Consider the following 135,000-nt stretch of genomic DNA (forward strand, 5'->3'; position numbering starts at 1 on the left):
TCAGATGAAAAGATAATATTAAACCATTAAAATAAGTCTTTGATGAAAAGTATTAAAGAAAAAAAAAACAATTGAAAAGCTAGTACAAATATAGCCTTGAACATTTAAGGAACATTGTAGAAATTATAGAGACAAATTAACGTCTTTTAAAAGTTACAAAAAACAAATACAGCCAAGACTGATTAATTACGCACCAAGGAAATTCAAAAATTAATTGCAGGCCCATAAACAATATCCACACATAAGAACATAAGAAAAGAGGGAAGATGCAAGAGGCCGCGAGGCCTACATGTGGCAGTCCTTGTATGATTAAAGCTACCGAATTCCATACATAATCCCCTTCCAAAAAACTTATCTAATCTTCTTTTAAAACTCCCTATCAACTAAGCACTGACTACATGATCACTGATCTGTTCCACTCATCAACCACTCTGTTTGTAAACCAGTTTCTTCCGGTTTCCCTCCTAAACCTGAATTTTTCAAGCTTAGACCCATTATTTCTGGTTGTGTCCCCACTACTGATCCTAAGAACTTCATTCATGTCCCCTTTGTTAAAACCTTTATACCACTTAAATGTTTTTACAAGGTCTCTTTCCTCTTAACCTACGTCTCTCTAAGGAATGCAAATTGAGTTTCTTCAGTCTCATTCATAAGGAATATCCCTCATTCCCTGTATCTTTTTAGACATCTTCCTTTGCACTGACTCCAATAGAGCTATGTCCTTCCTATAATGTGGGGACCAGAATTGTACCGCATAGTCAAGATAGTCTGACCAGTGCCAAGTATTATTTTAGTATTACTTCGGTACTTCTGCTTTTAACATTTCTAAAATTTAATCTAGTACCCTATTCGCCTTCTTTCTAGCCTCAGTACATTATTTTCTTTGACTGAGATCGGAGCTGACTCCTAATTTTTTTTTTCATACTTGGAACTTCTTAGTACGTCGTTATTTATCACATACTTAATGTGTGGATTGTCTCTACCTATGCTCTGTTGCGGCGCCTAATTTTAAATCCATCCATCCATCTACCTATGCTCAGTCACCTGCACTTGTTAATATTGAACTGCATGTGCCATTTATCTGTCCATTCTTTCATCCTATCGAAATCTGTCTGCAAGGCAATGGCATCCGAATCTGACCTAATTTATCTACCTATCTTCGTCGGCCGTGGTGGTATGCGGACGTGCTTCCTGGAGCTCCTGACCCTGACTCTCTCTGCTATTAACGCACCTGTGCTCTTTACCCTCATCAGCCAGTGTCCTACACTGGCTCTCAAGGTATGCTTCCAACACAATGATATCGATTAGCAATAGAAAATTTTAAAAAAGATTGGCATAAGCAGAATTTGCTCCAACATGTTTCATGGACATCCTGACCTTTAACTAGGGACTCTGTTAACTACCATTCACCTGGCCTCGTCACTTACGTTCCACCAGCATTACTCATCGCCTGTTTCTTACTACCATCGTTTTGTTCATCAATCTAGTCACACTGTCTAGATTTTGTTCTGCTGTGTGAATTACTCTGCTGGGAAATGGTGAAAACAAGGGGCTGGACACGACGGCTGACAAGGAGCGAAATCCTGAACCCATAACCACCCCGCCAGGGTCTGTTGGACCCCAATCCCTTCCTCAAACATCTTCTCTTAATATTCTAAGTATCACAGAAAAGATATATCCTCCCTCTCCTCTGAAGCCAAGACAAATGTAAGTGCAATAATCAAGGCCATACAGACTGTCAGTGACCGGAAAGACCAACGTATTGAACAGCTCGAAACTAAGGTGATTGTTCTAGAGAAAAAGCTCGCTGAACTAGAAAATCAAGTTCATGAGTCATCCCAATACGAACGAAGGTATACTATCATAATCGGTGGGTCTGTTTCACCACCAGAGGTAAATAATGAAAGGCCATCTGACGTGGCAGTAAATGCCACCAAACAAAACCTACACTTAAGCTTTTCTCTTGATGACATCAGCATTGCACACAGAATTGGTCAAAAGTCATCACAAACACTTAACAGACCAACCATAAACTACACAGTAGGCAGAAGAAAGGAGACATCATGACTTCATGTACCACAGTGAAACCTAGTCTGTATAACAACGAAAGTCTGACACCTTAATGTCTTGGTCTATTTAAGATAGTAAGGAACATCAGGGGAAAGCAAAAGCTCTTTTTCAGCAGTTCTATACCAAGGAAGGAACCATTTGTCTAAAGCTTGAATGTTCAAATCAGAAATATTTCATCACTAATGAAGATTCTTTGAATAATTTTCATGACAGATTTCCTGTACTAGAGTTTCTCCCAGTATAGTATCGCTAGTTCGGTCGTTGACCACTTTTATGCTATACAATTCTTACCATATCTCCGTCTATAGATTATGTATTAAACTACTACTTTAACTTATGTGCAGCTACTTCCACTAAGTTCTACTACAACTAAAACTACTACTACTGCAACTACTACTACAACTACTACTATTATTTTCTTTTATTTCTACCTCCTTTTCTTATACTACTACTACTGCTGCTGCTGCTACTACTACTACTACTACTACTACTACTACTACTACTACTACTACTACTACTACTACTACTACTACTACCACCACCAATATTTTCTTTTATTTCTACCTCCACTTCTACTACTACTACTTACTACTACCAATATTTTCTTTTATTTCTACCTCCACTTCTCTACTACTACTACTACTACTACTACTACTACTACTACCGCTATGACTATTACTATTACTAGTATTACTGCTACTACTACTACTACTACTACTATAATTACTAGTATTTACCATTAATATTTCTGTTTCTACCACCACCATTAATACCAATAACAATTCATTAACTATTACTTTTTTTTCACTATTGTACTTCTGATTGCAACAAATATTGTTATTTGATATTTTTGTCACAACAAACAATTGACAGTAGACAACTGTTACCTTCTACTGTTGTTACTACTACTACTACTACTACTACTACTACTACTACTACTACTGTTATGTTACTACTACTACTACTGTTATGTTACTACTGCTACTACTACTACTACTACTACTACTACTACTACTACTACTACTACTACTACTACTACTACTGTTATGTTGTTACTGCTGCTACTACTGTTGTGTTACTACTACTACTACTACTACTGCTGCTACTACTACTACTACTACTACTACTACTATTATTACTACCACTGCTACTATTACTACTACTACTATTACTACCACTACTATTATTACTACAAATACTACTACTACTACTACTACTATGACTATTACTATTATTAGTATTACTGCTACTGCTACTACTACAATTACTAGTTTTTAGAACACTATTCTACACAATCTCATGCCATCCCTGTTTTTACTTATGGTTCCAAGTCCAATGCAGGTGTTGGGTTCAGTGTGGTTTTTCCCTTTTTCTATCGGACTGGCAGCCTTCCTGCAGTGGCATCTGTCTATTGTGGAGCTGTCTGCCATAGTTTTAGCTTTACAGATCATTTTTACTCTCCCGGTTTCTACTTTTAGTGATTCTCGTAGTGCTCTTACTGCTCTCTCCTCTAGTATTTCACTTCATCCATTGGTTTTATCACCTTTGGAGTGGCTATATCTGCTCATGAGAAGAGGATATAGTGTTGGGTTCTGCTGGGTCCCTGGTCACGTTGGTGTTCCCGGGAACGAACATGCATATCGCCTTGCTAAAGAGGCAGCAAGTCGCGCTCCACCCCCTGCCCCTGTCCCGTTTCGAGATGTATTCCAGTACATTCGCCTGGCGATTGTTGCAAGATGCCAGAGGAGGTGGCAAACGGGCCTTGCGACCTCGAAAATGGGAGAGATGACTGGACATACACCCATGTCCGCGATCGCCGAACACAGGTTGTATTAGCGTGGTTACGTATCGGTCACACATATCTTACACAGGGATATTTTTGACTGTGATGACTGCCTAGTGCCACTTACGGTGCGGGACCTGCTCGTCGAGTGCCCTAGTTTGCCTGACTTAAGACACCGCTACCTCTACCGGTGTCGCGGTAGGGATAGCGGTGTCTATTATCTCTCAAAGGTCCTTGGACCAGCGTGCCTGGCCCAAGGGCATGAAGTTTTTAGGCTTTTAGGAGGGGCTGGCATCCTCCCAATTTGTGAATTTTATTTCATTTTATTATATGTATTTTAATGTCTTCTTTAATTTTATTGTAGTTCTAGTTTTTTAGTTACCTTTGATTTTATTGTTTTTAATTGCTTTTAGTTTTTATAAACTACATTGTCTTAATTAAAATATCGTAGCGGCGCCATATGACCGTTGCTGTTGCGGCGCCTAAAATTAAAATCCAATCCAATCCAATCTTGCTGCTCTCTCTTCCTCTATTAATTTTCCCAACCCATTGGTTTTTATCAGCTTTGGAGTGGCTTTATCTGCTTAACAACAGAGGATATTGTGTTAGGTTTTGTTGGGTCCCAGCTCATGTTGGTGTTCCTGGGCAGCCTGCCTTGCCAAAAGAGGCGTCAAGTCGCGCTCCATCCCCTGCTCCTGTTCCGTTTAGAGATGTTTTCCAGGGTGTTCGTCTGGCGATCGTTTCAAGTTGGCAGAGGAGGTGGCAAACGGGGGTTGCCATCTCGAAAATGGGAGAGATCACCAGTTCCGTTTTCCATGACTGGACATACACGCACATCCGCGACCGCCGCACACAATTTTTTTAGCGCGGCTACGTATCGGCCACACATACATTACACAAAGATATCTCATGACAGGGGGACCGTCAACCATACTGTGAAGACTGCCTGGTGCCGCTCACCGTGCGGCACCTGCTGATTGAGTGCCCTAGTTTGATGGACTTAAGAAACCGCTACCTCTACCGGTGTCGCGGTAGAGTTAGCGGTGTCTACTATCTCTCACAAGTTCTTGGCCCAGCATGTCTGGCTCCAGGCCATGATGTTTTTGGGTACTTGGGAGAGGCTGGCCTCCTCCCCAATTTGTTGATTTTATTTTGTTTTATACATTTTAATGTTTTATTTCGTTTTGTTGTGTTTTTAGTTACTTTTAATTTCATTGTTTTTAGTTAGTCTTTTATAAAGTATATGGTTTTATTATTCATTTATTTATTTATTCATTTTTTAGACTATATGGTTTTTATTAATTAATCGTAGAGGCGCCATATGACCCAAGTTGTTGCAGCGCCCAACATTAAAAACCAACCAACCTCTCTGTGTCTCTTTTGACTGCCTCTTATAATATGTAGCTAATAACACTGGGATTGATATGAAGTAATGTAGTTTATAATGTAAATTAATTCTATGTGTTGTGGTGATTAATCTCCCACGTGACAGAAACCAAGAACACTGAAGATACTCCACTCCATCAATTGCGCATTCAGGGAGGCGGTGGCATAGTGGATAAGGTGGTGAGCGTGGGATCGGGCAGGCGTCCACGCGTAGGTTCGAATCCCACCACGTACAGCCTTAAAACACTTTGCCATTTGTCGAGTGGTTTAAAGTTACCTACATACCACCATAATACCCAGGTTCTAGGTGGTTACACTGAAGATGAGCTTGGGCGGTGATATGGGCCCTAATATGAGTACCACTATAAATAAAATTGCCTGCGCCACTAATGGGCGGAAGCTGAACAGCGCTCCCAATACACTCTTCAAGTGTGCCTACAGGCGCTATAGGCCTGACCGTAAAAAAAAAAAAAAAAAAAATCAAATATCAATAATATTAGTACAAATTGACACATAGATACAAAATATCTGAGAAGTCCATTGAGTGTGCTTATATAATGACATTGATGACACTGACATAACAATGGATTCCGGGGCTGTGATGCATAATTTTTGTTTATTACCTCTAGCAAACAGATGAATTTGAAATCTTACTTTCACATTCCATTAATTTTTGGCACTATAGTCAAGAGAGAAAAAAGTGGATAATAAAGCCATTTATTCTTGAAAATTAATGTGTAAAAACCACCTACCTGCTAAACACACGAAGGATTTGTTTTTTATATCGATGAGGAATAAACTATACATCCTGAGTGTATTATATCAGCATAATCTGTACATCCATTAAGTCTTCTTTTACTTCATCTGTGAATCATCCCTGAAAATGATACATTGCTTCACAAGTTTTGAGGAGGAAAATATTAGGTACAGTAAACTAAACAAACAATAGAATGAGAGCATAATAAATTAACATAATACTTTCAAATAATGTACAGGAACAAAAGGTTTTCATTCAAGAAAAGAAAAAAAATTCACTCTAAAGCAAATATTTTAAGCTAACAATGTACTATAAAGTCACATAAAAGTCAATGAGTATCATACAAATACATACTGAACAAAAAAAAAAAAAAAACTATGGAAGTAGATTCACATTAGTGATGGTAATGACAGGAACCATATCATCATCTGTCAGTGGTGGAAAGGATAACAGCATGATGTCACAATGGTATCCTGATACCTTCATGTGTCATGCAGTTGGCTAGTCCTTGCATTTCGTTATTTTACAAAATCAAGTACAGGAATTTCTCAATTTATGCGAAGGAAACGTTCCTGAAGGGATCGCTCATTGTGAAAATTGCAGTGCCAACATGATTACTGAACAAAACTGTTTACTGTTCAAGGTTCTATTGTGTGTGTGTGTGTGTGTGTGTGTGTGTGTGTGTGTGTGTGTGTGTGTGTGTGTGTATATATATATATATATATATATATATATATATATATATATATATATATATATATATATATATATATATATGTGTGTGTGTGTGTGTGTGACTGTGTGTATTCACCTAGTTGTAATTTTACAGGGCCTGGGTATCATACTCGTGTGGCCCCGTCTCCATATCTACACACATCCAACTTTCCTTTAAAACTATGCACACTCCTCGCTGACACCACCTCCTCACTCAAACCATTCCACACCTCCACACATCTTTGTGGAAACTATATTTCTTCACATCCTTCAAGCATATTCCCTTGGCTATCTTTTTACTATGCGATCTCGTAGTTCTATTTAAGTTTTCCTCTCTCAACATCATTTGCTCATTATCCACTTCATCCAGTCCGTTCAACAGTTTATAAACCTGTATTAAATCTCCTCTTTCTCTTCTGTGTTCCAAGGTAAGCAAATTCATTTCTTTTAATCTCTCCTCATAGGTCATTTCTGCCAATTCCAGAACCATTTTTGTTGCCATTCTCTGCAATCTCTCCAACTTCCTTATATGCTTCTTTTTATAAGGGGACCAAACCACTCCAGCATATTCCAATCTTGGTCTAATTACCGTACTAATTAATTTCTTCATCATATCTTTATCCATATAATGGAAGGCTAATCCAATATTTTTTATCAAATTATACGTTTCTCCAAACATCTTATCAATATGAGCCTCAAACTGCCCATGGTCTTGTATTATCACTTCCAAATCCTTTTCCTTTTCCACCTTTTTCAACACTACTTCTTCACTCATCTTATATGACCCTCTTGGCCGTCTTCCACTCTTCCCCATCTCCATCACATGACTTTTGCTCAGATTAAATTCCATTTGCCACCTCTTGCTCCACTCCCAAATCTTATCCAGATCTGCCTGTAAAATTTCACAATCTTCTTCACTTTTCACACACCTACACAACTTCGCATCATCCGCAAACAAATTAAGATAACTGTTTACTCCCTCTGGCATGTCATTAATATATACAAGGAAAAGTATTGGTGCCAGCACTGAGCCTTGTGGGACTCCACTCTCCACCACCAACCAGTCCGACTTTGCATCCCTTATTACCGTTCTCATCTCCCTCCATCTCAAGTAGTTTTCCATCCACTTTAACACTTTTCCTTTCAGTCCTCCATAAATCTCTAATTTCCATAGCAGTCTCATGTGAGGTACCTTGTCAAAAGCTTTCTTTAAATCCAAATATACACAGTCCATCCATCCTCTCTCTCTTGTATTTTGTCAACCACTCTTGAATAAAAGCTCAGTAGATTTGTTATACATGACCTCCCTTTCCTAAAGCCAAATTGATGATCCGATAATAACTTATGATCCTCCAGGAACCGTATCCAATATTTCTTTATCACCCTCTCACAAATCTTACTGACCACACTTGTTAGAGACACAGGTCTATAGTTAAGAGGCTCTTCCTTACTGCCTCCCTTATAAATGGGCACCACTTCAGCTCTCTTCCACTCTACTGGTACTTCCCCTGTTTCTAATGAACACCTTATAATATCATATAATGGATCAATCAATTCTTTTCTACACTCCTTCAATAATTTTCCTGAAACTTCATCTGGTCCTATCGCTTTATCATCTTTAAGTTCCTCCAACATCCCATATAACTCCCTTTTAGGTATCTTAATGTCATCCATGTGCACATTTCCTTGTACATTCTGAGGCTTTACAAACATTGTTTCTTCAGTAAATACTTGCTGAAACCTATTATTTAGCAATTCCGCTATATTCTTAGGGTCATCTACTATTCCTTGCTCTCCTTTTAATCTTTCAATGGACTCTCTCTTTTTAAGTTTACCATTTATGAACCTGTAAAACAATTTTGGATGTTCCTTACTCTTGTCTACAATATCTTTTTCAAATTTTCTTTCTTCCTCCCTCCTTACCCTCACATACTCATTTCTCGCCACGTTATAATTCTCCTTATTTAGTATATTCCTGCTCTTTTTCCATCTTTTCCAAGCCACATCTCTCTTTTCCTTAGCCTTAACACAAGTTGCATTAAACCAATCCTTTCTTCCTTCCTCTCTCGGTTTATACTTTGGTTCAAATTTCATAACTCCTTCTTTATAATATTTCATAAAAATCTCATATTTTTTTTGCACTTCTCTGATTTGTAACATCTCCTCCCAATCTAATTTTCTGAAATAATTTTTCAAACTTTCTGTGTCCATCTTTCTATAATTCAATCTACCACTCCTGTATGTCTCGTCTTTCCTTCGCTGTGTTGTTGCTATCTGCATTTCCATAACCACATGATCACTCTTTCCCAAAGGACATTTGTATTGTATATCTCCACATAGGTACACTTCTCTTGTTAACACCAAATCCAGTCTAGCCGGTTCATCATCTCTATATCTAGTATTTTCCTTCACCCTCTGTTCCATCATATTTTTCATCACATCATGTGTGTGTGTGTGTGTGTGTGTGTGTGTGTGTGTGTGTGTGTGTGTGTGTGTGTGTGTGTGTGTGTGTGTGTGTGTGTGTATGAGCATATTTACCTAGTTATATTGTACAAGATTCGAGCAGGGCTCATAGTGTTCTGTCTCCATGTATCCAATGTTTCTTTAAAGTTATGCACAAATGTATATGCTGTAACAACTTCATTATTCAATACATTTCACTTTTCCATCATTCTATGTGGAAAACTGTATTTTCCAATATCCTGCACACACTACCTCATCCTGATCCTCTTTACATATCCTCTTGTCCTTCTATCTTCTGCTACCAGCACTAGGTATTCCTTGTCTATCTCATCAATGCCATTGACTATTTTGTACATTGTTATTAGGTCTCCTCATTCTCTTTTATCTTGTAAGGTTGGCAGTCCCATTTGTTGCTACATATACTAATTACCCATATGTAATTACATATGCCTATATGCCACTATTCCCACACTCAGCACAGAAAATCAACCAGCACCTCTATACGTATAGAGATCGTGCCTATAGAAGATCCACGTTACCTCCGTGCGCATGCGCGCCGGGAACCACCAGCCCAGCTGGCCGTTGGCCAACCATTCCTCAGATCATCATCCTTTCTGTGCTTGGCACGGTTTTCACCTGCGCCTTTTCTCGCTTCTTTCTGCCTTTTTTGTTTGAGCCCGCTTCTTTGCCGCTTCCATTTCTACTTTTCCCTTAGTTGCCATGGCCGCTCGGAGTTGTGTTGGATGCAAGAGGTGCTTGCGGGGCGAGGCTTTAGAGCCGCATTCCCGCTGTGTGTCTTGTCGGCCCGCCATGTGTTCAGCCGAAGACCGGTGTAGTGAATGTTCCCACCTCTCCCTTCTCCAGTTCCAAGCGTATGTGAAGGTTGCTGAGAAGCGTTCTGCTAAGGAGAACAAGCGGGCCAAGTCAGGCGGTTTCAGTGAGAAGCGTTCTCGCTGGCAGGAGCCGGCTTTTGAGGCCCCTTGGGCCAGCAGGTTTGTCGCTGTAGACAGAGTCTGATCTTGCTGCTATGAAGGCTTCTATTGCCCAGTTGTCAACAGTCTTGTTGCCCCTTGCCTCCGGTTCTGCGTTTTCAGGGTTTGCGGACGGCGGAGCGAGTGTGCGTCCGCACGCTATCGTTAATATAAACTTGTCAGTAAAAACACAATTAAAGACTTAAAGTATTTATTCTGGACGTTTCAGCAGTTTCAGTAGTAGAAAACAGAATGAAAAATACAAGCGAACTGAACCAAGAGAAGGGGGAGGGACAGAGGATGAAAGTAACATGGCACAGTGAATGGCCAACCTCATCTGTGAGCTCCACCTTACTCAAACCCTATCAGGACCTCACCTGTCTTTACCACTAATCCCTAGATCTGGTAGGGATTTAGTCACCAGTGCTCTCATTAATGGATCTAACTTAAACATGCCTTCATTTAGATTATAATTCTTATGGTTCTGTATACAAACTGATTCTAAAATCTTACATTTTTTTAAATTCTTACATTTGAATAACATTTGACTGGAATCCATTCAATTAAGTGATTATTATCAAAAGCATGGATGAACTTGGCATTATTAGTGTGACAATTCCTTACACTTCTCTTTGTTCTTTTAACCTCACATCCAAGGATCTACCAGTTTCTCCTATTTAACCCTTGTGTTCTTTTAACCTCACATCCAAGGATCTGCCTGTTTCTCCTATATAACTCTTGTGTTCTTTTAACCTCACATCCAAGGATCTGCCTGTTTCTCCTATTTAACCCTTGTGTTCTTTTAACCTCACATCCAAGGATCTGCCTGTTTCTCTTATATAAACTAAGTTGCAATCTTTACAAGGAATTAGAAAAAAAACAGCTTTTAACACAAATTATTGTGAGCAAGGATACTCCTAGATTTGATGGTGGATGTGTACTTAAAAGCTATATTTACATCAAAATCTCTGCTGACTGACTTGATACTTTCAAAGCTTTTAACATAACGGGAGACATAAATACTGTTTGGTATTGTCTGGGTGGGAATTAGGGACAAAATACGTCTTTCTAGCCTAAAATAACTTTTCTTTATGAATCAATCAGAATGCTTTAATTTTCAAAAGATTGACCAAATATTTGAGTTCTCACTATCTAGGTATTGGGGGCTACAGATTCGTAACGCTCTAAGGAACATGGTAGAAATAACCATTTTGATGTCATCATTATGGTAGGAGAAGTAGAAAATATATTCGTACAGGTCACAATGGGTGGGCTTTCGATACACAGTAAATGTAAGATCATTAACTCTGAGTAACCAGAATATCAAGAAATGGGAGTGAATTGTTATTCTCCCATTTAATTTTGAAACTAATGGAAGGTACCTAGTTGTTTAGTTTTCTGAAAAAATCAAAATTATTGAGTGTATTGGGCCAAAAGGAGAATATATTGTCAACATACCGATACCAACGTAGATTTTGTGGGGCAATTTTAGGTAGTAATTCTGTTTCAAAATAATTCATATATGAATTTCTTAAAAGCGGGGACAAGGGAGAGCCAATACTGTTTCCAAAGCGTTGCATGAAATTTTTCCTCCAAAGGAAAAGGCATTAGTTGTGACACATAACTTTATGAGTTCAATAAAGATATCAACTGGCATACCTAAATCCAAGATGTATGATGACATTTTCTACATAAAAAGGCCAAGACATCATCCAGAGGGACTTGAGTAAACTTTAGTAAGTTTTCCAACCCATACACTTAAGGCACAAATTGCACAAAGCTTACATTGAAGACATACCTCTCTCACCTGTTTCTTATCCAATCAAATTGCTCAGTTATAAGGACGAAAAAAAAATATGTAACTGCTGGTCTGCAGCACATCATGTAAACATTATCTCACAATCTTAAGGCCTCGGTTAGATTTTCTGTGGAAGAGAGAAACAAAAAAAAAAACATTAATAAATCATAATTACAGGTTTTCCTAGTCATAAGATTGTATGTACCTACATATCAGGGTTTGCTCTTCCTTATAGAGAAATAACCCTCCTGACATTGCCTCATGGTAAAAATGAAAATACTGATGGCAGAGTTGCTGGGTCCCCCTCTCTCTCTCTCCCCCCCAAATGGGAACCGCCTTGTCATGGTGGCGGAGCTTGCGTGCCCCTGTGACCTGGCAAGCTAGGCTAGAGGGGGCTTTGGCCTCTGCTCTGCCCTTCCAAGAGGGAGAGGGCTACCCATGCTAGTAAGGTCGCCAGTGAGGGGCCAGACTAAATGGTTCTTACGTAAGCTGCCAGTGGACCAGTGGAACCACCCGCTGGAGGGATCGCCCAAGAGGGGTCCTCCTGTGTTGGATGGTTGGTGTCCAGGCTGAGATGCTTTGGTAGGGGGTGTCTCAGCTCTATTGTGGACAAACATTCCCATCATGGGGGCCCTTTCTTTTAAAACGACTGGTCCGTATGGGGACGAGGTACCCCGTCCACGGCGACCAGCGCTCGTACCCATTGTAGTCCCAGTAGGTGGTTTCCCTTGTACATGGAGCTAATATTTTGTGTTACTGTATGCTTATGGGAAAACAAAAAGCTATCAGGTTCTCGTGAGGTGGTTGACCTGGCACGCGAGACGTCATCTTCAGCTCTGAATAGGGAGGAGGATATCCCTCCACAAGGGCCTCCCACAGCAGTCTCCTGTTCTGGGAGTTCTTCTGAGGGACGCATCTCTCCTGGTTTGGACTCCCTTTTGATGATAAATGTAAATCCATCTTTTTCTTATCACGCCCTGCACTCCCTTCTCAAGGCGTATGGCACGGTTCTTCGCATTCGACTTGTTTATGATAAGGACTTTCCATCTAACTGCTGCTATGTGACGTTTCTGTCATGTGATGAAGCCCGTTTGGCTTTTGAACATGTAGCATCTCTACCCCTTGCCGGCTTTGGCTTTAAAATTAAACTTCTCCAATCACGTAATGTTTCAGACAGTGACATGGATTATATCCCAAATATTTTTGAAAACTATCTAGAGAATTCTGTTCCAGAAGTCCGCCACATCCTGCCTCCACGTTGGTTTGTGGCCTACTACAGAAATGGGCGTGGGAATTTCATCCATGCCTCCCGGTACCCAGCCAAAGAGATCGGCACGATTCCTGAGGGAAATCTCAAGAAGTACGGTAAGGGGGTGCTCGTGCGAGCTAAAGATATTATGCAGGCGAGGATGTTGCAATATCTCTCATGCGCCACTGACAGCATGTTTGAGACCGTGAACGCTCATCCCACCTTTAATTATAGCAAAGGTTGTGTTTACAGTCAAGATCTTTATGAATTTCCTGAGGAGGAAATACTAGCAATTTGTCCTAGCTCAGTCCAAAAGGTGACTAAGATGAGGAATTCCTCCAACATGGTTCTTCTCACCTTCTTTGGTTCCACCCTCCCAGACCGTGTTCATATCGGTCCTATCAATCTTAGGGTGAGGCGTTTTGTTTCTCGCCCTCTTCAGTGTTTCTCATGCTATGTGTACGGCCATGGTAAAAGCTCCTGCAAGGAAGCTTCTCAATGTGGAAATTGCTCAGCACTAAACTCACATTCTGAGGAGGATTGCAATGCTGCTGCTTATTGTTTCCATTGCCGTGATACTCACCAGGTACGTTCCAAGTAATGCCCAAGGTATCGTGTGGAACAGGATATTTTACAGCTTGCTAACAGTCAGTTCATCAACCTTGGTAGCGCCCACCGCGAACGCCTTTACTGCCAGAAGAATGGTACTGGTGCGACATCCTATGCTTCATTGGCCGCTCGCTCTTCAGCTGAGTCTGCCGGTCTGAAGACAACACCTTCTGCTACCTCTCATTCTGCTGAGTCTGGTGGTCCTGTTCGTTTGGCTAATAGGTTTGCCCTTTTGTCCGACGACTCAGTTGAGTCATCTGTAAGATGTGACGGGAATAATCCGGACTCAACCAAAGTAATCCATGTAGTGGATGTCCATTTGCCCCCTGTATCGCCTAAGCCTTTGAAGGGCCTGACCAAATGGCACCGCAGCTCTGCGGAGTCGATAGATTTAGCTCAGTCTAAACAATCTAAGGTTTCTCCCGGTGCACATGATCGTGAGTCCTCCAGGGACCGCTCTGCAATGGTAGCTCCAATAGTTTGTTCAGCCTTCTGTGACGCCCTCTGAGTCAGATCGGGCTTCTTGTGATGAGGATGGTCTTAGCATGGAGACATCCGAGAATATTATCACAGCCACAGCCATCCCTCGTGGACCCACTGTGTCGGAAAGTGCTGTCCAGCCTGACCCTCGTCCTCCGATGACCGGTACAAGTGATGATGGTTCGCATCACTCACCAGTAGGCCGAGAGGCTGCAGTCCAACGACCCTGCACATCTCAACTCCCGGTGTTTTCTCGTTGGTTGATTATTTCTAATCAGGTGAGTCACGGGCAGCCCCTTCAAAAGGCTCGCCCATCCCCTGCACCTAAATAGTCATCATCAAGCTTCTACAGTGGAATTGTAGAGGCTTTCGCGCCTCTTGCGGGGAACTCCAAGCTTTACTGTCGGAGTTCTCTCTAACCTGTGTTGCTCTACAAGAGACGATGCTTGGTGATAGTACTTTTTCTAGTCCTCCTGGCTATCATGCCTGTTTTTAGCACTCCTTTCCCCGAACAGGGCCATCACGGTGGCACAGCTATCCTAGTCTGTCAAGATATACCTGTTGCCCCCTTGCAACTTAACTCTCCCCTTCAGGTGGTTGCTGTCAGTCTTTCTAAACGGTCCTACACTATTTGTAGTCTCTATCTCCCTCCTCGGGTTCCTGTCCCCAGAGGAGATCTTGATGGCCTAGTTTGTGAGCTGACTCCACCTTTCCTCTTGTTGGGAGATTTTAACAGCCGTCACCCTTTGTGGGTTGAAGGTGCTTGTAATCCTCGTGGGGTTTTTATCGGTTCTTTTATTGAGTGTGAGGGATTGGAGATTTTAAATGCTGGTGATGTTACACATTTCCACAGTCCTACCGGAACTTTTACAACTCTTGATCTTTCTCTCTGTACATCTAATTCTTTCCTTGATTTTAATTGGCGGGTCCTACCTGATTTACACGGTAGTGACCACTTTCCTATGTTAATAGAATCTGTGAACTCTGAGCCACAGTTCTGCCCCCCACCGCTGGGTTTTAGACAAGGCAGATTGGCCATGATTCACAGACATTAGCTCTTTTATCCGCCCGTTGGCCGATTTTTCCACTTGTTCAGAGGCTATTGATTATTTTACTGATTTTTTACATTCCACAGCGCTTCAGACAATCCCTAGGACGTCCGGTCGCTTTACTAAGCGTCCCTTTCCTTGGTGGAACGCAGCATGCACAAACGCTGTGAGAGAGAAACGGGCAGCATTCTTTTGGCTCCGGCGACATCGTGGGGACCCACAGTGTCTGGACGCTTTTCGACGCTGCCGAGTTCGGGCCCGCCGCGTTTTGAAGGAGGCACAAAGAGCATCATGGAAAGCCTATGTCTCATCCATTAATGTTCACACCCCTCTCACGGATGTATTCAATAAAGTCCGCCGAATTGCTGGGAAGTATCCTGCGCCTTCCCTGCCAGTCTTGTTGTCTGCTGGGCAAACGGTGGCAGATCCTAAGACTGTCGCCGACCTGTTTGCTGAGCACTTTGCCAGCATCTCCCGGAAGGATCCTGCAGCCCCAAGCGCACGCCACCGCCAGAGAATGGAATCTCTCGGCATCAACTTTTCTTCCACTGGAGGGGAGTCTTATAATGTCCCCTTCTCTGTCTGAGTTGCAGACCGCTTTGTCCCAGTGTCAGGACTCTTCTCCTGGCCCAGATGATATTCCTTATGCCTTCTTGCGCCACATGTCTGACAATGCTTTTAACTTTTTATTAAATCTTTATAATATGATTTCGCATACCGGTGACTTTCCATCTTCTTGGGTTGTGGCAGTTGTTCTCCCATTTCCGAAGCCTGGGAAATATAATCTTCAGCCTACGAACTACCGTCCTATATCTTTGACATCCTGCATTTGTAAAGTGTTAGAAAAGATGGTTAATGTAAGACTCATGTGGTTTTTGGAGAGGGGGAACTACTTGTCATCGGTACAGTATCGTTTCCGTAAGATAAGGTCTACTACGGATGCTCTTTTATCCCTGGAATCTTCTATTTTTGAGGCTTTTGCTAATCATCACCACAAGGTAACCGTTTTTTTTATTTTTACCTGGAGAAGGCCTACAACACAGCTTGGTGTCATGGCATTTTACGTTCCTTGTATTATTTTGGCCTCCATGGCCACCTTCCTATTTTTATTCAGCAGTTTTTATCCAGACGTCTTTTACGGGTTCGAGTGGGGAGTGTTCTTTCCGAGGGTAGTGCTTTAAATGATGGTGTCCCACAGGGAAGTATTCTTAGTGTTACACTATTCACAGTCGCCATTAATGGTGTGATAGATACTCTACCAAATGGCATTCACAGCTCCTTATATGTTGATGATTTATGTATTTCATTTGCTGCTGCTAGGATGTCATTGATTGAGCGCAAGCTCCAACTGGTGATCAATAGGTGTCCGGTTGGGCCAACCTGAACGGTTTTCGATTCTGCACCTCGAAGACCGTAGCCGTGCATTTTTGTCGCAACCATGGTGTCCATTCAGACCCTGATTTATACCTCGCTAATAGACGCCTCTCATGTGTGGAGGCAACTCAATATCTTGGCCTTTTGTTTGACAACCGTCTCACCTGGGTTCCCTATCTCCGTTCTCTTAAGGCGTCTTGTTGCCAGGCATTATCCCTTCTTCAGGTTTAAAGTCACACCTCTTGGGGTTCGGACAAGGACACTTTACTGCTGCGTCACAGTACACTTATACTTCCCAAGCTGGAATACGGCTGTGAGATCTACTCATCCACAACGGATGCACAGCTACGCACGCTTGACTCCGTGCATCATACTGAGGTCCGCTTTGCTACGGGTGCATTTCGAACATCTCCAATACCTAGTCTACTAGTGGATGTTGGTTTCTGGCCGCTCGACCTCCCTCCCCCCCAGACTCCCCCAGATGGGAACCGCCTTGTCGTGGTGGGGGAGCTTGCGTGCCCCTGTGACCTAGGGAGCTAGGCTAGAGGGGACTTAGGACCCTGCTCTGCCCTTTCAAGGGGGAGAGGGCTACCCATGCTAGTAAGGTTTAGGGAGGCGGTGGCGTAGTGGATAAGGTGGTGAGCGTGGGATCGGGCAGACGTCCACGCGTAGGTTCGAATCCCACCACGTACAGCCTTAAAACACTTTGCCATTTGTAGAGTGGTTTAAAGTTACCTACATGTCACCATGATACCCAGGTTCTAGGTGGTTACACTCAAGATGAGCTTGGGTGGTGATATGGGTACCACTATAAATAAAATTGCCTGTGGCACTAATGGGCGGAAGCTGAACAGCGCTACCCATACACTCTTCAAGTGTGCCTACAGGCGCTATAGGCCTTACCGTAAAAAAAAAAAAAAAAGGTCGCCAGTGAGGGCCCAGACTAAATGGTTCCTACGTAGGCTGCCAGTGGACCAGCGGAGCCACCTGCTGGAGGGATCGCCCAATAGGGGCCGTCCTGTGCTGGATGGTTGGGTGGGTGGTCTTAGCTCTGTCGTGGACAAACATTCGTATCATGTGGAGCCTTTTTTTTAAAACGACTGGTCCGCATGGGGACAAGGTACCCCGTCCACGGCAGCCAGCGCTCCCTTCTATTGTAGTCCCAGTAGGTGGTTTCCCTTGCCCCTGGAGCCATTTTTTTCTTTTTTTTTTGTTACTGTCTTCTTATGGGAAAACACAAAAAACTGTCAGGTTCTCATGAGATGGCTGACCTGGCCCGCGAGACGTCATCTTCAGGTCTGAGTGGGAAGAAGGATTCCCCTCCACAAGAGCCTCCCACAGCAGTCTCCTGTTCTGGGAGTTCTTCTGAGAGACGTATTTCTCCTGCATATGACTCCCTTGTGATGGTAAATATTAACCCATCATTTTCTTATCATGCCTTGCACTCACTTCTCAAGGTGTATGGCACGGTTCTTCGCATTCAACTTGTTTATGATAAGGATTTTTCATCTAACCGCTGCTATGTGACTTTTCTGTCTTGTGACGAAGCCCGTCTGGCTTATGAACATGTAGCATCTCTTCCCCTTGCTGGCTCTGGCTTTAAGACAGAACTTCTCCACTCCTGCAATATTTCGGACAGTGACACGGACTACACCCCAAATATTTTTGACCACCATTCAGAGAGTTCAGTTCCTGAAGTCCGCCAGATCCCGCCTCCACGTTGGTTTGTGGCGTACTACAGAAATGGGCGTGGGAATTTTATCCATGCCTCCCGGTACTTGTCTAAAGAGATCGGCACGATTCCTGAGGGAAACCTCAAGAAATATGGTAAAGGGGTGCTAGTTCAAGCGAAAGATATCACGCAGGCAAGAATGTTGCAACATCTACCATGTCCTTCTGACAGCATGTTTGAGACTATTAAGGCACATCCCACCTTTAATTACAGTAAAGGTTGTGTGTACAGTCAGGATCTTTATGAATTCCCTGATGAGGAAATACTAGCAATGTGTCCTAGCTCAGTCCAAAAGGTGACAAAGATGAGGAACTCCTCCAACATTGTCCTTCTTACCTTTTTTGGTTCCACCCTTCCTGACCGTGTTCATATAGGTCCTATCAATCTTAGGGTGAGACGTTTTGTTTCCCGTCCTCTTCAATGTTTCTTGTGCTACGGCTACGGTCACGGCAAAAGCTCCTGTAAGGAAGCTGCTCGATGTGGTAATTGCTCTGCACTAGATTCACACTCTGAGGAGCATTGCAATGCTGCTGCTTACTGTTTCCATTGCTATGATGCTCATCAGGTACATTCCAGGCAATGCCCCAGGTATCACCTGGAGCAAGACATTTTACAGCTTGCTAACTCTCAGTTCATCAGTCTCGGTAGCACCTGCCGCGAACTCCTGTACCGCCAGAAGGACGGTACTGGTGCAACATCCTATGCTTCATTGGCCGCTCGCTCTTCAGCCGAGTCTGCCGGTCCGAAGACGACGACAACTGCTACCTCTCGCTCTGTTGGGGCGGGAGGTTTTGTTCATTTGGCCAATAGGTTTGCCCTTTTGTCCGATGACTCAGTTGAGTCACCTGCAAGAAGTGACGAGAATAATACAGACTTGACCAAATTAACCCATGTAGTTGATGTCCATTTGCCTCCTGTATCGCCTAAGCCTTTGAAGGGCATGACCAAACAGCACCGCGGCTCTGCGGAGTCGATAGATTTAGCTCAGCCTAAGCAATCTATAGTTTCTCCCGGTGCACGTGACCGTGAGTCATCCAGGGACCGCTCTACAATGGTACCTCCAGTAGTTTCTGCCCAGCCCTCTGTGACGCCTTCCGTCTCAGATCAGGCTTCTTGTGATGAGGACGGTATTAGCATGGAGACGTTCGATGATATTGTCACAGCCGTCCCTCGTGGACCCACTGTATTGGAAAGTGCAGTCCTGCCTGATCCTTGTCCTCTGAGGACCGGTAGGAGTGATGATGGTTCGCATCACTCACCAGCAGGCCGAAAGGCAGCGGTCCAACGACCCAACACATCACAACTCCCGGTGTCTTTTCGTCGGTTAATTATTTCTAGTCAAGTGAGTCACGGGCAGCCCCTTCAAAAGGTTCGCCCGTCCACTGCACCAAAATAGTCATCTTCAAGCTTCTACAGTGGAACTGTAGAGGCCTTCGCGCCTCATGGGGGGAACTCCGAGCTTTATTATCGGAGTTCTCTCCAGCCTGTGTAGCTTTACAAGAGACTATGCTAGGTGATAGTACTTATTCTAGTCCTCCTGGCTATCGTGCCTTTTTTAGCACTCCTTTCTCTGACCAGGGCCACCACGGTGGCACAGCTATCCTTGTCTGTCAAGACATACCTGTTGTCCCCTTGCAACTCAACTCTCCCCTTCAGATGGTTGCTGTTAAAGTTTTTATGGGACGATCCTACACTATTTGCAGTTTATATCTCCCTCCCCGGCTTCCTGTCTCCAGGGGTGAGCTTGATGGTCTGGTGCATAAGCTGACTCCGCCTTTTCTTTTATTGGGAGATTTTAATGACCGTCACCCATTGTAGGATGAAGGTGCTAATAATCCTCGTGGGGTTTTAATTGGTTCTTTTATTGAGGATGAAGGATTGGAGGTTTTAAATTCTGGGGATGTTACACATTTCCACAGTCCTACTGGGACTTTTACAGCTATCGATCTTTCTATTTGTACATCTAATTCTTTCCTTGATTTTAATTGGCGGGTCCTACCAGATTTACACGGTAGTGACCACTTTCCGATCTTATTACAATCTGTGAACTCTGAGCCACAGTCCCGGCCCCCACGCTGGGTTTTAGACAAGGCAGATTAGCTTCGGTTCACAGACCTTAGCTCTTTTATCCGTCCGCTGGCTGACTTTTCTACTTGTGCTGAGGCTGTTGATTATTTTACCGATTTTTTATTTTCAGTAGCGCTTCAGACAATCCCTAGGACGTCAGGTCGCTTTACTAAGCGTCCCGTTCCTTGGTGGAACGCAGCATGCACTAAAGCTGTGCAAGAGAAACGGGCGGCTTTCTCTCGTCTCCGGCGACATCGTTGGGACCAGCAGTGCCTGGAAGCTTTTCGGCGCTGCCGAACTCGGGCCCGCCGCGTTTTGAAAGAGGCACAAAGAGCCTCTTGGAAAGCTTATGTGTCTTCCATTAATGCCCACACCCTTCTTACGGATGTCTTTAGCAAAGTCCGCCGAATTTCTGGGAAGTATTCTGCTCCTCCCCCACCAGTTTTGTTGTCTGCTGGGCGAACGGTGGCAGACCCTAGGACTGTCGTCGTTAACCTTTAATTTTATCGTTTTTTCCTGCTTATAACTAATAGTGTTTTATCCTCTTTTGGTCTACTTAGCAATTTTGCTGCTGCGCCAGATGACCTATGCTGTTGCGGCGCTTACCTTTAAATCTCCCCCCTTCGTGGCCACCTTCCTCTTTTTATCCAACAGTTTTTATCCAGACGTCTTTTACGGGTTCGAGTGGGGAGTGTTCTATCTGAGGCTGCTGCTCTAAATGATGGCGTTCCACAGGGAAATATTCTTAGTGTTACATAATTCGCAGTCGCCATAAATGGTGTTATTGATACTCTCCCAGATGGCATTCACAGCTTCTTATATGTTGATGATTTATGTATTTCTCTTGCTGCTGCTAGGATGTCACTGATTGAGTGCAAGCTCCAACTGGCGATCAATAGGGTGTCCAGTCTGGCCAACATGAACGGTTTTCGATTCTCCACCTCAAAGACCGTAGCCATGCATTTTGTCGCAACCGTAGTGTCCATCCAGACCCGGATTTATACCTCGCCAATAGACGCCTTTTATGCGTGGAGGCGACTTGATATCTTGGTCTTTTGTTTGTGGTAATTGCTCAGCACTAGACTCACATTCTGAGGAGCATTGCAATGCAGCTGCTTATTGTTTCCATTGCCGTGATACTCACCAGGTACGTTCCAGGCAATGCCGTAGGTATCGGCTGGAGCAGGATATTTTACACCTTGGTAACAGTTAGTTCATCAGCCTTGGTAGCGCTCGCCACGAACTCCTGTACCGCCAGAAGGACGGTACTGGTGCGACATTCTATGCTGCATTGGCCGCTCGCTCTTCAGCTGAGTCTGCCGGTCCGAAGACAACTCCTCCTGCTACCTCTAGTTCTTTTGGGGGTGGTGGTCCTGTTTGTTTGGCTAATAGGTTTGCCCTTTTGTCCCATGACTGTTGAGTGCCTGTAAGAAGCAACGAGAATAATCTGCACTTGACCAAAGTAACCCATGTCGATAGATTTAGCTCAGCCTAAGCAATCTAAGGTTTCTCCCGGTGCACATGAATGTGAGTTCTCTAGGGACCGCTCTGCAATGATAGCTCCAGTAGTTTCTGTCCAGCATTCTATGACACCCTCCGTCTCAGATCGGGCTTCTTGTGATGAGGATGGTCTTAGCATGGAGACGTCCAATGATATTGTCACAGCTGTCCTTCGTGGACCAACTGTGTCGAAAAGTGCAGTCCAGCCTGACCCTCGTCCTCCGATGACCGGTAGGAGTGATGATGGTTCGCATCACTCACCGGTAGGCCGAAAGGCAGCGGTCCAATGACCCGGCACATCACAACTCCCGGCGTCTTCTCGTCGATTGATTATTTCTAGTCAGGTGAGTCACGGGCAACCCATTCAAAAGGCTCGCCCGTCCACTGCACCTAAATAGTCATCTTTAAGTTTCTACATTGGAACTGTAGAGGCCTTCACGCCTCGTTGGGGGGAACTCTGAGCTTTACTGTCGAAGTTCTCTCCATCCTGTGTTGCTCTACAAGAGACTATGCTAGGTGATAGTATTTATTCTAGTCCTCCTGGCTATTATGCCTTTTTTAGCACTCCTTTCCCCGAACAGGGCCACCACGGTGGCACATCTATCTTAGTCCGTCAAGACATACCTGTTGTCCCCTTGCAAATCAACTGTCCCCTTCAGGTGGTTGCTGTTAAGGTCTTTATGGGACGATCCTCCACTATTTGCAATTTATATCTCCCTCCTCAGGTTCCTGTCTCTTGGGGTGATCTTGACGGCCTGGTGCGTCAGCTGACTCCGCCTTTCCTCTTGTTGGGAGATTTTAACGGCCGTCACCCATTGTGGGATGACGGTGCTAGTAATCCTCATGGGGTTTTAATCGTTTTTTTTTTTTATTGAGGATGAGGGATTGGAGATTTTAAATTCTGGGGATGTTACACATTTCCACAGTCCTTCTGCGACTTTTACAGCTATCGATCTTTCTCTGTGAACATCTAATTCTTTCTTAGATTTTAATTGGCGGGTCCTACCTGATTTATTCGGTAGTGACCACTTCCCAATTTTAATGGAGTCCGTGGAGTCTGAGCCACAGTCCCTCCCCCCACGTTGGGTTTTAAGGTAGGTTTACACTTACGCACTTGTGTGTTACGGCCTCGTACGTCGTGGGCCGCACTAAAGACGCCAGTGAGGTGGCGCGGTGAGAGGCAAAATGACCGTTATTGGGCGGGGTCCCTTGTTTTCGTGCGGTGCGTTACGGCGTGTTGTTGCGGTAATGTTGCGGTGTCTTGCGCAGTGTCACGGCGGTGGTGCGGTGTATGCGGCTTTTGATGGCGCGGTATCATACGGCATAGCACTGCCTCTTGCGGGTGGTTGTGGTGTGTCGCGGGTAGCTTGCGGTGTTGTTGCGGGTAGTTTGCCGTATTGTTGCGGAGTGAGCGCACATGTGCACGAGACACGTGTTATATTGTATTTCATATATTTCATAGTTAATATTTGTGCTACTATATTTCATATTATATTTTTCAGATGATTTAAAGTAATTTTATAGTTTCATTTTATTTCTTATTTTATCTTTCTGATATCATATTATTTCCTGTTATCTTTTTGGCCATGTCATTTCATTCTTCAAGTTCATAGGTCAGAAGCATATCAGCATACATTTGGTCATAACATATAAAAAAAAGCATAAAAAAAGGGAAATAGAAATGCAAGTAAATTTTTTTTCATATTTATTCACAAATTCTATAAAGTTAGCTAGGTGTACAAAATCAACATACATTTCATTATTATAGATATATGTGTTTGTGTTTGTGTTGATGTAGTACGTGTTTCACTGTGTGGTGTCGTTCTTCTCGTCATCGTTCCGATGAGGGAAGACAGGCAGACTGCAGGAAGTGATGAATTCTGAGGCAGTTGTCTTTGGTGTATCCAGACTTGCGCCAGGGGTAGGAGGTGGCGCCTCAGGGGTAGCAGGCATGTCCAACATGTTGGTGAGGGTATGCACAAGTGGCGACAGCCCAGTCGATGTGTTGGAGAGATTGACTGGTGTGGACCGCCCAATGTAGAAGGAAGATGTCGGCACCCGTGTCGGGTATGTATACCCCTGCTGCTGCTGTGGGTGGTGTTGTTGAGGGATGTATGGGTAGTGTATTTGTTGCGGCTGGGGTTGAGGCAAGATGCACTCTTGTTGTGATGGTGTAGGAATCGGTTGGGGAGCTAAAGCCACTGGTTCCGTCTGCATCCCTTTGGTTGTTTGATTTTGCGGCAAGTTTATGGGCATCCCCCGAGCCAAAGCTGCTTTCTCCGTGGCATTTTCTTCTTTGGAGCCCACCAATTTGTGAATCGTAGTGATGACTGTGTTGAAGAAGGGCTGCTGGTATTCTTCTGGCACGAACTCGAGGTGTTCTCTGATGTATTGAACGAAGACATTGATGGTACGCTGTTTCTTGCTTTGCCCTTCAGGTATCAGTTGGTTCATTCGATCCATAATTCTGCTGAGTTGTGAGTGGACTGCTTCAGCTGAATCAGGTGTGCCAACACGTCGCTCCCCTCTCTCGGTCCTCCTCTGCTTCAGCAGTCGCTTCCTCCACTGAATCGAAGTTACAGAGAGGCCCGACATGTCACCACTGGATGATTCTCCTCCGCCTATTTCCATTGTTGGTGTGGCGATGTCAGGTGCAGGTGAGAACCGCTTGCTTGGTATTGTCGGTTCGTGGGTGATGTGACCCACTCAGGCCTGCGATGTCCTGGTACTCGATGTTGGATAGGCTGACCTCAGGGGGCAGCTTTTCCTCGGGTTCAGACCTCTCCTCCGGTTCTGCAGGCTGGGTGTCCTGAGTGGCCTGGGACTCCTGGCTTGCCTGGGACCCCTGGGTAGGCATAGGGATGGTCTTCCTACGAGGCATCTGGGTGGTAAAGTGGAGCGAGAGTGGCTGGTAAAGTGTGTTGTCTGGCTGTCAGAGCGTGAATGATGCCCCGTTTTCTGTCTGGACCCTTTTGTACACCTCCCCAGGTGGCACACAGCAACTTTCCCTACAATCCCCCTAGGAAGGTGCCGCACGCACGCCGCACGCCCCGCAAGATGTATAAATCATTTATGAAGACGTAACACTCTTGCACGGGCGCCGCAAAACGCCGTGCCAGCACGCCGTAACATTCCCGCACGGATAGCATGAAGCCGCTCAAGGTCGTACGTGGCACGGTGTGGCGCGAAACCGTGCGGATCCGTGCGGTTTCTTGCGAGGTTTGTTTTGGCGCCGCGCCACGCCGCTTACGGTTTCGTGCGGCGTCATCAAGCCGCACGGTACCGGTCGAAAATTTGAAATGTTTTAAAATCTGAGCGGCGCCGTACGGATTTGCCGCAACAGATGCCGCCAGCGTCATGGGCACGCTTTGCTGCGACTTTAGGGCGACATTGGTGCGGCCCACTAAAAAGTGCGTAAGTGTAAACCTACCTTTAGACAAGGCAGATTGGCCATGATTCACAGACCTTACCTCTCTTATCCGTTTGTTGGCCGACTTTTCTACTTGTTCAGAGGCTGTGGATTATTTTACTGATTTTTTGCATACAGCATCGCTTCAGACAATCCCTAGGACCTCCGGTCGCTTTACTAAGCGTCCCGTCCCTTAGTGGAAAGCAGCATGCACAAACGCTGTGATAGAGAAACGGGCAGCTTTCTCTCGTCTCCGTCAACATCGTGGGAATCCGCAGTGTCTGGACGCTTTTTGACGCTGCCGAGCTCGGGCCCGCCGCGTTTTGAAGGAGACACAAAGAGCTTCATGGAAAGCCTATGTCTCATCCATTAATGTTCACACCTCTCTCACGGATGTATTCAATAATGATTTTAGCTCTGACAATTTACCTGGCCCAGATGATACATATCGCGGTTTAACACCGCATTCGACGTGACACACAGTCAAAAGGACAACAATACACCCCAGGACAGCTACAATAGAAACAACAAAGAGGAAAGACTGCTAGCAACGCGATATTCAGGGCGGTATTGGCAGGTATGCAGAGACGGGCAGCAATGGGAGAGAGCTGGCAACTCAAAACATAAACAACGGAGTAGTTGCCAAGTTCGACGATACAACAAGCTACAACCTTCCCTTGGAACAATAATTTTAATGATACTACTACAGAGTGGTGATATCAGCACCAATCCCGGCCCCCAGTGTAGAAATGTGAATGAAAATAGTGTGAAGACAAGAGAGGAAGGAAAAAGACGCCCTAAATATCCATGTATGCATTGTGGAAGAGGAATTATTAAAACCAGCAAAACAAAGGAGTGTGAAGAATGTAACTGCAAGGTACACATAAAGTGCATAAAAAACGTAATATATAACAAGAAAAGTGAAAAGAAAATATGTGAATTGTGCAACAAAGGCATATACACGAACAGTAAATCGTTGATATGTGTTCTTTGTAATAAGGTAGCTCATTTAAAGTGCATTAGAGGTAACCTGAAACACATCACATGGCAAGAAAGACAGTGTAAATACATGTGTAATTCGTGCTGTCTAGCTGAATTGCCTTTTCAGGAGGAACATCACAGTGACAATGCTCAGGTAAATGTAGAAATATGCAATGATTTAAACGAAGGTAATGAACATCCTGACATCACTACACCATCCAAATCTGACAGCAAAATTTACGAATCATTTAATAACAAAGGGTTACACATAATACATATAAACAGCCGCTCACTCATGAATAAATTGGAGGAAGTTAGATTATTGGCACTTAAAACTAATGCGGCAGTAATGTGCATTTCAGAAACTTGGCTTGACGATTCAGTTACCAACAATGAAATAGAAATTAGTGGATACCAGGTAATAAGAAAAGATAGAAATAGGAATGGAGGAGGAGTGTGTATGTATATAAAATCATGTTTAACCTTCAACCAGAGGAATGATATAGACACTGATGGACTTGAAGTTATTTGGTGTGAAGTACTTTTGCCAAAAACAAGACCTATTATTGTTGGTTGTTGCTACAGACCTCCGCAGCAAAATAATTTCTTAGATTTGCTAGAAGAAAATGTTACAAAATTTTCCCAAGAGGATGAAGTGATAATTCAGGGTGATATGAATATATGTTTTCTTAAGAGAATAGGGCAACTGTACAAAAGGTATGTAAACTTCATGAAAATGTTTGGTATGGAACAACTAATAAGTGAGGTGACCAGGGGAAACTGGTAAATCATCAGCTATTTTAGACCATATAATATGTAGTAAACCTGAAAAAAATTAGTCAACAGGGAGTACTGCCAATAGGAATTAGTGATCACTATGTAATATACTGTACTAGAAAGACAGTGAAGGCATGTATAAATAGTCATAAGAGTATCAAGATCAGATCAATGAAAACATATGATGCACAGATATTCAATGAGGAATTAGGGAGCCAAATCTGGAACAATGTTTATGAGGCAGAAACAGTCGATGAAGCATGGAACAATTTTAAAACATTTTAATTAAAGTAATTGACAAGGTAGCTCCGGTAAAAGAAATTAGAATTAAACAAAGAACCGAACCATGGATAACTCCGCAAGTGCTAGACATGATTAAAGAAAGAGATAGACTTTTAGGTGAATATAAAAAGGATAAAAACAGCAAAGATAAATATGACAAATTCTGCAAATCAAGAAACAAACTACAACAAAATATAAGAAAGATAAAATCTACATATATCTCCGATAAAATACAAGAAAACTATAACAATAGCAAGAAATTATGGCAACGGCTCAAAAATTTAGGTTATTCTGGAAAATCAAAAGAAGATACAAAAACAGTGCTTAAAATTGAGGAAGAACTATGTTTTGACGGAAAGAAAATAGCATCATACTTTAACAAATTCTTTACAACCATAGCATCAAAGTTGGTTAGTAAATTGCCATATGCGGATAGGATTTTCACTACGGACTCTTATAATTTCAAAACTACTACAGATCCAAAGGACTTATAGAAAATAAGTTCAAACTTACTGGGACAACTGAAGATTATGTATTCAATTTACTAAAGAAACTAGAAATAAATAAAAGTACCGGTTTAGACTGTATACCAGCGAGGTATATAAAAGATGGAGCACCAATACTAAAAGGTCCAATAACTCACATTATCAATAAGTCAATATATACAAATGAAGTGCCACAAGGATTCAAAGAAGCTAGAGTAAAACCACTGTACAAAAAGAGTAACAGGCAAGAAGTAAGTAACTACAGACCAGTCAGTATCCTTAATATAATATCTAAAGTACTAGAAAGAACTATATATGATCAGTTATCGAATTACCTAAAAGAAAACAATATCATTTATGAATTTCAATCAGGTTTTAGAGACAGTCATTCCACAGATACATGTCTGACTCATTTACTAGACTTACTAAAAACTAATATGTCAAAAGGGATGTATACGGGCTTAGCTCTCCTGGATCTGCAAAAAGCATTTGATACTGTTGACCACCATATCTTGTGTGAAAAATTAAAAGCAATGGGTGTAGAGTCAGTGGAATGGTTTTACTCTTATCTAAGTGGAAGAAGCCAAATCGTGAAAATTGATGAACATTGCTCGGAAACCAGAAATATATCCTGTGGGGTACCACAAGGGAGCATTTTAGGTCCACTACTGTTCCTGTGTTATGTAAATGACATGAAAATCAGTGTCTCATGTAAACTGTTGCTATATGCAGATGACAGCATTTTGATTGTTCCACACAAGGATGTAGATATTATTAAAAATAGACTAAGTAAAGAACTGGAATCATGTAACACCTGGATGATAAATAACAAGCTGTCTCTGCATTTAGGAAAAACGGAAATTATGTTAGTGGGATCAAAAACAAAACTAAAAAATGTAGATGATTTTAATATAACATGTCTGGGTCAGGAATTAAATGGTGTAAAATCAGTAAAATACTTAGGAGTTCTTTTGGATCAGTATGTCTCAGGAGAGCTAAACTGTACACAGATTATCAAGAGGATAAATGCAAGGTTAAAATTCATGTACAGACAAGCAAAGGACCTTGATAAGAAAATTAAGAAAACCTTATGTAGCGCCCTAATTCAACCTCATTTTGATTATGCATGCTCCTCTTGGTACTCTGGACTGACAAGTAGATCTAAGAAACAACTACAAATATGTCAAAACAAGATTATTAGATTTATTTTAGGCTTAGACCCCAGATCTCATATAGGACAAGCGGAGAGAAAACAAGTAAATATGCTTAGTGTTAAGAATAGGGTAAAAGAATTAAAATTAAGCCACGCACACAATATTCATAACAACAGAGGACCAACATATCTTGCAGAACACTTCCAAAGGAAAACAGATACCAATACAATTAGGACAAGAAATAATGATTTGAACTTTTGTATGTCAATCGCACAGGGTCCCTCAGCACATACATTCTATCACACAGCCATTAGAGACTGGAACTCATTACCAAAAAACCTACAAATCATAAAATCCAAACACCTGTTCAAAGTAGCTCTCAGGAAATATTTACAGGATGAAGAAAGAGCTGCTGAATCAAATGACTATGTTTATTTTTAACCATGACTGTCTTAGAATGTAGATTTAGGCTTTACTGTTAATTTTATGGAAGAGTAGGTAAATAAGTCTTAGATTTAGTATTACTGTGTGCCATTTCTATATGTATAATGACTCCTGTGCTGTCTGCCCCATCTTGCTGGATAGAAAAAGGGACCCTACTGGAAATAAGTTGCTAAACTTTAGTTGGTCATCCTGGAGGAAATATCTATGTACATTCAGTGGTTTTATACTATGCCTGTAATGCACATGAAGAATCCAAATAAACTTACTTACTTACTTACTTGCAAATCTCATGGTGGATTTATCTATCAACCCCACTCCTGTGTACTCTTTCCGTCTCCCACGAGTTGGTTATTGGCAGCTTCCTGTTATCTCATTATGCACTCCTGCCATGGATGGCAAGAAGGATTTTCTGCCAGCTCTGTCCCACACACGGTTTTTAGAACACTTTTTTTTATCCATTCTAATGATATTCCTGTTTTTACTGATGGTTCCAAATCCGACGCAGGCGTTGGGTTTAGTGTGGTTTTCCCCTATTTTTATCGGTGTGGCAGCCTTCCTTCAGTGGCATCCGTCATTACTGCGGAGCTGTCTGCCTTAGTCCTAGCTTTACAAATCATTTTTACTCTCCCGGTTTCGTCTTTTACAATTATTAGTGACTGTTGCAGTGCTCTTACTGCTCTCTCTTCTACTATCTCTCTTAACCCATTGGTTTTATCAGCCCTAGAGTGACTATATTTACTTACCAGAAGAGGATATCGTGTTGGGTTCTGTTGGGTCCCTGGTCACGTTGGTGTTCCAGGGAATGAACACACAGACCGCCTCGCTAAAGAGGCAGCAAGTCGCGCTCTATCTTCTTCCCCTGTTCCGTTTCGAGATGTATTTCATGTAATTCGTGTGGCGGTTGCAGCAATTTGGCAGAGGAGATCGCTAATGGGGGTCACAACCTCAAAAATGGGAGAGATCACTACTTCCACACTCCCTCAGTGGACATACACCCATGTCCGGGATCGTCGTGCACAGACTTTATTGGCGCAACTTCGTATAGGTCACACGTACCTTACACAAAGGTACCTCCTGACCAGGGACCCTCAACCTTACTGTGATGACTGCTTGGTGCCGCTCACCGTGCGCCACCTGTTGGTAGAGTGCCCTAGTTTGATCGAGTTATGACACCGCTACCTCTACCGCTGTCGCGGTAGAGATAGCGGTGTCTATTATATCTCAAAGGTCCTTGGACCAGAATGCCTGACCCAAGGCCATGACGTTTTTAGATTTTTGGGAGAAGCTGGCCTTCTCCCAAAGTTGTGAATTTTATTTCATTTTATTATATGTATTTTAATGTTTTATGTATTTTATTGTAGTTTTTTGTTTTTAGTTACCATTAATTTGATCGTTTTTACTTACTTTTAGTTATGTTACGATTTCTTTCAAACCCTTTTTGTTTTAATTAAATAGTTTGATGCGGCGCCATATGACCTCCGCTGTTGCGGCGCCTAAATCTAATTACCCCCCCTGTGTGTCCTTGCTGCTGGTCTCACTTGTCCTCGTTTGTGTCGCCCTATCAGTCTTGTCCTCTTTCCTGTCCTTCATCCTCTCCTTGGCATGATGTTCTTGTGGTTGAGCATCTTGGAAGATGCCTTCTGCAGCCCCACACAGGCTGTGTGAAGCCACCGATCACACACCACACCACTGCACGTAGCAGAAACGGTTTACGGTCATTTCGCCCACATGTCAGTTCGCCCACAAGTCAGTTCGCCCACAAGTTGAGTTGGTTCGCCCACATTCAAGAGTCAGTTCGCCCACTAAGAAATTGGTTCGTCCAAAAGTAATATTCAGTGTAGGAATCATGGTGTACAAACTTTTATTAAAAAAAAAAAAAAAAAAACATGCAATCAACAAAATGTATGAAAAATGTATCATCCAGAATACAGTGAGGGTTCATATAAAATACATGTAACTTAAACATACAGTATTAGCTTAGTGGTGTGAACAGGCATATAACTAAAGCATATTAGCTCACTGGTCCATTTAAGTGTGAACAAGCCTTGAGAAGCTGTAGTGCGGATCTGTCACCCCTCATATATTCATCCCAAAGAATGAATAACTTGTTTTGGAGTTCCCTGTACCGTCTTCGCTGAATCCTTCGGAGCTTTTTTTCTGACACCAGCCTTATATGTAAGGATGTTAATTTTGTCTCCTTGTGCAGAAAGCTTATCAAAAGGTAGAACTGGAGACTACTTCTACCTGCTGCACGGTTATTTAAGCGGTTATGCCACCCTTCAATATCATTATTTGTGCGCACAGATTTGTTGAAGATGCTCCAAGTGGAAGGTGGCCATACAAAGCCGTAGATCCAGGTCCTCGATATGTAGTCTACTATTGTGCGCACTTGAGTGGTCGTAGCTTGGTTTGCAAGACAAACATCAGAGGTATTTCTCCCTCAAGTAGAAATGGAAGGGCCATCAGCTTGCGTAGGTATTTGTAAGTTGCTTCATCATGGGTGTAGGCGTGCTGTAAACCAACCTCTTGTATCTAGATAAAGAAAAAGACAGTTGAAATGCTGAAAACAGTTGCTCTCATGCGGGGAATAAACTATATGACTAATCCACAGACATACTCACCTTCCTCCATGTGGCTTGTGTCCAATGGAAACCACATCCCTTGATATTAGCATGGGGGTTAAAACTCTGGCAAGACTTTCCAAAGTGCTCTTTCAAAGTCAATTGTTATATGTTTAACTGAAGTTTCATTTGCAAGACAATTTAGAAGTGCATGAAACACTTCGCAGTAATCACGTTTTTTTTCGGCCAGACATCAGGACAAACAATAGGGGCACTTGTTTTGCATGATCCTCTGTTCGCACGAAGAATCAATTAATCGTATTAAATGCACATTCAGTTTTATTCATGGGTGCTCCAAGAACAGTTGAGGGCGAAATGAACTCTCGGTGTGGGCGAACTGACTTGGCGAAACGACCTTTTGGAATGGGCGAAACGACCTTTCGGTGTGGGCGAACTGACTTTGGGCGAAACGACCTTTTAGTGTGGACGAACTGACATGTGGGCGAAATGACCGGATACCAGCAGAAACACTCCCCAAACACACCTTGCAGTCGTCCACAGACATTCTTGCTCTTACTTCTTGCGAAGTCCAGGAAAAAAAAAAAAAAGGGGAGGGTTGACCCTTTGTTTGGTCAGGTCATGGGAGCCATGTGGTCAGCGGCGGCGGGGAGACAAGCTTCTCCGCTCCACCAACAGGAAGTTTTACCCTTTTCGCATGAATAATGGTCTCCCTTGGCTGGCTTGCCAGAAGACAGGCGTCTTGGCTATCCACAGGGGAGGCCGTGAAGGTGTGCTCCTCAGAGCGGACCTCAGCACTTCTCTTCTTTGTAGGGGCTTTGTTCAAACAGAACGGAGCGAGGAAAATAGACATCCGGCAGCCACGGGCCATGGGTGCTAACTGTCATGGACCCATGATAGCATAAGAAGATATTTGCTAATGAGGGCCCCAGGCAAGAATCCATGGCTACGCCATCAGTTTGGACATAAACTTTATCGTTTAAGATAAATGGGGACTCTTTTATGCCATCTTTGCATTCATTCCAATCTTTTCTTAGACTCTGCCTACATTCTTCTATTCACTCAGTTATACGCTTATTCTATATTCAGAACACATATATATATAATTTACTACCATACTTTTCCTTTCAATAAATTCTGTGCAGGAGCGGAATGAAGACGTCCGTGGAAGTTGCAACGCAAGATCAGGATCAAGCTTTGTGTTAGCTGGAGAAAATAAACATTAGTGGCAGAGCGTTGCCCTTGATGCTGATTGTGACGGTGCACGGTGAGCTTAGAGTAAAGAGTGGGTGGTGGTTGGAATTAGGCAGGTAGAGTAGACATGAAGGGAAATAGATAAAGCAGACAGGAGGTGGAGGGGGTGGCTTTCCAGGCTACGCTGGTGGGATTGGCGGGACGGTCTGCAGAGTTTGGCCACCTTTAGGTGTTCGTACTTCAAACAATTCGCTCCGTGGTAGTTTCGCCCATGATGATGGGTTTGGTGGTGTTACTGGGGAAAGCCGTCACTCTCACTGATACGCAAAAGGAGTGCAGCTAGAAAATATACAATTCTAAAACCCTCATCTTCTATACACTTTCCCCTCGGAAATCACTCATCTAGTGCTAATATTAATAAATAAGTTTTGCGAAGAACGTGAGAATCCCTACATCAAGTTAGGTTAGGATTTGTTAGAATGCATCATGTTTTTATATGAGTAAAACAAAAATCTATTGGAAAAGAAAAATCTGAAATATAATGATTTTCTTAAAATCGGAGATTTCTTCCAAAATCTTGAGAATTTTTCCAGCGGTCAGAAATGTTGATTTTGTGTTGTAGGCATGCATCAAAATATAACTTTTGATGCATTCCTTATTACTTAATGTCAGACTGGTGCCATTCTCCTTGTTCTTTTTTTTATGTTGCAATTCATAGTGCCTGTAGGTATACTTGAAGAGTGTGGGAAGTGCTGTTCAGCTTCCACACATTAGCAGCACAGGCTATTTTCTTTATAGTGGTATTTGGTGTAAGGCAATTACACCACTTAGAACCTTGGTATCATGGTGACATGTAGGTAACTATAAACCACTCAATAAATGGCAGTTTCAAGGTGGCACATGATGGGATTCAAACCTATGCATGGCCTTATTAATATAGCTGAATCAGATACAAGCACAGAACTCAATTTCATGTAAAAGAGTTGGTGATCTTGCTGTAAAAGTAGAAAAATTGTGTGGCATGCATGCAGTATATCTGTATTAGCACTCAGGAGTATGGCAGAAATTCAAGATATTTTAAGTCCATTGGTATAATTTTTGAGATGTTTTGATAGGTTATCTTTAGTTATTAATATCCTATATGGGGGTGGGTAGCACAGACGCCCCCGGCTAGTATAGGTTATTTCAGAAGAATTTGGAATATAGATTGGTGGGTGGGTGGAATGCGGACTTATTATAAATAACTGTTTCAAGTTATTATAGTCACATACAAATGAATGTTTTTATTCTAAGTAGTACATTTTTAAAAGTAGCTAAGTACAGTTGTGCCTCGTGTTGACAGACACTTCAGGTATGAGGGGTTGTCTGTAAGACCCTTTCCTTTGTGGTATTTTATTCTTTTAATAATGCAATTTTTTTTTTTTTTCTTTTATAATTTAATGAGTCCTTACTCTACACTCAATGTTCAAATGAAAGTGTTCATTATTGTTTAAGAAGTTTACAGTAATAAAAATTTGTGTTACCAAAAATAGATGAATTAAAGAAATAGTTTCCCATTTCTTGTAATGGCCAATACCCAATATATGGAGGAGGTAGTAGACACCTACTGAAACAATAACTTACTCCCAGTGAGATCTAATAGCACTAGTTCAGGAGGTGCTGTGAACCTTCCATTAAAGCTAGTTGTGATCTCGTTGAATATTTCCCTTTGTGTCTCACAACTCTAGGGGGTAGTCATAGCCTACCCTATAAAGACAGCTCTCCTTCTTCACACAAAACTACATGCACTTACCACACATACCACGCTCTTGAGTCTTCCGAATTTTCCACCATCTGGATACGACTTAACAGTCACTCTCAAACTAAATTCATCTGTGCTGTTTATCTCTCCCCTAACTCTTCTGACTATAGTAATTACTTCAACTACTTAACTTCTAAAGTGGAGCACATTCTGTCCTTCTACCCTTTCGCTGAGATTTCCATTCTTGGATATTTCAATGTTCACCACCAGCTTTGGCTTTCCTCTCCCTTCACTGACCACCCTGGTGAACTACCCTTCAACTTTGCTATCCTTCATGACCTAGAGCAACTGGTGCAACACCCTACTCGTATTCCTGACCGCCTTGGAGACACGCCCAACATTCTTGATCTCTTCCTCACCTCTAACCCTTCTGCTTATGCTGTCACCCTTTCATCTCCGTTGGGCTCCTCCGATCACAATCTCATTTCTGTATCTTGTCCTATTTTTCCAATCCCTCTGTAGGATCCCCCAAAGCGAAGGTGCCTCTGGCATTTTGCCTCTGCCAGTTGGAGGGACCTGAGGAGGTATTATGCTGATTTTCCCCGGAATGATTATTGCTTCCGTGTCAGAGACCCATCTCTTTGTGCTGAACGCATAACAGAGGTGTTAGTATCTGGCATGGAGGTGTACATTCCTCATTCTTTTTCTCAACCTAAACCTTCTAAATCTTGGTTTAACTCAGCCTGTTCTCGTGCTATACATGATAGAGAGGTTGCCCACAAAAGGTACTTGAGCCTTCCATCCCCTGGATCTCACGCACTTTATATCTCTGCCCGGAATCATGCCAAGTCTGTTCTTCAACTTGCCAAACACTCTTTCATAAATAGGAAATGTCAAAATCTTTCAAACTCAAACTCTCCTCGTGACTTCTGGCATCTAGCCAAAAAAATCTCAAAACTTCACTTCTTCATCTTTCCCTCCTTTATTTCATCCTGACGGCACCACTGCCATCTCTTCTGTCTCTAAAGCTGAACTCTTTTCTCAAACCTTTGCTCACAACTCCACCTTGGACGATTCTGGGCTTGTCCCTCCCTCTCTTTCTCCCTCTGACTATTTCATGTCTACAATCAAAATTCTTCGTAATGATGTTTTCCATGCCCTTGCTGGCCTAAACCCTCGGAAGGCTTATGGACCTGATGGGGTCCCTCCTATTGTTCTCAAAAACTGTGCTTCTGTGCTTGCACCTTGCCTGGCCAAACTCTTCCAACTTTGTCTATCGACTTCTACCTTTCCTTCCTGCTGGAAGTTCGCCTACATTCAGCCTGTTCCTAAAAAGGGTGACCATTCTAACCCCTCAAACTACCGTCCTATAGCTTTAATCTCTTGCTTGTCTAAAGTTTTTGAATCTATCCTGAATAGGAAGATTCTCAAACATCTGTCACTTCACAATCTTTTGTCTGATCGCCAGTATGGCTTCTGTCAAGGTCGCTCTATTGGTGATCTTCTGGCTTTCCTTACTGAGTCTTGGTCATCCTCTTTTAGAGATTTCGGTGAAACTTTTGCTGTTACGTTAGACATATCAAAAGCTTTTGATAGAGTCTGGCATAAAGCTTTGATTTCAAAACCGCCCTCCTACGGCTTCTATCCTTCTTTCTGCAACTTTATCTCAAGTTTTCTTTCTGACCACTCTATTGTTGCTGTGGTAGACAGCTACTGTTCTCCTAAACCTATTAATAGTGGTGTTCCTCAGGGTTCTGTCCTGTCACCCACTCTCTTTCTATTATTCATTAATGACCTTCTTAACCAAACTTCTTGCCCTATCCACTCCTACGCTGATGATACCACCCTACATCTTTCCATGTTCTTTCAGAGACGTCCAACCCTTCAGGAAATCAACAGATCACACAGGGACGCCACGGAACGCCTGACTTCCGATCTTTCTAAGATTTCCGATTGGGACAGAGAAAATCTAGTAGTTTTCTTGCTTCAAAAACTCAATTCCTTCATCTATCAACTCGACACAACCTTCCAGACAACTATCCCCTCATCTTCAATGACACTCAACTGTCTCCCTCTTCCACAATGAATATCCTCGGTCTGTCCTTTGCTCATAATCTTAACTGGAAACTTCACATCTCATCTCTTGCTAAAACAGCTTCTATGAAATTCGGTGTTCTGAGGCGTCTCCGACAGTTTTTCTCGCCCCTCCAACTGCTTACTCTGTATAAGGGCCTTATCCATCCCTGTATGGAGTACTCTTTGCATGTTTGGGGAGGTTCCAGTCACACAGCTTTGCTTGATAGGGTGGAATCGAAAGCTCTTCGTCTCATCAACTCCCCTCCTCTGACTAACTGTCTTTAGTCTCTTTCTCACCGCTGAAATGTTACATCTCTTTCTATATTTTATCGCTATTTTCATGGTAATTGTTCTACTGATCTTGCTAACTGCATGCCTCCTATCCTCCTGTGGCCACGCTGCACAAGGCTTTCTTCTTCCTCTCATCCCTATTCTGTCCAACTCTAATGCAAGAGTTAACCAGTACGCTCAATCATTCATCCCTTTCACTGGTAAACGCTGGAACTCCCTCCCTGCATCTGTATTTCCGAATTCCTACAACTTGTTTTCTTTTAAGAGGGAGGTATCGAGGCATTTGCTCCCCTAATTCTGGCAGACGGTTTTGGCACTTTTTGAACTCTTTGGAGAGCCAGCACTCAAGTGGGCGTTTTTCTAACTTTCTTTTTTGTTTTGCCCTACGTAAAAAAAAAAAAAAATGTGGTCCAGTGGCATCTCTGAAAAGCATTTATTGATTGCCTGAAGGACAATGGATCGTCAGATTCAGAGTAGACTACCTCCTCACTATTGCCACCTCTTCATAGAACAAGGACTTTGCCTTCTTTCTCTAACAAAGCTCCACCTTCTTACCGTTTGTCTCTATCTTTCTTTCTCTCCCTCTGGTTTTTTTTTTTTTTATATAAATTGATGTTTCCAAAATTACTTCCAAAATCCTTCTAGCTTTTGTTGCACATCGCCCTTGTGGTAAAAATGAAGGCGTGCTCTCTATAGAAAAGTGGCATCTTAGCAGGAAATTGCGACACTGCCAAGTGCTGGGCCTGATACCTCACAGGGTCGCACCTTATGCAGTCTTGCTATAGAATATTGTCTTGCTGCTAACTCGCCATATTGCAACCCTCACAGCCAAACTAAGGCAGTAATCTGCAATGTGAACAAATACTTTGGAAGAAAGAGAAAGAGCATGCTATCAGGCGGCTGTGTTATTTACATCGCTTTTGCCACCACACTAATTATGTCATCTACAGGAACAAAACCTTGTCCATTTCATACTAAATTACCCTCAGTCAAAAGAAGAAAGAAATAAAATTGTAGACCTCCAAAGTATGGTGAGTGAGAAAAAATTAAATGATTGGAGAGTTTTAATTGTAGAGTCTGTCTTCTACACATTTGTCAGCCACAGCACTCTCTCTCTCTCTCTCTCTCTCTCTCTCTCTCTCTCTCTCTCTCTCTCTCTCTCTCTCTCTCTCTCTCTCTCTCTCTCTCTCTCTCTCTCTCTCTCTCTCTCTCTCTCTCTCTCTCTCTCTCTCTCTCTCTCTCTCTCTCTCTCTCTCTCTCTCTCTCTCTCTCTCTCTCTCTCTCTCTCTCTCTCTCTCTCTCTCTCTCTCTCTCTCTCTCTCTCTCTCTCTCTCTCTCTCTCTCTCTCTCTCTCTCTCTAGCATTTCACTTTAGCAGGCCATGGGTCCAACCAGCCCTGGACCACAAATCACCATGAGAGTCACTCAGATGACCCAACAGGCAAGCAGTTGCCAATATCCATCTAATAACAAGCTTTGTAAGTTGTAAACAAACAAAATGAGTTACAATGGTATCTACCATGCCTTTTTTTGGCTTGTATATCATGTCACATGCATATTTATCCATGTCACCACTTGGGAACTATGGATTCATGGGGTAAAAATGCCATGATGGTCTAAAAAAATTGGTTAGTGTCTGACCAGTCCTTTATTGAGGGAAATCCATTTGTGGGAGGTACATTATTGCAAGGCACCACAGTATGTCGAGTCACAGTGTGGTGTAAAAGTTAAATCATTCATTACAAGTGAGTAATTTATTAAAATGTTATTTGACTGAATGTGAAGAATATGAATATCAGCATGAAAAAGAAAAAAATAAGTTCTTTATTAATCTAAAAAGAAACTAATGTCAATGTGTAATGTTACTTAGTCATATTGTATTGCTGATGTCAGTTTAGGTGTTGCCTACACTTGATAAGGTGCTGCAGGACTTCATGAAGGCTGCTTTAGTAATCTCATCTTGATACTCTTCCCATAAACTGTTGTGAATTGAAGTGTATCTCAACCTCTACCATCTGTTTAATTGATTTTCATACACCAATATCATTTGCTGTTTGATAGTGCTGCTTCTTTTACCAGTTCTCCCCACACCATCACCCAATAGTATGCACATAAAATTCCTGAAATATGTTCACCATTGAAGACTGGACACTCTCTCTCTCTCTCTCTCTCTCTCTCTCTCTCTCTCTCTCTCTCTCTCTCTCTCTCTCTCTCTCTCTCTCTCTCTCTCTCTCTTTTTTTTTTTCTCTCCCCTCTCTTCACTTTATGAATGCATATGAAGTGGTGCCTCGCAATATCAGACACTTTGGGTGTGAGTGGTTTTTTGTTACTGCGAGTTGTATGTTGCAGAAACCAGTTTGTCTGTTAGGCACTGAAACACCCCATTTCTCTTTTTTGTAGTTTGTTCTCTTTAAATAGTGTAAATATGATACAGGCAACCCCCACTTAACGAAGGGATTACGATCCTAAAAACCCTTCGATAAGCGAAACTTCGTTAAGCAAACCAATTATAACAAGTTTGACCCCTGACAACTTCCATTGAGATTAAATAAAGCGATAGTGCATCGTATACCGTCCTATAGCTTTAATCTCTTGCTTGTCTAAAGTTTTTGAATCTATCCTGAATAGGAAGATTCTCAAACATCTGTCACTTCACAATCTTCTGTCTGATCGCCAGTATGGCTTCCGTCAAGGTCGCTCTACTGGAGATCTTCTGGCTTTCCTTACTGAGTCTTCTTGGTCATCCTCTTTTAGAGATTTCGGTGAAACTTTTGCTGTTGCGTTAGACATATGAAAAGCTTTTGATAGAGTCTGGCATAAAGCTTTGATTTCAAAACTACCCTCCTACGGCTTCTATCCTTCTCTCTGCAACTTTATCTCATGTTTCCTTTCCGACCGCTCTATTGCTGCTGTGGTAGACAGCTACTGTTCTCCTAAACCTATTAATAGTGGTGTTCCTCAGGGTTCTGTCCTGTCACCCACTCTCTTTCTATTATTCATTAATGACCTTCTTAACCAAACTTCTTGCCCTATCCACTCCTACGCTGATGATACCACCCTACATCTTTCCACGTTCTTTCAGAGACGTCCAACCCTTCAGGAAATTAACAGATCACGTGGGGATGCCACAGAACGCCTGACTTCCAATCTTTCTAAAATTTCCGATTGGGGCAGAGAAAATCTAGTAGTTTTCAATGCCTCAAAAACTCAATTCCTCCATCTATCAACTCGACACAACCTTCCAGACAACTATCCCCTCTTCTTCAATGACACTCAACTGTCTTCCTCTTCCACAATGAATATCCTCGATCTGTCCTTTGCTCATAATCTTAACTGGAAACTTCACATCTCATCTCTTGCTAAAACAGCTTCTATGAAGTTGGGTGTTCTGAGGCGTCTCCGCCAGTTTTTCTCGCCCCTCCAACTGCTTACTCTGTATAAGGGCCTTATCCGTCCCTGTATGGAGTACTCTTCGCATGTTTCGGGGAGGGTTCCAGTTACACAGCTTTGCTTGATAGGGTGGAATCGAAAGCTCTTCGTCTCATCAACTCCCCTCGTCTGACTAACTGTCTTCAGTCTCTTTCTCACCGCCGAAATGTTGCATCCCTTTCTATATTTTATCGCTATTTTCATGGTAACTGTTCTACTGTTCTACTAACCAGGCAGGTTACAAGCACAGAAGCATAGTTTTTCAGAACAATAGGAGGGACCCCATCAGGTCTATAAACATTCTGAGGGTTTAGGTCAGTGAGAGCATGGAAAACATCATTATGAAGAACTTTGATTGTAGGCATGAAATAGCCAGAGGGAGGAGGAGATGGAAGGACAAGCCCAAAATCATCCAAGGTGGAGTTGTTAGCAAAGGTTTCAGAGAAGAGTTCAGCTTTAGAGACAGAAGAGAAGGCAGTGGTGCCATCAGGATAAAATTAAGAAGGGAAAGGTAAAGAAGTAAAGTTATTAGAGATGTTTTTTGGTCAGATGTCGGAAGTCTCAAGGGGATTTGAAGTTTGAGAGATTTTGACATTTTCTATTTACGAAGGAGTGTTTGGCAAGTTGAAGAACAGACTTGGCATGATTCTGGGCAGAATTATAAAGTGCATGAGATTCAGGCGATGGAAGGCTCAAGTACCTATTGTGGGCAACCTCTCTATCATGTATAGCATGAGAACAGGCTGTGTTAAACCAAGGTTTAGAAGGTATAAGAGTGAGGAATGTATGCTTCCATACCAGACACTATCACCTCTGTTGTATGTTCAACACACACAGATGGATCAGACATGGAAACAGTAATCATTCCAGGGAAAATCAGCATAATACCTCCTCAGGTCCCCCCAAATTGGCTGAGGCAAAATGCCAGAGGCACCTCTGCTTTGGGGATCCTGAGGAGGAATTAGAGAAATAGGATAAGATGCAGAAATGAGATTGTAATCAGAGGAGCCTAACAGAGAAGATAGGGTAACAGCATAAGCTGAAGGATTAGATGTAAGGAAAAGGTCAAGAGTATTGGGCTATCTCCAAAATGGTCTGGGATATGAGTAGGGTGTTACATCAGTTGCTCTAAGTCATGGAGGATAGCAAAGTTGAAGGCTAATTCACCAATGAAAGGAGAGGAAAACCAAAGCTGATGGTGAACATTGAGATTTCCACGAAAGGGTAGAGGGACAGAATGAGGTCCACTTTGGAAGTTAAATAGTCAAAGAATTTACTATAGTCAGAAGAGTTAGGGGAGAGATAGACAGCAGAGATAGATTTAGTTAGAGAGTGACTATTGAGTCAAAGCCAGATGGTGGAAAACTCGGAAGATTCAAGAGCGTGGGCATGAGAGCAAGTTAAGTGGTGCACATAGAAGCAACATCCAGCTTTGGAACAAAAATGAGGATAGGAAAAGTAGGAGGAAACAGTTGCTTCCAACAGCTTTGTTTTTTTGGTGAAGAAAAGAAAATTAGGTTTAGTAGAGGAGAGGTGGTGTTCTACGGATTGAAAATTAGAGCTAAGACCGCGAATGTTGCAGATGCTAAAGAAGAAAAAGTTGAGGGAGGTCTCAAGACATTTTGGGTCTCTATCTGAAGAGCAGTTTGACCTAGGGACATTTATGGTTACCTTCCCAGAAGGGGACTCTGAGGTTGTATTAGTAGTAGCCATTTTTTTTTATTATGAGTGAAGGAAGTGTAAAAGCATGTTGTTTTGTGAGGAAGAGAGTTGGTCTTTAGAGGGCAGGCTGTGACTGGCCCTTGAATTGTAAGACACAAAGTAAGACTTTAATGGAAGGTTCACAGCACTCCCTGAAGTGATCCATGGTCTGGAATAGAACTAGTGCTATTAGACTTCATTGGGAATAAATTATTGTTTTGGTATGTGTGTACTGCCTCCTCGTCATTACTACAAGGTCCATTATCTCTAGGTACCGCTGTATTTCTCTTTCACCACAATTATTGCTTAGATATACTTACCAGAATTACAAAGGCAATATGGCCATCATTCACATATATCACACTGTATAGCATGTTGGCAACTTGAGACAGTCTTCCTGCAAAGGATACACTTGTACTGCACCATTTTGACAGTGGCAAATGTCAGGCTAAATTGATAGCTTTCATAATACTTGCCATCCATGAAAACATTATCTGGACAATTATAACTCTTAGGCTAAACTAATAGGTTTCTAAATATTTGCCATCCATGAAAATTTCACTGTATTTGACCAACAATGAGCACCAAATGTATACAAATGCTCACAGTTATGATATATTCAGTAAAAGTTTAAAGTTTAGGTAAGTAGGTAATCCACTCGGTGGCAAATCCACTGGGCGGCAAACAGGATTCTCATTAGGTAGTTAAACCTCAGGTGCAAACACTCCAGGTGGTAAAACCTCCAGCATCCTGTTACCCTGCTGCTGTGCTGATTGAGGGATGTGGAAGAGGCTGAGAGGAGACTGGGAGATAGTAATGATAAGATTTAAATTTTAAGAGATGTGAAGAGGTGAGATGGATAAAGAAGGGGAAGAAAGATGGTAGGTGCATATTGAAGATCAGGGCTGGAAAAGGGAGCTCATATGATATGGATACAACTTAGCCTTTTCTCATGTGATTAACACTTGCATGGCAGATAGAATTAAGATTACAGAATATCATGTAATGTATGTCAGTTCAGAAACTAGTTGAAACAATTTTAAAAAATGTGAAAGGTTTTTAACCTTAGGGATTTGGTGGCCTTGGAAGCTGTGGTGACACAAGGTAAAAGGTTGATAAGTACCAAGAAGAGTCGTCGTCATGATGGATGCCATGTTCTTATCTTGATATGGTTTCCAGCATCCTTTCCCAACAAATTCTTGCTTATGTGATTGTTTGGCTAAGTTTAGTTAGGGTAGGTCAAGTTTAACTAGTCAAGTTAGTTAGGATGCTAGCAGCAAAATCAAGATCAAGGTGATGGCCACTATTACAGCAAGGACAACTAACCTTTTATTTTGTTTTTCCAACAAGTTCCTGGTAGTTGATATATAATGGATGTTATTCTCTAATCTTACTTTTATCTGATGTTTAAGTATTAAGCTTCTGAAGGAGGCCAAGTCTATCTCAATATCCCTCTTTGAAGTAATTAAAAAAAAAAAACACCCAATCTTACCAGTATTATTTCAGTAAAGAGCACAAAATATATCTGTGAAATTCAAGAATGCTAGCATAAAAAACAAACAAACATGACCTAGACTCAACTACTTAGTGGATTTTGACATGTAACAATAGTGTAGCATAATGTATTCCACCTCTCATGCAGGCCTGCACTTGTACCAACACTCCTCACTACTGGTAGAGGCAAGACATGACGGAGGAGTACGTGGGATGCCAGGTGTCAGTGGAGGTTGGGGGAGGCTTGGGATTTTACCAGGGCAAAGTGGTTGCCATCAACACTCAGAGACAGACCTTGTCCCTTACCCAAGTCATTCACAATGGTCGGCCAGCACCTCTATCTGAAGTCACCATTAAGTGAGTATCTGATTGCTACTGCTGTTAACCCCTTCAGTACTGGGACACATTTTTACCAGAGGCTTTGGCTAAAATTAGAAATAAGGATGCAACCCCTGTGGTATGCAGTGTGTTGCCAAGGAGGGGACTGGGAGGTGAATGGCTGTCCAGGGCTATTGCATTAAATTGTAGACTTGCAGATCACTGCAAGAGCAATGGATGGGCGTTCATTGATAACTGGGACCTCTTTTACGGCAAAGACACCTTGTATGCCAGGGATGGAGTGCATTTATCACGCCAAGGTGTTCAGGTTTTGGCTGGAATATTTGAAGGCGAGTTAAATGACCTCCGGCGCTTTTTTCAGTGGACAGGAAAGGGAAGGGGTATCGGTGACCCATAGGCAGGAAGGAATAGTCAAATCTAGAAAAGTAACCAGCTTAGTAAATGTGAAGAATAGTTTAAAAGTGTATTACACAAACTGTGAGAGTATTTTAAATAAGATAGATTTGCTGAGAGGAGCAGCTTGTGTTGAAAATTTTGATATAATTGCTTTCACAGAAACCTGGTTAGATATGTCTGGGAGGATATTTGTTCAGGAGGTGAAAATTGATGGTTATACACTTTTTCATAAGGACAAGGAAATCAGAAGAGGTGGAGGAGTGGCCTTGTATGTCAAGGACACACTGCAATGTTGCATAAATTGCAGAATTAAGAGAGAGGGCAAAACAGAGACTCTATGGGTAGATATTAAGGACAGGTCTCAATCAGTAGTAATGGATTTAGTGTACAGGCCACCAAATGCCTCAGACCAAATAAACTCTTCCCTATGGGAGGAATAGAGCAGCCAGGTACAGTAAGGTATGTGTGGTACGGGATTTTAACTCTATGAATGTTGATTGGAGCTTGATAGTGGGTAACAAGGAAGCAGATGAGTTCCTTAAGATCATACAGGATCGTTTTTTTACAGCAAGTCGTTTTAGAACCCACACGGGGAAATAATATCCTAGATTTAATTCTGACAAACAGGGAGGAGGCAGTTATGCCGGTGGAGGTTGGTGGCCAGCTAGGTAACAGCGATCACAAAGAAATACGGTATACGGCCAGAAATAAGGCAAATAGAATATTAGGTTTAATTTTTAGAAGTGTTAGAAGCAGGAGTCCTGAAGTATTACTAAAATTATACTTGGCGCTGGTCAGACCACATCTTGACTATGTGGTACAATTCTGGTCCCCACATTACAGGAAGGACATAGCTCTGTTGGAGTCAGTGCAAAGGAGGATGACTAAAAAGATACAAGGAATGAGGAATATTCCCTATGAAGAGAGACTGAAAAAACTTAATCTGCATTCCTTAAAGACACGTAGGTTAAGAGGAGACCTGATAGAAGTATTTAAGTGATAAAAGGATTTTATCACTTAATGAATGAATGTAGTTCTTAGGATCAGTAGCAGGGACAGAACCAGAAATAATGGGTTTAAACTTGAAAAATTCAGGTTTAGGAAAGAAATGGGAAGAAACTGGTTTTCAAACATAGTGGTTGATGAGTAAAGCAGTCTCAGTGGGCATGTAGTCAGGGCTGAGTCAATAGGGAGCTTTAAAAGAAGGTTAGACAAATTCATGGGTGGGGAAGATAGATGGAATTAGGTATATTAAGCACACTGGGACTGCCTCGTATAGGCCTGGCGACCTCTTGCAGCTTCCTTCTTTTCTTATGTTCTTATGATATTTGTGTACAATTAGACCATTTTATTGACATTAGGAAGGTTCTATGGAGGTCAGAAGATTAATGGCCAGAGTCTTCACCACCTTAATCTCCATACAAGTTAGTGAAGCTGTATAAAATCACCAAATTGTAACCAGAATGAATAGGGAAACATGTTATGGTATTGAGAGGGTTAATACTGTTGTTGTTGGTATTACACTTAACTTTCATGCAGTCAAGGTCTTTTATGCTGCCTCATCTTGCAGTAATGTACATGTTATTCTGTGTGATAAGGGGCACTTATTAAATATGCAATAAATAACATTAGCATCACGATGTCCTAAATGTAATGTGTATGTTACTGTTAGTATTGTTAATGATGTTGTTCATATTGTTGTCATTTTTTTTTTTTCATTGCTTATTGTTATTATTATTATTATTATTATTATTATTATTATTATTATTATTATTATTATCATCATTATCATCATTAATTTTAGTATTACTTTGTTATTATTTTTATTATTATTATTATTATTGTTATTATTATTTTATTATTATTATTGTTACTATTATTATCATTATTTTTAGTATTTTTTAGTATTATTATCATTATTATTATTATTATTATTATTATTATTATTATTATTATTATTATTATTACTACAATTTACTCTTTATTAAACTAACAATGGAAGACCAGCTGTCGTATGTTAGTGAAAAATGTCCACTGCTGGAAAACCATACCCATCATTTAGTACCAACATCTAAAATATCACTTCTAACCAGGGCTAAATGTATCATGGGTATTAAAGATACATTACTCAGGAAACCATATGCATACACATATTAACTAATAGAATACAGCAATACAAAACTATGAATACAGTAAGTATTTTGCTTACCATGTTTAGTTTGTACATGGTATACATGTGTACAGGAATGTATGCACATCAATATGATGTGTATTAAGCTACTCCAAGTCCAGCTTGATAGAAAACTGCTGCCATTTCCCCTGCTACTCACTCCCCCCCAGATGGGAACTGCCTTGTCGTGGTGCAGGGGCTTGCGTGCCCCTGTGACCAGGCGAGCTAGGCTAGAGGGGGCTTAGGCCCCTGCTCCGCCCTTCCAAGGGGGAAAGGGCTACCCATGCTAGTAACGTCGCCAGTGAGGGGCCAGACTAAATGGTTCCTACGTAAGCTGCCAGTGGACCAGCTGACCCACCCACTGGAGGGATCGCCCCAGAGGGGTCGTCCTGTGTTGGATGGTTGGGTGTCCAGGCTGGGATGCTTTGGGAGGGGTGTCTCAGCTCTGTCGTGGATAAACATTGGCATCATGTGGGGCCTTTTTTAAAAACGACTGGTCCACAGCAGCCAGCGCTCGCTCCCATTGTAGTCCCAGTAGGTGGTTTCCCTTGCCCCTGGAGCTAATATTTTGTCTTACTGTATGCTTATGGGAAAACACAAAAAAGCTATCAGGTTCTCGTGAGGTGGCTGACCTGGCCCGCGAGATGTCATCTTCAGCTCTGAGTAGGGAGGAGGATTCCCCTCCACAAGTGCCTCCCACAGCAGTTTCCTGCTCTGGAAGTTCTTCTGAGGGATGCATCTCTGCTGGTTTGGACTCCCTTTTGATGGTAAATGTTAATCCATCTTTCTCATATCACGCCTTACATTCCATTCTCAAGGCGTATGGCACAGTCCTTTGTATTCGACTTGTTTATGATAAGGACTTTCCATCCAACCGCTGCTTTGTGACGTTTCTGTCATGTGATGAAGCCCATTTGGCTTTTGAACATGTAGCATCTCTGCCTCTTGCCAGCTCTGGCTTTAAAACTGAACTTCTCCACTCACGTAATATTTCAGACAGTGACATGGACTATATCCCAAATGTTTTTGACAACTATTTAGAGAATTCAGTTCCTGAAGTCTGCCAGATTCCGCCTCCTCGTTGGTTTGTGGCGTACTACAGAAATGGGCGCGGGAATTTCATCCATGCCTCCCGGTATCTTACCAAAGAAATCGGCATAATTCCTGAGGGAAATCTCAAGAAGTACGGTAAGGGGGTGTTCGTGCGGGCTAAAGATATTACACAAGCGAGGATGTTGCAACATCTATCATGCCCCACTGACAGCATGTTTGAGACTGTGAAGGCTCATCCCACCTTTAATTATAGCAAAGGTTGTGTTTACAGTCAAGATCTTTATGAATATCCTGAGGAGGAAATACTGGCTATGTGTCCTAGCTCACTCCAAAAGGTGACTAAAATGAGGAATTCCTCCAACATGGTGCTTCTCACCTTGTTTGGTTCCACCCTCCCAGACCGTGTTCGTATCGGTCCTATCAATCTTAGGGTGAGGCATTTTGTTTCCGCCCTCTTCAGTGTTTCTCATGCTACGGGTACGGTCACGGTAAAAGCTCCTGCAAGGAAGCTTCTCGTTGTGGTAATTGCTCAGCATTAGACTCACATTCTGAGGAGCATTGCAATGCTGCTGCCTATTATTTCCATTGCCGCGATGCTCACCAGGTACGTTCCATGCAATGCCCAAGGTATCACCTGGAGCAGGATATTTTACAGCTTGCTAATAGTCAGTTCATTAGCCTCGGTAGTGCTTGCCGTGAACTCCTTTATCGCCAGAAGGACGGTACTGGTGCAACATCTTATGCTTCATTAGCCGCTCGATCATCAGTCGAGTCTGCGGGTCCGAAGACATCTGCTATCTCTCGCTCTGTTGGGGCTGGTGGTCCTGTTCGTTTGGCTAATAGATTTGCCCTTTTGTCTGATGACTCAGTTGAGTCATCTGAAAGATGTGATGGGAATCCTCCGGACATGACCAAAGTGACCCATGTAATGGATGTCCATTCCCCTCCTGTATCGCCTGACCAAACGGCACTGCGGCTCTGCAAAGTCGATAGATTTAGCTCAGCCAAAGCAATCTAAGGTTTCTCCTGCTACACATGATCGTGAGTCCTCCAGGGACCGCTCTGCAATGGTGGCTCCTATGGTTTCTGTTCAGCCTTTTGTGATGCCCTCTGTCTCAGATCGGGCTTCTTGTGATGAGGATGGTGTTAGCATGGAGTCGTCCGATGATATTGTCACAGCCGTCCCTCGTGGACCAACTGTGTCAAAAAGTGCAGTCCAGCCTGACCCTCGTCCTCCGATGACCAGTAGGTGTGATGATGGTTCACATCACTCACCGGTAGGCTGAAAGGCTGCGGTCCAACGACCCGGCACATCTCAACTCCTGGTGTCTTCTCGTCGGTTGATTATTTCTAGTCAGGTGAGTCACTGGCAGCCCATTCAAAAGGCTCGCCCGTCCACTGCACCTAAATAGTCATCTTAAGCTTCTACAGTGAAACTGTAGAGGCCTTCGCGCCTCGTGGGGGGAACTCTGAGCTTTACTGTCGGAGCTCTCTCCAGCCTGTGTAGCTCTACAAGAGACTATGCTAAGTGATAGTACTTATTCTAGTCCTCCTGGCTATCGTGCCTTTTTTAGCAGTCCTTTCCCTGAACAGGGCCACCACGGTGGCACAGCTATCCTAGTCTGTCAGGATATACCTGTTGTCCCCTTGCAACTTAACTCTCCCCTTCAGGTGGTTGGTGTCAAAGTCTTTCTGGGACAATCCTACACTATTTGCAGTCTATATCTCCCTCCTTGGGTTCTTGTCTCTAGGGGTGATCTTGATGGCCTAGTGTGTGAGCTCTCTGCCTTTCCTCTTGTTGGGAGATTTTAACGGCCATCATCCATTGTGGGATGAAGGAGCTAGTAATCCTCGTGGGGTTTTAATTGGTTCTTTTATTGAGGATGAGGGATTAGAGACTTTAAATTCTGGGGATGTTGCACATTTCCACAGTCCTACTGCGACTTTACAGCTATCGATCTTTCTCTCTGTACATCTAATTTTTTCCTTGATTTTAATTGGCGGGTCCTACCTGATTTACATGGTAGTGTGGTAGTGACCACTTCCCAATTTTAATGGAATCTGTGGAGTCTGAGCCACAGTCCCGCCCCCCACGCTGGGTTTTAGACAAGGCAGATTGGCCACAGTTCACTGAACTTAGCTCTTTTATTCTTCCATTGGCAGACTTTGATACTTGTTCTGAGGCTGTTGATTATTTTACTGACTTTTTACGTTCAGCAGCACTTCAGACAGTCCCCAAAACGTCCGGTCGCTTTACTAAGCGTCCCGTTCTTTGGTGGAATGCAGCATGCACCAACGGTGTGAGAGAGAAACGGGCAGCTTTCTCTCGTCTCCTGCGACATCGTGGGGACCCGCAGTGTCTGGACGCTTTTTGACACTGCCGTGCTTGGGCCCACTGTGTTTTGAAAGAGGCACAAAGAGCCTCTTGGAAAGCCTATGTCTCTTCCATTAATGTTCACACCCCTCTTACGGATGTATTAAAAAAAGTCCGCCGAATTGCTGGGAAGTATTCTGAGCCTTTCCCACCAGTCTTGTTGTCTGCTGGGCAAACAGTGGCAGATCCTAAGACTGTCACCGACCTATTCGCAGAACACTTTGCTAGTGTTTCCCGAAAGGATCCCACAGCGCCCAGTGCACGTTACCACCAGAGAATGGAATTTCTCGGGGTAAATTTTTCTTCGACTGGAGGGGAGTCTTACAATGTCCCCTTCTCTGCTTACGAGTTGCGGACTGCTTTGTACCAGTGCCATGACTCTTCTCCTGGTACAGATGATATCCTTTATGCCTTTTTTCGCCACATGTCTGACCGTGCTTTTACCTTTTTATTAAATCTTTATAATATGATTTGGCATACCGGTGATTTTCCATCTTCTTGGACTGTGGCAGTGGTTCTCCCATTTCCGAAGCCTGGGAAAGATAATCTTCAGGCTACGAACTACCGTCCTATATCTTTGACATCCTGCATTTGTAAAGTGTTAGAAAAGATGGTAAATGTAATGTAAGACTCATGTGGTACTTGGAGAGGGGGAAGTACAGGCAACCCCCGTTTAACGAAGGTTCACACAATGAAATTTCGCTATAACGAAGGTTTCATTTTAATACCATCTGCTCGTTTAACGAACACCAAACTCGCTTTAACGAAGTTTTATCCAGGTAAATTTTTTTCAGATTTGAAAGCCCCACTGTATCATGCAAGCTGACAGGCTTTTGAATACATCAGGAGCTGCTGGTACTAAGGCCTGCCTCAGGAGAAATCCTGAGACACCTATAGAATAAAGATCAAGATCAAGCCTCTCGTGGACAACACAGGCTCTGCCGATACAAAGGCCTGACTCAGAAGAAATTCTGTGTCACCTGTAGCATCAAGATCAAGATCAAGATCACACGCACCACTCACTGCCCAGTCAAAACATAACAGCGTCACCAGCAGCTCATCTTCCTTAGTTCAACTTACCACTAAAACGCCCTGCAATTTGGCCTAACGTTCCTAAGAAGACCAGGAAGTGTCTTACTCTCAAAGTGAAGCTGGGTATTATTCACAGACAAGAGAGAGGCCAGAAAACTAATAACATTGCTTCCCACCATGGCTTGACTCCATCTACTGTCTACTATTTTCAAATCAAGATACTCTATTAAGAAGGCTAGTGAGACCTCATCTTCCTTGCAAGCTAAAAGAACCACCAGAACTTGTGACTCTACAATGGATAAAATGGAAAGCCTTGTGGAAATGTGGTACATAAGTTTTGTATGCAGTACCATGATGCGCACTTTGTTTACATTCCACAGGTTGCCGGTTAGTGTATTTCTCGTTTCACTCTCCCTCCCTTCATAAAGTTAAGATCAACATTATAAAGTTACGTACATACATACATTAGTGTACATTATAATGACTTAAATTAAACTACCTAAATGTTTAACTTCATAATTTTTACTTTCATTAAACCTTTTACTGTACTATGATGCACTCTCACTTTGCTTACTCTCAATGGAAGTTCAAATCAGGGGTTATACTTGTTATAATCGGTTCGCTTAACGAAGTTTCGCTTAACGAAGTGTTTTTTAGGAACGTAACCCCTTCGTTAAACGGGGGTTGCCTGTACTTGTCATCGGTACTGTATGGCTTCCGAAAGATGAGGTCTACTACTGATGCTCTTTTATCCCTAAAATCTTCTATTTGTGAGGCCTTCGCTAATCACCACCATCAAGTAACCATTTTTTTTTTTTTTTTTATGTGGAGAAGGCCTATGACACAGCTTGGTGCCATGGCATTTTACGTTCCTTGTTTGATTTTGGCCTCTGTGGCCACCTTCCTATTTTTATTCAGCAGTTTTTATCCAAACGTCTTTTACGGGTTCAAGTGGGGGGGGGTGTTCTGTCTGAGGCTACTGCTCTAAATGATGGCGTCCCACAGGGAAGTATTCTTAGTGTTATGCTATTCGCAGTCGCCATAAATGGTGTTATAGATACTCTTCCAGATGGCGTTCACAGCTCCTTATATGTGGACGACTTGTGCATCTCTTTTTCGGCTGCTAGAATGTCTCTGATTGAGCACAAGCTCCAACTGGTGATCAAAAGGGTGTTCTGTTGGGCCAACATAAATGGTTTTCGTTTCTCCACCTCGAAGACTGTAGTCATACTTTTTTGTCGCAACCATGGCGTCCATCCAGATCCTGATTTATATATAGCCTCTCATTTGACAACCGTCATATTTGGGTTCCCCATTTCTGTTCTCTTAAAGCGTTTTGTAGGACGGCACTATCCCTTCTTCGGGTTTTAAGTCACACCTCTTGGGGTGCGGACAGGGAAACTCTGCTGCTTCTTCACAGAACACTTCTCATTCCCAAGCTGGAATACGGTTGTGAGATCTATTCCTCTGCAACGGAGGCTCGGCTACGTGTGCTGGAGTCTGTGCATCATGCTGGAGTCCGCTTGGCTACAGGTGCATTTCGGACATCTCCAATTCCTAGCCTGCTAGTGGATGCTGGTTTCTGGCCGCTCAACCTGTGGCGCCAGTCTTCGATGCTCCAGTGTTGGTTTCGCACCCACCGTCTTCCTGATTCTGTCCCTTGTGTTTCAATATTGCGGGACTCACGTTCGCAGGCGTATGTCACTCAACCTAGTCTCCCTAAACCTTTTGACCTTCGAGTCGCAAATCTCATGACAGACTTATCTATTGCCCTCACTCTTGTCTACTCTTTCCGGCTCCCACAAGTTCGTTATTGGCAGCTTCCTGTTGTCTCATTATGCCGTCTTGCCATCCATGGCAAGACGGGTCTTCCGCCATCTCTGTCCCGGGACACACACGGTTTTTAGAACACTATTCTACACATTCTGATGCCATCCCTGTCTTTACTGATGGTTCCAAATCCGATGCAGGCGTTGGATTTAGTGTGGTTTTCCCTTCATTTTACCGGTCTGGCAGCCTTCCTTCAGTGACATCAGTCTTTACTGCAGAGTTGTCTGCCATAGTCCTTGCTTTACAGATAATTTTTACTCTCCCGGTTTCGTCTTTTACAAATTTTAGTGACTCGCAGTGCTCTTACTGCTCTCTCCTCCATTATTTCCCTTAACCCATTGGTTTTATCAGCCTTGGAGTGGCTTTATCTGCTTAACAACTGAGGATATTGTGTTAGGTTCTGCTGGGTCCCTGGTCATGTTGGTGTTCCCGGGAATGAACACGTAGACCGCCTTGCTAAAGAGGCAGCAAGTTGCGCTCCAATTTGTACACTAGCCTCCTATGCGGTACCTTATCAAACGCCTTGCTAAAATCTAGATATATAACATCTATGCTATTTCCATCAAGTAACTCCTTGGTAATATATTGTAAGATATCGAGCAAATTTGTAAGACAGGACCTCCCTGATCTAAAGCCATGTTGGGTATCTCTAATTAATCTATTCACATTTAAATGCTCCCAAATACTACCCTTAATGATTTTCTCTAGTATCTTACATACTATACTAGTTAAACTGATCGGTCTATAATTATTCGCATCATCCTTCCTACCTTTTTTAAATATTGGAGTAACATTAGCTAACTTCCAGTCCTGAGGTATCTCAGCAAACCTAATTATCTTTCAAAGATTAACTTAAGTGCTTCAGAAATACTGTCTACACCCTCCCTAAGTACTCTGGCATGTAGCTCATCAGGACCACTAGCTTTCCTATCGTCTAGTTCAAGAATAAATTTCCTAATAATTCCCAGTTTTATATCAATATTTTCTAAAGCTCTTAAACTACTCGTCGCACTGTTTGTAACAGGATTTCCTATTCTGTCCCTAGTAAATACTGAAGAAAATTGTTCATTCAATAATTCTACTATGTCTTCATTTTGATTCACTATTACACCATCTTTTCTGAGTGATCCAATCCTATCCTTATTTCTTTTATCACTGACCTTGTAATAACTATATAGTTTTTTGGGATCTTTACTCCCAGCTCTAGCTAGTTTTATCTCTGCCTGCCTTTTGCTTTTTTTTATAACCTTACTCAAATCATCTCTGACCTGTCTGTACCTAATCAAATCTACATCTTCCCCACTTTTCTGCAACTCCCTGTATGCCCTCTTCTTCTTTCTAATCTGGCTACCTATCTCATGAGTCCACCATAATGGCTTCCTGTTTCTCTGCCTTATATCTTTGTAAGGGATACACTGCATCACTATACCCTTTACTACAACTTTAGAAATATCCCACATCTCCTGTGCAGTTTTATTTCCAAAACTATCTTCCTAGTTTACCTCTCCTAATAACTGACGTAATCTACCATAATTGCCTTTCTGATAGTTTGGGACTCTAGTCTTATTCACTATATTATCCGTACTGGAATTAATGATAAATCTAATTATATGATGGTCACTGTTTGCTAAAGTCTCTCCTACCTCAACTTCCTTTAAACAATGCTCAATATTTGTTAGTACTATGTCTAAAACCTTCCTCCCCCTAGTAGGTTTATCTACCATCTGCACTAAATAGTTATCCTGAAAACTTTCCATAAACTTATTTTCACTAGCATCTCCTACCATCCTCTCCCAGTTTACTGACTTAAGATTAAAATCTCCTAAGATAATTGTCTGACTAGTACACCCCCAATTTATCTCATCTACCATAAGGTTGTCTATGTCTGCTGACTGGTTAGGTGGTCTATAAAAAGCTCCTACTCTAATAACCTTACTTTTGTTTACTCTAACATCCAGCCATAAGGACTCTACTCTGTTATCTACCTTAATACCATTAACCTGACTGGAAATGAAGGATTTTTTTTACATAAATAACTACTCCTCCACCTATCCTACCAATTATCTGGTGTAAATACATAATGTATCCATCTACTTCATTTTCTTTCCTATTTTCCCTAAACTTTTCCTCATTTCCCCATGCCTCTGTGACACATACAACATCTAAGTCCTCCTCAACTATATAACTAGATAACTCGTCCTTCTTGTTCCTAAGACTCCTGGCATTTACATAAAAACATTTAAGTCCTGCTACCTTCCTAGATGCTGTCTCCTTATTTGGAATCCTAATCTTATTCTCTCCTATTTGTACCTGGAAATCTTTCCTAATCTTTTCACTATCTCTGTTTATCCTATCTAATTTATGTCTAGCATCTTTCTTCTGGAATGCATTTGCTACCTCACCCCTACACTCCATCCCAACTCCCCCCTCCAGACATCCACTCAGCACATCCACGCCCTTCCTACTCAGATGCACACCATCCCTAGCATACAAATCCCTTCGCCTATAGAACCTATCCCATACATCCACAAAGCTGACACCCACATCCTTACACATCCCTTTTACCCGATCATTCACACCAATGGCTCTAGACAATCATTCCCTGCTAACATACACACGAGGCAAGATTCCTGACACTACACACCTCCTACCACTCTCCCTTATCTTGCCTAACATTTCCCGAAATTTGCCACTAACTCCTCCGACCCACCTGCTCTGACATCGTTCCCACCTACGTGCAAAACTACTACACCTCCTCTCCATCCCCCAACCCTCTTCTGCACCTCCTCACTCACTGCCTTCACACCTGCACCAGGCATACACACGTTTGTCCTCCTATCCCTGTCTTTCCCACAGAGAGTGCTATTTAAATACCTAACCTGAGAGTCACCCACCACACACACCTGAGGTGTGATAGGCACAACCCTCCTCCTCCTCTCCTCTACCCCCTTCTTTCTCCTTTCACTCACCACAACCACTTCATTCACTCCACTCTCACTCTCACTCTCACTCTCCCCCTCCCCCTCCAACAAACCGAACCTATTTTCACACTCAACAGGTTTAGTCCTATCCTCCCTAACTGCCTCCGCTTTCCTTCCCCTCGCAACCTGCCATCTCTGCCCATCCTGACTACTATCTTTCCCAGTCTGGCTCGCCTGCTCCATCTTCCCCACTCTGCTCTTCCCGACAGAGGGCCAAGCCACCCTGTCGCCTTCAGAAGGTCCAACCTTCGGCCTAACACTGATCTCCTGCCTAATTTTTCCACTGTCTCCCGAAGCCTCTTTACCTCCTCCTTCAACTCAAAGATGAGAACTTCGTTCGCAGTTTTCCCCTCACTTAGCTTTCTCATTTCCTCTCGTAATTCTCGGTGCTCAAGAGAAAGAACTAAATTCTTGCTCTTGAACCTACACACCATACACTCAGAAAAGTCAACGACCTTCCTGTCATGCCCACACATCTCACACACAACAAACTCTCCCAATCCCATCTCAACACTCTCTTTCACGCACTCAATCACACTCTGATATACCTCAGTAGCTACCGCCATACTAATTTACAATCTGTTAACTCACAAACAAATAATAATACTTGGTGACGGCGGGGTGGGGGGGCCTAAGTGAGGTCAACTAATCCTCTTTCAAGGTCAACTTGACGGTTACAAGCCTAGTCTCCTCGCTCTACCAAAATACTTTTAACTCACAAACACTGATTTTAACCATTATTTCACTCTAATCTAACACTTGCAGTACACACTTTCACTTCATTAACACTCAAAAGCACCACACACAGACACCAAGCACAAACACCACTCGCTAACTATAAAAACCACAGCCAAAAACGGAGCGCACACACAACACGTCCACTCTCCACCGCATCAGATATCTCTCCGCTCTCCAATTGATTTTCAATTACTGAACGTTTTTTCTGTTTGTTCAGATTGTTGTGCAGACAACAATGTCCATTAAATGAAAAATCCACTAAGCTGAAGGCCAATCTGTATTATTGCTATTATTATTATTATTATTATTATTATTATTATTATTATTATTATTATTATTATTATTATATTATTATCATCATCATCATCATCATCATCATAATGTAGCCTCGCAATAAGGGACACTTTGTGGGTGAGAGGCTGTCTGTTATTGCAAATTGTCTGTTACTGAGAGTGATTTGGTGGTGGGTGGATTCTATCCAAGTGAGGAGTGAGTGTCCTCTATATCCCATAGCTCAGTCCCCTTCTGTTTCTGCTGTCTTTGCCTCCCTTTCTGTCCTTTCTTGGGCAGCCAGGGGTTATACTCTCAGGGATACCAGTGTCCCTGCTTGAGGCTGACCTAGCTGGTTGGGATGGGGCATGCAACCCCTCCCTGTAAAAAAGTCCACAGCCACTATCTGAGTTAAGGAATAGGTCGGGGTCGAGGCTCTTGCCACGATCCCGATCTGGTTCCGCTGAGGGGTCTGACTGTGCAAACCTCTCTGGTGCCAAGGCACCAGAAGGGCTTGGCTACCCGTATGACACATACAGGGGAAAGCTCGCAAGATCCCTGTGTCTTGAAAGAGACGGGAGAATCCCCTTGCCCTATTTTTAACTTTAGGGGTGCTGGTGGGGCTGCTGACGTGGTATCTGCCTGTTTGACCATTCCTGGGGTAAGCCTTCAGAGGGTTCTATGTGTAGACTCCTGAAATGTCCTGAGCCTCTCGGAGGATCAATGGCTGACTCATCTATCGGATGAGCTCAGCAGGGTGAAGATGGATATGGTGGGACTCTCTAAGACATTGGCAAAACCAGTAGCAAGGGTTTTACTTACTATTGGTCTGGCATAAGCAATGGTCACCATATCAAGGGGATAGCCATAGACATCTCCAACAGACTGCAGCCGTCCATTGTAGAGGTTATTCCGGTTGATGAGTGTATAATGTGACATAGACTGAAGCACAGTTTAGGCTTCATGTCTGTTGTTGCAGTATACGCTCCAACCAAGATGTGTGAAACTGAAGAGAAAGAGACGTTCTGTGCCAAACTCGACTCTGTACTGGACCAGTGTCCCTGTCATGATGCACTTATTGTCTTGGGCGACTTTGACGCTGTCACTGGCACTGAGAGAGCCAGCTATGAGTTATGTGTTGGTCCCCTTTGGCTCTGGTACCAGGAATGCCAACAGCTCTTTCCTTCTGAATCTTGCAAGATCCAGAAGGTTGAGAATTGCAGGTTCTTGGTATCAGAGACCAGCGCTGCACCGCTGGACTTTGTATAGCAGTGCTGGAAGGGTACTGAAGGAGATTCACCATATACTTGTTAGTACTCAGAGGATCCTTCAGAACTGCAGGGTTTTTCAGAATTCTGAATTCTTTGTGACTGATCACAGGGTTCTTGTTGCTACACTCAAGCTGCATGTCAAGTCCAGAAAGCTACCAAGATGTGACCATGTGTGTTTCATCTTGAGAAACTGAAGGACTTGACATGTGCCCAGGAGTATGCAGTGACAGTCTCCAATCAGTTTGGAGTACTTGACACCCTTGAGGACCCAGTAGAGCAGGGGCAGGCAACCTTTTTAGAGTGAGTGCCAGATGAGACTCTTGGAAGGAAGTCGCGGGCCGGAGTGAAAAACGAAATCTCAGAAATACTATATTTTGTATAATACATTGATTGCGTGAAAAAAATTGTACAAAAATTGCATTGAACACTCTACAAATCAATGAGACTGTTGGTGCTGTTTGCCATGAAGAAGCATTTCCATGTCTGGCTTAATGGTTGAGGTAGACAACAGAAGAATGTCATTGAGGTGGCGGTCCGAGAGTTGGGAGCGAAGGTGAGACTTCGTGTACCTCATTTTTGAGAAGAGCTGTTCACAGCAGTAGGTGCTGCCGAACATGGCCACAATGCGTTGGACATGCGCAATGTATTTTTGAAAATTGTTAGAAGGGAGAACGATGTTGCGGAAAAAGGACAACAGAGAAGAGATGCGGAATTTCGCCTTCATTTCATCGTTGCACTGCAGCTCCACCAATTCCATCTGCAGGGAGGCAGGGGCATCTTCCATGGGGAAGTCAAAGGGAGCAGTGAAAAGCTTGAAGTCTGCAGCCAGCACCCTGACTCCTGCAAAACGGGAAGCAAATTCCTCACGTAGAGAGTTGACGACACTAACGCAAGTGCCCAGGTCCACATCGTCAGGGGCACATGCAGCAAGGCGAGGAAAATGCACAAACTGACCAGAAGCCAATTCAGCCTCCCACAAGCGCAGTTTAACCTCGAAGGCAGTGATGTGCGCATACATGTCTGTCACGAGAATGTCTTTGCCTTGCAGCTTCACGTTGAGGGTGTTCAGGTGCGCCGTGATGTCCGTGAGCAGGGCCAGGCGAGAAGCCACCGCGGATCAGAGAACTGATCAGCGTGGGAAGGTTCTTCTGACGTGAAAGGTGGCAATCTCCTGCTGAAGGTCGCACACCCGAGACAGCATGGCCCCTCGACTCAGCCAGCGTACCTCACAGAAGTAGAGCAGGTCGTTGTAGTGCACGTTCACCTCATCCATCAGTGCCTGGAACTGACGATGGTTAAGGCTGCGGGAGAGGATGGAGTTGACGACCTTCACCACGATAGACATGACACCAATGAGGTTGGCAGACTTAGCGCACAGGGACTCTTGGTGGATGATGCAGTGCATCTTGTTAATGGGCTGAGTGTACCGGCGGCTTCACAGTGACGCACTAGCAGCGGCGGCGCCTTCTTCTCACCAACCATTGCGGGCACCGTCGGTCGTCACACACACAAGACGGAGAGGTCCAGGAGTGCTGATCAACACACAGAAGCACGGCGTCGCAGATGTCTTGCCCAGTGGTGGTGTCGCGCAGCGGGACAAGCTGGAGGAATTCCTCACACACTTGAAGGTCAGCGGTGACGCTGCGGATGAAAACAGACAGCTGGGCCGTATCCTTTGTGTCGGTGCTCTCATCCAGAGCGAGGGAAAAGGCGACGAAATTTGAGCTGCGTGTTTTGAGTGAGTCGTGCACGTCCGACATATCCTCGATGCGGCGACGAACGGTGCGGGACGAAAGGCTCACTTTCTCAAAGGCGGAACGCTGCTCTGGACAGACGGAGTCCACTACAGCGAGGAGGCATTCCTTGATGAAGTCCCCATCCGCGAATGGCTTCATTCGGCAAGCAAGGATGCGGGAGACTTCATAACTGGCGCGGGTCACCTTTTCAGCCTCAACATTCTGCTTGCAGAAGAGCGAAGTTTGTTTCTCCAAGTTGCCTGATAGTCTAACGATGGCGTCCTTCCTTTCGGTGACAGACATCGACGCGAAGTTTGATGAGCGGTGCTCTGTCTCCCAGTGGCGGCGCACGTTGTACTCTTTTAGGACAGCCAAAGTCTTCAAGCATATGAGGCACTGGGCCTGTCCAAAGCGCTCGATGAAGAAGTACTTCTCCCACTCAGGGTTGAAGATCCGACGCTCGAGGTCCACTTTCCTCTTCTTACACGCTGGGTCGCAGACATGATGAACTAAAAAGGAAGAAAATTATGCCTAGACAAAAAAATCATTTCACGTTACAAAAAAATGAGCCAAAAAGGCCAAATACACTACCATGCCTTTGTTTCATCAACACGCAACGAACTGCTGAGCAATGAACACCACAAAACACCGAAAGACTATGATATTTTCCACTCTACTGTTACGTTCACCGGTTAAACTGGTAAGATTGGCATCGGAGAGCCGATGAACAATAACAATAAAAAAAAAACACTGCAGGTTCAACTGGTGAGGAAATGCAAAAGGGGGTCACTTTAAAAAGCTATTTTAATAACCCATAATGAAATTGACACATATATAACAAGAAACATGAAACACAGATATATAACATAAAACACAGGAAAATGACATACACATATACATATAACACAGTAATAAATACAACAATAAAGAACCTAACTTAATACCTAACAATAATCCTAATCCTATATAGAGGCAATGTGGAAAACACGGACGAGGAGAAGTGATACTTATGCGGTGTCGCAGTGGTGAAATGCTGGGTGATGGTTGATCCCACGGTAGACCCAAGAGGCGTTGTGTTCACTGGTTGAGGCTTGGATCTCAACTGCCAATCCAGAAAGCCAAGAGCTGGCTCAACACTTTCGGTTGAGTCGAAAGGGCCGCGTGAATCCAACTTCGGGACAGTAGCGGGCTTCATGAAACGGTGACGTGGAGGGTTCATGAAACGGTGGCGTGGAAGGTTCACGAGACGGTGACGTGGAAGGGGAGGCGGAGAGGTGGCGAACGAGGTAACAAGCGGAGGAGGTGATGGTAGTAATGCATGTTACGGGCGGGCCGTAACATTTCCTCCCCCCTAAGACCTCCGTAATGGGCTCATGAAGGAGGTGAGACGGGAGATCTTGATAAGGCGTCGGCGATGATGTTGTCCACCACCTTGATATGGTGGACTTCCAGGTTGAAAGGTTGAGTTAACAAGGCCCACCTAAGAATGCGTTGGTTTCGGTTCCTCATGGCGTACAGGAAGGCCAGAGGATTGTGGTCAGTAAACACCTTCGTGATGTGAGGACCAGGATGAAGATAGCACTCAAAACGTTGGAGCGCCAGCACGAGTGCCAGAGCCTCCTTCTCGATGGTGGAGTAGTTGAGTTGATGGTGTTTCAGTTTCGCGGAGTGATAGGCGATGGGATGGAGGATGCCGCTTGTGGGGTCCGGTTGTAGTAGGACAGCACCCACTCCAACTCCACTCGCGTCCACTTGTAGATGGAAGGGTCGGGAGTGATCCGGCGTCCAGACCACTGGTTCCGAGGAGAGAAACGCCTTGAGGTGTTGGAAGGCTTGGTCACAGGTCGGGGTTCAGTGGAAGGGGACGGAAGTGCTGAGAAGGTCCGTCAGGGGGGCGGCCAGGGTGGAGAAGTTCTTACAGAAGCGTCTGTAAAACCCAGCCATCCCCAAGAACCTCATGAGAGCTTTCCTGGTGGTAGGAACAGGGAAGCCAAGGATGGCCTCCACATTAGCTCTCTTGGGGTGAACCTTGCCGTTCCCCACCACATGTCCCAGGTAGACCACCGTAGACTTCCCGAAAGTGGACTTGGCCAGGTTGATTGTAAGCCCGGCTTCCTGCAACCGACCCATCAGCCTCCGAAGACGGGTCAGATGTGTCGCCCAGTCGTCTGCAGTCACCACCAGGTCGTCCAGATATGCAGATGTTCCCTCCAAGTCCTGAGTGATGTAATTTATAGCCCTCTGGAAGGTGGCGGGAGCATTAGACAAGCCAAAGGGCATCACTGTGTATTGGTATAGTCCGAAGGGGGTGATGAAGGCGGATATTATTTGGGCCTCGTCCGAGAGGGGAATCTGGTAGTAACCTTTAAGCAAGTCTATAGTGGTTACAAATTTGGCTACTCCTATACTATCTATAAGGTCCTCTATCAAGGGCAATGGGTAGGAGTCTGGCACCGTCACTTTATTTAATTTCCTGTAGTCGGTGCAAAATCGACTACTACCATCTGGCTTAGATGTTAACAGGCAGGGAGAATTCCAGGGAGATATACTAGGTTCTGCAAGGTGATGACAAAGCAGATAGTCTACCTCTTTTTTCATCAAGTCTCTTTTAATGGGTGAAATGCGATAGGCTGGTTGTCTTATAGGTTTGATGTCATTAGATATTAATGTTATGTCATGTTGGATAGTATTACAAACTCCTGGAAGGTCACCTGTGATTTCAGAAAAGTCTAGCAATAACTTTTTAAGATCAGACTGTTGTGAAGGTGTTAAGGAAAGAAACACCTCATCAAGGTTGGACATGATTTGGCTGTTTGAGGGGCGTCCTTTAGGTGACAAGAAGAGGAATTCGATGTCGGACTCTTCCTCGGGGGGCACAGGACCAGACTCCTTCCCTACCAGACATACAGGTACAGCGAGACAAGTCGTCCTCTGGTTCTCTGGAGTGGTAAGGTTTCATTAGATTAATATGAACTAGTTGGGAATCCTTACGACGGTCAGGAGTGTGGACCACATAATTTAATTGGCTTAGTTTTTGAGCCACAACATAAGGTCCCATGAACTTACCGTGAAGAGCATTGCCTGGAGTGGGGAGAAAAAGTAAAACCTTGTCTCCTGGTTTGAAACTTCTCATGACAGATTTGGGAAGAGAATTCTGTTGCATTTTAGTTTGAGATTTGAGGAAGTTTGATTTAGCAAAAGATCTGACTTCACTGATTTTATTCTTAAGGTTACTGATGTAATCAGACACACTGGGGCTTGAAGGAGTATTTTGAGTAAACCATTGATCCTTTAATATTTTGAGAGGCCCCCTGATCTGTCTACCATAGAGTAATTCAAAGGGAGTAACCTAAAGAATCTTGAGGAGATTCTCTTAAAGCGAAGAGAAGGAAAGAAATACTTTCATCCCAGTCTCCTTGATGCTCCAAGCAATACTTCTTCATCATGGATTTTAATGTTTGGTGAAACCGCTCCAGACAGCCTTGGGATTGGGGTGGTAAGCCGAGGAGGTAACATGGTCGATGTTTAGCTCATTCACTATCTGTTGGAAAAAATGGCTAGTGAAATTGCTACCCTTGTCAGACTGAATTTGTTTTGGAATTCCTACCGAGGTGAAAAATGTATTAGATGTTTTACAATGGTCTTTGATGTGATGTTCTTAAGAGGGAATGCTTCAGGGTACCTGGTAGTGGGATCCATGAGGGTTAACAAATACTGATTCCCTCGTTTGGTTTTGGGTAAGGGCCCTACGCAGTCTAGAATGATCTTTTCGAAGGGCTCCGTCTGAACTGGAATAGGCGTCAGAGGAGCTGGCACAAGGCGTTTGTTAGGCTTACCCACAATTTGACATATATGACATGTTTTTACATAGTGTGACACATCCTTTTCATTCCTGGCCAAAAAAATGTTGAAGAGCCTTCTTGTAGGTTTTTTGGATGCCTAGATGACCTGACAATCCATCATGAGCTAGTTCTATAATGGCTGGTCTTACAGACAAGGGATGACAACTTGATGTGTTTCTGACCAGGTGTCTAGTTGTTTCAGTTCAGGTGGTCTGTAGGCACGCATCAGGACTCCTTCCTGATAATAAAAACAAGGCAATTTAGACATATCCTTTGTCTCACTGGCCACATGTCTGATCTTAGCCAAAGTGAGATCCTGTTCCTGAGCATTAATCAAATTCTCCTTTGAAATGATGTTATTGTACAAGTTGTCAGTAGAGGCAATCATTGGTGGAGGAGGTGATGAAAGGGCAAGGGACTTGGACTGAGACCTGGTGACTGCACACACTGGGAAGAAGTGAGGTGATGTTTCGTCCAGGGTCTTAGTGGGACTTTCTGTTAAGGGAGAATCAAGAACAATTAAGTTTGGAACAGCCAAGTTACCCACAAGATCATTACCCAGTACAAGATGTACCCCCGGTACTGGCAGTTCACCAGGTTTAATGGCTACCTCAACCTCTCCTGAAATGAACGGGCACTGTAAGCTAATATTAGCCAAAGGATAGGAGAGCTGTGATTCGAAACCTGTAAGGATCACCTTCTCCCCAGTGAAAGCCTGTTTGATGTTAGGGATGACATCTTCCCTTAAGGTGGTAATTCGATGACTCGATATCAATATCGGTTTTTTGGCTCTCCCATTGCTATTTTTTCACCGAATTCAATAATATTTATACACAAGGTGTACGTTTATGGTGTACGTCTTCAGTGTTAATTTGGTACACAAATGTGGCGTAGTTTTTTTGCAATAAATATTTTTTCGGCGATAAGAAAATAATTCAAAATACCATTATAAAATCAAAACTAATAACAGTGTGGCAATTTCCTCTTAACCACATATAATATACATAACAACAAATAAATGTTAGCATCGGCATACACATAACCTATGTTATAACAATTTCATTACACGCCAAATTGTTACCTTTTTTTCATCAAAATTTGAGTTTATAAGCCTGTTGTAAATTTATTTGAGTGAGTTCATGCATTATCATGCTAGCATTTGTTAAGATGAGGTTGTTGATCATTTTGCTGCAAAAATTTTGAAATTGACCAATTACTGAAAAAGTTATTCAACAGTATATGCTGAAAAACTGAAAGTCGAGAAAAACGCATTTTTCTGTGAACATCTTCAAAACCCCCACATAACTCGCTTCCTCACTCGGGGCAACGGTTTCCTTGCAGGTGGGCTTTAAGATAGGAGGTACCCTAAAAGTATCCCTTTAGCCCATAAATTCCCGTGAAAAGCCCACATGGTATAAAAAAAAAATAAATAACTCACTCCAATATGTACCAAACTCAGATATGTACTTACATAATCCCTTGACAACTGCTTGGAGGCTGGTAGTGGCTGTTTAGATAGTTTCAGACCATGTTACATCATGGCCTTACACGTGGCATTGTCACAATTTGGGAACCCAACACGTGTAAAATACGATCAACAGGTAGGCTGCACGCACGCGCACTCCCTAAGGCTGTATCGATTGGTACTGAGGGAGTAGCGTCTTCCTCACCCTCACTACCTGATACTAAACTATTGTACATCACGCAAAAATAAATAAAACAGCTCAAAAAAATAAATAAATACAATCAAAACAAAGACTAGAAGAAAAAGGGGCGTATGCACGCTTGGGTATTGAAAGGGCCGGCCCTTTAAACCCGCCATTACCAGGTAAACAGTGCGTTATGTGCCTGGCAACTTCGGCCATGGCTTCCCTCTCCAGAGACGAACCCAAGTACCAAGTTTCCAATTTTTCAATTTTTTTGACCAAATTAACGAATTTCCACCTTAAGATGGATTGGGCAGCACCTGTATCACGCAGAACCTTGATATTTATTGCCTTGTCTTTACCATCAGTCAGGGACACTTTACCTTGATACATGTACGAGTCATAAAGTTCTAGAGGAGAGTTGACAGGGTTAGCTAGGGCCACTGGTTTCTTGTTCTCAAATGTGTTAGGTCTAGGGGACACAAAAGAAAATTGACGTTGAGAACCCTTGCAATTTGGGTGTCTACATTTCTGGATCGTGTGTCCTGGCTTCTTACAGTATGTACACCAGGGGGAATTATATGCATTTGGCGAGAATCCGGTTGGCTTACCACCGCGCCCCAAAACCTTCCCCAAAGGAGGACCTAACATTAGACAGTGAACCACGACCTCTACTACCCAGGGATCCCATCAACAAAGCAAACGCATCAGCCACTTTAGCGGCAGACATAAGATCACTCTCTCCCGTTCTTCCACATGCCTCAGAATATTAAAGGGTAACTTGTTCTTCCATTCTTCCAGGACCATTAGATTGAGCAACTCCGAAAAGGTGGTAATGTTAAGGGCGGCTAACCATTTCTTAAATTGTCTTAGTTTCTCACTAGCGAATTCAACATAGGTGTGAGACTCTGGTTTCACATGCTTTCGAAACTGCTGTCTGTATCCATCAGAAGTGATAGAGTAGGCGTCTAGAATGTTACCTTTGATCTCTTCATATTCTACCTCATCACTAAGGCCGTTGTATACCCTATAAGCTTTTCCTACTAGCTTAGGGACAAGGAGAGACACCCACTGATCCTTGGGCCATTTATTCCTATTAGCAATGCTCTCAAAAGCGCGAAATGACCCGTCAACATCAGATTCATCAAAAGGGGGAACTAGCGGAGCAGCTATAGCAGGATTAAAGCTTGCTAACTGTTTCTTTATATCTATTTCTTCCCCTCTAAACTTAGCGTCATTTCGTAGGGCTAACTCCTGAATTTCTAACTCTTTCTCCTGCCTTTTAAGTTGTAACTGAAATTCTCTCTCTCTTTATCTTTATCTTCTTTTTCTGCCTGTAGTTGCATTTGTCTTTCCCGTAATTCTCTCTCTTCCTTTTCTGCCTGTAGTTGCATTTCTTTTGCTTCTTTTTCTGCCTGTAATTGCATTTCTTTCGCTTCTTTTTCTGCCTGTAGTTGCATTTGTTTTTCATGCATCCGGTATTCTAGTTTAAGCTTCTCAATTTCCCATTGACTTATCCTACTCTTATCCTGTTCTTCCTGGGGACTGTGTATTATAGTCCTTGTAGAGGCTGACATGGGAGTTAACTCTTCTATGGCATTTCCTAGCAACTGACCTTCTTGCACTAGATGTTCAACAACTACATTCTTAATGTCCTCTTTAGTCATCTGAGACGTGATGGGAACATCAAAATGTTTAGCGATGGTCTTCCATTGGTCCTTCTTTATATTAGCATCTTTAAGTTGTTCCAGAGAAGGGTCGGCACAAAAATCTTCAACGTTAAACTGAGCGGAAGCCATATTAAATAGATGTTAAACCACAACAAAAAAATGATAAGCGAATTACTTAAGTGAGGAACTTGGCAGAGTGATAATAAAGGCAACCTTGGAAATTACCTAGATTATACTTAAGCAAACACTTATGAGTACAATCACTAATGTGGGGTAAACTAGAGAGTTACGGCATTAAGAGGGATCCGGATTACTCTAGTTACGAGACTTGAGAGTGAGGAGCGAATTGTACTGAGACTTGTTATTGATAAGGAGGCGGATTAGTCTGAGAGACTAGTTAAAATGGCCGATTCTAACTAGCGAGAAAAATGATCCGCGAAGTGAGGGGATTGAGGGTTCGCATGAACATATGATGATCCCAACACTTGGATAACACTTATTACACACCTGCCTATGTGCAAAAATAGAGATAAGTGCTATCGGTGAACACGCCTTTCTACCTGGTTTCCTGCTCTACCACTGCTATGCGATACCAATGAAAGTCACGAAGCACGTTTAACCCAAAAGGAGCCACTTGATCGCACAAAGGTAAATTTAAACCACACACAGAGTAAGTCACAGAAAAAAACACATCAGAGTCACAACACCACAGAAACACAAGCAATCACAGAAAAAAGTCACTGGAAAAATGGAACACTGAACATGGGTTATAATGGTCCTGTCACGGTCGCCAATTGTTACGTTCACCGGTTAAACTGGTAAGATTGGCATCGGAGAGCCGGTGAACAATAACAATAAAAAAAACACTGCAGGTTCAACTGGTGAGGAAATGCAAAGGGGTCACTTTAAAAGCTATTTTAATAACCCATAATGAAATTGACACATATATAACAAGAAACATGAAACACAGATATATAACATAAAACACAGGAAAATGACATACACATATACATATAACACAGTAATAAATACAACAATAAAGAACCCAACTTAATACCTAACAATAATCCTAATCCTATATAGAGGCAATGTGGAAAACACGGACGAGGGAAGTGATACTTATGCGGTGTCGCAGTGGTGAAATGCTGGGTGATGGTTGATCCCACGGTAGACCCAAGAGGCGTTGTGTTCACTGGTTGAGGCTTGGATCTCAACTGCCAATCCAGAAAGCCAAGAGCTGGCTCAACACTTTCGGTTGAGTCGAAAGGGCCGCGTGAATCCAACTTCGGGACAGTAGCGGGGCTTCATGAAACGGTGACGTGGAAGGGGAGGCGGAGAGGTGGCGAACGAGGTAACAAGCGGAGGAGGTGATGGTAGTAATGCATGTTACGGGCGGGCCGTAACACTACATAAATGTAAACAACCATGACGGTGGCTTTTGAATTTACTAATGTGATTCATCACAACAATAGATTTCGATATTCAATACCCTACCAACGTACTTCTGATTTATTCGTTAACATAGATTTCTATTGATAAGTGTAAGGTGCTCCAATAAACAACAAAACTCACATCAAAATATAGCCGTGAAGACTACGGTGGACTTGCGCCAATAACAACACCCAGACACACACAGCTGATTTGTCTAGTTTTCTCTGATTGCTATTCAATAAAAAATGAGACAAAGGCATGGAATACTATAGTAATAAAAGAAAACGTATGCACACACGACTACTACTACAACTACTACTACTAATAATAATAATAATCATAATAATAATAATAATAATGAAATGTAAAGTAATTCAATAGTATAATTTATTCATTTAAAAACTTAAAATTTATTAGAGTTTCTTCTCTACTTTTAGTGGGAGGTCCATGGGCGGATTGCATTAATAAAGCCTAGCAGGGTGGCGGGCCGGACGCTAAGCCTTCGCGGGCCGGATGTGGCCCACGGGCCGGAGGTTGCCCGCCCCTGCAGTAGAGCTATGGGATACCTTCACATGTGAGACTCTTGAGGCTGCCAAGGAATGTGTTGGGGAGCGCCCAAGTTCATGGAGTGGCTTCACCTTGGTAGAGACGCTGGACAGTATTGAGGAGAGTCACGCTGCCAGACTTGCTGGGAACACCGACCAGTACAGGGCTTTGTTATGTAGGACTAGAGCTCTCCTGAGGAGAGACAAGGAGAGGTATATCAGGGGTCTCACTGAGGATGTAGAGTGTCATTTAAATGCTAATGACCTCTGACCTGCCTATCAAGCCCTGGAGAAACTCCACTCCAAGTTAACATCACAGGCAAGTGCTATGCAAACAGCAGATGGTCACCTCATATTGGACGCAGATGGGCAGATGGTTCATTGGGCTGAGTATTTTGAGTAGCTGTTCATGGTGGATCCTCCAAGCAGATCAAAGGAACTTCCTTGCCACGTGCCTTTAACTTCCCTTCTTGGAAGTTCAAACTTGCTCCCACATGCATGAGGAAGTCAGTCCCCAGCAGGCAAGGGTCTTCCAAGGCAGAGACGAAGACTGGCAATCTTTCCATGTTTCCCACGCCGTCCGATGTTCACTATAACGGGGCCCCACATAGCGGCACTGACTTGTGACGCTACACAGTTGTTGTGTAGCTCTGGCACGCTGCGCACATCCAAAGTCCTCTCTCATGACTGTCTTCTCGGATCTTGTCTGTCTTCCTCCCCATCCTCCTCTCCTCCATTCCATCATGCCGTCAATGTCCAGTCTCTCAAGTAATTAATAACCTTTTCTTTTTTATTCATTTTATTATTATTTCGATAGCATTTAGGTAAGTAAAACAATTTAGGCTTTCTATAATTATTTCGTTCATGTCATGCATACATTAAAGGTCTATTTTGAATGGGTTTTATGGACAAAAGTATGATTTTTTGGGGGGTCCGGAACGGATTAATGGTATTTCATTACATTCTAATGGGAAAAATTGATTCAGGGGACGAACAAATCGGGTGACGAACAGGATTTAGGAACGAATTATGGTCATGAGCTGAGGTTTTACTGTATTTTGTTTGAGGGGGTAAAAATAGGCTATTCTGTCCATTTCATCAAGTTTTGGTGAATGGTTGCAGAGAACAAACAGTGCGTTGTTTTAATTTTTTTATTTCACAGACTTTGTTTCAGTTAATTACTGTTAAAAGAACACCATAGAAACTGTGTACATATACGCAACTATTCAGGATGCAGTGTTTCTAATTTTTGCTTTATTTTTGAAAAAGAAAAAATCAAACGTTTCTGAAAAAAGTCATCGTCTCTGTGTCTGTATCTTGTTTTCAACTGACCTTATCAAAAATCTGGCCCCACAAAATATTGCATTTGAGTTTTTCTTTAAGACGATACCTAACAAAAGGGGATCTAAGTGTAAAAAACCTACTTTTGAGATATCCGCTCCTAAAGTTTTTTTTTTTCAATTTGGTCATTGTTTTCATATTTCTATTAATCTCATTGACATGACATTTTTACACATGATTGTGTTTACAATGGTGACCTCCTGGACCATTATCGGATGATAATGCTTCAGATTCCCGCTTCTCTAGAAAATATTGTTCACTCATAAGTCAGGGCGTCGCGAGGCATCAGCAGTGTCACGTCAATCTGCTACATTACGAGTGGTCTAGACATCTCCTGAGTCTTGATTAGTGTGTTGAAGTGACAGAGACACTGTGAAGGTATTATCACTAGTCTGGGTTCAACTTTTAACCTCTGTGTCAAAATAATCTCTTGGAATAGTGTAGTCAACATTTATTTTTTATTGTATAATGATAATAAGCTGGTTGTGATGGTAAACTAGTCATGAAACGAATGTTTAGACATCTAACATGTGTGAGGCAGCCACAGTGTGTGGTGGGAGGAGCGGGGCAACATCACGGCTGCCTAACTTGCACCACCCTCCTGCTGATGGCTAGGATGCTAAAGGGTGAAATTTATCGAGAGAAAAATATTTAGATAAAATCGTATGATACATAATTTTTTTTCTGCATGACTCAGGTGATGACGCAAGATTGTGGAGCATTTAGAAATGGCTTCCTGGGAGAAATGACATTTAATCTTTGCAAATGAACATCACAGAACGATAATTTAGGGTGTTATGGACCATATGAACAAATAATCACAAAAAGTGAATATTTTCACTGTGCGAACTCCTATGCTCTCCTTCAGCTAGCCACAGGTCCAATCAGCCCAGGACCACAAATCACTGTTAGTGTCAATCCAATGACCCCCACAGGCAAGCAGTTGCCACATTCCACCTTATTACAAATTTTGTAAATCGTAGACCAACAAAATGAGTTACAGTGGTGTCCAGTATTCCTTTATTGGCTTGTTTATCATGTCATGTAATTCACCACAGTTGTCTGCTGGTCACCCAGCCAGCCTTCTCCATTACAGAGTGAGTTCAGAGACCACAACACACTCCACAGATCAGGAAAGCGAGGTCATAGCCTCTCAAGTTAAATCCCATACCTATTTACTACTAGGTGAACAGGGGCAACATATTAAGAGGCTTGCCCAGTTGCTTCACCACTTCCCGGGAGTCAAATCCGCGCCCTCCTGGTTGTGAGCCAAGTTTGCTAACTATGACACTATGCGGTGTGTCTGTTCATCCCCTCAGCCACTCAGGAACTATGGATTCCTGGGGAAAAAAAATATTGCCATAACAGTAAAAAAAAATTTGGCTAGTGTCGGACCTGTCTGTTACTAAGCGATATCCTTTACTGCAAGATTTGTTATCGTGAGATACCACTGCATTAATGTTATTATCATTACTATTATTATTATTATTATTATTTATTTTGTTTTTTTAATATTATTGTTACTACTATTTGTATTATTATTATTACTAATATTTCATAATATATTATAATTATCATTATTATTATTATTATTATCATCATCATCATCATCATCATCATTATCTAGATGATATGCTTTATGTATCTTTGCCATGGTTAGCCATGCAAATGTATAGAATGAGTTCACACATTGACCTTAGTGACCTGACTTTAACACTGTCACATTTTTCAGTGCCGGTGATGTGAGGGACCTCAAGATACTTTCCCGCAATGCTGATACCACACCCAAGCCCACCACCATACCCACACAACCTGAAGCCCCATCACAGACACCAACTTCAGCTTCTCAGTTGTACAGTTCACAGTCCAACACAACCCAGACTTTCCCTCCAGATCACTATAAACTGCCACCACAACAACAAAGTACTCATAGAACTGCTAAGGTCCCACCACTAGGGCATGGAACTGTTGCGGGTGGGGCTGGTGCTGGGGAAGAAGGAGGACAGATAAGAAGGAAGCCCAGAGCATCAGTTGGTGAAACACTTGCTCATGGATCGCATCAGCCATTCCCCAGGTGAGTATATAGCAACATTGTATGAAGATTGGGTCTTGATTACCTCAGTATTGTCTTATAAGATGTGTTTTAGTTAACTCCTTCCCAGCGGACGATCTATAGATAAACGTCTCAAAATCGGAACTTTTTGTTGGATCATCTATATATAGACGCTTGTTCTTATTTTACTGCACTAAGTTGTAGCGTTGTCTATATATAGACAAAACCTTACAAGTAACAAAATTCATAAAATAAATCATTATCTTTCATCTCAAATGCCCAAACACTGGTCAACATGGCCTCTCAAGGTTGGTCACCGCTTGTGCTTTGTTTGACGGTGGATTTGCTATGCACATAAGCTAATACTGAAAATTTTTGCATTATTTACACTTTTTTTATTATTAGCCTTTCATGTCAAAGGAAAGAACTGTACCACTCACCAGCAATGTTGCCTTGAAACGAGTAGGTACAAAACAAGTATGAATGTGAAAAAAATATGAAGAAAAGTGGAAGTAAATTACATGCAGGTCTCAAGTCCTGGATGTGAGTAACTAAAACATTCATACAAGCATATTGACATATATTATCACCAATCAAACACAAATGACACTTACATGGAGATTCAATTGTTTGTTCAGTTTTGTGGCAGAGTCTATATAGATTCAATTGTTTGTTCAGTTTTGTGGCAGTCTATATATAGATGTCACTTGCTCAGTTTTGCAGCAGAGTATATTTATAGATTCAACTGTTTGCTAAATTTTGCAGCAGAGTCTGTATATAGATGTCAATCAGGAGTACCCATTTGCATAGAAACTATATATAGACAAATGGATGAAGGTCGGTATATAGATGATTTTTTATTTGGTAGTTCACTGATCTGCCCTGCTGCCAGGAAGGGGTTAATCTTATGTGTATAAGTATTCCTTACCTCTTTCATTGCTATGGTCATCCATTGTTAACCCCTTCAATGTGATTATGCCTACATAGGCATCATGACGCTCCAGTAGCACATATGATGATGCCTACTTTGGCATCATATTTACTTTCTGTTTTATTTCCTGCTGAGTGATATGATATTCCTGGGTCTAGCTATAGACTCAGTATATTTTCCTTTGTTTTATTCTTCCTCCCACCATCCATGTCCCCATCAATCACATAAATGAGCTGCACCATGCACCACCTTTTATCCAGAATGGGGGAAGTCTTACTGGCATATCCTATGCCACTGTTTTTCTCCTATGTTGTCCCTCCCTTACCTTTCTTATCCCTCCTCCTGTTTCTTTATTCCATCCCCCTACACTAGGGAGGGAAGAGAGAATATGGGGAGGTTTAAAGTTACCCTCTCCTTGGTTCCTCATCAGCTGTGCGGTCCAACAGTATAATGTTATGCATGACTTACGGTGTGCCAGTACCAAGGCTCAGAACACGGTAGATGTTTCCATTGCTCAGATGTGTGGCCGCTCCTCAGCCACTGCTTGATCAAGTTGTGTTGTAAAGTTCAGGACAGGAAGATCATGTGTGTGAAATTTACTAAGTGTTGTTTTTCAACTGGTTTTTCCAGTTGCTAGGCACCAATATTCAGTTGGAAACTGTGCCAACTTGCAATTTTAGTCACATATTGACATGTGTGAACCCATCTTAAGATGTTAGGCTTCCCCATTTGCCTTGCTGCTCCTGTGACTTGAACCCAGGCTTTCTCAGTTGTGAGCTAGGTGCACTAACCACTACACTGCATTGTGTGTATTTACCTAGTTGTATTGTGCAGGGTTCGAGCAGGGCTCATAGTGTCCTGTCTCCATATCTCCATTTATCTAATTTTTCTTTAAAGTTATGCACACTATGTGCTACGACAATTTCCTTATCCAATGCATTCCACTTTTCCACCATTCTGTGTGGAAAACTGTATTTTCCAACATCTTTCACACACTGCCTCATCCTGATCTTCTTTTCATGTTCTCTTGTCCTTCCATCTTCCGCCAACAGCACCAGGTCTTCTTTGTCTATCTTTTCAATATCATTTACTATCTTATATATTGTTATTAGGTCCCCCCCACATTCTCTTCTATCCTGTAAGGTTGGCAGTCCCATTTCCTTCAGTCGTTTCTTCATATGTGAGGTCCTTTAATTCCGGCACCATCTTTGTAGCAATCTTCTGCTTGTGATGATATTTTTCATCATATCTTTATCCATGTAATGAAATGCCACTCTTATATTAGTCAACATCTTATATGATAGTCCAAATATCTTGTTTATGTGTTTATCAGGGGTCAGATTTTCTTGTATGATCACTCCAAGATCTTTTTCCTCTTTTGTCTTCCTTATTTGCTCCTCTCCCATCAAATAGTTCCATACTGGTCTTCTCTTACTCTTTCCTAGTTCCATTATGTGACATTTCTTGGCATTAAACTCCATTTTCTGCTTCTTGCTCCATTCATAGATCTTGTTTAAATTTTCCTGTAACAGTAGACAGTCCTCTCTGGTTTTGATAACTTTTAGCAAATAAATTCATATAGCTGTTTACCCCAATGTGAATGTCATTTACATAAACTTGAAACATAACGGGGGCTAACACTGACTCTTGTGGCACTCTGCTAGTTACTTTACTCCAAGATGAGTATGTATCTCTGATCACAGTTCTCATTTCCCTATCCTTTAAATAATCTCTTGTCCATTCGAGCAAGGTTCCACGCAGTCCTCCTATGTACTTTAGTTTCCAAAGAAGTCTTTTGTGTGGGACTTTATCAAAACCTTTTAATGTCCAGGTATACTGTGTCTACCCATCGATCTCTCTTTTCAAGTCCTGCAATAACTCCCGAGTAGAAGCTTAATAAGTTTGATACACATTACAGCCCTGTCCTGAACCCAAATTGTCTGTTCGATATGACTTGCTCCTCTTTTAGAAATTTAACCCACTTTTCTTTGATAATTATTTCACATAACTTCTCTACGACACTTGTAAGTGACACTGGTCTGTAGTTTAGTGATTCAGTTGCCTTTCCTCCTTTAAATATTGGTATTACATTGGCTCTCTTCCACTCTTGTGGAACTTTCCCTTAATTTATTGAACTTTTAATTATTTCCCAAATTGTCTCCAGTACTTGCTCTTTACATTCTTTTAACACCCAGCCTGATACACCATCTGGCCCCATTGCTTTTCTGACTTCCAACCTGTCCAGTAATCTTCCAATATCCTCTTTGTGCACTGCAATCTCTTGAAATCCTTGGCAATTCAATGTCCTATTAGGTTCTGTGAAATCATCATCTTCAGTGAATACCGTTTTGAAGCTTTTATTCATTATTTCACACATTTCTTTCTCTGTTTGGTATGTCTTTCCTTCTTTAATGATTTTTTCAATTGTTTCCTTATTCTTTGTTTTGCCATTTATAAACTTGTTGAAAAGTTTGGGTTCATCCTTGCTTTTATCCACTACATCTTTCTCAAACTTTCTTTCTTCCTCTCTCCTTACTCTAATATTTTAATTTCTAGTATCTTTGTACTGCCAACTATTATAGTCATTTCCCTGCTTTAAAAGTTTGGTTCACGCTTTATCCTTTGCCTTTTTTGCTTGTAAGCATCTAGCATTGTACCAAGTATGTATTTTTTCTGTACTCTGTAAACAGGAACAAACTTTTTTACTCCTTCATAGTATTTTTTTTAAGAATATATCATATTTCTCTTGTACAGTCTTCCTGCACATGATATTAATCCACTCAATATCAGCAAAATAACTCCTTAATTTTTCAAAATCTGCTCTTGCATATTTTAATCTCTCTCCTTTATAGTCCTCTCTGTAACTTATCTCGTCTTCCTCCTGCATTTGTATCTCTACTGTCATATGATCACTTTTCCCCATTGGACTAAGGTATTGTATGATTGGAGGGGACTCTGGTTTCTTTGTGAAGACTAAGTCAAGCAATGATAGTTCTTCCTCCCCGTACCTTGTGGACTCCTCCACCCACTGGTCCATTGTATTAACCATAGTCAACTGTAACACTTTCTCACTCCACTGCCCAGCATTTTCCATTGCTTCCATCTCTCTCCAGTTTATTTTTTTTACAGTTAAAGTCTCCAACTAAGAGTATTCTATCTCTTCTTATCATGTTATCCAGATACTTTATCGCCTCTCTGCATATCTTTATGCTCTTCTGATCCCCATGTATTAGTCTTTGGTGGAACATAAGTGACTATAATTTTTCTCTTCTTCAAATCTTCTGTTCTGATTGTTACTCCCAATACTTCCACTTTGTCCTCTCCATATTGCACATCCTCCACACATATGTTATCACGAACCATTATTAGCACTCCTCCTCCCCCTTTATCCTTCCTGTCCCTCCTCCAGGTATTATATCCTTCCTCTTTAAAGTTGACATGTATCTCATTCTTCTGTTTTGTTTCAATGATACACATTACATCTGACTTTTTCTCTTTCAAATAATCCCTTACTTCCAATATACTTGATAACAAATCATCTATGTTAGTATAAGTCACTCTTAATTTATTGCCTCCTCCACGACCTCTTTTTTCCTTAGATACCACTTCTTTAGTCTCGTATCCAGAACCCTCCAGTAAAAATTCTTCTTCTCTATCTCTGTCCTTTTCTCGTTTTTTTCCTTAGCTTCACTTCTTAGCACTTTCTCCTTTTCCCTTTCCTCTATGTTCATATTGTTACCTTCTCACCTGTGGTTGTCTGCTTTCACTGGCTGCGTCCGCTTCGTTGTCAGGGTCCAGAGCACTCAGGAGCACATCAACACGAGGCACACAATGGGGGGTGGGTGGCGGGCACCGCTGGACAGAGAAACGCCAGCTTACTCACGTCCTTTGCTGAGTCCTCAGTTCACAGTACATCACAGGGCAGCCTACACACACACACACACACACACACACACACACACACACACACACACACACACACACACACACACACACACACACACACACACACACACACACACACACACACACACACACACACACACACACAAGATAGGAAATGAAGACATAAAACCAGTCATGAAGAAAAGACCTTGGGGTGACAATTACCAATGACCTATCGCCAGAGAGACATATAAACAAAATAATTGAGAAGTATTGAACTTATTGAGGAACATAAGAGTGGCGTTCAGTATATCTAGATGAAGAAATGATGAAGAAAATAATTACTGCAATGATAAGACCGAGGCTTGAATATGCAACAATACAGTGGGCTCGAACTTAAAGAAACACATAAGGAAACTAGAGAAAGTACAGAGGGCTGCAACGAAAATGGTGCCTGACTTAAGAGATTTGACTTATGAAGACAGACTGAAAAGAATGCAACTTCCAACCCTGGAAAACAGAAGAGAAAGGGGAGACCTGATAGCAATATACAGAGTGATGATTGGCATGGAAAAAATGGATAGGGAAGATCTGTGTATGTGGAATGGAAGAATGTCGAGAGGGCATGGGAAAAAACTAAAATGGCCACTTATAGGAGAGATGTGAAAAAATATAGCTTCCCTCATAGAAGGGTGGAAGCATGGAATAGTTTAGACGTGGAAGTGGTCAACGCAAGGAATATTCATGATTTTAAGAAAAAGCTGGACATTAATAGATATGGAGACGGGACAACACGAGCATAGCTCTTTTCCCGTATGTTACAATTAGGTAAATACAATTAGGTAAATACACACACACACACACACACACACACAGTCAGGCACTCCACAGGCATCCCCAGGGGCAGGCATAACAGACCACAGCAGCAGGCAGCATGTCTAGATTGACAGAGCGTGCCGGGAACGTGCGTCACCCAGTCTTGCCTTGCACGCACTCGCTTGCAGAATGCTCACTCGCGCCGCACGCTAACACTCACAATGCACATACACACACATTCGTAACAATATTTTTTTTTATCCATATTTCCTTGTGATCGACATCATCGACCAGCTTCCCTTTTCTAGCCATAATTTCTTCTACAGTCACTTGAGATCTCATTTTCACCTTCATTGGTCTCTTTCCTCCTTCATTGTACCTTCCCAGTCTAATCACTTTCTCTACCTCCTGCTCAAATTCTTGTGTGCTGTCTTGTACTCATTTGATGACTGTTTTGGCCATTTCTCTTTCTTCACGTTCTCTTGTGAATTTATTTGGATTTTTCTTTTCTCTCATCCCATAAATCACAAAGCTTTTTTTCTTGTCTACTGCATCTCGCACTAAATCTTCCTTCTCCTTGATAACCTCTATTGCAGCGACTTTGGAGTTCTCCTCCTTACCACTTCTGAAAATTTGACTTCTTCTTCTTGCTCTTGTTTCCATTAATTTCTTAATTCTTTCAACTTGTTATCACCTAGACCACCTTCTACCGTGTCTGTAATCCCATGCTGCACTTTATCCTGCAAGTTCTTTAGAGAGCTTTCATAATTTTGAATGTTATTTTAAGAACGTCATTTTGCTTCCTTATTTCTAGAATCTCGTCTTTCAATTCTTGGTTTATTTCACTTACTTTCTCACATTCAGTTACTCTTAGTTTCAGGGCTGTGTTTTCTGCAAGCAGTAGGTCTTGTTTATCCATAAGACTGGTCATCACCTCCTTCATGTATCTTAATTCTCTTTCTACATTAACAAGTCTGCTCATGTTACTACGTTCAACCTGGAAACCCGAAAAATCCTTATCCATACTATCATCAGTCAGTTTTCTTAAACCTATAGGGGTTTTTATAATGCGTTGGTTCCCAATTGGCGTGTGTTTTGGTTCCGTCGTGCTCCTGGCAGCGCTACTTGGTTCCATCTCTCTCTCGTTGTTCATTAATTATCTTATGGAAGGCAAACAAAAGGGGTGGATGACGACTGTTATCATGCAAAGTTACGTGACAGGATACCTCTCCAAATTCCTAAAAGAATATGCTGCCCAAAACAACATTGCTAACAGATTTCTCTTGCTGTGTGACAACGCCCCAGCCACCAGAGAGCATGAATGACTGGGCAGATAATATTGAGGTCATGTTTATGCCCCAAACACAACTGCCTCATCCAGCCGATGGACCAAGGAGTCATCGCTACTTTCAAGGCCTATTACCAGCGAAGCACCATGAAACAGCTGTTGGCCTGCATTGACACCCTGACAAGCCGACCATGAAACAATTTTGGAAGGATTATAACATTAAAAAGGGATCGACAACATCGAGTCATGGAAGGAGGTGTCCAAGTCGGCAATGAATGGATGTTGTAATTTGTGGCCTGAGTGCGTGGAACGTAAACAGGAAGTCCCTGTCGATGTTACAGCAGTAAGGAAAGACATCGTTCATATCTATATGTGGTCTAACACTTATTTCCTTTGGAGATAGGAGAACCTATGGAAAAAACTCCACCCACTTCCAAAACAACTCCATCCCCTCTCCCCTGTATATAGCCTGGATGACCCACCCCACTGGAAAACGTATTCTCTCAAGAATTTGAAGGGTTTGAAGCAGTCAGGCCTGTGGTCCAACTCCTTTTGAAGTAATCTCAGCGAGCTGCTCAGAATGCGTGCGTTCTGCTCGACGGCTCTGCGGTGTGTATGTGTGCATATGCATGCATGTGCCAGCAAATGTCAACATGGATAGACACTGGATTACTGAAGAATGTTGGTACCGGACATGTGTCTTATTCTTTCATTTACTTATTTTTTTAAGGGAAAAAGAAATATTCTATCTAGATATTATCAGAGATAAGATAAATTAGTGCTGGCTGGCTTGAACCATATATCAGCAATGCACATTTTTAAAACCTTTGGTGTGAATTATTTAAAATTCAGAGCACTAAAGAACTATTTTCTTGGACTATGATAAAAAGAAAATATTTCAATACAATTCCTTTCCACTTAAAAATGCCCATCCTCTCTCCTCTCCCTCCTTTCTCACTGCTTTTTGCATATCCAGGGATGGAGCTGGAGAATGGCAGCAGATGGGACAGGGCCAGCTACCTTCCATAGATTACAGCTCTCCCCGCCGCGGTGACACTACCAGGACACCAAACAAGAAGGAGCGGCAGCGGCGGGCACGCAATGAGGCAACATTTGGCACCCCTATTGATGACATGCTGACCACTGAGTTTGACTTTGAGAGCAACCTGGCACTCTTTGACAAGCAGGTGAGATGAAGCTTTAGCTGATGTAGTTTGCCTTGCATCTAATACAAAGAGTGTTCCCCTACTTGGCAGTTTGTCACACCAGTAGCAGGAATGGTTTAGTTAAGCTTAAGGTGGCATTATACTAATAGGTATGAGGGAAAGTTCAGTTAGACTACTATTAATAAGCTTATTTATAATTACAATTGCAGAATTTGTTCATTATGAGCAATAGAATAACATGGTGTTTGAATGTTATTTAGTCAGCCACTCAGTTACTGGAGAGACATTAGGAATATGTCACTGTATGTTTTGCATCTGGTTACTGGAGAGATGTTATGCAGCAATGTTTCATCAGGCAAGCAGAAAAAATGTCCTGGACTAAATTAACAAACGACAACTGAAGTGTTTAACTTTTTGTTTGTTATGATGTCAACATTGAGTGTTGTTGAGTGATATTGTGTTCTGTCTTGGCTCTAGCTAAAGACTCTCATGTATTGTCCCGGAGCTTCTGTTACTCCTGCCACCAGTTTTTACACACAAAATGTAGTTATGAGGATTATAATATCTTATGAGCTACTGCCCTCTTAAGAGATATTGGAACAAACTACCCAGACAAACTACACATTCTCATAAAATATTGCAGTCCTACTGTCAGGTATGGCCTCTCAGGCAACAGGTCACATCCCTTTGTACCAACAAAAACTGGGGAAGAATTACCATATTTGATGGCTCATAAGATACATCCAGTTTTGGCAGACATTGGAAAAAAAAAAAAAAAAAAAAAAAGTAAATGAGCAAGTTTAAGCTCTGAATATAAAGTGAAGGATTTCACCTGACATTTGAAGACTTTCACATTATATCACTGGTAAACACAATTTTCTGGTATGGGATTTTTTTTACAAATTCTGGTTAATATTGGTGTGATGAATCCAAATATGCAATCACTTTTTTCCAACACATCAGGTTCTCAAGACTCTGTGTAGCTGCGGTGGCGAGTGGACGTGTTGTGTGTGCGCTCCATTTTTGGCTGTGGTTTTTATAGTTAGTGAGTGGTGTTTGTGCTTGGTGTCTGTGTGTGGTGCTTTTGAGTGTTAGTGAAGTGAAAGTGTGTACTGCAAGTGTTAGATTAGAGTGAAACAGTGGTTAGAATCAGTGTTTGTGAGTTAAAAGTATTTTGGTAGAGCGAGGAGACTAGGCTTGTAACTGTCAAGTTGACCTTGAAAGAGGATTAGTTGACCTCACTTAGGCCCCCCCACCACCGGTTCCCCCCCCCCGTCACCAAGTATTTTTATTTGTTTGTGAGTTAACAGATTGTAAGTTAGTATGGCGGTAGCTACTGAGGTATATCAGAGTGTGATTGAGTGCGTGAAAGAGAGTGTTGAGATGGGATTGGGAGAGTTTGTTGTGTGTGAGATGTGTGGGCATGACAGGAAGGTCGTTGACTTTTCTGAGTGTATGGTGTGTAGGCTCAAGAGCGAGAATTTAGTTCTTTCTCTTGAGCACCGAGAATTACAAGAGGAAATCAGAAAGCTAAGTGAGGGGAAAAGTGCGAACAAGTTCTCATCTTTGAGTTGAAGGAGGAGGTTAAGAGGCTTGGGAGGCAGTGAAAAAATTAGGCAGGAGATCAGTGTTAGGCCGAAGGTTGGACCTTCTGAGGGTGACAGGGTGGCTTGGCCCTCTGTCGGGAAGAGCAGAGTGGGGAAGAGGAGCAGGCGAGCCAGACTGGGAAAGATAGTAGTCAGGATGGGCAGAGATGGCAGGTTGCGAGGGAAGGAAAGCGGAGGCAGTTAGGGAGGATAGGACTAAACCTGTTGAGTGTGAAAATAGGTTCGGTTTGTTGGAGGGGGAGGGGGAGAGTGAAAGTGAGAGTGGAGTGAATGAAGTGGTTGTGGTGAGTGAAAGGAGAAAGAAGGGGGTAGAGGAGAGGAGGAGGAGGGTTGTGCCTAGCACACCTCAGGTGTGTGTGGTGGGTGACTCTCAGGTTAGGTATTTAGATAGCACTTTCTGTGGGAAAGACAGGGATAGGAGGACAAACGTGTGTATGCCTGGTGCAGGTGTGAAGGCAGTGAGTGAGGAGGTGCAGAAGAGGGTTGGGGGGATGGAGAGGAGGTGTAGTAGTTTTGCACGTAGGTGGGAACGATGTCAGAGCAGGTGGGTCGGAGGAGTTAGTGGCAAGATTTCGGGAGATGTTAGGCAAGATAAGGGAGAGTGGTAGGAGGTGTGTAGTGTCAGGAATCTTGCCTCGTGTGTATGTTAGCAGGGAATGGTTGTCTAGAGCCATTGGTGTGAATGATCGGGTAAAAGGGATGTGTAAGGATGTGGGTGTCAGCTTTGTGGATGTATGGGATAGGTTCTATGGGCGAAGGGATTTGTATGCTAGGGATGGTGTGCATCTGAGTAGGAAGGGTGTGGATGTGCTGAGTGGATGTCTGGAGGGGAGTTGGGATGGAGTGTAGGGGTGAGGTAGCAAATGCATTCCAGAAGAAAGATGCTAGACATAAATTAGATAGGATAAACAGAGATAGTGAAAAGATTAGGAAAGATTTCCAGGTGCAAATAGGAGAGAATAAGATTAGGATTCCAAATAAGGAGACAGCATCTAGGAAGGTAGCAGGACTTAAATGTTTTTATGTAAATGCCAGGAGTCTTAGGAACAAGAAGGACGAGTTATCTAGTTATATAGTTGAGGAGGACTTAGATGTTGTATGTGTCACAGAGGCATGGGTAAATGAGGAAAAGTTTAGGAAAATAGGAAAGAATATGAAGTAGATGGATACATTATGTATTTACACCAGAGAATTGGTAGGATAGGTGGAGGAGTAGTTATTTATGTAAAAATCCTTCATTTCCAGTCAGGTTAATGGTATTAAGGTAGATAACAGAGTAGAGTCCTTATGGCTGGATGTTAGAGTAAACAAAAGTAAGGTTATTAGAGTAGGAGCTTTTATAGACCACCTAACCAGTCAGCAGAGGTAGACAACCTTATGGTAGATGAGATAAATAGGGGTGTACTAGTCAGACAATTATCTTAGGGATTTTAATCTTAAGTCAGTAAACTGGGAGAGGATGGTAGGAGATGCTAGTGAAAATAAGTTTATGGAAAGTTTTCAGGATAACTATTTAGTGCAGATGGTAGATAAACCTACTAGGGGAGGAAGGTTTTAGACATAGTACTAACAAATATTGAGCATTGTTTAAAGGAAGTTGAGGTAGGAGAGACTTTAGCAAACAGTGACCATCATATAATTAGATTTATCATTAATTCCAGTAGGGATAATATAGTGAATAAGACTAGAGTCCCAAACTATCAGAAAGGCAATTATGGTAGGTTACGTCAGTTATTAGGAGAGGTAAACTGGGAAGATAGTTTTGGAAATAAAACTGCACAGGAGATGTGGGATATTTTTAAGGTTGTAGTAAAGGGTATAGTGATGCAGTGTATCCCTTACAAAGATATAAGGCAGAGAAACAGGAAGCCATTATGGTGGACTCATGAGATAGGTAGCCAGATCAGAGAGAAGAAGAGGGCATACAGAGAGTTGCAGAAAAGTGGGAAGATGTAGATTTGATTAGGTACAGACAGGTCAGAGATGATTTGAGTAAGGTTATAAAAAAAGTAAAAGGCAGGCAGAGATAAAACTAGCTAGAGCTGGGAGTAAAGATCCCAAAAATTATATAGTTATTACAAGGTCAGTGATAAAAGAAATAAGGATAGGATTGGACCACTCAGAAAAGATGGTGTAGTAGTGGATCAAAATGAAGACATAGTAGAATTATTGAATGAACAATTTTCTTCAGTATTTACTAGGAAAGAATAGGAAATCCTGTTACAAACAGTGCGACGAGTAGTTTAAGAGCTTTAGAAAATATTGATATAAAACCGGGAATTATTAGGAAATTTATTCTTGAACTAGACGATAGGAAAGCTAGTGGTCCTGATGAGCTACATGCCAGAGTACTTAGGGAGGGTGTAGACAGTATTTCTGAAGCACTTAAGTTAATCTTTGAAAGATCACTTAGGTTTGCTGAGATACCACAGGACTGGAAGTTAGCTAATGTTACTCCAATATTTAAAAAAGGTAGGAAGGATGATGCGAATAATTATAGACCGATCAGTTTAACTAGTATAGTATGTAAGATACTAGAGAAAATCATTAAGGGTAGTATTTGGGAGCATTTAAATGAGAATAGATTAATTAGAGATACCCAACATGGCTTTAGATCAGGGAGGTCCTGTCTTACAAATTTGCTCGATATCTTAGAATATATTACCAAGGAGTTAGATGATGGAAATAGCATAGATGTTATATATCTAGATTTTAGCAAGGCGTTTGATAAGGTACCGCATAGGAGGCTAGTGTACAAATTGAGACTACATGGGATAGGGGTAGGTTAGTTGATTGGATTAGTGAATGGCTTTCTGATAGGAAACAGAGAGTAGTATTAAATGGGGCAATGTCTGAGTGGAAGGAAGTGGTTAGTGGGGTACCCCAAGGATCAGTGCTAGGACCTCTTCTTTTCTTGGTGTACATTAACAATTTAGATATAGGAATTAGTAGCAAAGTATCAAAGTTTGCAGATGATACTAAGATAGCATGTGCAGTACAGGGTGAAAAGGACAATTACAGAATACGAGACCTGGACAGGCTGATAGCATGGGCAGACAGGTGGCAGATGGAGTTTAATTCTAAAAGTGTCAGGTTATGCATTTAGGTAAAGACAACACAAACTTTAACTATGAGATGGAGGGATGTTGGCTAGAGGCAGTAGAGGAAGGAAAGGATTTAGGAGTAGTGATAGACAGGACTATGAAATTTTCAAAGCAATGTTTAGAAGCAAGAAATAGGGCAAATAGGATCCTGGGTTTTATAAATAGAAATGTTAGTTATAAAAGTAAGGAAGTGGTGCGTAGCTTATATAATTCCTATGTTAGGCCCCATTTAGAGTATTGCATACAGGCCTGGTCACCCCACTATAGGCAGGATATCAACATGTTAGAAGCAGTTCAGAGAAGAGCAACTAGGATGATACCAGCTTTGAAGCGCCTGGAGTATAGAGATAGATTAAAGGAATTAAACATGTTTTCATTTGAGAGGAGATGTATAAGAGGGATATGATAGAGTTATTTAAAATGTTCTCAGATACAAACTACATAGATGTGAGATCTTTCTTTACCTTAGAGGAGGAAGTAGGACTAGAAATCATGGCAGGAAGATTAGAAAGCAAGGCTGCAGGTTAGATATAAGAAAATATTTCTTTAGTCATAGGGTGGTAGACTTCTGGAATGCATTGCCAGAGACGGTTGTAAATAGCACTAGTTTGACAATGTTTAAAAACAGATTAGATAAGCACTTAAATTTATTAGATTTATAATTATGTATAGCGCTGCATGATAGTTTTTATAAGAAATTTACTATAGTTAAACAAGACATGATCCCCATGTATGGGGATTACAGATTGTAGAGGAATTCGTTGCAGGACTTAGCCCTGTTAATGGGCCAAATATTTAGAATTAGTATATAATGTATTGTGTACTTGTAAGTGTATCTTTAAGTACTGATGACGAGGTTGCTGTGCGACTGATACAGGATAACCTAGATGGGCCCTGGTGGCCCTTTGTTATCCTATTATTTATGTTATGTTATGTTATGTTATAATATCCTCGGTCTGTCCTTTACTCATAATCCTAACTAGAAACTTCACATCTCATCTCTTGCTAAAATAGCTTCTATGAAGTTAGGCGTTCTGCGGCATCTCCAGCAGAGTTTTTTTTTTTTTTTTTTTTTTTTTATATAGCCCCTCCAGCTGCTAATTCTGTACAAGGACCTTATCTGTCCTTGTATGGAGTACTCTTCATGTGTTTGGGGGGATTCCACTCACACAATTTTATTAGATAGGATGGAATCAAAATCTTTTGTCTCATCAATTCTCCTCTAACTGACTGTCTTCAGTCTCTTTCTCACCCCTGAAATGTTGCATCTCTTATCTTTTATTGCTATTTTCATGTTAATTGCTCTATTTATCTTGCTAACTGCATGCCTCCCTTCCTTCTGCGGCCTCACTGCACAAGGCTTTTTTCTTCCTCTCATCCCTGTTCTGTCCAGCTCTCTAATACAAGAGTTAACTAGTATTCTCAATCATTCATACCTTTCTCTGGTAAAATATAAAACTCCCTGCTTGCTTCTATATTTCCATCTTCCTAAAACTGAACTTCATTTAAGAGGAAGGTTTCAGGACATTTGTTTCAGACTCAGCTAATTCTTTACTATTCTTTTAGGGAGCTTGCTTTCAAGTGGGCCTTTTTTTTTTATGTTTTGTTGCCCTTTGCAAATTTCCCTCTTGCATAAAAAAAATATATATATTACATAATTACAGTAATTGGCAATTTTGTGCTTATAGAGAAAGAATGACATGCAGAGATGTATAAAATGTTTATTGTTTATGATTAAGTTACAGCTACATGAACTTTTTTTTTGACATTCTATCAAGCACATCTGAACATCTCCCTTCAAGCTCCAACAGTAGTTGACCATCATAATGTAGTCCTATTTGCCTTGGTAGTGTTCTTTCATAACTTTAATGTCTTGATGAAAGCATTCAGTTTGTTCTTCAATAATGTCATCCAGGTTCTCTGGAAAATCACTCAAATGACTGTGTTCGTAATGTAACTTGATGTTCATTTTACATCCAAGTGATTTAAGACTCAAAAGCAGTTCCTCTACAATCTCTACAGTGTTCAGCTTTCCGGTTTCCAAGAAAATTCTTTATTACATCAGAGAAAGCCATGCAAGCTCTAGCCTCTAGTGCATTCATTGTTGTTACTAAAGTGGGCATCTCCTGAGAACTGTTCTTATCTGAGATCCATCAAATACTCCTACCTTCTTCTTCTCTTCACTCAGACGTGGAGAGGTTGAACATATGTGGTAAAAGCAGTCTGCATTGTGATCAGGGGATTTCACAAGTTGTTTCATCAAACCAAGTTTTTTTTAACAAGAGGATCATTGATGATCTTCTCACCAGGTGTCAAACTCCTTCTTGGGGGCCATTCCTTTTTTGCCCAGTGATTGGTTGTTGTCCTTCTGTCTCAATAACACAAACAGGGATACTGTATGTTACCTCCTTGCTGACCCAGCTAAAGGTTCAGCATTTTGAAGTGTACACAGATTAACCATTCATACATGTACATGATACTGCAACCTCTCCAGAACAATTTTGATGCTGACATATTCTTCTTTCATGTTTACCAAGTGTCTTACTGGAATAGAACCAAACTTGTTTCACATGTCTTACTGGAATAGAACCAAACTTGTTTCCAATGTGATGCAGAACACATTTCAAGCTCCTTTTGGAACTGTCAATAAAAAGTCTCCACCCTCTTGGGTTATATACAGGTAGTTTTATAGCAAGCTGAAGGTCTTCAGCATCACTACAATACATAAGTTGAGCATCAGACTTAAAATACTTCCTCAGTTCTGCTTCTCTGTTACAATGGAAGGAAACACTTGTGCCAGGTTCTAGTATTCTTTTTTCTTTCAACCTGGAAGCTAACAATTCAACAGACATCTTTGGCAAAAAACAAATCTCTTACTAGATCATTTAATTCAGCCTGATTTAACAGAGAAGGTGTATCACAATCTGCATCAGATGGTAGAAAATGTCAGTCAGTTCATCTTCATCTGTATTAGAAGTTGTTGTATTGATGACATCATCATCAATCTCAGGCAGCCCAGCAAATACCAGTCCAGGTATTTCATCACAGTGTGCAACTGGTCGAATGGCAGAAGAGATATCTGGATATTTCAAGAGATGCTTGGTTTTCTTATTGAAACCTTTCACATCAACAAGACAAAAGTAGTAGTTATCAAAATGGTTTGTCAGTTCTCTCCAAACCATTGGAATACCAAACTTGAACTTAGCATTCTTTCCTTGAGTCTATGATTATATGGTTTCAACACATGTTTTGCACATTATGTGAGGAGCCCAACTTTTGTCTTGGTCTCCAAAATGTACCTTTAAGAAGGCAAAGTACATTTTTTTGATGGAAGTAGTTATGTTGTGCCTTTGATCTTTTAAAGTGTAGTTTCCGCAGATGTAACAAAATAAGTTTGGGTCATTACAGCATTTTCTTCTTTGTGAAGTTGTAGCCTTAGCTGTGTTCTGTTCATTCTAACTGCTAAGTAATCACAATCTGAAAAGAAAAAACACAATTATGTAGGTCATAACTATCAGTGCAATTACTTTGGTCTTCACATTTATAGAAACTTTGTTTTCATGTAAATTAATTCAAACTGTTGCTATAAATAAGTTGATATATATAACCCGTTCCCTCAGTAAACAAAGGAAAATTTTACCCAAAATAACTAACAATATGTATAAGAAAAAAAGAAAACTCAACACAAAAGAATCGTATCCTAACAGATTTGAGTGATACAGGTTGAACCTCCCAAATCCGGCAGCCACCGGACCTTAGACTTGCCGGACCATGGAAAATTCCGAACTATAGGTGGTCCCCTAAACACCCTCTATATACTTACCCTGCATTATGCAAGTGTAGCTGTAACATTGTTTTGATATATGATAGTTGTACATGAAAATATACATGCAAAAGTATATAGAAAAACACGTAAATTAAGTTCAGCATGGAAAATTTTTGCCTACGCCATTATCATCTCGCTGGACACTTGGACGTTACCAGCGCACCGAAGCTTAAACCACTGTATGAGAGCACTGTCTATATCACTGCTTTTACCCTCCTTAAGTGTTTTACGAACCTCCATGTTCTTCTTGCTCTCACACTCTCTGTAAAACTTCAGAAGTTGATTCTGCTTTTTTATATCATAGACGGTTGATGAGCCAATGTTGTACTGTTGGCATAGGGTCCGCACTGAAACACCTTTATCTAGCTTCCTCAATAGGTCCACTTTCTGTTGCACTGATATTGTCATATGTTTGCACTTTTTCTTTGGTTCACACACAACACTATCACTTCCTAGTCACTTGGAAGCCATGTTAGGGGCAAATATTATAGAAAAAATTTTAATGCACCTGGGGGGGGTGGTGCTTGCAATGAGCGGCAGCGTGGTACTGATCCAAATTTGACCCAGAATGCCCGGGCTCCAAAACACAGTACAGCGCCGCCGCGTCCTAGCGGCGGTCTGGCAAATTACAGTAAAAGTCCTTAAATCCGGAACCTTACAATCCAGAAATCCTTATAATCCGAAAAATTTGAAAGGCTAAGTTAAATATGTAAAAAGTAAGAAATAATAGTAATAAATAAGTAATAGTAATAGCCGAAACCGAACATGTCATCACCGACATTGAGTTTAACACAAACTCGTAAGAGAATAATATTTGGAGGTATTATAAATGGTGTTTTATGTTTTTGTAGGTGATGTGCGTGCGTGCGTGCGTTTGTGTGTGTGTGTGTTGCGGAGTCCTGTTATCTGCGTGGGTGGTCCAGCTGGTGTATGCTCGACGCCGGTGACGTGATTGGCTGGCGTATAATGTTGGAGGCCTTCCTTTCTTTTTGTTTCCCTTTATCAGACATCATTAAATGTTTTATGTTAAGAAATGTGTTTTGTATTATATTTAAAATTATTTAATAAAGTGTGACATAAGTATTGTGGACTGTATACATATTATGTGGGGTACAGTACAGTACAATCACTCAAACTTCTCAGTATATGTGGATGGTGGAATAGCGTACGTAAAATAGTGAAATCACCTACACAAATACAAGTTGACAAGTAGGAAAAGAGCAATCATCACATATGGGCTGCCATAATGGCTGGAAAGGCCCATGCCACTCCCCCCATAGTCTGGCAAATCTTCAAAAAAAAAAAAAAAAAAAGCCTACGTAAATCTTGTGTGGTGTGGTGAGGAAGTACACAGTGGACTGGTGGTAGTAGCAATCCCTGTAAGATGTTATGACAGTACTACAAAGAGATATAGCAAGTTGGGGTTAGTTTAGTGGGGTTTACATAGTACCCTCAAGATTTTAATCTGACTTTCAGCCTTAATATCTTACAACCCGGAAAATCCTAGAATCCGGAATGCCTGAACCCCCATGACTTCTGGATTTCAAGACTTTTACTGTACTTTGGCCAATTCAAAAATTCCGGCAAACAAAAATTTTGCCGGATTACAGGTGTTGCTGGATGAAAGAATACCAGATTAAGGAGGTTCAACCTGTACTAACTTTTTGCACTACAGGTGAAAAACAATTGTCTCACATTTCCTTTGACAATGGAAAGGAAAACAATAACATGCCAGATGTTGCCAGAAAAATATTTCTGCATATCCCAAACAATAGAAAGTAAAAAATTATATGGTGATAGCAGAAATATGTGATGTGATAGAGTAAATCTGAGACCAGATTTGGAATATGTATCCCAGCAGCTATAACTTTCCATGCAATAAACTTTTTGTTCTTATTTGTTGAAAGTGAATCCTTAGACCCCAATATTTTACATTTAAAAACTTTGATATTTGCTAATAGTCTATGTACCAATCCTGTTATGAGATGTAAACATGTGTATATGGCTTTAGCAGTGACTGTGAAAGACTACAGGGGTAATAATCATTTTTTTTTTTTCTTTATCATTTTAATGTGGTATTTTAGTATGTTTTCAAAGCCAAAGGATGTGTGAAAGCAGATTTACCAACCTTAATTTCTAAAACATATTTTATTTGAAATTTTCATTACATTTCCAAACTAAAAGAAACTGGAATTTTTTTTTTGTTTTTTTTCTATGTATCATAAAAAAGATAGAAGGAATTTTAATTCTATAAAAGAGTCTTACCACAAGGAGTAATGGCATCACACTGTAAAAAAGACAGTGAAGCTTTCCCATGTCACTGGATTCAGCGCGTAACGCGTAGCGTGTTTATTTTGGTACGTGCAATGTAGACATCCATCGAAACGATAATTTATTCCCAGCGATGTCTAATAGCCCTAGTTCTGTTCCAGACCAATTTTGGGCTGGATCAGTTCTGGGGTGTTATGAACCTTCTATTAAAGCTAGCTGGGATCTCACTGAATGTATCTTTATGTGTCTCACAACTCAAGCAGGGCAGTCTATTCTCATTTTTGTTCCAAAGCTGGATATTGCGTCTATGTGCACGACTTAACTTGCTCTTGTGCCCACACTCTTGAATCTTCCAAATTTTCCATCATCTGGCTAAGACTCAACAGTCACTCTCTAACTAAGTTCATCTGTGCAGTCTATCTCTCTCCTAACTCCTCTGACTACAGTAAATTCTATGACTATCTAGCTTCCAAAGTGGAGCACATTCTGTCCCTCTACCCTTTCCAAGAGATCTCCATTCTTAGAGATTTCAGTGTTCACAACCAGCTTTGGCTTTCCTCCTCCTTCACTGACCATCCTGATGCACTAGCCTTCAACTTTGCTATTCTGCATGACAACTCAAGTGGGACAGTTACAGCCTGCCCTCTGAAGACAACTCTCCTTCTCACAAAACTACATGCACTTACTACACATACTTCTTCACTCAAAATTTAAAATTGGCTACTCTTAATACAGCATCCTAATACAGTTGTCTATGTGCACAACAATTTAACTTGATCTCGTGCCCACGCTCTTGAATCTTTACTAGAGTTTTCCACCATCTGGCTTAGACTCAACAGACACTCTCTAACTACATTTATTTGTGCTGTCTATCTCTTCCATAACTCCTCTGAGTATAGTAAATTCTTTGACTATTCAACTTCCAAAGTGGAGCACATTCTGTCCCTCTACCCTTTTGCAGAGATCTCCATCCTTGGAAATTTCAATGTTCACCACCAGCTTTGGCTTTTCCTCTCCCTTCACTGACTATCCTGGTGAACTAGCCTTCAACTTTGCTATCCTCCATGACCTAGAGCAACTGGTGCAACACCCTACTCGTATTCCTGACCATCTTGGAGACATGCCCAACATTCTTGATCTCTTCCTTACCTCAAATCCTTTTGCCTCTGCCCATTGAGGAGACCTGAGGAGGTATTATGCTATTTTCCCTGGAATGATTACTGCTTCCTTGTCAGAGACCCATCTCTGTGTGCTGAACACATAACATAGGTGTTAGTGTCTGGCATGGAGGTGTACATTCCTCCTTCTTTCTCTCTACCTAAACCTTCTAAACCTTGGTTTAACACAGCCTGTTCTTGTGCTATACATGAGAAAGGTTGCCCACAAAAGGTACTTTGAGCCCTCCATCTCCTGAATCTCATGCACTTTATATTTCTGCCTGAAATCATGCTAAGTTTGTTCTTCAATTTGCCAAACACTTCCATAAAATGTCAGAAACTTTCAAACTCCAACTTCCTTCATAGCTTCTGGCATCTGGCCAAAAACATCTCCAATAACTTTACTTCTTCATCTTCCCCTCCTTTATTTCATTCTGATGGCATCACTGCCATCTCATCTGTCTCTAAAGCTGAACTTTTCTCTCAAACATTTGCTAACAACTCCACCACAGAAGATTCTAGGCTTGTTCTTTCCTCTCCTCCTCTCTCTGACTATTTCATACCAATGATTAAAGTTCTTCGTAATGATGTTTTCCACGTCCTCGCTGGCCTACACCCTCGGAAGCTTATGGACCTGATGGAGTCCCTCCCATCGTTTTCAAAAACTGTGCTTCCATGCTTGCACCTTGCCTGGCCAAACTCTTTCAACTTTGTCTATCGATTTCTACCTCTCCTTCTTGCTGGAAGTTTGCTTACATTCAGCCTGTTCCTAAAAAGAGTGACCGTTCTAATCCCTCAAACTACTATCCTATAGCTTTAATCTCTTGCTTGTCTAAAGTCTTTGAATCTATCCTCAATAGGAAGATTCTTAAACATCTGTCACTTCACAATCTTCTATCTTATCGCCAGTATGGCTTCCGTCAAGGTCGCTCTGCTGGTGATCATCTGGTGTTCCTTACTGAGTTTTGGTCATCCTCTTTTAGAGATTTCAGTGAAACTTTTGCTGTCGCATTAGATATATCAAAAGCTTTTGATAGAGTCTGGCACAAAGCTTTGATTTCTAAACTGCTCACCTATGGTTTCTATCCTTCTCTCATGGTTTCTATCCTTCTCTCTATAACGTTATCTCAAGCTTCCTTTCTGACTGTTCTATTGCAGCTGTGGTAGACAGCCACTGCTCTTCTCCTAAATCTATTAACAGTGCCCTCTAGGTAAAAGCAACCATCGATTAATTTAATTTAGCCTGGAAAGCAGCTCAACAGTAAAGAAGAACAAACTTTACAAAGAGTGGAAGATACAATTACAAAAAAGGAGATTTCACAAGCTTCAGACGTTGAGAGTAACCAACTGTAAAAGTCGAATAATGTATAGAGAAAGTTGGGTATATTTATGAACATTTATAGTGAAGGGACTAACAGACATGTTCCTAAAATCAGATTCAGTGAGGGGGAGAGGAAGGAAGACTGGTATAACACAAGATATAAATTAGCAAAAGTGAAAAAGGAAGCAGCATGGAATAGATGGAGAAAGAGAGAAGGATTTAATAATGGGGAAGAATTTAAGGTAATAAGAAATGAATGTGTCCAAACACTAAGAGAGGAACAAAGGAATTATGAGAAAAATAAAGTTGACAAATGCAAAAATGAGCTGAAACTCTTCTATATTAGATATGTTACCGGGAAAATTAAAAAAATGCAAACAATATATAGATTAAAAGTTGATAATGTCATATATGGGGATGCAAGATCACAGGCAGGAATGATGAATAGGTGGTTTCAATCAGTATTCACCAAAGAAAATAAGTTTGAAGGAGCAAGAACAGGGCACAAGGACAAGATAATGAAGGAGATCCAAGTGGAAGTCAAAGAAATCAAGATTATGAAAATGTTAGGTATAAGATGTGAATAAGGTTAAAGGACCGGATGGGTTGTCAAATTGGATACCGAGGAAATGCAGTGAACGCCTGGCAGGGATATTACATAATATCATAGTATGTTCTTTTAAGGAAGGAAAAATCCCTTAGATTGGAAGAGATCCAATATTGCACCAATTTTCAAGGGGGGTGATAAAGAAGAACCATTGAACTACAGACCAGTGTCCCTAACAAGCATGGTTGCAAAACTAGCTGAAAGAATTATCAAAGGCATGTGGATGGAATAGTTAGAAGAGCCACATACATTGAGTGGATGATAATTTGGTTTCAGAAATTTAAGATCTTGTGTCACAAACTTTTTAGTTTCTACAGCCGAGCAATAGATATAATTCAGGAGAGGGACAGATGGGCAGACTGTGTCTACTTGGATCTAAAATAGGCATCTGATAAGGTACCACATCAGAAGTTGCTATGGAAGACTAAAAATATAGGTGGTCTACAAGGAAAAGTACTGGATTGGATAGCAGATTTCTCATAAGACAAAGAAATGAAAACAGTGATAAAAGGTGAAGGATCAAAATGGTGTAGAGTATAAGTGGAGTTTCACAGGGAACAGTCCTAGCCCCAGTAATGTTCAAAGTGTCTATTAATGATATGGTAGATGAGATGAGCAGTTATATAAGCTTATTTGCAGATAATGTAAAGTTACTGAAGCAAGTGGAAAATGACATGGATTGTGAAATGTTACAGAAAGACTTGAATAAGATAAACAAGTAAAGCAAAAACTGGAAAATGGAATTTAATGTAAAAATGTGCAAAGTGATGGAACTAGGGAAAGGAAAAGAAAACAGATAAGGTCTTACACTATGGGAAGCATGGAAATTCAGAAAATTAAAAAAGAAAAATACCTCAGTATTACAATAAACAAGAATTTATCACCAGAAAAACACATAAACAATATAGTTGGCTCACGCATCTATCACAACAATAACTCCGGAGCCTTCGCCTGGGCCACACGACACTCGCAGCTCACTTGCACCGTCTGCGCTTGTCTGCTGATTCCTATTGCCCTTTCCTATTGCATTTCCTGCCCCGCTGCCCACGCTTCTACTCCCACCGCACTGCACTACGCTCCCAGCTGTCCGCCCTGGGCATCACAACATTCGACCTGCCTACCCTCCTGGCGGCCTCAGGCGTTCACCCCTCTGGCAACATGCAGTCCTTCACGTTCACAGCCCTAATCAACAACAAAAACAAGCTTGTGTTTCATATTCCTACATACTTGTAAATAATATAACAATATAACCTTTTACTTATATAACGCTTCTACTCCTACCGCACTCCACAAAGCTCACAGCTGTCCGCCCTGGGTGTCACAACATTCGACCTGCCCACCCTCCTGGCGGCCTCAGGCCGCCCTCTCGCAACCTGCAGTCCTTCGTTCGCGGCCCTAATCAATATATTCCTACATAGTTGTAAATAATATACCAGTAACAATATAACCTTTTACTTACCTGAATAACCATAAAAATGATTCGTTGAAAACTCGATGATATGCTTTGAAAGTACAAAACTCGAGTTACGTACAAAATCGACTTACGTCATGTTTCAGGAACGTAACTCTGACGTAACTCGACCTTACTGTATATATATATATATATATATATATATATATATATATATATATATATATATATATATATATATATATATATATATATATATATATATATATATATATATATATATATATATATATATATATATATATATATATATATATATATATATATATATATATATATATATATATATATATATATATATATATATATATATATATATATATATATATATATATATATATATATATATATATATATATATATATATAATGTGTGTGTGTAGGACATAAGGCAGACAAGAGGATATGAAGTATGGTTTAATTTACACATCATGACTTCTGACCATTGATTTTCTCTAACTAGAATTTGTTTTCTTGATTTGTCTCGCTATCTAAGAGCATTGTTAAAGAACCTACTTCATTAAGTAAGGAACCATTTGTAATTGTCCCAATCACACCATCTCACTACAGCTACAGTACCTCACTCGTACCACTTTTCTGTTACTACATGTCCCTTCATGTCTTCACATTTCTCAGGCTGTGTATGAGGAGATCCAGAACCATAAACCTGATGTAGTGAGACAAACAGTGCGGGAAAATTACCGCTATGATGAAAATGTGCTTCCCTCCAAGCCTCCGCCTGAACGCAAGATCATTGTGCCCACATCTGGTGCTGCCGAGGTCATCTATGCTAATGGTGCGTATGTGTTCATGTGTATACCTATTTGTGTTTTACAGAAAAAGAGCTAGGCTTGTGCTGTCCTGTCTCCATACTTATAGTCATCTAGTTTAGCTTTAAAGTTTAACATTTCTTGCTTGAACCACTGTTTCACCCAACTTGTTCCATATTTCTATGCTTCTGTTTGGAAAGCTATTCGTATTTTTAATGTCTCTTCTGCCAGCAGTCTTTTTCAATTTCATTCCGTGTCCCCTTGTATGTCTTGAGTCCCACACTAATAGCTCTTCTTTTTCAACTGTGTCCATCCTCTTCCATGCCCTGTATATAACAATTAGGTCTCTTTCTCTCCTCTGTTGCAATGTTGAAAGTTTTAATATCTTTTAATCTGTCCACATAGGTTAGGTCTCTCAAACTTGGAACCATTTTGGTTGCAGTTCTTTGAATCCTTTCTATCTTCCTCATATCTTTCTTATTATGTGGTGACCATATAAGTGCAGCATATTCTAGTTAATGTTAAATCATGTACAGGCAACCCCCGTTTAACAAAGGTTCACACAACGAAATTTCGCTATAACGAAGGTTTCATTTTAATACCATCTGCTCGTTTAACGAACACCAAACTCGCTTTAACGAAGTTTTATCCAGGTAATTTTTTTTCCAAATTTGAAAGCCCCACTGTATCATGCAAGCTGACAGGCTTTTGAATACATCAGGAGCTGCTGGTACTAAGGCCTGCCTCAGGAGGAATCCTGAGACACCTATAGAATAAAGATCAAGATCAAGCCTCTCGTGGACAACACAGGCTCTGCCGAGTCAAAGGCCCGACTCAGAAGAAATTCTGTGTCACCTGTAGCATCAAGATCAAGATCAAGATCACACGCACCACTCACTGCCGAGTCAAAACATAACAGCGTCACCAGCAGCTCATCTTCCTTAGTTCAACTTACCACCAAAACACCCTGCTATGTGGCCTAACGTTCCTAAGAAGACCAGGAAGTGTCTTACTCTCGAAGTGAAGCTGGGTATTATTCACAGACAAGAGAGAGGCCAGAAAACTAATAACATTGCTTCCCACCATGGCTTGACTCCATCTACTGTCTACTATTTTCAAGTCAAGATACTCTATTAAGAAGGCTAGTGAGACCTCATCTTCCTTGCAAGCTAAAAGAACCACCAGAACTCGTGACTCTACAATGGATAAAATGGAAAGCCTTGTGGAAATGTGGTACATAAGTTTTGTATGCAGTACCATGATGCGCACTTTGTTTACATTCCACAGGTTACCGGTTAGTGTATTTCCCGTTTCACTCTCCCTCCCTTCATAAAGTTAAGATCATCAACATTATAAAGTTACGTACATACATACATTAGTGTACATTATGACTTAAATTAAACTACCTAAATATTTAACTTCATAATTTTTACTTTTATTAAACCTTTTACTGTACTATGATGCACTCTCACTTTGCTTACTCTAAGTGGAAGTTCAAATCAGTGGTTATACTTGTTATAATCAGTTCGCTTAACGAAGTTTCGCTTAACGAAGTGTTTTTTAGGAACGTAACTCCTTCGTTAAACGGGGGTTGCCTGTATTCTATTAGTTTCTTCATCATCTCTTCATCTATATAAGTAAATGCTCATTTAATTTTTCCTAGTAACTCATATATTTCCCAACTATGTTGTTGATGTGTTACTCCAGTGTCAAATTTTCATTTATTGTAATATCCACCAGGTCTTTATCCTCTTGTTTTCTAAATTTCTACGTCTGGCATAGTGTAAGATCTCTTCTGTCTTCTATTGCTTTTCTCTAGTTTTATCATTTTCCTTTTGCACTTTTTTGCATTACATTCCATTTCCCATTTCTTGCTCCGCTTGTGTATCTTATTCAAGTCTTTCTGTAGTATTTCACTATCCATGTAATTTTCCACTTGTTTCAGTAACTTTGCATCATCTGCAAATAAGCTTTTATAACTGTCCACCTCATCAACTGTATCACTGGTATACACTATGAACATTACAGAGGCCAGAACCATTCCTTGTGGAACTCCACTTATAACTCTGCACCATTTTGGTTCTTCACCTTTTATCACTGTTCTCATTTCTCTGGCCTTTAAGAAATTTGTTATTCAATCCAGTACTTTTCCATGTAAACCACCTATAATTTTAGTTTTCCATAGCAATTTTTGGTGTGGTACTTCATCAAAAGCTTTTCTGAAGATCCAGTAATACAGTTTGCCCATGTGTCCCTCTCCTGAATTATATCTATTGCTCTGCTGTAGAAGCTCAATAAGTTTGTGACACAAGTTCTTCCACTTCTGAGGCCAAATTGTCTTCCAGTTATTGTATGTGACTCTTCTAGCTATTGCATTCATCTGTATTTGACTATTTTTTCAGTTATTTTTAGAACCACACTTGTTAGGGACACTGGTCTGTAGTTCAATGGTTCTTCTTAGTTACCTCCCTTGATATTTGGTACAGTGTTTGGCTTTTTCCAGTCTACAGTGACTTTTCCTTCTTTAAAAAAACATACTATGATGTTATGTAATATCTCTGCCAGCTGGTCATGACATTCCCTCAATAGGGAGGGGGTGGTGTAGTGGATAAGGTGGTGAGAATGGGATCGGACAGACATCCACACATAGGTTCGAATCCCACCACACACTGTCGAACCTCAATAACTCGGACCTGGATAACTTGGATTTTGTGATAAGTTGGACTCTGACCCAGGGATTAAAGTCTGAGTTTAACTGTTCCCTGCCACCCCCCCCCCCTTTTTTTTTTTTTTCCCTCACCTACCTGTATTTAATTTTCTATTGACATTATCATAATTCTAATTCCCAATAAAAACTTCATTTTAGCTGTAGTTTAAAATTATAACAAACAAAAGTCAGAGTTTATACCAATTTTGTGAAAATTTTTGGTGTAAAAAACCGTTTTTAAAGATATTCGCTCATAAAGATTTTTCGTAATTTTGTCTGTTTTGCTATTGGTATTCATCTGATTGACATGAAATTTTCACACATGATTGTGTATACAATAGTGACTTCCTGGAGCATGATAAGATGATAATGCATCAGATCCCTGCTTCTCTAGATAATATTAATATTATTCACTCATACTGAGGGTTAGGAAGGCACCACCAGCAGTGTCACGGCAATCTGCTGTTCTACTACTGAACTGGACACTCTGAGTCATTATTAGTGTGTTGAAGTGAGATAATGACACAGTGAAGTAGTTATTACTCATCTGTCTCAACTTAATCTTTTGTAATAATGTTATTGTGAGAGTTGTGTGATTTGTTGTTGTGATGATGAAGGTAGTGAGAAAAAAACAATGTTTGAAAAGATAATAGCAGTCTTATGATATAGAGAGATGGTTTAGAAGCATGGTAGTGAGGTGTGGGGTGAGGCAAGAGTCTTGGAGGAGGAAATAACATGTATGACGGAGGGGAGAGGGGAGGCCAGGATTCAAAGTCTAACTGTCTTCCAATGATATGTTTGTTTGTTTCTTGTTGTCTTCTCTTCTTGAAGTTTCTGATTCTAGTCCTCGTCAATTTATGCCTGTAAGGATGGTATTTCTGACGCCTGGCCACGTACTGTGAACGGCGCGAGTCATGCTTGATGCAACCACATGAGACATCTGAAAATGGCTTCCTTTTTAATTATAAAAAAATAAACTACACCATCTGGTGGTAATTTAGGGTCTGAAGGTTTCAGAGAGACAATTGTAATCCCAAAATTTTAAATCTCCCAAAAGTTAAATAAAAAAATCCTGCACCAAGTCCTAAGTTTTTTTGCACGTGTGTGTGAGGGGAGGGGAATTCGTGTAAGTCAGACATTCCCCTTTGGCGGACCAACCTTTCCCCCTATTAGTCTGAGTTAGCAAGGGTCAGCAGTACTGCCTTGAAGCCATGCCATTTGTCGAGTGGTTTAAAGTTATCAACATGATACCCAGGTTCTTGGTGGTTACACCAAAGATGCACCTGGGAGGTGATGTGGGCTCGTATATGGACACCACTATAAATAAAATTGCCTGTTTCACTATGGGTGGAAGCTGAACAGCACTTCCCATACTCTTAAAGTATACTTAGTGGCACTATAGGCCATAATAATAACTAAAAAATAAAAACATTTTGACACCCCATGTAGCCCTTGAGCCTTATTCACATACAAGGTTTTCATAAGCTTCCTGATTTCCCCAACTTCTACATGGATCTTTCTCGTTTCCTTGTCCCCGTAACCTGTTTGTTTTCCTTCAGACTTGTTTTCTTTGTTGAATTCTGATTGGAAGCACTTATTCATTACTTCTGCCTGTGATCTTGCATCCTGGCATATCTGTTGTTTGCATTTTTTTTATTTTCCCATTAGCATTCTTATAAAAGAGCTTTGCCTCATTTTTGCATTTGTCAACTATGTCTTTCTCTTAGTTCCTTTGTTTCTTTCTTAGTGTTTGGACATATTCATTTCTTATTACCTTAAATTCTTTCCAATTATTTAGTCATCCTCTTTTTCTCCATCTATTCCTTGCTGCTTCCTATTTCACTTTTGATAATTTGCAGCTTATGTTATACTAATCTTCCTTTCTCTCCCCTATACAATAATTGTTACTTATAAATACATTTTCTTCACCTAAAAACACATAAAAAGTGGTGTTTTCTGTTTTGGGAAGGTTGGGATGGATTAATGGCATTTCGATGTATTTCAATGGGAAAAATGTTTTGAGATATGAGCACCGTCATGGAATGACTCAAAATTGAATCTCAAGGTACCACTGTAGTTTACCATAATAATGAATGTTTTCTCTCGTTTGTTATCTTCAGAATATTTTTCAAATACCAGGTCAAATTTTTGCATTTGAGTTGAAAATTTTGACTTTTAAGATGTTTGAGTATGGAGTCATCACTGTGTGTGTGTATATATATATTTATTTATATTATATATATATATATATATATATATATATATATATATATATATATATATATATATATATATATATATATTTATTTATTTATTTATTTATATATATATATATATATATATATATATATATATATATATATATATATATATATATATATATATATATATATACAGGCAACCCTGTTTAACGAACGGGTTATGTTCCTAAAAAAAACGTTCGTTAAGCAAATTTTCGCTAAGTGAACCAATTATAACAAATTTAACCCCTGACTGAACTTCCTTTGAGTGTAAACAAAGCGAGAATACATCATAGTACAGTGAAAGGTTTAATGAAAGTATAAAATATGAAGTTAAACATTTACGCAGTTTAATTTAAGTCATCATAATGTACACTAATGTATGTATGTACATAACTTTATAAAGTTGATCTTAAATTTATGAAGGGAGGGAGTGGATTGGGAAAGACATTAGCTGGCAACCTGTGGGATGTAAACAAAGGGTGCATCATTGTACCACATACAAAACTTATGTACCACATTTCCACAAGGCTTTCCATTTTATCCATTGTAGAGTCACGAGTTCAGGTGGTTCTTTTAGCTTGCAAGGAAGTTATGGTCTCACCAGCCTTCTTAATAGAGTCTGCTAACTTGAAAATAGTAGAGACAGTAGATGGAGTCAAGCCATGGTGGCGAGCAATGCTATTAGTTTTCTCACCTCTCATTTCTGTGAATAATATCAAGCTTCACTTCAAGAGTAAGAGACTAACTGGTCTTCTTAGCAACGCTAGGCGACATTGCAGGGCGTTTTGGTGGCATGTTGAGCGAGGGAAGACGAGCTACTGCTGACGCTGTTATTGTTTTGAACGGGGGAATGAGTGGTGCGTGTTTTGTCCACGAGAGGCGCTGGTGTATTCAAAAGGCTGTCGGCTTGTGTGATACGGAGGGGATTTCAAACTTGGAAAAAATTACCTGGATAAAATTTTGTTAAAGATCTTTGAGTTTGGTGTTCATTAAACGAGCAGATGGTAGTAAAAGGAAACATTCGTTGTAGTTAAATTTCATTGTGTAAACTTTCGTTAAGCAGGGGTTGCCTATATATATATATATATATATATATATATATATATATATATATATATATATATATATATATATATATATATATATATATATATGCAGTAAGTCCTCGTTATACGGTACATATGTGTTCCTGCAAACCTTACTGCAAATCAAAATTACTATATAAATATTCATTCCAGCACATCAAAAGTCACCCCTACAGAGATTAAAATACATGAAAATAGTCATATATAAAAAAAATAATAATAATAAAATGTAAAATACTGCACAAAAGTAATACTGTTGTACCTCGCCCAACACGACAGTTAGGTTCCTGAGCTTTTCGTGCATGGCAAGATTCGTGTTGGGCGAATAATAGGCCCTATGGGAAAATAGGGTTAGGTTCCCAGATCCTCCCAAAATAAAACTTTTTTACCAAAAAGACTGAAAAAAAAACAATAAATGAAGTACCAAACACGCATTTTATTTAACTACAGTACTAGTACCTTATTTAGTTTATTTACTGGTTGGAGAGGGCTTGAAATATGAAGTGATGGGCCTCTGCCTGGCAGATGCTTCCGTATGGCGTAAGGTCTCCTTCTAGGGCACAAGAAGCTCCTCAACATCCCTCTTAAACTTAATGCTCCTCTCCAGGATGGGATCTGTTTCAGTGAAGAGGGATGTTGCATCTTCCATGACTTTCAGCAAATTACAAAGAGTCTTGATGGTCTCTTCATCATCATCAAGATCCTCATCATCAGCACCTCCTCTTACCTCTTCTTCCTCCAGCTGCAGCAACTCTTCAAGTGAAGGCTCAGCATCATGTGAGTCAATCACATCATCCACATCTTCCTCAGTCATGTCATCAAAGCCTTCTCCCCCAAATGTGTGGGGCAAGTCCAAGATGCTTGGGAGGGGAGGTTGCTTGCATCCACCAGGACCAGCGGAAGATTCAAATGGAGACCAAATTGTGCAATCGCGGGTCAAAGTCGTGCTCGGCGAAATATGGTATATTTTATCGATTCGTGTATACATGAGATTTGTGTTCGGCGAATTCGTGTTCGGCGAGGTATGACATTAAACAGAAAATGTTTTTATTTTTCTTTCATTCGCCATGTATTCTATCAGATGATGTCCCTCCCAAGGCCAAGGAACAGTAGGGATTTCAGCCCTTACTCATCTTCTGCTGAGTGGGCAGACTACTTCTCTTTTGCTTTGCCTTGTCAACTCCAGCAGTGTCTGCAGAACGTTTTTGGGGCCATTATAGGGGCGTCATAGTGCGTCATGATAATATCCACAAAAAACACATAAGGATTCCACAAAAAACACACGTAAGGATTTCACTCATGTTCAATGGGAAATGTGGGAAGAGACTGATTGTTTTTGTGACGTCATTCATGTCACACTTCCCGCGCCAACCCAGCTTAGTGCTCACTGACAGCTGACTTTTGGTGGGACGTTTGGGCATTTTGGCCTGATGCCTGAGGTTTCCTGTTGTTTACGTATCACTTGTGGATACTGGGCTAGCTGGACTGTTCATCAAACTCTCCAGTGCTGTAAATAACTAAACATGCCGAACAATTGCTCAGTGTCTGGATGCAATAACATGAAAAGAAAAACAACAGGTTTAGGCATGACACGAGCAGATACCGTATCTGAATTTTTCTTACCACATATCAAATCAAGGGTAGTGATTTCCTAATACTGTAACTGTGAATTTACTGGATAAAGAAGTATCATATAACGAGGACTTACTGTGACATAACATAACATAACATAAATAATAGGATAACAAAGGGCCACCAGGGCCCATCTAGGTTATCCTGTATCAGTCGCACAGCGACCTAGTCATCAGTACTTAAAGATACACTTACAAGTACACAATACATTATATACTAATTCTAAATATTTGGCCCATTAACAGGGCTAAGTCCTGCAGCAAATTCCTCTACAATCTGTGATCCCCATACATAGGGATCATGTCTTGTTTAACTATAGTAAATTTCTTATAAAGACTATCATGCAGTGCTATACATAATTATAAATCTAATAAATTTAAGTGCTTATCTAATCTGTTTTTAAACATTGTCAAACTAGTGGCAATGCATTCCAGAAGTCTACCACCCTATGACTAAAGAAATATTTTCTTATATCTAACCTGCAGCCTTGCTTTCTAATCTTCCTGCCATGATTTCTAGTCCTACTTCCCTCCTCTAAGGTAAAGAAAGATCTCACATCTATGTAGTTTGTATCTGAGAACATTTTAAATAACTCTATCATATCCCTCTTATACATCTCCTCTCAAATGAAAACATGTTTAATTCCTTTAATCTATCTCTATACTCCAGGCGCTTTAATGCTGGTATCATCCTAGTTGCTCTTCTCTGAACTGCTTCTAACATGTTGATATCCTGCCTATAATGGGGTGACCAGGCCTGTATGCAATACTCTAAATGGGGCCTAACATAGGAATTATATAAGCTACGCACCACTTCCTTACTTTTATAACTAACATTTCTATTTATAAAACCCAGGATCCTATTTGCCCTATTTCTTGCTTCTAAACATTGCTTTGAAAATTTCATAGTCCTGTCTATCACTACTCCTAAATCCTTTCCTTCCTCTACTGCCTCTAGCCAACATCCCTCCATCTCATAGCTAAAGTTTGTGTTGTCTTTACCTAAATGCATAACCTGACACTTTTAGAATTAAACTCCATCTGCCACCTGTCTGCCCATGCTATCAGCCTGTCCAGGTCTCGTTGTATTCTGTAATTGTCCTTTTCACCCTGTACTGCACATGCTATCTTAGTATCATCTGCAAACTTTGATACTTTGCTACTAATTCCTATATCTAAATCGTTAATGTACACCAAGAAAAGAAGAGGTCCTAGCACTGATCCTTGGGGTACCCCACTAACCACTTCCTTCCACTCAGACATTGCCCCATTTAATACTACTCTCTGTTTCCTATCAGAAAGCCATTCACTAATCCAATCAACTAACCTACCCCTATCCCATGTAGTCTCAATTTGTACACTAGCCTCCTATGCGGTACCTTATCAAACGCCTTGCTAAAATCTAGATATATAACATCTATGCTATTTCCATCATCTAACTCCTTGGTAATATATTCTAAGATATCGAGCAAATTTGTAAGACAGGACCTCCCTGATCTAAAGCCATGTTGGGTATCTCTAATTAATCTATTCTCATTTAAATGCTCCCAAATACTACCCTTAATGATTTTCTCTAGTATCTTACATACTTACATACTGTATATATGTATATAAAATTTGTTTGCACCCTGTATCTTGGAACAGGTTAAGGATGTATCCTAGAGTACCAATATATATAAAATATGTGCCCCTGAAAGTTACACTTGCAAACATTAAGTGTGTACAGAGAGAGAGAGAGAGAGAGAGAGAGAGAGAGAGAGAGGAGGAGACATCATGGACTGTGATGGATGAAGTTAAGGTAGGAAAAGGAGGTTGAATTATTAATTTTGTGTTCTAAATCATATGTTGTATTATTTAATTTAGGTATATAAGTTGAGTAAATATCTCTCAATGATTATTCTTTTTCTGTACAATTCAATAATATTACTTTTTGTGTCATTGAGCTACACCTTATGATCAAGTAAATTACATGGAAAATTCAAGAAAATGCATTTCCAGCACAACTGCCATATATATAGATATATACGAGTATATAGATATATACGAGTATATAGATATATACGAGTATATATATATATATATATATATATATATATATATATATATATATATATATATATATATATATATATATATATATATATATATATAGATAGATAGATAGATAGATAGATAGATAGAGAGATATAGATATGTAGATAGATCGGTAGATTTAGATAGATAGATAGATAGATGTATATGTATATGAAAGTAGTTTGCCTTGTCTGACTGTGGTATTATTTGAAAGTATGAAATGCTGTGCATCAATGATGAATAAACAACAAACCTTTTGTAAATTGTTATTTTCAGTGCCTTATTCCTTATAAACATAATCATTGATACACAAACACTTGAACAGTGCATCATTATTGGACAGTTATGGTAGAATTATAGTAACTGGCAATAAAATGGCAATCATTGGGTTGGACTGCAACAGGGGAATCAATCAATCTGAACCTTTGGAGGGTTGCCCTTCAAGCATTTAGACTTGGAATTATTATTACTAAACTACATTATGAGAGATCATGACAGTATAGTGAAAGAGAGAGAAATTGCTCTGTCTCTTCCCTCCCCATATAGTGGCACTAATCACTTTTTTTTCTCTTCCTCACTCTACTAGTATTCTCTTCCTCCTTTCTCTCATCCCATACAGAGACATTAAACATTTCTTCATCTTCCAGACAATGGCCTGCTGGTGCCCTCTGTGACCAGTGACCTCCGTGCAGCCCTGCTCTCTACAGCCAATCAGCACGGCCTAACAAACTCTCGACAGCTGGAGATGATAGGCCGAGCTGCCACTGAGGTCATCATGTCCATTAGTGGCTGTAGTCACAGGTGTGTGAAATTGTAATGATTTTGATAATAGTACTGAGACTTCCTTCTCTTTATCATAAACTCATGAATGGTTCATAATTATCTATTACAATACTTCTTTGAGATGCGCATGTATTTACTTAGTTTATGAGAGGTGATATTATGCTTCTGGTATCCTTTCTTCAAAAGTACTTCAAGTTCATAGGTACTTTTGAATATCTTGTCAGGCTAAGATAGAAATAATTTGCTAGAATTTTCACCAGCAGCAGCAGCAGCAGCTTTGTAATGAGGCAGTTAGGTCCCTGTAATGACTGTTGGTGGTTCACTTCAGATTAGACCCAGGAAACAGCCAACAGCCACCAGTAGTGGTGGTGCTTTGTGGCAGCCACCTGCAGGGAGCAGCTGGAGTGAATACAGCACGTCAGCTGGAGTGTCAGGGGGTGCGTACCCTTGTGGTAACTCCACCAGCTTCCTCCTCCACCCCCACCCCACTGCTGTTGACTCATGAGTTGCAGCTCTATGGCCTGACTGGTGGGCGGACGGTGGCTGACACTCGCGCCCTGCCCTCCACGCTTGATCTCATTGTGGATGCCAGGCTGGACCATGCTGGGCGGGCAGGAGAGGGTGGAGGTGGCTTGGCCTGGCTGGCCTCCACAGTAGCCTGGGCTTCAGCTTCCCGTGCCCCTGTGCTGGCCCTTGATCCTCCCAGTGATCTGGCTGCTCTGCCTTCCAGTCCTCCACCCTTGCCAGCCCGCGTCCTACTGTGTGTAGCCCTGCCACTGGCCTACACTCCAGCACGGGGAAAGGTGTATCTGCTCAGCCTCCCTCTTCCTCTACATACATTTGCTGCTGTGGGCATCAAGTACGTGTCACCCTTTGGTGCCAAGCTGGTCATTCCACTGCATCCATGCGAATAAACATCGTTCAACAAACTGCTCCCATCTGCTGGTGACTCTTCAACACTGATTCCAATACAATACTATCCACAGCATCTCCATGCCCTCACAACCTCTTTCAGCTATGTGTATATGTGTGTGTGTGTGTGTGTGTGTGTGTGTGTGTGTGTGTATGTATGTGTGTGTGTGTGTGTGTTTGTGTGTGTGTATTTACCTAGTTGTATTGTATAGGATTCAAGCGGGACTCATAGTGTCCTGTCTCCATATCTCCAATTATTTAATTTTCCTTTAAAGCTATGCACATTATTTGGTGTAACAACTTCATCACTGAATGCATTCCATTTTTTCACCATTCTATGTGGAAAAGTGTATTTTATAATATCCTTCACACACTGCCTCATCCTAATCTTCTTTGCATGTCCTCTTGTCCTTCCAGTTTCATCTACCACCAGCACCAGGTCTTGCTTGTCTATCTTTTCAATGCCATTAACTATTTTATACATTGTTATTATGTCCCCTCTTTCTCTTTTATCAGTCTCATTTCCTTCACCCTTTCTTCATATGTTAGGTCTTTTAATTCCGGCACCATCTTTATAACTATACTCTGTATCCATTCTAATTTTCTTATATCCTTTTTCAAGCTCGGCAACCACACCACTGCTGCATATTCCAACTGTGGACGTATCATACTGGTAATAATTTTTTTCATCACATCTTTGTCCAGGTAGTGAAATGCCATCCTAATATTAGTCAACATTTTGTACATTGTTCCAAATATTTTACTTAGGTGTTTTTCAGGGTTCAGCATTTCTTGCATAACCATTCTCATATATTTTTCTTCTTTAGTCTTCATTATTTGTTCCTCTCCCATCAGATAGTTCCATGCTGGTCTTCTCTTACTCCTTCCTGATTCCATTACATGGCATTTTTTGGCAATGAATTCTAATTTCCACTTCTTACTCCACTCATAAATTTTGTCTCTATCTTCCTACAGTAGCAAACAGTCTTTCCAGATCTTAATTTTTAACAATTTTGCATCATCAGCAAATAAATTGATATAGCTGGTTACTCCACACTGTAAGTCGTTTACATATACCTGGAACATATGGAGGCTAACGCTGACCCCTGTGGCACTCCGCTTGATATTTACTCCAGGATGAGTATGCATCTCTGATCACAGTTCTCATCTCTCTGTCCTTTAAGTAATCCCTTATCCAATCTAATATTATTCCTCTCAGTCCTCCTATGTTCTCCAGTTTTCAAAGTAGTCTGTTATTAGGGATCCTATCAAAAGCCTTTTTTATGTCCAGGTATACAGTGTCCACCCATCGATCTCTGCTTTCCAGTCCCACTACTCTTGAGTAGAAACTTAATAAATTCGACACACATGACCTTCCTGTCCTGAACTCAAATTGTCTGTTCGATATAACTTGTTTTTCTTCTAGATGTTAACCCATCTCACACCATTATTAGCACTCCTCCTCCTCTTTTCCCTTTCTGTCTCTTCTCTAACTTTTATATCCCTCTTCCTTAAAGTTAACTTGGACTTCCTCCTTTTTGTTTATCATGCACATTACATCTGGTCTTTTTTTCCTTCAAGTAGTTACTAACCTCCAACACACTGGACAGCAACCCATCTATATTTGTATGTCACTTAATTTCTTGCCGCATCCAATATCTCTTCTTTTTCCCAAAGGTACCACTTCTTCATTCTCATATCTAGAACGCTCTAGTAGAATTTCTTCTTCTCGATCTCTATCCTTTTCTCATTTTATTCGTTAGCTTCATTTCTTAGCACTCTCTCCTTTTCTCTCTCTTCCAGGTTCATATCTCTTTTTATCCATATATCTTTGAATTCAGTATCTTCAGCTAATTTCCCTGTTCTTGTCATTATCTCCTCTGCCGCCACTTGAGATCTCATTCGCACCTTCAGTGATCTCCTTCCCCTTCACTAAATTTTCCCAATCTGGTCACTTCCTCAATCTCTTGTTCTAATCCCTGTATGCCATCCTGAACAAATTTTATAACACTCTTAGCCAACTCTTACAAACTTGTTAGGGATTTTTTTTTTCTTTCAGCACAAAAACCAGGATACATTTCCTCATGTCCACTATGTCCCTCTCTTTGATCACTTGTATTACTTTGTCTTTTGTGTTTCTTGAATCTTTCTCTTGACTACCTCTGAAAATTTTACTTTTTCTTCTTCCTGATCTTTCCTCCAGGCATTCCTTAATTTCTCCAATTTTATCTCAGCCATTCCACTTTCTACTTTGTCTGCCCCATCCTGAATTTTCTCTTGTAGGTTTTTTTTAATGATTCCTCATATTCACTACATGAAGCCATCAATAAACCATTTTGTTTCTTTAATTTCTCCATCTCTTCTTTCATCACTTGGTTTACCTCTCTTACTTTCTCATATTCTTCAATTCTCTCCTTTAGCTCAGTGTTTTCTTTTATTAATCTGACCTGTTTCTGTAGGATACTTGATAATACTTCTTTCATGTATCTCATCTCCCTCTCCACGCTCACCAGCCTTCTCATGGTACCTTTTTCTTCCCTAAAACCTGAAAATTCCTTTTCAGTACAATCCTCACCCAACTCCCTCAGGCCTACTGGAGTTTCAATAACTCTTGCAGTTTCAATAACTCTTGGGGTCTACAGGCATGATGAATGTTTTGAAATCACATGCCTGGCAGCACTATCTACATCCAATTCTCCCTACAATTTTTACCCCCAAATTGCACCCAATTCTTGCTATTTTGGAGACAGGAAAGCTCTATGGCCCCATTCCCCCATGTACATACAGTCTAGGTCAGTTTTTTTTTTTTTTTTTTTTAATGTTACAGCCTATAGCATCTGTAGGCACACTTGAAGAGTGTGTAGGAAGCGTTGTTCAGCTTCCGCCCATTAGTGGCGCAGGCAATTTTATTCATAGTGGCACTCATATCACCACCCAAGCACATCTTTGGTGTAACCACCTACAAGAACCTGGATATCATGATGACATGTAGGTAACTTTAGACCACTCGACAAATGGCATAGTTTCAAAGTGGTATGTGGTGGGATTTCAACCTACGTGTGGACGTCTGCTCAATCCCACCACCACCATCTTATCCACACTGCCACCATTTGTTGGATGTATCTCTCTGGGAGCTCTTAAGAACCAAGCACTGTCAACTATCCCCTCGTGTGTGTGTGTGTGTGTGTGTGTGTGTGTGTGTGTGTGTGTGTGTGTGTGTGTGTGTGTTTCACTATTTTGATCTGCTGCAGTCTCTGACGAGACAGCCAGACGTTACTCTACGGAACGAGCTCAGAGCTCATTATTTCCGATCTTCGGATAGGCCTGAGACCAGGCACACACCACACACCGGGACAACAAGGTCACAACTCCTTGATTTACATCCTGTACCTACTCACTGCTAGGTGAACAGGGGCTACACGTGAAAGGAGACACACCCAAATATCTCCACCCGGCCGGGGAATCGAACCCCGGTCCTCTGGCTTGTGAAGCCAGCGCTCTAACCACTGAGCTACCGGGTGGGTGTGTGTGTGTGTGTGTGTGTGTGTGTGTGTGTGTGTGTGTGTGTGTGTGTGTACCTAGTTGTGGTTGTAGTTTTACAGGGCCTGGGCTTTATGCTCGTGTGGCCCCATCTCCGTGTGTGTGTGTGTGTGTGTAGTCGTGCCTGGTTTCAAACACCAATATATACAGAAAATACCGAGCCTGTGGTGTGTGTGTGTGTGTGTGTGTGTGTGTTTGTGTTTGTGTTTGTGTGTAGCCTAAAATGTGTGTGCATGTGTGCATGAGTGTTAGGGATTATTATACTTGATAGGACAATAAAGAAAGATCTTTGCATGGGAAAAAGGATAGTAAATATTCTGAAAATTACTCATCTTTGGTAAACAAAGTTATTTATTCTTATATATGCATAAAATTTTATGCTACTTCATTTTTTACACATCATTACTTTTGCAATCTATTTTTCTATTTAGCCTAATCAACCTGCCATATACAAGCTCTTGACTTAATATGAGAAATTGTAATGGTTTTATTTTTTATAGTAATGACTTGTATAGTAATGAGAAATGTAACTGAATCACAAAGATGTTGGTTGGTGATTGCATACATAGAAAATACACACACACACACACACACACACACACACACACACACAGACAATATTTTGTAGATATGTCATTGTATTTTTATATAAGTTTAATGACAGAAAGTACTTTATAGTGATTTCTTATATTAGAGAATGAAGGAAAGAAAAAGAATACTGATAAGATTATGACAGTAATAGAAAGACCATCAAATAAATATTACACATTTTCTGTTTTCTTGTAGAAGTACATGAATAAATTGTATTATTTTTTGGCACTCTTTCCTTCACCACAACCTTATGCTTCACACAAACACTGGCTGAGTTCACCATTGAAGATGGTAATATTTTTTTTTTTCTATGCAAGACAGGAAAGCCATCCAAATACAACAAAAACCCACTTGGAATGCAAGTTCCCTTAAGGGTTAAAATAAAATTAGCCAAAAGTTTTGGGACAAACATCTGGAAAACTCCCTTTTTAAAAGAAGTTAAGTCATAAGAAGATGGAAATACAGAAGCAGCCAGGGAGTTCCAGAATATACCAGAGCAAGGTATGAATGACTGAAAGTATTGAGAGTTTGTGATTGAACATTAAAGTGGACCTGGGTGCCCCTTGCCACCCTCCAGCTCCTATGGTGTCCAGTCCTGTTTCTCTGAGCCAAGAAGAGCAGAGTCAGGCCCTGGTGACAAGAACAAGAAAGGCGAAGAAACTCAAATGGCCCCAGCAATTATCCCTATTGCAGAGGAGAAGAGCTCTTCTGAGGAGACGGCTGTCACAGTACGTCGAGTGGCCCCTGGGATAGATCTATCATATTTACCAAAATTGACAGAAGAGTCACAATAAAGCAAATCATGTACTGTATATTAGGATTACTTTTTGTTTTTTTAGAAATGTCTAAAGTAGATGTTCCAGCTGCTCAAAATAATATTAATGTTATATTTGGTAGTGGTCAGATTTTATCTACTTGATGTTTGGTCTCCATACTACAAAAATTACACTTTTATAATCAGTACAAAGGCAGATTATTAAAAATATACAGGAATGTCATATGTTCCTTATGAAAGGATATGAAAGCTTTTAGATTTAGATTTCTTAAGAGAGATGTAGGTTAAAAAGGAGATCTAATATAGGTCTTTAAATGGCATAGGGGACATAATAAAGATGACAAAAGTAAAATTCTTAGTGTCAGTAATCAAGATAGAATAAAAAATGCTGGACTGAAGTTTGATAGGTTTCAAGATTCTTACACTGGAATAAATTTCTTCTATCTGGCATTCACTTAAAGAACTGACATTCAAATCTTTTGGTGTCTTTGGGCAGTGGTTAAAAAAATCTGTTTGATCAATAACAGGATTCCTGGGCAAACATAGTGAAAGTAAACTACAAGAGAGCGGACACGCCCATTTCAAGCTCTTCATTTAATTGCAGTTTATGGGTTTGTTCACAACTGAACTCTGTAACCATGGACATTGAGGCCGTCAAAGTGTTGCTTTAAGCACAAGACAAGACCCTGAAGACTGCCCTGGACCTTGTTATAGAGTAATTTCATTCTAGATTGCAAGCTGCAGAAGAGACTATCTCAGACCTCACCAAAAGCCTAGAATTTTCCCAGCATGAAGTTAAGGATCTACAAAACGAGGTAAAAGCGCTCAAAAGTTCTGTGAGGCAACATGAAAATACACTTGAAACATTGAAGTCAAGATTGATGAAACTAGAACAGAGACAAGATTATCAAGATTATAACCGCAGGAACAATATAAGGATCACTGAAATTCAAGAAAAACCAGACGAAACACGGGAGGAAACAGCGAACAGTCTCGAAACTCTTAGAAGAAAAGCTTCATCTCAACCAATGAAGATCGAACGAGCCCCATCGTTCCAGGCCCGCTGTGCCTTCTCGTCCCCGAGCCTGAACTGTAGTGGCTCGACTCGAGAACTATAACGACCATGAAGCAGTAATTCGCAACGCCAGGAAATTGAAACGTACCGGTATATTCATTCATGAAGATCTCTGCCCTGCTTCACAAGAGAAAAGGAGGAGCCAGATGCCCCTTCTTTGAAAAGCAAAGGAAAAGGGTAAGATTGCCTTCTTTAGATACACAAGATTAATCATCAAAGATAAAAACCACATCGTCTACAACAGCCGTTGGTGACGGGCTGGCTCGCTACGATGTCTAGGGTGGTCAGGCTCGTACCACTATTTCGAGTCCCTCTGGTTCGACTACGAAGTTATCCACGAATACTGCTGCTTCCTCTGCCGTCATTGGTGCTGCTTCCCCTGCCGTCTCCGGTGCTGCTGCTATTGCTTGTGGTGGTGGTGGTGCTGCTGCTGGTGATGATGCTGGTAGTGCTGCTGCTGCCAGTGATGGTGCTGGTAGTGCTGCCGATGGTGATTACAGTGTTGTTGCTGATGCTGGTGCTTGTGCTGTTGCTGTTGCTGGTGACGGTACTGGTGACGACAGGAGAGGCGCGGCTTTGGGCACAGCTGGTACTGCACTGGTAATTACTATAAGTAATTAACTCCACTGCCCCTTATAATTCTCTTTACACATGCTTCTTCTTTACGGGTACACACTGATAAATGTCGACACATAACTGTATAACGTATAAGTAATTAACTCCACTGCCCCTTATAATTCTCTTTACACATGCTTCTTCTTTACGGGTACACACTGATAAATGTCGACACATAACTGTGATGAACTACCTTTTATCTCTGTAATTGATAATGCATTAATGACTATTCTGGACACCCCAACAGCCTTTTATGATATAAACAAATTTTTTGACTTAGAATTTGATCCATTCAACAAGGATGGTTACAAATACAATGACGAATTAGATGTGACATTTTTACCAGAGTTATGTCTATCAAAGTATCCAAATCAAAATATGTGTTTTTAGAAAATATCCCCCCAGTAAATACGTCCAACTTATCAATCCAGAACTTGAACATAAAATCTATTCCTAGAAACATTCAATACATATTTCAAGGATAATTTAATTACTTGTACATCTTCAAAAATTAATTTCATTGGCCTTACATAAGCCTGACTGAATTCATACCTCACATCATTATACAAAATTCCAGGTTATATTATGTATACAAATTGTAGAAATGTTTATGGTGGAGGGTTGGCTTTATATGTTGATACTGATCATGATTCTGTGATGGATAAATGTTTTTGTATCTAACTAATTTTTTTTAGAATCTGTGTGTTGAGGTAACAATTTCAAGGAAAAAAAACATTTACTCCTGTGCCTATATAGACTGCTTAATGGTAATTTCAGTAGCTTTCTGGCAAAATTGAGTGACATGTTTACATTACTATGTGACAGAAAATATCAAGAGGTCTTTATTTTTGGCGATTTGATATAGATTTATTGAATACCAAAGACGTAAATACTAGTGACTGTGAATCTATTGTTATCCTTTTCACTCTATCCCATAATAAGCAATCCAACAAGAATAACTAACACTACTGCCACACTAATAGATCACATATGGACCACTCATCTGGAAGATAATCTTGCTAATCACATAACTGTCACAGATATAACAGATCATTTTGCGGCCCTATTTTATTATAGATTACGCAATATTAAACCTAATCATATATTTATCAAGAAAAGATTAATCACGCCAGCTACTTTACAGCTTTTTTCCATTAATATTGCAACAACTAACTGGAATGATGTACTGGAATGTAAATGTTCCATCAATGCTTATAATCTGTTCTATAATATTTTTTATGAATTATTTGAAAAACACGTCCCTGTGAAAACATTACTCTCCTCAACAGCAAAAAGTCAAGTTAGTCCCTACATTATCACAACACTGAAAAAAAATAGTATTAGAGAAAAAAAACGTATTGGATTAAAGAAAAAAACAGATTGGATCCTAAGACTATCTAGAAAGTATCCATAAACTTACAGTAACACCTATGCAAGATATAGAAACAAGCTAACAAGTATCTTAGGGTCAGCATCAAGTATGTATTATGCAATGGAAAACATTAAATTTACTTCTTGGTATAAAAAAAAAATCATAATGCAGAGATACAAAATGCTGAATTAAATCCACCATCACCTAATGTCCATATAAGCTTTAATGAACATTTTTCTTAGAGACCACGTCAATTTCAATAACTTTGACTGTAATCATAAAACATATCTAAATAACCCACCAGCATTCTCAATGTATTAGTTACCTACTGACAGGAGCGAAGTAGAACAATGTTTCGCCTTCCTAAAATCAGCCACACCGGGATATGATGACATATCTCCTAAGTTGCTAAAAGAAACATCCAAACTTATATCTACACCACTGACTCATATTATCAATTTCTCATTAAAAAAAGGTACATTTCCAGATCAAATAAAGCAAGCAAAAGTAATACCTATATTCAAATCTGGAGACAGAAAAGACATAAATAATTATCGCCCATCACCCAGTCTCCATTCTTTCAGCCTTCAGTAAAGTTTTTAAAAGAATTATCTGCTTTCATTTGGTAAACCTTCCCAGATGGGAACTGCCTTGTCGTGGTGGGGGGGCTTGCATGCCCCTGTGACCTGGCGAGCTAGGCTAGAGGGGGCTTAGGCCCCTGCTCCACCCTTCCAAGGGGGAGAGGGCTACCCATGCTAGTAAGGTTGCCAGTGAGGGGCCAGATTAAATGGTTCCTAAGTAAGCTGCCAGTGGACCAGCGGAGCCACCCGCTGGAGGGATTGCCCAAGAGGGGTTGACCTGTGTTGGATGGTTGGGTGTCCAGGCTGGGATGCTTTGGGAAGGGGGTCTCAGCTCTGTTATGGACAAACATTTGCATCATGTGGGGCCTTTTTTTAAAATGACTGGTCCACATGGGGACGAGGTACACCGTCCACGGCAGCCAGCGCTCGCTCCCATTGTAGTCCCAGTAGGTGGTTTCCCTTGCCCCTGGAGCTAATATTTTGTGTTTATCATTATCAGGTTCTCGTGAGGTGGCTGACCTGGCCCGCGAGACGTCATCTTCAGGTCTGAGTAGGGAGGAGGATTCCCCTCCACAAGTGCCTCCCACAGAAGTCTCCTGTTCTGGGAGTTCTTCTGAAGGATGCCTCTGCTAGTTTGGACTCCCTTTTGATAGTAAATGTAAATCCATCTTTTTCTTATCATGCCTTGCACTCCCTTCTCAAGGCATATGGCACAGTTCTTCGCATTCGACTTATTTATAATAAGGACTTTCCATCTAACTGCTGCTATGTGATGTTTCTGTCATGTGATGAAGCCCGTTTGGCTTTAGAACATGTAGCATCCCTGCCACTTGTTGGCTCTGGTTTTAAGACCGAACTTCTCCACTCTTGCAATGTTGCAGACAGTGACACGGACTACATCCCAAATCTTTTTCACCACCATTTAGAGAATTCAGTTCCTGAAGTCCACAGGAATTTCATCCATGCCTCCCGGTATCTTGCCAAAGAGATTAGCACGATTCCTGAGGGGAATCTGAAGAAGTACGGTAAGGGTGTGCTCGTGCGAGCTAAAGATATTACACAGGCGAGGATGTTAAAACATCTCCCATGCCCTAATGACAGCATGTTTGAGATCGTGAAGACTCATCCCACCTTTAATTATAGTAAAGGCTGTGTTTATAGTCAGGACCTTTTTGAATTTCCTGAAGAGGAAATACTGGCTATGTGTCCTAGCTCAGTCCAAAAGGTGACTAAGATGAGGAATTCCTCCAACATGGTCCTTCTCACCTTCTTTGGTTCCACCCTCCCAGACCGTGTTCATATCGGTCCTATCAATATTAGGGTGAGACATTTTGTTTCCCACCCTCTTCAGTGTTTCTCATGCTATGTGTACGGTCATGGCAAAAGCTCCTGCAAGGAAGCTTCTCGATGTGGTAATTGCTCTGCACTAGACTCACATTCTGAGGAGCATTGCAATGCTGCTGCTTATTGTTTCCATTGCCGTGATGCTCACCAGGTACGTTCCAGGCAATGCCCAAGGTATCGCCTGGAGCAGGATATTCTACAGCTTGCTAATAGTCAGTTCATCAGCCTTGGTAGTGCACGCCGTGAACTCCTTTACCGCCAGAAGGACGGTACTGGTGCGACATCCTATGCTTCATTGGCCGCTCGCTCATCAGCTGAGTCTGCGGGTCCGAAGACAACTCCTTCTGCTACCTCTCGCTCTGTTGGGGCTGGTGGTCCTGTTTGTTTGGCTAATAGGTTTGCCCTTTTGTCCGATGACTCAGTTGAGTCATCTGAAAGATGTGATGGGAATCCTCCGGACTTGACCAAAGTGACCCATGTAGTGGATGTCCATTTCCCTCCTGTATCGCCTAAGCCTTTGAAGGGCCTGACCAAGCGGCACCGCGGCTCTGCGGAGTCGATAGATTTAGCTCAGCCAAAGCAATCTAAGGTTTCTCCTGGTGCACATGATCGTGAGTCCTTCAGGGACTGCTCTGCAATGGTGGTTAGGTTAGGTTAGGTTAGGTTAGGTGTGGCTCCAATGGTTTCTGTTCAGCTTTCTGTGATGCCCTCTGTCTCAGATCGGGCTTCGTGTGAAGATGGTCTTAGCATGGAGTCATCCGATGATATTATCACAGCCATCCCTTGTGGACCTACTGTGTCCAAAAGTGCAGTCCAGCCTGACCCTCGTCCTCCAATGACCAGTAGGAGTGATGATGGTTCGCATCACTCACCGGTAGGCTGGAAGGCTGCGGTTCATCGAACCGGCATATCTCAACTCCCGGTGCCTTCTCGTCATTTAATTATTTCTAGTCAGGTGAGTCACAGGCAGCCCCTTCAAAAGGCTCACCCGTCCACTGCACCTAAATAGTCCTCTTCAAGCTTCTACAGTGGAACTGTAGAGACTTTTGCGCCTCGTGGGGGGAACTCCGAGCTTTACTGTCGGAGTTCTCTCCAGCCTGTGTCGCTCTACAAGAGACTGCTTGGTGATCGTGCTTATTCTAGTCCTCCTGGCTATCGTGCCTTTTATAGCACTCCTTTCCCTGAACAGGGCCACCATGGTGCCACAACTATCCTAGTCCGTCAGGATATACCTGTTGTCCCCTTGCAACTTAATTCTTCCCTTCAAGTAGTTGCTGTCTAAGTCTTTCTGGGACGGTCCTACACTATTTGTAGTCTCTATCTCCCTCCTCGGGTTCCTGTCCCCAGAGGAGATCTTGATGGCCTAGTGCGTGAGCTGACTCCGCCTTTCCTCTTGTTGGGAGATCTTAACGGCCGTCACCCTTTGTGGGATGAAGATGGTACCAATCCTCGTGGGGTTTTAACCCGTACAGCGTCAGAGACGTACGAGATACGTTGGTTACTCTGAGCAAACCGAGCGTCATAGATGTATGAGATACGTCGGCGAGCTTCCTCGTGTTTTCAGAGGTATTGCATCCTCAAAACCTACAATTATACTGCCATCATGCACTGTAGACATTGCTCATGCTGCCCCCTTGTCCCTGCTAACATGAATGCTTCCTGTATTTATTTATTACATATCTGAACTTTAGCAGTTTCTGCTGCCTTTAGCTCGGTGTAACGGGAAACTGACCCCTCAACTCCGCTAATATGAACGAAGCGTAATTTCCATTACTTACTCTTACCATTTCATATGTTTTTGGTAACTGTTATATTGTGGTAGTGAAAACTTTGTATGACATGAATAAGAATTTTCCAATCGCTTTGTTATAAGGAAAAACGAGTACATATTACTCGGAAAATATTTGCACCACGAAAGGCAACACTCCATCACGATATCTCGTGTCTATTTTTAGCCACAAACACTCCCAAACAGCAAAACAGGACATTTTGTTTTTCTTTCAACTCAGGAACGATATTATGCATGTGTGCAACTCGAGGATTGACTGGTGAGAAACGAGGAAGCGAATAAACTAGTCACATAAGGCTTTGCTAAGTCGCTAACCTTAGCGCAAAACATCTCGCACCAATTAATACCACATCCAGTCAGTTCTGGGAGGAATGACTTTCATTTTCATTTGTTTCACATCATTTAAGACTGGTTAAGCAAAAAAAAAAAAAAATCCATGATGTGGCCAGCACTGGCAAAATCACAAAGTCTCAGATCTGCTGACGCTGTACGGGTTAATTGCTTTTTTTATTGAAGATGAGGGATTGGTGGTATTAAATACTGGGGATGTTACACATTTCCACAGTCCAACTGGGACTTTTACAACTCTCGATCTTCTCTGCACATCTAATTCTTTCTTGGATTTTAACTGGCGGGTCCTTCCTGATTTACATGGCAGTGACCACTTTCCAATTTTAATGGAATCTGTGGAATCTGAGCCACAGTCCCGCCCCCCACGCTGGGTTACAGATAAGGCAGATTGGCCACGATTCACTGAACTTAGCTCTTTTATCCATCCGTTGCCTGACTTTGACACTTGTTCTGAGGCTGTTGATTATTTTACTGATTTTTTACGTTCAGCAGTGCTTCAGACAATTCCTAGGACGTCTGGTCACTTTACTATGTGTCCCGTCCCTTGGTGGAATGCAGCATGCACCAACGCTGTGAGAGAGAAATGGGTATTGTCAGTGAAATGGAGAAATATGTACAATAGCTCAAATCTCTCTCTGGTCATCAGATTAGGCACAAATGGATCAGCATACATAATTCATCTAGACCAATACAGTGCAATTTCTGGATTAGGACTGAGTCCCATATAAATAAAAATCCCAGTATATTTCCTCATTTCAGCATTATTTGTGTCTTTCCATGTATGTAACTGAGACCTATGTGTAAGCTGACTAGCATGACTTGATGAGCATGTGTATTTGTCTTTGAAGCAATCATGCTGACAATGTCTTCTTTTTTTTTTTTTTTTTAGATGGGATAGAAAGATCGGTGAAAAAAGAGTTTAGCTAGCTTGCTGGGGAAAAGAGAGTTTGGGTGAAAGGAGGAAGTACAGAGTGAGGTAGAAGGGTGGGGTGGCAGACCCCCATGCTGGTCATTTATTTGTTTTTGTGTTTTTGTCTTTTGACTGGCGTCCATTCTTCTTGTGTTGGCAGAGCCGTGTCGTCTTCGGTTATTTTGATGTTTGTGGGGGGAAGTACGATATGTGGATTGGCTCTTTTGAGACGTTCCAACATTGCCATGGCTGCTCGCATCGTTTTTTTATCTTCACTTGTGGCTTTCTCCCGGTCTGCAGTGATTGGCTGGGCTGTTCTTTTTGCTGCGGCTGTCGATGCTATGGTCTGCCGTGTCAGTGGGGTGGGCTGCGGTGGGTTGGGTGGGTGAGGTGAAGGTGGGTTTGATTTCCTGGGCGGGGGCGAGGGTGTCTCTCCCTCGCCTCCACTTCCCAGGACGTCCTCTTCATCAACATCATCTTCTTCCTCGTCGTCTACTTTTTCTTCTTCTCCTCCTGCCACATCGTCCTGCGTCTCTGACTCCGTCTTCTCCCGGATCTTGGGTTCGTCCCCCGCTGGCGCTGCTTCTTGTTGGTGGTTAGGAGCAGCCACGGTATCAACTGTAGCATCTCCTGTCTTGCCTCGACGGGAATGGCTCCTGAAGGTGCGGGTGGGGTTGGCCTTGGCAAGGGCACACAGAGGAATTTGGATGGCTGGCAGGCCGTTGTGCTGCAGGATGGCAGGTACAAGCTCCTGCAGGCAACGATGGTTCCTTCCTGCCAATGCCTTGGCTGTAAATATACAGGCCATTACTTTTTCTTGTATCTCCTCCTCTGTGCGTTTCCTCCGTGGTGTGTGCCGGCTGGTCATAGTTGGGGCAGAGGATGGTCCGACAGATGTCACATCCCTTGCCTCTGGTCCCTTTGACCCTTCATGGATGGCGAGAAGGACTTCGTCTCCTTCCCTGGGCAGCCGATCCTTAAGAGCCCGGGTGAGGCCTGAGGCATGGCAGAAGATGTCCTTCCCTGTACGGAGGTCTTCAATAAACCCGTAACCTGCCTTCACGTTGTACCATTTAACAAGCCCAGTGTGGTGTGCAGGGCTTGCCATGGTGTCTCGTGAGTCGTTGTCTGCTGCTCGTGTGGGTGACGTGACTGTGACTGACTGTGTCGTGTGTGTCTGAATGTCTTCTGTCGGGAATAGATCATATGTGCTGCTGTACTTCATCATTAGAGTTGCCTTCATATGTGTCACTATCTTCAGCTGTGTTTGAGTTTGGATTAGAACTGTAGATATAGTCTTCGTCAGAAGAATGATCGTCACTCTCTTCATAATTGCCATTCTTTCCATGAAATAAAGAAGCTTCCATTACCAGCAGAAAGAGAGATCAAGTGCCACTAAGTGCAATGATTCAAAGATTGATCAGAAAGTAGCTTTCAGAGACAAAAATATATCATACGTGATGAGTCACTAGTAGCCCCTGAAAAGGTGGTACACCAGAGCCCCAAGATGCAAGTATGGTAGAAAAACAATGAAACTATAGTGAAAGATTAATTTATAGGTACACAGGTGGTCAGCAAACAAGTGGTGCACAGATGGTACAATACGTGAGCAAAAAAGAAATCTAAGGCTTCCTCAGGTATTGTGCCATTGGTTGCCACTCTGAGCTGTGTACACGGGTGGTACAATATGCTGTATAAAGCTATACTATCATTGTATGAGGTATTGGGCCACTGGTGAGTCAATACTTTTTTGCTGCTCAGGATATTCCTTAGGTAGTAGACATGTCACTCACCTCCTCTCACCTTGGTGGCGCGTGGCATACTGATGTAAGAGACGAAGGAATCGTGAGGGGAGCTATAACGTGGACAATGTGTTAAGAGGGAGATTTCAAGACATTTGTCCCTGGCTTTTGGCTAACTCTTTCAAATCGTTTAGGGAACCTGCAGTTCCAGCAGGCCTTCTTTTTTAATATTTTGTTGCCCCGGCAGTTTTCCTTCTTGCATTAAAAAAAAAAAAAAAGTGAACACCTTACCTTTTAATTGCCTTCATTCACCTATCAGCATCTCATAATTCCTTGATAATCATCCATACAGCATATCTGATTGAAATTGAGACTCCCATAATTGTAATTGCCATTAATACACCCTTTTTCAAACACAACTTGTAAACTAAATTTTTCACTTGCTGCTTACCTTTAGAAAAGCAGTTGATAATATTCAATAGTGATGCTGTTTTTTTTCTGAAGTGTTGATAAATATTTTTTTTGTTGCCCTTCACTACCCTGAATATGAATAAAGAAAACAAGTTTACTTGAACCACAATTTCAATTTATTCACATACATATATATATATATATATATACAATCATTTAAATAACAGTATACATCTACCAGCCCCTTAAATACTAAATGCTTGAGTGCAGGCACTTCCTGCATTATATCCATTTCAAGTTGCACACAAGGCATACCTGTTCCAATTAATACATTTATGGATACTGCGTGAAAGAATGTTATATTGGTATAATGTGATACGATAATAGTATAAGAAAATCCCAATATTTTTGCTGAGATCATGCCATGTCAAATGTTTAAGTATATTTTTCTTCTCTTTGACTGATGTATTATCATTATTGTTAGTATTACCATCACAGGTGTGTGCCCTAATTAATAATTCACAGCAGCAATCATTGAAGTGATTGCCTGTATATATTTGACATATTATAGTAGCTTATTCTGGTCTCCTTCAGTTAACTTTGTGTTAAGAATAATTGTAATAAAGACTTACAGATCTTACTTACTAATCCAGATTTCCTAACTTTAGAATAAAATCTGTGTAAAGGGTAACTGATTCAGATTTCCTGACTTAATCAAGTTGATTAAGAAATTTAAGTGTAATCCAGCACATGTTTTAATACAATGGATACTTGCTCTATGTTTGGAGATTGATTTATATCATACATCTGCCATGATCTGTACTTCTTTTATTTATTCATTTTCATTATCCTTATAACCTGTAAAACTACATGCCATACTGACAACAATGGAACTAATATCTATGCTCTGATTTAGTATCTCTGAAATGTACTAAATGAAAGTTGTAAAATATCCTGCAGAGAGCACAAGTATGGAATGTTGTAGTGAGGAAAGTGGTTTTAAAATCTAAAATTACAACAGATAATACTAACAATCTCAATTTTCACTTGAATGTCTGATCTTCATCAACAATCTGATGTACAGTTATGCAAATATGTAATAACTTTTCATGAACAGCATTGCTTTGATAAATCTTTGCAGTCCTTACCAAATAATACTTTTAATATCCAACAACTATTTTCTAAAAAAAAAAAAAAAAAAAAAAAAAAAGTGCTATCATATACTGTAAATCTGGTTACTATATATACATCAACCTAAAAACTGCCACATTGATTTCCTTTATACATCTTATACAAGACATCCACACCACAAAAGCTTAGATAAAAGTAAATAAATAAAAACTAGTTTCCCTCAAATTTAAGATACAAATCATATGATTTCCCTAACACACAAACAATCTAATTTACTGTTTGTGCTCAAAATAATCATCACACACACATATCTTTTTGACGCAATTAATTGTCTTTCTTCATGCGCATGGTGGTCATGCGATAGATGATAGAGTCACGACCAGGATCCATGTTCCACATGGACATAGATATAGCCAGTATGGCCAAGACCAGGATAATACTCAGCCACAGGATGATGTTGAAGATGGCTGGGTAGTCAGAAGAGTAACTTTTGTTGACATTAGGCTCATTAGTCTGGAAAGATGATAAAAAATGAGCAGACACTCTATATCAAGTTTGCATTCAAGTCATGTTTAATACACTAGGCATTCAACTGACAGTAGTCCCTTTTCTCTTCCCTACTACTTCTCTATCTTCATTTTCATTCCAAAGCTGAATGTTAGTCTAGGTGCACAACTTGACTTGCTCTTGTATGCATGCTCTTGAATCTTCTGAGTTTCCTAAGATCAGGCAATGACTCTAGTCACTAACTAATCACTAACTAAATTTATCTGTGCAGTTTACCTCTCAACTAACTCCTCTGACTATAAGAAATTTTTTTATTATTTAACTTCAGAAGTGGAACACATTGTCTCCCTATGCTTTTCATGGAGATACCCATATAGAATGGAGTATCCAGGAAAGAAATCACCATCTTAACAAGAAAGCAATATGTACATCATAGTTTTCTAGTGCTCTCAACCTTTAATGCATGTGCCAGTACTCTTAAACATTTTTTTTTTTTTTTTTTCATGTTGGAAGATATTACAGTAACAATCTGGGATATTGGTGATATCTTGACATTTATCTTTACATCTTCTTGGCAACTTATCATAATAGGATAGACCAATTCCAAAGCTTATTTTCTAGTCTTAAAGTTCATCAACTGGAAATTCATCTGTTTGTTTCAGTGAAGGATCCGTTTGTTTCAGTGAAGGATGGATTACAAGGGTGATAGTTTTCTGGTAACAATGCAGTTACTACAGTAGTAGTATGACTCATTCCAATTAAATGGGGATACAGTTTTGATAAGTAAGCAAGAAGCAGTATGGAAACTTTTTAAAAGAGCAATGAGGTTTACTTCAACTAAAGTAAAATTAGATCATTACAATTCATTAAGAGTTCTTTTCCTGCCTCAACAGAGCTTACCTCAGCAGCCTGAAGTATAGAGCGGGCACGTCTGGAAAGCTGCTTGGATTCTTCCACTGTGGCACTCATCACCACAACACGATCACTGTATACTTCACGCATTAGTTCTACCACTTTGGACAGCTGAGCACGCAACACACTGCTTGCCTCTTCAACCTGGAAAAATGTCCATACAATTACCTTTATGGATTTGGGAAGAAGCCCTCCTCTGTGATAATATTTACATTTAGAAAGAAATCTTGATCACAAATATGTTAAAAGATATGCTACACAAGAGCTGTTTTGTTTTAGCTAATTCTAAGTGTCTTAGTAAAATTCAGGTAATTTTAACTTCATACAAAACAAATCAACAAGTTCCATGTGCTTGGCAGCGAAGTGAGCTCTTCCACACTGTGATATAAATAAATTGTCGCAGCTCTTCCACATTGCGATATAAATAAATTGTCGCCACATCAGTGCTGGTCAAGCCAGCAAAGTGAGAAGAGGAGAGAGTTGTCTAAGAGAATACCCAAATGTGCTGGCAACCTAAAAGTGTTTGCCCGCCAGTGGGTCGCATTGCATACCATAAGAAATCTACAACTTCTCTGCAATATGACCCACCAGTGGATATACTTTATTTGTTTATATTCAGTGAATCTCTATACTGTACTATATTTTTCCTTTCCTAAATTTGTTTATATATTTTTGTCTCTGTTTTAAATATTCAGAAAATGAATGCTACACGGTTTTATGGTCAACTTAGTCCAACACAAGAGAGAAGATAAAATAAGATAATAAATAAGATAATAACGATGACATCAGAAATATTATGAAATTTCATAAGATCGATAAAGAAAATCATTGAAGCTTATCAAGGAGTCTCATTGCGATCTCAGTTTGAATGATTTATAGAAAAATTTTGTTCTTCTGAAGGAAAAATACAAAATAATATAGTTTTTTTACATGTATTAAAAAGAAAAGTATTTTTCTGTTAAAAAGTATTTTTCAGTTATTTTCTATACCAGATATTTTTTTTATTTATTGTTTTGTTTCTTTACTTATGTTTATTTACATATGCAATCCAAAAGGGTCATCAATGGCAGCTCTTATTACAATTTGTCCAAAAAAAAAAAAAAAAAAAAAAAAAAAAAAAAAAAAATATATATATATATATATATATATATATATATATATATATATATATATATATATATATATATCATTGAAGCTTGTCAAGGAAAGTCCACTGTGATATCTGTGCAAGATAATATAGTTTGTTTACATGTATCAGAAAAAAATATGGAAACAAGACTATTTTTCACATAATTTTTATATCACTAAAAACAAAATAAGCTTCATATTGATTGTGCATTCCTTCATGTACTGTATATTGCAGTTTTACTATATAATACAATTTCTACTAACAGTAAAATTAAAATGTGATATATGTGAAAACTGTTGTACGAACCACCAGTGGTCACATCGCAACAGTGGATAGTAACTGATGACCCACCAGAGGGTTGTATTGTTCCCCTCTCTCTCTCTCTCTCTCTCTCCATTCCCTCCCTCCCCATCTCCCTCTCGAAAGATAAGTTACATGCGTCCCTCCTTGTAACATTCGTGAAAACACACACACGGCCCGGTAGCTCAGTGGTTAGAGCGCTGGCTTCACAAGCCAGATGACCGGGGTTCGATTCCCCGGTCGGGTGGAGATATTTGGGTGTGTCTCCTTTCACGTGTAGCCCCTGTTCACCTAGCAGTGAGTAGGTACGGGATGTAAATTGAGGAGTTGTGACCTTGTTGTCCCGGTGTGTAATGTGTGCCTGGTCTCAGACCTATCCAAAGATCGGAAACAATGAGCTCTGAGCTCATTCCGTAGGGTAACGTCTGGCTGTCTCGTCGGAGACTGCAGCAGATCAAACAGTGAATTACACACACACACACACACACACACACACACACACACACACACACACACACACACACACACACAGGCACTACATAGTGGTGTATGTACCACCTAAGACAAATGCATGGTCAGTACAGGAATATGAAGAAATGATAAGTGATACAGGAACATGTCTGGAAGAAATGTTGGGTGGCTGTGAACGAACTATAATGATGGGAGATTTTAATTGTAAAGAGGTGTGTTGGGAGGACTGGTCAATGGAAGGATCAGAGACAACATGGGGAAATACACTATTGACACTGGCAATGGAAAATGTGTTAACTCAGTGGGTCAAAGAAGATACTAGGTTTGGAGGAGAGGAGCATCGTCAAGACTGGACTTGGTCTTTAGTACAGAGCCAATGGTCATTGAGGAGATGAGGGTGGAGTGCCCTTTAGCAAAGAGTGATCATGCAGTTTTGGAGTTCAAGGTGATAGATGAAGAGAAATCTAGAAGAAATGAAGAATATAAAGTGGGAAGATGGAATTATGCCAAGACAGATTTTGGAAACCTAAAGAAATTCTTTCAAGAGACAAATTGGATGAAATTCAAGAGTGCTAAGGAGCAAATGAAAAGTGGAAGGAATTTATAAAAATATACAAAGAAGGTGAGAAAAATTTGTACCAATAAGACAACATAGAGAAGTTGGAAAGCAGGACTGGTTTAACGATAGATGTGAAAAGGCTAGAACAAGAAAAGAGGATGCATGGAAGAGGTGGAGAAGGAAAAGACGGATTAAGCAGTGGGAAAGTTACAAAAGAGCAAGAAATGAATATGTGTTGATTAGAAGAGAAGAAAGAAAGAAACAAGAAAAGGATATAATTGATAAATGTAAAGACCAACCAAGGCTTTTTACAGACATGTGAACAACAACATCAAAAATAGAGAAAGTATTGAAAGTTTAGAAGTAAATGGAGTATGCAGTGAAGATCCCAGGAAATGGCAGAGGCTATGAATGGATGCTTTCGGAAGGTATTCACAAAGGAGACTGCTTTTGACAAACCACTGGTAATGGAACAGAAAGGGATTATGAAGGAGTTTCAAGTAACTGTGGAGGAGATCAAGAATATGATGGGGAGTTTAGAAGTGAGAAAAGCTGTGGGACCTGATGGGGTATCAGGATGGATTTTAAGAGAATGCAGGGAGCAACTGGCAGAAAAAGTTTGTGAAGTAATTGATGCCTCATTAAGGGAAGGTGTAGTGCCCCAAGACTGGAAAAGAGCTAACATTGTCCCAATCTATAAATCAGGTAACAAAGAGACCCATTGAACTATAGACCAGTGTCACTTACAAGTGTGGTAGCTAAGATGTGTGAGAGGGTGGTGAAGAATAGATGGACAGACTTCTTGGAGAAAAATGACATACTTTGTGAGTGTCAATTTGGTTTTAGAAAAGGGCGTTCATGCACGACAAACCTGATATGTTACTATTCGAGGGTGATAGATGTAATACAGGAAAGAGATGGTTGGGCTGATGGCATATATCTGGATTTAAAAAAGGCCTTTGATAAGGTACCACACCGGAGACTGATCTGGAAACTTGAAATGGTAGGAGGAGTGCATGGCAGTTTACTATGCGATCTTGTGCTTCGGATGTCATATTCTTCTCTCAGGATCAGTTTCTCATTATCCACTTGGTCCATTCCGTTGATCAATTTATAAACTTGTATCAGGTCTCCTCTCTCCCTTCTTTGTTCCAGGGTTGGTAGATCCATAGCCTTTAGTCTCTCCTCATATGCCATCCCTTCAAATTCTGGAACCCTTCTTGTAGCTATTTTTTGTAGTCTCTCCAATTTCCTTATGTGTTTCTTTTTATGAGGGGTCCACACTACTCCTGCATATTCCAATCTGGGTCTTATTATAGTACTTATGAATTTCTTCATCATTTCTTTGTCCATGTAGTGAAATGCTACTCCAATATTCCTTAGCAAATTATATGTTTCTCTAAAAATTCTATCAATATGGCTTACTGGTTGATTGTTTTCTTCCATCGTCACTCCTAAGTCCTTTTCCTTTTTGACTTTCTCCAGTTCTACTCCATCTCCCATCTTATAGATTCCCACAGGTCGTCTTTCACTCTTTCCCATTTCCATGACATGGCTTTTGTTCACATTGAATTCCATTTCCCACTTCTTACTCCATTCCCAGATCTTATTTAGGTCTTCTTGCAGTATTTCACAATCCTCCTTTTGCTTTATAACTCTGCATAGTTTCGTATCGTCCGCAAACAAATTTATGTAGCTGTTCACTCCTTCTGGCATGTCGTTAATATAAATGAGGAAAAGTATTGGTGCCAATACTGACCCCTGTGGCACTCCGCTTTCTATTGCTCTCCACTTTGACTTCATATCTTTAACTAACGTGTGTGTGTGTTTCACTGTTTGATCTGCTGCAGTCTCTGACGAGACAACCAGACGTTACCCTACGGAACGAGCTCAAAGCTCATTATTTCCGATCTTCGGATAGGCCTGAGACCAGGCACACACCACACACCGGGACAACAAGGGCACAACTCCTCGATTTACATCCCATACCTACTCACTGCTAGGTGAACAGGGCTACGTGAAGGAGACACACCCAAATATCTCCACCCGGCCGGGGAATCGAACCCCGGGTGGAGATATTCGGGTGTGTCTCCTTTCACGTGTAGCTCCTGTGTGTGTGTGTGTGTGTGTGTGTGTGTGTGTGTGTGTGTGTGTGTGTGTGTGAAGCTTACCTGGGGAGAGTTGGCTCCATACTTCTTCACCAGCTGCTCCATACCACTAACTTCCAGGAAGATGACATCCTGGCCACCATGAGGAATGGTCGTGATCTCCTCAGCCTGAGTGCAAGGGAATTAAATATCATCAGCATTGATGAATTAACTTAGTGTAATGTTAAAGACCACTAACACTGCCATATCACACCTATCAAGGTTATCATAATTATTTCTAAAGGCTCCATGCAAATTTCTAAATTTTGATCCTATTTACAAATAGTAGCACACTATCTCCTCTCCCTCCCCTCTCTCTCTCTCTCTAACACCGTGCTCTCTTTAGGAGCATTCCTGAATAGAAAGGCTTCTTATCTGAACAATCTTTCCTTCTTTGTTGAAGTCTTCTGACCATATCAGCATCCCTTTACACCTGTTCGCCTTTGCCTTATTCCTCTATCCTCCAAGTGACCCTCCTCTCCTATCATGCAAGACCTGTAATTTCATCTGCACACATGTGTTGCACATTCCTATACTCTCAAATCAGCTATACAATCTGTAGTTCACTCTCTCTATGCACACATCTGTGGCATCTTTCAGCATCTTTATTAGTCTTGTGTAGTGTTATGTTGTTGTTTTTATATTTGTCAATTCATTTAAAGCCTTATAATGCTGCCTAAAAGTCCTGCACCTTCTAATCCTTCTGGCAATGCCTCCATGTGCCAGAGGGAGATGGTGACAATAGCAGAGGTGAAAGTTCTTGACATGCTGAAGGAACGTTAAAGTGTAGAAAAGGTTTATGAGTGTTAGAGTATAGAAAGGATTTATAAGAGTGTATGGAGGCTTATGAAAGCTTTGATATATAAAAGAATATCACAATACCCTGATGAATCACTTTAACCAATATTGTTTCTACATCGCAGATCTGCACCTATCGTAGGTGGTTCTAGAACGTAATTCCCACAATAGGTGAGGGATTACTGCACACACTATGATTTCAAAGCCATTGGATATCTTACATGCCTGCTAGACACCCCATAGATGCTCCCCTTAATAGTGGCATAACCATAGAAATGTGGTGAGATCAAGCCAACTCCATCAGCAAATATTTGTTAGTTAATATGCATAATGCAAAATCCTACTTTTACTCACCGTGCGTGCCGTGGTCACCAAGGCGGCCATCTCCCGGAGGAAAGAAGCATCAGGCTCCTGGGAATAATCCAGTACCTTTGTTTTGGGTATGGTATGAATCCAACTGTCATTTGGCCTGTGGGAATAAAAACAAGTATTGATACACACTAATACACTGGTTGAGACATTTATCTCTTTCTTTTGCCTACCTCTCTTGGACTTGCATGGGACTGGCAACTAAGTGGGCCTTTTTTTTTACTTTTTTTTTTTTACTTTACTCTTTATGTTGCCTATGTTGCCCTTGGGCAACTTTCCTCTATTATATAAAAAAAAAAAAAAAATGCAATGACTGCCACTGCCCCTACTCAGAAACAAAGGCCTGGCAGGAAACTTAAGATTGAAACGGGCCTAGACAATGAGAAACATCAGACTGAGGGAAGCCACATGTAACAGCAGGGAAAATAAAAGAAAGTAACCATAAACTGCTTTGTGAAATGTAAATGAGAATAGTTAATAATTACATATATGGTTGCAGCTCTAGGCTTCACCAGCCACTGCTGTCAAGAAGCTGATATTCACCCTTAAACAGAGGTGCAAGAGGGTTGACTTTGCCTGCAAGTACAGTGTGTGGAATAGTGACATATGAGTGACAGCATTGTGGAGTGATGAGTCAACATTTAGGGTTACTGACAGTGGGGGTGGAAATGTGTAGTGAAGGCCTGGTAGCAACCCCCTTGATCCCCAGTACTACATACATGCAACGGTAAAACATCAGATTCCCTATAAGATCTTGGTAGTACTAGTAGCAAATAGTTACTGGTTTGGGGTGCTTTTACTGAAATGGCACTGCAGAATTCCAAGTACTTCCTGCAAATGAAAGTTAACCCATACACATATTTACAGCTGATGTGTTATTGTTTTCCTGACACATTTGAGGATACACAGGCAGCCATACTTCAATAAGACGGTGCATGGGCACACAGCCAAATCTGTAACACAGTGGTTTAATGATTGGGATTGAGTACATAAAGGACTCCAATACCCATGACATAAATCCCACAGGAAACTTGTGATGGATTATTAAGAAAGATCTACGGCAGGGGTTCCCAACTGGTGGGTCGCAACCCCATGGGGGTCCCAAAGCCTAGGCAGGGGGGGGGGCCCGTGTAGCTTTGCCAGAAGTACTGTAACTTGGGATAATATTAATTTTATCTCACCAATTACATTTTTTATGCTCTTACATTTTTTTTTTTTTTTTTTTTGGTGCAAAACCAAACGTGTGTTACATTAGTTCAATGTCATTAGGTGATATTATGGGTGTATGTATGAGTGCTTGTGAGTGAATGTGATAATAAGCCCTAAGTAGGGGGTCATATGGGTTTCAAACTTTTAGGTAAGGGGTCGCGAGTGCCATAAGGTTAGGAACCACTGATCTATGGGGAAAAGACATGTTTACCATGCCTATGTTAGAGAATGAGATCCAAGCACTATGGGGAAACTATTTCTAAAGAAACTTTGTAATTTTGTATTTCTCTTCCAAGATACCTGTAGGAAGTTATCAAGAGGGAAGGATATCTAACAAACATTAATGGTGAGTAAAATTACAAAAATATTATATTTTCTATTTGTAATAAATATTCTTCTGATCATATTACAGTACTGTATTTTCTATTGTTTACAGTAGAATGGTTCAAAATTATGTTCAGCACTGTACTTGTAAACCTCAAGGCTCAAGGGACTGCCCAGTTTACTATTTGTCAGACAGTTGAACACATTGGATTAGGTCAGCAGTTCCTAACCTGTGGTACACATACCATTAGTGGTATGCGAAGGCCTTCTTGGTGGTACTGTACATGAGCACTTTCAGGATCATGTGTGATTTTTAGTTACATTAGCTTTAATTAATTTCTCAGAAAAATTATTATTGCTTTACACAAGATAATCTGGCATCAATCAGCTGATGAAGAAAAAATAGATGCATCCCTCACATTAAATTGAGTTTTGTTCCTTGTTGTTAGACCATTTGTGTGTTTTACTTGTGAATGAATTGATATTTGCTGGAATTCAAGTTTTTCAGGAACCAGGTGGCAAGCAGAGACTTTAGCACCTTACTCACTCAAGAAAACTTTAGGATTAGGTGATGCAGGGAGGAGGTTCAGAGGCAGGCACCAAGAGGAGAAATGCAGACTAATGCTTCTGTATTAGATATTTACACACCTGCAAATGCCCTATTTTTTTCAACATGCTTGAGCTCAGCTTTACTGTCTAATGTTTGGGTAAAATCCCTCAAAGCATGGGGAAAGAACTAACTTTTTGTCTAGTTAGCAAAGGACTGAGTGTGAATGTAAACATCCACCAGGAAAGGTGGAGCCCATAGTGGCCGACATGACGTCACTGCAATTCTTCTGTACGTTATACTTGATTTGGTCAACATGGTGCTGACTTATAAATATTTTACAAAAATCATCTTTTATAGACAATATTTTTTATTTAATATTTTATTGCCTTGCCAACTTAAATGCAAGGGTAATGTACTCACGAGGTGTCGACAGTGAGGTGCTTAAAGAGGGTATGTCGCTGGGCCCGGGAGCCGTAAACCTTCTTGATGTGGTTAAACACTTCGTCAATAGAAACATCCTCCTTGAGGCCGTAGGTGGCACCCTCTTGGCGCACACTGGCACCCCCACTGTGCACCTCCACTAGTACAGCTGCAGTGGGGGTGGAGAACGGTGAGGTGATGGTGAGCCCCGGCCACAGTGAAGTCTGCCACACAAAATTGTAGATAGTGAGTCCTAGATGCAATAACTAAAAGATACACTAAAGCATAAATAAACTGCATAGTATGACAGGATGAAACATCATTCTAAAAAAAGTTCATTCAAGAACACAATGAGAAAATGTATTAGCAAAGAGAATGGCGTGACACTACACATGCTGCATAAGCCCACATTCAATGTATGCTTCTCTTTAGATCAGGAAAGTATTACGATTAATGAACATCAAGGAAAATCAATCCTCTGTCATACAAAGAGATTACCAACTTGCTTTGGTCATATTAAAGACACACAGGAAAAAAGTTTTGGATATAGCTTTTATTACCTGACAATTTAAACCATGAGAGGCCAACCACATAAATATACATGAAATTTGTGAATATTATCTGTGCTCAATCATGTACGAGTATATATGCATTCATCCCTTTCTCACT

General features: G+C 41.2%; 3 protein-coding genes across 5 annotated transcripts in view; 2 read left to right on the forward strand and 1 right to left on the reverse strand.

Moving 5' to 3' along the window:
* The first annotated feature begins 25,860 nt into the window (after positions 1-25,860).
* Positions 25,861-27,439, forward strand: LOC123502587. The gene is made up of 2 exons (XM_045251741.1): positions 25,861-26,277; positions 26,332-27,439. Exons 1-2 carry the CDS (start codon positions 26,106-26,108, stop codon positions 27,177-27,179), a joined length of 1,020 nt encoding a protein of 339 aa, XP_045107676.1. The 5' UTR covers positions 25,861-26,105; the 3' UTR covers positions 27,180-27,439.
* Positions 27,440-33,259: 5,820 nt separating this feature from the next.
* On the forward strand, positions 33,260-108,639 carry LOC123502589 (enhancer of mRNA-decapping protein 3-like). 2 transcript variants are annotated; one of them, XM_045251743.1, is made up of 7 exons: positions 33,260-33,380; positions 44,187-44,395; positions 72,436-72,777; positions 80,653-80,863; positions 96,842-97,001; positions 107,362-107,515; positions 107,826-108,639. In XM_045251743.1, the coding sequence occupies exons 2-7, from the start codon at positions 44,232-44,234 to the stop codon at positions 108,409-108,411; spliced, it is 1,617 nt and encodes a 538-aa protein (XP_045107678.1). In that variant the 5' UTR covers positions 33,260-33,380; positions 44,187-44,231; the 3' UTR covers positions 108,412-108,639. The 2 variants fall into 2 exon arrangements, with proteins under 2 accessions (XP_045107678.1, XP_045107677.1); XM_045251742.1 differs by lacking the exon at positions 33,260-33,380 and adding an exon at positions 38,788-38,892.
* A 15,024-nt stretch (positions 108,640-123,663) lies between these two features.
* Positions 123,664-135,000, reverse strand: part of LOC123502591 (renin receptor-like) — a 14,535-nt gene continuing 3,198 nt past the window's right edge. For both annotated transcript variants that reach the window (XM_045251748.1, XM_045251749.1), the window contains exons 3-7: positions 134,332-134,555; positions 131,814-131,928; positions 130,686-130,790; positions 126,044-126,199; positions 123,664-125,149 (exon numbers count right to left, since the gene is read on the reverse strand). In XM_045251748.1, the coding sequence (XP_045107683.1) occupies positions 124,961-125,149; positions 126,044-126,199; positions 130,686-130,790; positions 131,814-131,928; positions 134,332-134,555 (789 nt within the window). In that variant the 3' untranslated portion in view covers positions 123,664-124,960. The remainder of the gene's footprint in view (positions 125,150-126,043; positions 126,200-130,685; positions 130,791-131,813; positions 131,929-134,331; positions 134,556-135,000) is intronic.

This window comes from Portunus trituberculatus, chromosome 12 (genome assembly GCF_017591435.1).
Source record: "Portunus trituberculatus isolate SZX2019 chromosome 12, ASM1759143v1, whole genome shotgun sequence".
Taxonomy (NCBI): domain Eukaryota; kingdom Metazoa; phylum Arthropoda; class Malacostraca; order Decapoda; family Portunidae; genus Portunus; species Portunus trituberculatus.

What these genes read in the sequence shown, in the direction of transcription:
- LOC123502587 (XM_045251741.1), top strand. Translation starts at nt 26,106, where the DNA reads ATGATACTACTACAGAGTGGTGATATCAGCACCAATCCCGGCCCCCAG. An exon ending in AACAAAGGAGTGTGAAGAAT is followed by an intron (nt 26,278 to 26,331) that starts GTAACTGCAAGG and finishes ATAACAAGAAAA; the next exon opens with GTGAAAAGAAAATATGTGAA.
- LOC123502589 (XM_045251743.1), top strand. Translation starts at nt 44,232, where the DNA reads ATGACGGAGGAGTACGTGGGATGCCAGGTGTCAGTGGAGGTTGGGGGA. An exon ending in TCGCATCAGCCATTCCCCAG is followed by an intron (nt 72,778 to 80,652) that starts GTGAGTATATAG and finishes TTGCATATCCAG; the next exon opens with GGATGGAGCTGGAGAATGGC. An exon ending in TGGCACTCTTTGACAAGCAG is followed by an intron (nt 80,864 to 96,841) that starts GTGAGATGAAGC and finishes CACATTTCTCAG; the next exon opens with GCTGTGTATGAGGAGATCCA.